At 43.1% G+C, this 144,179-nt stretch overlaps 1 protein-coding gene across 1 annotated transcript; it reads right to left on the bottom strand.

Annotated features, from left to right (window-relative positions):
• Positions 1-62,418: 62,418 nt before the first annotated feature.
• LOC124601929 (NPC intracellular cholesterol transporter 2 homolog a) lies at positions 62,419-123,132 on the bottom strand. The gene is made up of 4 exons (XM_047136286.1): positions 122,919-123,132; positions 71,688-71,795; positions 65,666-65,862; positions 62,419-62,623 (listed from the first exon to the last, which is right to left on the bottom strand). The coding sequence occupies exons 1-4, from the start codon at positions 122,998-123,000 to the stop codon at positions 62,537-62,539; spliced, it is 474 nt and encodes a 157-aa protein (XP_046992242.1). The 5' UTR covers positions 123,001-123,132; the 3' UTR covers positions 62,419-62,536.
• Between the last annotated feature and the right edge of the window lie 21,047 nt (positions 123,133-144,179).

The raw sequence follows: 144,179 nt of genomic DNA, 5'->3' as shown, positions 1-144,179 counted from the left end.
TGCGTGTACAGGGAGGTTAGCTTTAAACATCCGTACCTCGGAAACTGTTAAAGATATCAAGAAAATTATTAATGTTGTTCAAGATCGGAATCTTAGGGCTATATCGTAAGAATTTCACCCGTCTTGGAATCCGTGACTCGGTTTTGACACTCAAAAAACATGTTTGGTCAGGACACAACCATGAACTAAATGGTGCCTCCATAAACCCCTTAAGGCGTATTCTAGAGCACATCTAATGCAAAAAGAACCAACTGATTTGCTTCATTTGCCTAAGTTGGAGGAAGTGTATAATATCCAAAATTTGACCCTTTATAGTAGAATAGGTACAGTAAGACAACCCATTTCTTGGGTACTAATTTAGCGATGTCCTGTGTGTGTGTGTGTACTTAGAAACACTCGTTCTTTGATTTCTCACTGTTGTTAAACATTAAACTATTGAGGTATCCGCTTAAGTTGTTTAAATATTACACTGTGTCGATATTTGTTTCACAATTAGAGTAACGTATTTGCATGTATCTTCTTGAAAAGTGGGGAAAATTGGTAAAATAGCAGCGAATCGCCTTCGAATCGTAAATAGCGTCACATGCTGGTGTGGCTACAGGCTATGCATAGTGGTTGTCGTCAAATACCATTGAATATGATTGCTGGAAATTGCGAATATCACTTAAGTTTGCTGCTGCTGCTGTTGATCGACTATGGTCCAGAGCATAAATGCTAAACCCCATGTCATGATGCTGGTTGTCTGAAGACTGGTGGTAGTGGTGGGGAGGTGGGAGGGCCGGCGGAGGTGGCCGTGCGGTTCTAGGCACTTCAGCCCGGAACCGCGCGACTGCTACGGTCGCAGGTTAGAATCCTGCCTCGGGCACGGATGTGTGTGATGTCCTTAGGTTAGTTAGGTTCTTAACTAAGTTCTAGGCGACTGATGACCTCAGATGTTGAGTCCCATAGTGCTCAGAGCCATTTGGACCACTTTTTTGGAGGTGGGAGGGGGCAGAGGGGTAGTGGGGAGAGGGAGGGCAGCACCAACAGTGGGAGAATAAGTTATGGTCATGGTGATTAAGCTAAAAGCTGGAATTAAATTTTCACTCTACAGCGGAGTGTGCGCTGATATGAAACTTCCTGGCAGCTTATAACTGTGTGCCGGACCGAGACTCGAACTCGGGTCCTTTGCCCTTCGCGGGCAAGTGCTCTACCAAATGAACTACCCTAGGACGAGGCTTGAGTCGTGCTTGGGTAGCTCAGATGGTAGAGCACTTGCCCGCGAAAGGCAAAGGTCCCGACTTCGAGTCTCAGTTTTAATCTGCCAGGAAACTTCATGTCAGTGCACACTCCGCTGTAGAGTGAAAATTTCATTCTAGAAACATCCCCCAGGCTGTGGCTAAGCCATGTCTCCGCAATATCCTTTCTTCCAGGAGTGCTAGTTCTGCAAGGTTCGCAGGAGAGCTTCTGTAAAGTTTGGAGGGTAGGAGACGAGGCACTGGCGGAATTAAAGCTGTGAGGACGGGGCGTGAGTCGTGCTTGGGTAGCTCAGATGGTAGAGCACTTGCCCGCGAAAAGCAAAGGTCCCGAGTTCGAGTCTCGGTCCGGCACACAGTTTTAATCTGCCAGGAAGTTTCAAGCTAAAAGCTGTCAAACACCTGAGTAAACATGAGTGCAAGTTTACGACTGGGCGGACATTTTGGATAATAGATTGTGGTCATTAAAATGTTAGTTATAAGCCATTAATTAAATTCTAAATAAACAAAACAGAGTCCAAGTTTGCGGTTTTTCTTTTTTCGTAAGGTGTAAAAGGGCAAGTGCCCGGTACAACGGACTCTTTGTCCTCAAACGAATTCAGCCCTACTACTGACAATATCTGTCAGCTTAGTAGTTACAGATTCGGACTGAACTGCGAGGTAGCTGGTTTGCTTCTTGTTCTCCCGCCGGAGGTTCGAGTCCTCCCACGGGCACGGGTGTGTGTGTTGTTCTTAGCATAATTAGTTTAAGTTAGTTTAAGTAGTGTGTAAGTCTAGGGACCGATGACCTAAGCAGCTTGGCCCCTTAGGAATTCACATCCCATTTTTGAACACACCCCCATTCGCTTCTTGTTTTCTTCAAATAGTTTTTTATTCGCCTTCACGTTTTCTAAAAGTTTCCGAGGGTTTATTAATATTTTGACAGATGTATATTCTGGGATATTTGATGGTTTGCGTAAATAACAGAACTTTCCTTTCAGAAATGATTTTGTTAGATTTTTTGATTGTGCCACGGAGCGACCAATCCATTGCAAGTTTTCTGCCTACGTCACTGGCTAATTCTTTCACAGTTCAGTACAGTGTATGCTACAGACGGAACAACATGGCTAGCCTATAGAAAAGTGGACAAAAATGCGATCTAATGGACCAATGATGTATGTGCAGGGTTTCTATAATGTCTGAAACAACAATTAGTGGAATATACATCGTGGTCCTGAGACGACTTACCGCGTGTTTAAAAAGGTAAAACGCTTTTCTTATAGAGTGAATTACTGTAAAGGAATGCCAGAAGAACGCTGCGATCTCAAATCACGTCGGGAAGCACGCACTGTGTGATTTACCATCTCGTTTCTCAGTAAGCAACAACGAGCTTGAAACCACGTTTGGTGTGATTCACAGTGAGAAACGTGTTTAAAAATCATTAGAGAGTTATAAACGTTATGTGCCAGCTCATTTACATATGTCATAACCAAAACATGCGAAAACTTTATGAAAATTTAAGCGTTTCGTTCTTGCTCTGTGTGATGTCCTTTTTTTCCTTTTAGCAATACACTGTTGAAAGTACCATCTTAGAGTAAAATGTGACTTTCCTTGTCATTTTCTCTGACGTTGTCCCATTTCACGTAGATCTAATGTTTTCCACTTTATTTGTTATTTTTACACGGTCACGAATGAAGTTGGGAACCGATAGTAACTGATGTTTTCACGTGGTTCATATGTATTTGTACAGTCGGTATGAACCCCCTGATGACGACAGAACTTCTGAAGATGCAAGCGGAATGTCACGGACGAATCTCTGCGGAACAGACTAACGAAAGCTGGGCACATTATGCAGGGTATCCCCCCCCCCCCCCCCGAAAAAAAAAACAACGCCGCCGTCGAACTTTAAGGACACGTTCTTTACTCCAAAACAAGAAAAAATGTCTAGTAAACAAGGGATCTAATGCACGTACCTTTAGAGATATAAGGACTTTTCACCTTTGAGACTATGAATACACCCCTTTTGTTGCAAGCTCATTTCTTTTCATATTTTGGAAGGAGGTAATATGCTCAGTAAACATGGGCTCTAAAATGCATACTTTAGGAGCTATGAGCCCCTTGTTCAGTAGAAGAGATTTGTTTCACACTAGCGAAAAGGAACAAGTGTTCACACCTCTAAAGGTGTGCACTTTTGCGCCCATGTTTACTAGACATTTTTTTACTTTTTGCTGAGAAAGGAACGCGTCCATAAAGTTTGTCGATTTTTTTTTGCGGCACCCCGATATTGTTGATACCGATCACGAGTGCCGCAGTGCATACAACAGATAAGAATAGCTTTACACATGGTTGCTTTTAACGACAAAAAGCACTTGAAAACCATAGAGATTAGACCTCCACTGGGAACTTCGTTGAAGTATTTACAACATTCGTGGGAACTACTTTTTCGCAGAAATAAAGTAAATTGCTACCGTATCTGCATGACATTTCCTTTATCTATAACATAAATAGCTTACACTGGAATAATTGCTGCGTGATTACAAGTGTAAGCTATTTCTGGTAAACTATTTCTGGCTGTTTGCAATCGGTAACGCGGTTTCTGCGTAAACAGGTCGTTGCTTAAGAAATGGCCTTCTGAACTTCTGCTGATTTATCACAACGAGGCAATATCTCTCAGAGATCTTTTTACTCACTAAGTAATCACTTGACTTAATGTTGAATATCGATTATGGTGCAACCATTTCTTTTAACGGCTAGCGTTGTCTGGGAAACTTTGCAGCGACAGATTAATCGCTTGAATCTCGAAACTATCATCTAATAAGCATATTATGGTAAATTAAATAACATATTTCTACCGTTAATTCGAACTACCTCACACTGAATGTAATAATGATAGTAATAATAAAAAATAAAGTTGTATTTTTGCCAACTGACGTTCTAATGTAGCCAAAACGGAACGGAATAAAAAGAGCTGTGTCGTTTCCTTTTACACGGGGATACATATGGTTAATTGTCAGGCATTAAATAGTATTTCTGTATTTCCGTCTCTCTATCAGGGTACATCTACATCTACTTCTGCATGGATACTCCGCAAATCTTATTTAAGTGCCTGACAGAGGGTTCATCTAGCCACCTTCATAATAATTCTCTATTATTCCAGTCTCGTATAGCGCGCGGAAAAAACGAACGCCTGTATCTTCCCGTGCGAGCTTTGATTTCCCTTATTTTATTATGATGATCGTTTCTCATGTATGTCGACGTCAACAATATCTTTTCGCATTCGGAGGAGAAAGTTAAGTGGTTGAAATTTCGTGAGAAGATTCCGCCGCAACAAAAAACGCCTTTGTTTTAATTATGTCCATCCCAAATCCTGTATCATTTCAGTGACATTCTCTCCCCTATTTTACGATCATACGAAACGTGCTCCCCTTCTTTAATCTTTCTCGATGTACTCCGTCAGTCCTATCTGCTAAGGATCGCACCATGCGCAACAGTGTTCTAAAAGAGGACGGACGAGCGTAGTGTAGGCAGTCTTAGACCTTAACAGATCTGTTACATTTTCTAAGTGTTCTGACAATACTAGGCAGTCTTTGGTTTGCCTTCCGCACAACATTTTCTACGTGTTCCTACCAATTTAAGTTGTTCGTAATTGTAATTCCTAGGTATTCAGTTGAATTTACGGCCTTTAGATACGACTGATTTGTCGTGTAACCGAAGTTTAACGAATTCCTTTTAGCACTCTTTTGGATGACCTCACACTTTTCGTTAGTTAGAGTCAATTGCCAATTTCTACATCATACAGATATCTTTTCTAAACTGTTTTGCAGTTTGTTTTGATCTTATAATGACTTTACTAGTCGGTAAACGACATCATCTGCAAACAACCTAAGACGGCTGTTAACCTAAGTCGTTTACATAAATACGGAACAGCAAAGGGCCTATAACACTACCTTGGTGAACCAGAAATCACTTCTGTTTTACTCGATCACTTCCCGTCAATTACCACGAACTGTGACCTCTCTGACAGGAAATCACGAATCCAGTCACATAACTGAGACGATATCCCATAAGCTCGCAAATTCACTACAAGCCGTGATAGAGTGCTTTCTGTAAATCTAGAATTACGGGATCAGTTTGATATCCTTTGTCAATAGCAGTCAGCACTTCGTGTGAGTAGAGATCTAGTTGTGCTTGACAAGAACGGTGTTCTCTAAGTTCTTGTTGATTGTGTGTCAACAGAGCGTTCTCTTCGAGATAATTCATAATGTTCGAATTCAATATACAGAGGGTCCAAAAAAAAATGTATCCACTGTTTAAAAGTCCATACGTGGCAAACTAATTGACGGAGTTGTCTCATCTTTGGTAGTGTAATAGTTTGTAGTACCGGCAATCACCAAACAAGCGTTGTATTGCGTTGTTTTGTTTTGTCAGATGACAGTCGCCAGATAGTCAGTGTTTTGGTCTTAGTTGCACCTAGTTACTCGAGTAAACATGGCTGGCGCAAGACTTACATTCGATGAAAGGAAGTGAGTTTTGAAGTGGTATTTTAAGTACGGTACAATAAATCGCCACAATTGCATCTACAGGGCCGTCGAAAATCTGAACGTCCATGCAGACAAAGCCATGAATTTGCCAGGAGTAAATGTGTGGTGTGGATTGTCTTACCGGTGCTTGATTGGGCCATTCTTCTTTGACGGTACAGTTACCGGTGAGGTGTACCTTCAGAAGCTTCAGACATCCATTTTACCTGCCAACCGAGACGTATGGAGACGAAAGAGTTTACTTTCAACAAGGTGGTGCCCCAGCCCACTACCAAAATCGTGTTACGGCATATCTCGACGAAAATCTACCAGGAAGATGGGTAGGCCTTAGAGGTGCTGTGGAGTATCCGCCACGTTCCCCAGATCTGAGTCCTCTGGACTTTTACCTGTGGGGAACACTAAAGGACGTCGTTTATTGACAAAAGCCATGCACATCGGATGAACTTCGAGAATCCATCGTACATTCACGTGCAAATATCCAACTGAACACGTTGCAGTCAGTAGTTCGTGCTGCAGTTCGGCGGCATCGTTTGCGTGTGGATGTTAATGGTGACTATTTCGAACGCCTACAGTGATATCTTTAAGTTGGACTTTAAGCTACACTTTCACCAGAAATGAGACAACTCTGTCAATTAGTTTGCAAGTTATGGACTTTTAAACAGTGGATACATTTTTTTGGACCCCTCTGTATGTTCCAAAATCCTGCTGCATATCGACGTTAATGATATGGGCCTCCTACTACTACTACTTCTTGAATATTGGTGTGACCTGCGCAACTTTACAGTCTTTGGGTACCGTTCTTTCGTCGGGTAAACGGTTGTATATGATTGTAGGGTAAAATTCAATTATATTAAAATACGTAAGTATTTTTTTATTCATACGTTGAATCTTACGCCATTTGATACACGACAAAGAAATTAGTTTTCTGCATCTTTTATGTACGAAATAATTATTTGATTACTATGTTTTAGCCGGTACAGGTCCTTCTTCAGTCTCCCTGTACCTGCGACTTGTCGAATTCCATGAAGCCTCATCTGCCACAGCCGTGGGCGTCGGACAAAACAAGCGCTCGGCTCCTTCACATCTAATGATTTCATGCGCCCATCTACCATTAAATTCAGCATCACAACTACAGTCAACCTTCTCTAATAGTCACACTGACCGCAGAGCCTGTGTCTGACCGACCTAATAAAATAAAGTGTAAAAAGGAGGGTCGAACGGACCTTTTTTTAAATATATAAACTGAAAATCGCAGCGTCTAGAATAGAATGGTGTTTTTCAATCTGTGGATCGCGACCCTCAGGGGTCGCAAAGTCTTGCTCGGTGATCACGATCACAGAAGTGACTTCAGTTGAGTCGCTTTAAATGGTGCAACCAGAAATTGCAGCGTGGTCGTTAACGCTGCGTCGTGATCATCTGCTGTAGCAGAAATATCACAGAGAAGTGACAAGGTTTCCCGAAATCACATTGTAAAGTTGCTGACGTTCAGATGTGGTACTTATTTGTAGTCATGAACATTAATTTAATTTGAATCTGCTGAACATTTCAAAAACGCAGAGACTTGCAGCGGTGAGAAGTGACCGATGTCTATCGGACTCTTCCGACATCTGCGGAACTGAACTAGGGCGGCGAGGGTCAAGTAAGTGATGTACAGTCTATATTCACGAACTCACCTATGAGAGGTTTGTGGGGGGAGGGAACGAACCACATTAACTCCCGTGTGGTGACGGCGATCTGGGGGCAGAGTCTTGTGCAGTACCGCCAACTTAGTTTTCGTGCCGATTATCTGCTGTAGTAAAAATATCACACCAAACTAGAACCGTTCTAGGTGGCCTGTTTGCATGCTGGCAGCGCTATAGACTGTGTAAATATCGCTGACAGCGCTGTGCGCCCTCGGCAAGAGATTCTGTGGTTGGACGGACCAGCAGTTAGCCAGTGGAAAGAGAAGTGTATGGTCATGTTTTTCTTAATGGAGACTCTGTGTTGGTAGGACATGCATTGTGAAGTGAGTCGCAAGTAAATGTAGGATGATGGATGTTGTTGATAGTATTTGAACTGTGGAATTATTGACAGGTATATAATTTTTAGAACTGGATGTCATATTAATAGGTAAAATTTTCTAAATACATTGTTTGCTCTTCAACAAAATCTTTCTTTTGCTCACCATATGCCCCCTAGTAGTTAGAGTCTATAATAGAATCAATCTTTTTATTTAGCTGGCTGTAGTTGCTGCTTGCTGTAATTGTTGTAGTCCGTGTTATGAAGATTTTCTGTGAGGTAAGTTACTTATAAAAAAAATGGGGTTCGTGATTGAAATGAGTTTAGGCAATTAACAGAGTTGGAGGTAGTTTCATATTTCTTTACTTTCATTTTTTTGGACTTTTATTATTTTTAGGATTTCTTGCAATTCAGGGCTATTGTTTTGTGTTAATTATTGGAAGTCATGTAGTCACTGTGGAACAGTCAGATTGCGTTTCGCTTGTATATTGTGGGTAATAAATGCATAGGTTAAGTCTGAGTTGTCTTTGTCAGGGAAAGTTCTGTAAGTCAGTGTTTAAATGACAAAAATAAATAAAGGGCTAGTTTCATATTTTGTGAAAGCGCGTTTAAAAAATCCAAAAAAAGTGATACAAAATGGTTACAACAACACAAACGCAGCTCTCGTGCAAGACTTCGCACCATCGTTACTAGAATGCACTTCAGTAACCGTGCTTCGAACCAAACAATAGATCGCTAGGACTGGCAGCGGTCAGAGAAGGCACGAAGTACAACAGTTACTTCTACCTTGCGGATCTAGGACGCTTGAACTCACCTCGGATTATAACCGACGCACTGTGTTGACGTAATTCCTATTTTCGTAGCACCGTAACTTGATCGTGATTCAAACAAAATCGTCGTTGCTTGTCGCCAGGTTCATTTCTGATTTAATTCATGTTGTTAATTATCAGTGCCATGAAGTGAATCATTGTTATTTCACAGTGTTTTATAAACGAGTTGAAAAATATTTTCTAAAAACTAGTACAATGATTTGTAGTAAAATATACCACATATTCTCGCAATTGATTAAAAATAAATGTTGCCTTCTTTTGACACTGGATGAAAGTAAGTGAGTCAACCAGCCCAGTACAAGTCTGAATGCTTGGAGTTCCGTAATACAAAACATGTTGTTGTTGTTGTGGTCTTCAGTCCTGAGACTGGTTTGATGCAGCTCTCCATGCTATTTTATTCTGTGCCAGCTTCTTCATCTCCCAGTACTTACTGCAACCCACATCCTTCTGAATCTGCTTAGTGTATTCATCTCTTGGTCTCCCTCTACGATTTTTACCCTCCACGCTGCCCTCCAATACTAAATTGGTGATCCCTTGATGCCTCAGAAAATGTCCTGCCAACCGATCCCTGCTTCTGGTCAAGTTGTGCCACAAACTTCTCTTCTCGCCAATCCTACTCAATACTTCCTCATTAGTTATGTGATCTACCCACCTAATCTTCAGCATTCTTCTGTAGCAACACATTTCGAAAGCTTCTATTCTCTTCTTGTAGAAACTATTTATCGTCCAATTTCACTTCCATACATGGCTACACTCCATACAAATACTTTCAGAAATGACTTCCTGACACTTAAATTTATACTCGATGTTAACAAATTTCTCTTCTTCAGAAACGCTTTCCTTGCCATTGCCAGTCTACATTTTATATCCTCTCTTCTTCGACCATCATCAGTTATTTTGCTCCCCAAATAGCAAAACTCCTTTACTACTTTAAGTGTCTCGTTTCCTAATCTAATTCCCTGAGCATCACCCGACTTAATTCAACTACATTCCATTATCCTCGTTTTGCTTTTGTTGATGTTCATCTTATATCCTCCTTTCAAGACGCTGTCTATTCCATTCAACTGCTCTTCCAAGTCCTTTGCTGTCTCTGACAGAATTACAATGTTATCGGCAAACCTCAAAGTTTTTATTTCTTCTCCATGGATTTTAATACCTACTCCGAATTTTTCTTTTGTTTCCTTTACTGCTTGCTCAATATACAGATTGAATAACATCGAGGAGAGGCTACAACCCTGTCTTACTCCCTTCCCAACAACTGCTTCCCTTTCATGTCCCTCGACTCTTATAACTGCCATCTGGTTTCTGTACAAATTGTAAATAGCCTTTCGCTCCCTGTATTTTACCCCTGCCAGCTTTAGAATTTGAAAGAGAGTATTCCAGTCAACATTATCAAAAGCTTTCTCTAAGTCTACAAATGCTAGAAACGTAGGTTTGCCTTTCCTTAATCTTTCTTCTAAGATAAGTCGTAAGGTCAGTATTGCCTCATGTGTTCCAGTATTTCTACGGAATCCAAACTGATCTTCCCCGAGGTCGGCTTCTACTGGTTTTTCCATTCGTCTGTAAAGAATTCGTGTTAGTATTTTGCAGCTGTGGCTTATTAAACTGATGGTTCGGTAATTTTCACATCTGTCAACACCTGCTTCCTTTGGGATTGGAATTATTATATTCTTCTTGAAGTCTGAGGGTATTTCGCCTGTTTCATACATCTTGCTCACCAGATGGTAGAGTTTTGTCAGGACTGGCTCTCCCAAGGCCGTCAGTAGTTCCAATGGAATGTTGTCTACTCCGGGGGCCTTGTTTCGACTCAGATCTTTCAGTGCTCTGTCAAACTCTTCACGCAGTATCGTACCTCCCATTTCATCTGCATCTACATCCTCTTCCATTTCCATAATATTGTCCTCAAGTACATCGCCCTTGTATAGACCCTCTATATACTCCTTCCACCTTTCTGCTTTCCCTTCTTTGCTTAGAACTGGGTTTCCATCTGAGCTCTTGATGTTCATACAAGTGGTTCTCTTATCTCCAAAGGTCTCTTTAATTTTCCTGTAGGCAGTATCTATCTTACCCCTAGTGAGATAAGCCTCTACATCCTTACATTTGTCCTCTAGCCATCTCTGCTTAGCCATTTTGCACTTCCTGTCGATATCATTTTTGAGACGTTTGTATTCCTTTTTGCCTGCTTCATTTGCTGCATTTTTATATTTTCTCCTTTCGTCAATTAAATTCAATATTTCTTCTGTTACCGAAGGATTTCTACTAGCCCTCGTCTTTTTACCTACTTGATCCTCTGCTGCCTTCACTACTTCATCCCTCAAAGCTACCCATTTTTCTTCTACTGTATTTCTTTCCCCCATTCCTGTCAATTGTTCCGTTATGCTCTCCCTGAAACTCTGTACAACTTCTGTTTCTTTCAGTTTATCCAGGTCCCATCTCCTTAAGTTCCCACCTTTTTGCAGTTTCTTCAGTTTTAATCTATAGGTCATAACCAACAGATTGTGGTCAGAGTCCACATCTGCCCCTGGAAATGTCTTACAATTTAAAACCTGGTTCCTAAATCTCTCTCTTACCATTATATAATCTATCTGATACCTTTTAGTATCTCCAGGGTTCTTCCATGTATACAACCTTCTTTCATGATCCTTAAACCAAGTGTTAGCTATGATTAAGTTGTGCTCTGTGCAGAATTCTACCAGGTGGCTTCCTCTTTCATTTCTTAGCCCCAATCCATATTCACCTACTAAGTTTCCTTCTCTCCCTTTTTCCTACTACCGAATTCCAGTCACCCATGACTATCAAATTTTCGTCACCTTTCACTATCAGAATAATTTCTTTTATTTTATCATACATTTCTTCAATTTCTTCGTCATCTGCAGAACTAGTTGGCATATAAACTTGTACTACTGTAGTAGGTGTGGGCTTCGTATCTATCTTGGCCACAATAATGCGTTCACTATGCTGTTTGTAGTAGCTTACCCGCATTCCTATGTTCCTATTCATTATTAAACCTACTCCTGCATTACCCCTATTTGATTTTGCATTTATAACCCTGTAGTCACCTGACCAGAAGTCTTGTTCCTCCTGCCACCGAACTTCACTAATTCCCACTATATATAACTTTAACCTATCCATTTCCCTTTTTAAATTTTCTAACCTACCTGCCCGACTAAGTGATCTGACATTCCACGCTCCGATCCGTAGAACGCCAGTTTTCTTTCTCCTGACAACGACATCCTCTTGAGTAGTCCCCGCCCGGAGATCCGAATGGGGGACTATTTTACCTCCGGAATATTTACCCAAGAGGACGCCATCATCATTTAATCATACAGTAAAGTTGCATGCCCTCGGGAAAAATTACGGGCGTAGTTTCCCCTTGCTTTCAGCCGTACGCAGTACCAGCACAGCAAGGCCGTTTTGGTTATTGTTACAAGGCCATGATCAATCAATCATCCAGACTGTTGCCCTTGCAACTACTGAAAAGGCTGCTGCCCCTCTTCAGGAACCACACGTTTGTCTGGCCTCTCCGTTGTGGTTGCACCCACGGTACGGCTATCTGTATCGCTGAGGCACGCAAGCCTCCCCACCAACGGCAAGGTCCATGGTTCATGGGGGGAGGATACAAAACATAGGCCTAGGAAATGTGAAATTTATTTTATATGAAAAGGTTACGTAATTCCATGTTTAAGATAAATTCTGAACTGAAAAAAAAATGTTGTTTTATAATAGATACAGCGTGTTAACGATGAATGAACGCAAAACCTGACAGCTGTTCTCAGGAACCGATTGATAATTAAATGAGTACGATTTCGTTTAGCAAGCATAATTTGCTTCTTAGTCTTACCTGCAATGCGACACACTCGTGATGCGAAACATATTTTTCTGTCGGAATTCACGTGAAAATAGGATTATGGGTTCCATGTCGAAAAAAACGCTGAAACAAGTTGGAAAATTATAGTACGGTATATCCTTTTTACAAGAAAATTGGCTAATCACAATTGCTTTTGCCTATTCTAGGCGCTTCAGTCTGGAACCCCGCGACTGCTACGGTCGCAGGTTCGAATCCTGCCTCGGGCATGGATGTGTGTGATGGCCTTAGGTTAGTTAGGTTTAAGTAGTTCTAAGTTCTAGGGGACTGATGACCTCAGATGTTAAGTCCCATAGTGCTCAGAGCCATTTGAACCATTTTTTTGCCTATTTTTCAAAATGAGTGTTAAACACAGACGAGGTAGAACTGAAAGTAACATCGCTCTACGTATTGGTCAATGGGCTGCTTTACTGAATTAGTGTTGGTTAACGACAACAAATCTAAAATGACATTCATAAACAAGTATTTGAAGGCCATGAATTAATATCAGTCTTCGAAGTTAAGAGAGCTTGCAACGTCGTCACAGAGAATTTACAACTTTGTTGAGGACGCCGGAACGGAGCTACCGGAGCTAACAATAGCAAAGCGAAGAGTGTCACAAACAGTACAGCTGAATACTGCATGATTGGAGGCATTGTAATTTGTCAGAACCTCTGCTGTACGTAGTGGAACGACACAGAATAGTGTGTGGCCTATTGCCCAACTATAGCAGCTGAAGAGGTCTATCTAGGTCAAAAGGTGATTTTTTGAACGAAAGAAAAGGCACTGAACAGACTCGTAATGCGGAACATTGCTCATTAAGGTAATCAATCTTTTACAAAGTTACATTGTGTATTACTCGTCATGCGGGTCACTTGAGAAGGTCCTCGTTAAGCGAAATGTGACTGTACTTTGTTCATCGTAATAATAATACTGATACAGACATGCGCTATTTATTCTTCCGCTTTTTCTGTTGTTGTTGTTGTGGTCTTCAGTCCTGAGACTGGTTTGATGGAGCTCTCCATGCTACCCTATCCTGTGCAAGTTTCTTCATCTCCCAGTACTTACTGCAACCTACATCCTTCTGAATCTGCTTAGTGTATTCATCTCTTGGTCTCCCTCTACGATTTTTATTCTCCACGCTGCCCTCCAATGCTAAATTTGTGATCCCTTGATGCCTCAGAACATGTCCTACCAACTGGTCCCTTCTTCTTGTCAAGTTGCGCCACAAACTCCTCTTCTCCCCAATTCTGTTCAATACCTACCTCCTCATTAGTTATGTGATCTACCCATCTAATCTTCAACATTCTTCTGTAGCACCACATTTCGAAAGCTTCTATTCTCTTCTTGTCGAAACTATTTATCGTCCATGTTTCACTTCCGTACATTGCTACACTCCATACAAATACTTTCAGAAACGACTTCCTGACACTTATGTCTAAACTCGATGTTAACAAATTTCTCTTCTTCAGAAACGCTTTCCTTGCCATTGCCAGTCTACATTTTATATCTTCTCTACTTTGACCATTATCAGTTATTTTACTCCCCAAACAGCAAAACTCCTTTACTGCTTTAAGTGTCTCATCACCCGACTTAATTCGACAGCATTCCATTATCCTCGTTTTGCTTTTGTTGATGTTCATCTTACATCCTCCTTTCAAGACACTGTCCATTCCGTTCAACTGCTCTTCGACACTTACCAGACTTTTGTTGTTTTCAACAAGGTTTTTTTTTCATAGCGTGACACCATCGGAATGTATAACCGGTGCCACTTGGCCAGATAAAAGTAGACAAAGGATGTAGGTCCTACGCTACAATAAAAATGCAACAATTTTAATGAGAAGGCTGTGTCGTTTATTCATTCGTAATTTGTCAAATCGTCTTTCTATTTTTGAGACACAAATAATCAAATCATTTTCTGATTGAAGCCTATTTCCGTTCTTAGTTTTTAATTTCACCATTGAATAGAACGCTAGTTCACATAGGTAGCAAGTGGCGAATGGCACTAATAATTATTTCAAAGCTATCCTTTCCTCTTCATCCAGAAGACACCAGAATTAAATTCCATTCTAAGCATGCCGACAGCAGCAAAATCTGTGTTTCTTTCATCCTCGTGCTCAGATCAGCCAGTTGCACTGACATATCGAAAAAAAAAGGATTTAGTATATATGTCCGTTGTCAACTTCAGAGTTCAGTTCCGGAAAGTAACTTAATACTTGCTCTTCCAAATTATGCAGGCTCTGAGTCATGCAAGGAATGTCAGAACTTCTTGCTGCCGAGTGATCCATAGCAATTCCTTCGACAATCGTGGACGCAGGGAAAAGACTAACACAACAGCTTTTGTAAAGACGTTAAGCACAAATGAAGTTTTGCGGGGAATCCTTTGTGTCTCTTCCTTGAATACCGTTGTTTAAAATATTTAGGTAGTCAAAAAGATTTTCAGAGAAATGCTACTAGTTTTAATAGCCAAACAGTCCCACAGAAAGCAATTCGGATATCCAGATTTAAAATTTTGTAAGGGCATTAACAATTCAGCTTTTAAATAATTACATTATTATTACGACGAACAAAGTACAGTCGCATTTCACTTAACGAGCACCTTCTATAGTGACCTATATGACGAGCAATACACATTGTAATTTTGTAAAATGTTGAATAGCTTAACAAGCAACGTTCCGCATAGACCACCCCAATTGCTATAGCCGGGCAATGAGGAACTCACCGCTCTGCGACCTTCCGCCTTGTACAGCAGAAGCTGTTTGCGACACTCTTCGGGTTGCAATTTGTTATCTCCGGTAGCTCCGCCCCAGCGTCCTCGACGAAGTTGTAAATTCTCTGTGATGACGTTGCAAGCTCTCTTAACTTCGAAGACTGATGTTTTTTTCATAACGTCTGTACCTTTCCTTGGGAAGGCCATGTGACCTCTGTGTGATAAAGTAGATTTTGATGGATCAAACCCATGTCTTCAGAAATGACTCTAAACAGTAGATTTTGTAGCGCTTTACGTGTAATAGAGTTCACAGATTTGATCCCCTCTTTAAGCATATCATTTAAATCAGAAGTTAAACCCATGGCTGCAAGAGTTTGTCGATCAAGGAAGCAGTATGTCCATGAACCATTTAGCATTATTGATTTTCATTTCTCAGTGAGCCGACTTTTATTGCCATTCATGTTGTACATACATCGGCCAGTAGTGTTTGCAGGGAGTGCTTTGCAAAATAAAATCTCTTCCATGATACTTTCATCTGCCTCACAGCGCACAAATACCATAAATTGCAAACACTCTGAAACATCGGTGGATCCACCAAAGTGCAAAGAAAAATGTGGGTTCTCTTTAATTTTTCAACTAATTGTTCTCGAATGTCCCTGGCCATGCATTCGGTGGTATTATCAGAAAGTGGTATGCTTTTTAGCTTGTTTGCCTCCTGCTTACCTAAGATAATTTCAAACATGTGCAGGACTTCTGGGAAAATAAGATTCTCCGCATCTGTATGAGGCTCCCCTACTTTAGCGACTTTGTATGCGACAAGATTGCTAGCTAATATCGGTTTTTCGTTGACACTGGACACTTAAAATTAGATAAAAATATTGTTAAACAAGAAAAACAAATAAATAGACTACAACACAATATTTTTAACCAAAACGTAATAATACTACTTTATTACCTGAATCATAATAGTTTGCTGCTGGTTAAGGGTTTTTAGTTTCCTTTCGAAGAAATCCAACGGTTTATCAGGTTCTTTGAAATGTTTAGTTGAGAAATGACGCATAAGCTTTAATGGTTTCATACTCTCACGTGAAAATACTTAGCCGCAAATTACACGCTGAGGTTTATTATTCATGACAGTAAAACCATAGTTCGAATACTTGACGTGTAGTCTATTTTTTCGATTTCAGTTCGCTTCCGCCACTGCCATTTGTACCAGATGTGGACGGCTGCACAAATCTTTTGCGAAACTTCACCATATTGCGCTCGCTTGGAGCAAGCGGAAATTCATAATAATCACCTCCGTACTTGGGCAACAGCGAGCGAAAACGCGCGCCTATGCGATATATATATAGGCTGCAGAAAAATTGTGCAACGAAATTTTAACCCTGGATAACTAAAATTACTAATGTTGTGTAGGTCGACAACGTACCATTTTTAAACTACGGAAACTCGGCGCCACGCGCTCCGATTGGCGGCGCGGTTGCCCTGTTGCTGGATAATGATCTGTCTGCCGGAGATAGCGATGTATCCAAGGCGGCCCGCAAGCTCGGTGGTAGCGCGCCAGCCTTCCACTCTGGAGGCCTGGGGGCGAATCCGCCGGGGTCCCGAGACAACCATTGAAGTTTCATGATGAGATGTACCGGGAACAAACCCGTCAACAGCTATCAGTTTGCGTACAGAAAGTCTTTTACAAATTGTGTCGGCCCTGAAAAGGACTTTGTTTACTTAAAGTAGGTGCTCGAACTGGCGACCTTCTGACGCGACAAAAGCTTGATAGCGCCGAACGGTGTTTTGCCGAACTGTTTTAAAGATTCCTGGCCGTCCCTGATGTGATTTGCGGCATGCTGAATGCGATCCATTAATTTCTTTTCGTTTCTAGGTTGTTCGCGGGTGGGTGGGTGAACTAGAACCCTGAAGAATCCCCACAGGAAAAAATCCGGTGGCGTGAGGTCTGGTGATCGCAGAGGCCATGTCGTACAAGCACCTCTGCCAATTACCCGGCCGTCGAAGAGTTCATTTAAATATCCACGCACAACACGACATGTGAGGGCGCACCATCATGTTGCAACTACATGCCTAGCCGTAAGTCCAGGGGAACATCTTCCAACAGGCTGGGTAGAGTTTCTTGCAGAAAGGTAATTTTCCCCAGTAAATCGAGGAGGTAGACGGACCGGCCCAATCAGATGGTCACCCACGTCACCCACAATGCCTGGCCACATGTTGAGCGAAAATCGTTCCCGGTGTCCGCCGACGTACATGACTTGAGGATTTCCCCTTGCCCAGTAATGAACGTTTCGAGTGTTGTAAAGGCCATCCCGATGTAAGGCGCACTCGTCGGTAAACAACATAATGGCGGGGAAGTCGAGATCTCGTGCAACACATCGCAGAAACCACCGGCAAAACCCTAGCCTGTGTTCATACTCTGACACATGATTTAGGTCTTGGACAGGGTTGAAACGAAATGGGTCAGCATCCATCATCCCTCAAAACCTCCCAAATGATGAGTGACCCCCATGTCGTGTCCAACCTCTTGAGCGGTCGAGAACAGTCAGTCTCTTCAAATGCAAAATTCCGTCGTGTTCGAGGTCTTCCACCATCACCATGATATCCAGCTAACGAGCCTGTTTCGCCAGTCGCCGGTGAACTGTTGCAAACGTTTGCGGGTGTGGGTGGCGTCTTGCTGGATGCCGTTCCTCATACAACTGTCGAGCTTCATGCCTGTCGGCTAGTCCATGAACAAAAACCATATCTCGTTGTTCTTCGAACGAATGCCTACTGTATGACTAAATCGCAGGTGACGTGTGTGCGCTCCGAAGCGAAGCTGACGTGTGAATGCCTCTGACGTGAGGGGGAGACAAACAGCAAGACCTGTTCGACACGTGTGCGTGTCATGTTGGAGCAGTGACGGGGCGAGGGTCGTTTGTATGTGTGAACCGACAACCACAGCGCTGCCCATCAACCGACGAACGGCAACAGGACAATCCCACAGCCAATCGGAGCGCGTGGCGCCAAGTTTCTGTAGTTTTGAAATGTTGCTTTGTCGAACTACACGCATTAGTAATTTTGGTCGCTACTGGCACCAGCTATCCAGGGTTAAAATTTCGTGACACAATTCTTCTCATATATACACTACTGGCCATTAAAATTGCTACACCACGAAGATGACGTGCTACAGACGCGAAATTTAACCGACAGGAAGAAGATGTCGTGATATGCAAATGATCAGCTTTTCAGAGCATTCACACAAGACTGGCGCCGGTGGCGCCCCTGCAACGTGCTGACACGAGGAAATTTTCCAACCGATTTCTCATACACAAACAGCAGTTGACCGGCGTTGCCTGGTGAAACGTTGTTGTGATGCCTCGTGTAAGGAGGAGAAATGCGTACCACCACATTTCCGACTTTGATAAAGGTCGGATTGTAGCCTATCGCGATTGCGGTTTATCGTCTCGCGACATTGCTGCTCGCGTTGGTCGAGATCCAATGACTGTTAGCAGAATATGGAATCGGTGGGTTTAGAAAGGTAATACGGAACGCCGTGCTGGATCCGAACGGCCTCGTACCGCTAGCAGTCGAGATGACAGGCATCTTATCCGCATTGCTGTAACGGATCGTGCAGCCACGTCTCGATCCCTGAGTCAACTGATGGGGACGTTTGCAAGACAACAACCATCTGCACGAACAGTTCGACGACGTTTGCAGCAGCATGGACTATCAGCTCAGAGACCATGATTGTGGTTACCCTTGACGCGGCATCACAGACAGGAGCGCCTGCGATGGTGTACTCAACGACGAACCTGGGTTCATGAATAGCAAAACGTCATTTTTTCGGATGAATCCGGGTTCTGTTTACAGCATCATAATGGTCGCATCCGTGTTTGGCGACATCACTGTGAACGCACATTGGAAGCGTGTATTCGTCATCGCCATACTGGCGTATCACCTGGCGTGATGGCATGGGGTGCCATTTGTTACACGTCTCGGTCACCTCTTGTTCGCACTGACGGCACTTTGAACAGTGGACGTTACATTTCAGATGTGTTACGACCCGTGGCTCTACCCTTTATTCGATCCCTGCGAAACTCTACATTGCACGACCGCATGTTGCAGGTCCTGTACGGGTCTTTCTGGATACAGAAAATGTTCGACTGCTGCCCTGGCCAGCACATTCTCCAGATATCTTACCAATTGAAAACGTCCGGTCAATGATGGGCGAGCAACTGGTTCGTGACAATACGCCAGTTACTACTCTTGATGAATTGTGGTATCGTGTTGAAGCTGCATGGGCAGCTGTACCTGTACACGCCATCCAAGCTCTGTTTTGACTCAATGCCCAAGCGTATCAAGGCCGTTATTACGGCACAGGTGGTTGTTCTGGGTACTCATTTCTCAGGATCTATGAACCCAAATTGCGTGAAAATGTAATCACATGTCAGTTCTAGTATAATATATTTGTCCAATGAATATCCGTTTATCATCTGCATTTCTTCTTGGTGTAGCAATTTTAATGGCCAGTGGTGTATATATATTCCCCGCAGAGCGCCGCGACTACCTTCCACAATGCCAGAGTGCACTTGATTTCTGGCTGAATGTAGTATCAACAAAAAGAAAATTAAATACGTTGCCTGAAAAACACTGATATGAGAATTCGTGTTTAGTGGAAGAAGGAAGGAAGATTCGGGTTCAGCATCCCGTCGGTAATGGCGTCATTAGGCACTGAGTACAAATTCGGAATGGGGAAGGATGGGCAAAGAAATCGCCCGTGCCCTTTCAAACCATCCATTCTGTCATTCGCCTTAAGTGATTTAGGGAAACATATCCGGGTGCATGATGCGGATTTGAACCGTCACCCTACCGAATGCGAGCCCATTATGCTAACCCCAGCGCCACCTCGCTAGGTAGAATTTTGTGAAGTGGTGGACAGTATGGTAAGCATGGGATCCCAGTTTCTGAATTTTTTGGTTTAAGCACGTTATTTATTTAATCTATAGAAAACGCGAAATTAGCAGAGCAGCTAGATTCTTCGTAAGATCTTTTCAGCCCTGAAAAGAGCACGGCAAGTGGTTTCATTACTGCTTAACATCCTGCACTCAGACTTCAATGACTGGCTACACCCTGTCAGGAAAGGAGTCTGTGAGGTGAGTAGTAAATCTCTTATGTTCTGCCATCTTCTCCCAGGCAGCCAGGGCGATATTCCAAAGGTCACCACGAATTCTTGGCACGGACTCAGGCCAGTTTTTTCGCATGGTCCATTTCATCTATACGTTTTTAATGGGTCTGATTTGTAATGCAGTAGGAGAGCTGTCGACAAGAGAAATCTGATTCCGTTCTGCAAACCGCTCCTGTAGCACAGCTGTGCAAGGCAACCAAGTAGATAAAGTATTTCTTGATTTCCGAAAAGCGTTTGACTCAGTACAGCTCCTGCTCTTATCGTGAAAAGTACGATCATATGGGGTATCACAGCAGGCCGGTGTGGCCTAGCGGTTCTAGGCGCTTCAGTCCGGAACCGCGCGACTGCTACGGTTGCAGGTTCGAATCCTGCCTCGGGCATGGATGTGTGTGATGTCCTTAGGTTAGTTAGGTTGAAGTAGTTCTAAGTTGTAGGGGACTTATGACCTCAGATGTCAAGTCCCATAGTGCTCAGAGCCATTTGAACCATTTTGGGGTACCACGCGAAATTTGGATTGAGGACTTTTTGGTAGGGAGGACACTGCATGTTATTTTGGATGGAGAGTCATCACCAGATGTAGAAATAACTTCCGGTGTGCTCCAGGGAAGTGTGTTGAGACCCTTGCTGTTCCTATTACAGACAATATTAATGGTGAAATCAGATTTTTGCTGATGACGCAGTTATATGAAAGAAACTGCATCAGTCGGATGTTGATAAGATTCCAACGTCGTGCAGAGATTGCCAACCTGCTCTAAATGTTCAGAAATGTAAAATTTTGCACTTCACAAAACGAAAAAATATAGTATTCCATGAGTACGATATCAATGAGTCATTGTTGGAATCGGCCAACTCGTACAAATACCTGGGTGTAACACTTTGTAGGGATATGAAAGGGAACGATCTCATAGGCCCAGTCACGGGTAAAGCAGGTGCTGGACTTCGGTTTATTGGTGGAATACTGGGGAAGTACAATCAGTTTATTAAGCTTATCAATTACTTACAAATCACTCATGTGACCCAATCTAGAATATAGGTCAAGTCTGTGGGACCCGTATCAGAAAAGACTAACAGGGGATATTGAACGTATACAGAGAAGGGCAGCACGAATGGTCACAGGTTTGTTTAATCCGTGGGAGAGTGTTACAGAGATGCTGAAGGAACTGAACTGCCAGACTCTTGAAGATGGACGTAGACAATCCTGAGGAAGTCTATTAATAAAGTTACAAGAACTGGCTGTAAATGATTACTCTAGGAATATACTACAACCCCCTACATATCGCTCATATAAGGATCGTGAGGATAAGATTAGAATAATTACTGCACGCACAGAGACTTTCAAACAATCACTCTTCCCGCGCTCCATACATGAATAGAACAGGAAGAAACCCTAATGTCCGCAACTCGTGGTCGTGCGGTAGCGTTCTCGCTTCCCACGCCCGGGTTCCCGGGCTATTTTTTTTTTTTTAAATGTGACTGTGAAAAGTGATCTAACACGTAAAAGTTTCCAATATCGTGTCAATATAACCATAGCTCCGAGTGTTTTTTTTTTTTTTCTTCTACCCTCCATCGTGTGCAATCGACAGGTGTGCGCAACTGTGAGTACCACAAAACTATCACGGTTCTATCAGTACAACAAACTAGTGATTCACATGCTTATATATGTCTTTCTTTCCACCATGAATAGTTTTCTCCTTTCAGTCAAATGGTTCAAATGGCTCTGAGCACTATGGGACTTAACATCTGAGGTCATCAGTCCCCTAGAACTTAGAACTACTTAAACCTAACTAACTTAAGGACGACACACACATCCATGCCCGAGGCAGGATTCGAACCTGCGACCGTAGCGGTCGCGCGGTTCCACACTGAAGCGCCTAGAACCGCTCGGCCACACCGGCCGGCTCCTTTCAGTCTTCTTTACTCTCGAGCACCACCTATATTAAACTAGCTCGACAATTGCAATGTATAATGCTTCCTAGTATACTGCTCTTTGCTCAATCTGAAAAAAATAGGTTTAATAATTCGCTAAATTGGTAATGTCCTTTTCTTTTGTCATGGATTGTTTAATATGTTAAGACAATTTTTTTTTCTTTTTTTTTCATGAGTGTTTCCCCTTTGGATACCACTTTACTCATCAAACAACAGATGACAATTGATACACCCGTTAATATTTCTGTCAGACTGATCTCATGTCTAGTGCATATCCCACTAAAGTCTCGTTTTCCAAGACCCAACGTAAAATGCCCCCCCCCCTTTTGTTTTCTAACACAATATTTAATAAGAAGATAGTAATAATTCAACATTATTTTAAAATGAATAGAGCACATCCACAACTCAAAATGTATATAAAAATAATAACAATAATAATAATAACACAACTAGTAATAAGTAAAAATCTCCATAAAATAACTTTTATTTATTAATTATTCTGTGTAAATAACTAGATCGTACAATCAATGCTTATTCCAAATTCCTTCTGCCACACGCACAAATGTAGTCTACAAAGACTAAACTGCAACAATAAACAGTGCAAGAAACCACTAACGAACTCAAACTGACAGACTCTCGAAAAATACTAAAAAAAAAGGCACCCAATGAAATAATTACTTGGGAAGTAACAGAAAAATAAAAGCAAAGAACGGATTGTTTCGTCTTTACAAGTAAAATGCAAACTGTATTTGTCAAACGAAAATTGTTATTTTGTAAATAAAAGTCTATATACGTTTAAAAAAAAGGTTCGATTCCCGGCGGGGTCAGGGATTTCCTCTGCCTCGTGCTGACTGGGTGTTGTGTGATCTCCTTAGGTTAGTTATGTGTAAGTAGTTCTACGTTCTAGTGGACTAATGATCTTAGATGTTAAGTCCCATAGTGCTCTGAGCCATTTGAACCATTTTTTTTGAAACCCTAATAACTGGTACAACGGGACGTACCATCTGCCATGCACCTCACGCTGGTTTGCAGAGTATATATGTAGATCAAGATACAGGTATTGAAGATTGATCCTGGTGGAAATATTAATCCCGCAGGATATGGCTGTCACACTGATGGTAACATACTTTGCCATAATATGAGTATATTAGGCGGCATCAATTCGGCCTTCTATCCTGCGAGGCATCCCAAGTCCACGGGAACATAACCAGCCCCAACTACGACAGCCTAATACCTAAATCCCTACGGGCTACTTGACCCAAGCGTCATCAAATAGTTTCATCGGTTGCGCAGTGCGCTGAGCAACACTATGCTATCCCCAAACCTCAGATGACTTCAAATTTACTTCTTTCACAAGAGCAGTCACGTGGTCACATGTAGCCTGTTGACCATGAGCGACTCTAGGCCGCTGTTAGCTGAGGGACAGAAGTGGCTCCACTCGTGACGTCACTAGTGCCGCCGTCAGCTGCCAGAGATTTAATGAACCAGGCAACTTGTGGCGCCACGTTTTAATAATAGCTCACTTCTCGTGGGGAAATAGTTGAGGGGATGGCGTCGTATGAAAAAGTACTTCTCCTCACACCAGACGTATTACACACTGTTTCACGATCTAAGTGGTGGATGACAGTAAATACCATTGTAGATGTTAGGAGACGCCTACTGATCATAAACACGTTCTTATAACAATACTACGACGCAAGAAAGCAATCATTTCAATAAACAAATGAATAATGTTTAAGTTAACGAAGTTGTACGACAAGTACGATGTTCCCAAATTGTAAGTACGAGATCTAGACTGCGCGCCATTGTCGCCAGTCGCCGACAGGACACCTTTCGATTTAGTTCTGTCGTAAGACCACATCCTCAGGAAATATCTAGTTATGAGTCAAAGGCGGTGGATTGTTTGATTATTGTCAGATAGCGGTGTTTTCGTAATCAAACACAAAAAAATGGTTCAAATGGCTCTAAGCACTATGGGACTTAACATTTGAGGTCATCAGTCCCCTAGACTTAGAACTACTTGAACCTAACTAACCTACGGACATTACACACAACCATGCCCGAGGCATGATTCGAACCTGCGGCCGTAGCAGCCGCGTGGTTCCAGACTGAAGCGCCTAGAACCGCTCGACCACAGCGGCCGGCAATCAAACACATCATAAGGGCATCCAAGAACATTATTTCAATTAATATAGGTTCCCGCTTTCATCAGTTAAAAATTACAGGATGTATAATCGCGTTTTCCAGATAATCCGATGGCGCTGACACTGTCTCTACAAGGGTCATCAACTATGAGAGCTTTGGGTCAAAACAGGTAACTAGAAATCCCAGGCGACGACTCGCTAAAATAATCCAAGGACAAGTTGTCTTCGTCCCTGTAGTAGCACCACCAGTCATACTGTACACCTCTTATTCCATCCTCTACGTACTCTCCAACTATAATGAAACAGGAAACTTTCTGGCAGATTAAAACTGTGTGCCGGACCGAGATCCGAGCTAGGGACCTTTGACGAGTTCGAGTCTCTGTCCAGCACACAGTTTTAATCTGCCAGAAAGTTTCATGTCAACGAGCACCCCGCTGTTGCGTAAACTGAGATACTTCTGGAGATTTAGTAAGAAAAAGGAGAGGATCATCTTACAGGTTCTAGAAAAGTACGGTCCATCTGTAAAGGAACCCTCATAGAAGACGAGCTGCGACCAGTTTTACAGACTTTTCCAGGGTCCAGAGTTCTTATAAAGTAGATGTAACAGAATACATCAAATGTGTTTGGAGACGCGCTGCTGATATCGAACGAGATTGGTAGCCCTTACGAAGTCAAACGGGGGACTTTGAAACAACTGTGACGTTATCCTTCCAAAAGCCCTTTTGGATTATGTAATCGAAGAAGATCGTGCAAGAATTCTGTTTCTTCCTTCGTACGAATCACGAGAATGAAATTAGAGAGATCAGGAAACGTACGAGAGCAAGTAGACAGGAATTTTTCTGGCACTCTATACTTAAGTGTAGTAGGGCGGAAATTCACCAATAAATGTACACAGTACCTCTGCCGCCAACTGTACAGTGACTTCTGGAGTGAATACGTCCATGTCTTGGAGGTGAGTTCTTTGGCACGCCACTACTCTAGCATGTCAGCCGGCATTTGACTAGGGATGGGAAAAACCGACGAGTTAAAACCGATATCGGTATTTTGCTTCTGAATAAGCGATAGTTTTCAGAGTTTGTTTGGCCTCGGCTATAACACGTAATTTTTTTATTTTTTACTAATAACCAACTAAACAAACGGAAATATCAATTTCCTATAGCATCAGTGCCAAAATTTTTCGTTTTAAAATAATCCTTTCTAGAAACGAAGTGGTTTTTTATTCATGAAACTTGCATTGGTTTGAAACACTGATTTATTACAGAAAATGGGAAAAGCGATCAGTGGTATTTTAATAATACCGACAGAAACGAGCAACAAATACATAGGATAAAATTTGGAACGACATTGGTGAGACAATAATGCCCATGTTGCCGTGTGTCGAGGCCTAAGGTTCACGTACACTCAAGAGCCAAAGAAACTGGTAAACCTGCCTAATATCGTGTAGGGTCCAGCAAGCACCCAGAAGTGCCGCAACACGATGTGGCATGGGCTCGACTAACGTCTGAAGTAGTCGTGGAGGGAATTGACACCATGAATCCTGCAGGGCTGTCCATAAAATCATAAGAGTGGAGAGCTCTTCTGAACAGCACGTTGCAAGCATCCAAGATATGCTCAATAATGTCCATGTCTGGGGAGTTTGGTGGCCAGTGGAAGTGTTTAAACTCAGAAGAGTGTTCCTGGAGCCATTCTGTAGCAATTCTGGGCGTGTGGGGAGTCGCCTAGTCCTGCTGTAATTGCCCAAGTCTGTCGGAATGCACAATGGACATGATGGATGCAGGTGATCAGACAGGATTCGCACGTACCTGTCACCTGTCAGTCATATCTCGACGTATCAGGGGTACCATATCACTCCAACCGCACATCCAGAGCCTCCTCCAGCTTGAACAGTCCCCTGCTGACATTCAGGGTCCATGGATTCATGAGGTTGTCTCCATACCCGTACACGTCCATCCACTCGATACAATTTGAAACGACACTCGCCCGACCAGGCAATATGTTTCCAATCATCAACAGTCCAATGTAGGAGTTGATGGGCCCAGGCGAGGCGTAAAGCTTTGTGTCGTGCAGCCATCAAGAGTACACAAGTGGGCCTTCGACTCCGAAAGCCCTTATCGATGATGTTTTTTTCAATGGCTCGCACGCTGATACTTGTTGATGGCCCAGAACTGACATTTGCAGCTATTTGCGGAAGGGTTGCACTTCTGTCACACTGGACGATTTTCTTCAGTCGTCGATGGTCCCGTTCTTGTAGGATCTTTTTCCGGACGCAGCGACGTGGGAGATTTGATGTTTTACCGGATTCCAGATGTTCACGGTAAACTCGAAGTATGGTCATACGGGAAAATCCCCACTTCATATATACCTCGGAGATGCTCTGTCGCATCGCTCGTGCGCCGACTATAACATCACGTTCAAACTCACTTAAATCTTGATAAGCTGGCATTGTAGCAGCAGTAACCTATCTAACAACTGCGCCAGACACTTGTCTAATATAGGCGTTGACGACCGCAGCCCCGTATTCTGCTTGTTTACATATCTATTTACTTGAACACGCATGCCTATAACAGTTTCTTTGGCACTTCAGTGTATACGTGCAGTGTACGAGGCCTGGCCCCACCTGATGTGTACGGTAGTTTCTCGCTGTCGTCGCTTGACATTCGTTGTATTACAGAATGGTACCAGACCTAGTTTCTAAATACTCTCACTAAGTGACGTAACAATGATGTGCAATGCTTCATTTGAATAAAATGTTCTCGGGTTTCCAACCGCGTCAATTGGTTAAAACTACACGAGCTTTCGGCCAAGCACTCCTTGGCCATTGTCAAGTGTTATGACAGCCAGTGGGCTGTTGGTGCACCCTTATTTACGCTAGCTGCCGGCTGTGACGTCACTGGTGCCCGTGACATTGCCATATATGGGCATGTTTTGAGTCGGCGTTCGATGTGCCCTCTTCAACCGCGCGATCGTTGGATCCCACGGAGCGCTGAGCTGTAAGCCACCGTCTCTATTCAGGGTGTTTGTGGTAATTTTTATTTCAATAGCTTGCTTTATTAAACTGTCCCAGAAGCCGTTAGTGCGAGCCACGACAGAGGTATTGCCAAATTTTATGTGGTGACCGTTTTCTAACGCATGCTCAGCTAACGCAGATTTCTCTGGATAGCGTAGACGATAATACCTCTCATGTTCTTTCCTGCGTTGTTCCACAGTGCGTACTGTTTTTCCGATGTACTTCTGGCCACACTCACAAGGTATTTCGTAGACTACAGGTGTTCTGAGACCTACAGCGTCTTTAACTGGTCTCAGTAATTGACGGATTTTCGTTGGAGGCCTGAAGATTGATTTGAACTTGTGTCTTTTCAACAGGCGGCTTATCTTGCCCGACACAGGGCCACAGAATGCCAGCAAAGCAAGTTTCTTTTGGTGCTCTTCGTCGGTGGTCTTATTCTGATATTTCCCAGAAATCACTTCTTTCACTTGATGGGTGCTGTAGCCGTTATTCCTGAAAACGTTGCGTAGGTGGCTCAGTTCGTGGGGCAGGTTGTCGTCGTCTGATATTACTCTTGCACGATGCACCAATGTTTGCAATACTGTGTGCTTCTGTGCTGGATGATGATGGCTGGTGGCGTGCAGGTACAGGTCTGTGTGGGTGGGTTTTCTGTAGACGCTGTGGCCAAGGCACCCATTTCGTTTACGGTGGACAAGGACGTCGAGGAAGTTCAATGCATTATCTTTTTCCACGTCCATGGTGAACTGGATATTACTGTTGATGCCATTGAGGTGTTTCAAAAACTCGCCTAATTTGTCACGTCCGTGTGGCCAAATGACGAACGTGTCGTCAACATATCGAAAGAAACACGTCGGCTTCAACGACGCAGTATCTCTGGCAATATCCTCAAAATTCTCCATGAAGAGGTTTGCAACAGCTGGAGCCAACGGGCTACCCATTGCTACGCCGTCTGTCTGACCGTAATACTGGCCGTTGTACACGAAGTAGGAGGACGTAAGTGTGTGCCTAAATAGCTCGACCACGTCACTTGCAAAGTACTGGGAAATTAGATCCAAAGAATCTTCAATAGGCACATTCGTAAACAGCGCCACTACATCAAAACTGACCATAATATCGTCCTCACTAAGGCGTAGACGGTTGATTCTGCTGATTAATTCTGCTGAGTTTTTTATATGATGTTCGCAGTGTCCCACATGTGGAGCGAGGAGCTTGGCCAAGTACTTCGGCAGCTTGTATGTTGGAGAACCTATTGTGGACACAATAAGGCGAAATGGCGTCCCGTCCTTGTGTATCTTCGGTAAATCATAAGCAGTAAGTAGTCTAGGCGCCTATGGGAGAAGATTCTTAACCACACTGTCTTCCACTGATGATCGCTTAAGAAGTTCTGATGTTTTTCTTACTATTCTTGATGTCGGGTCGCGTGGGAGCTTCCGATAAGTATCTTCGTTCAGTAGTGCACAGATCTTCGTATCATAGTCCTCGAACTCCATAATTACGGCGGCATTGCCCTTGTCAGCGGGAAGTACCATAATGCTTTCATCATTACGTAGTGCTCGCCCGTTGCGCTCAGCGCTGGTCATGTTGGATGCTGGTAACTTCGCCTTTGTCAGTATACGGCTGGTTTCTCGTCGTATTTCGTCCGCTGTTTCATGTGGAAGCTTGTGGACTGCCTTGATCCCCGATTACAACGTAATGTCTGGGCAGAGTTTCAAAAAATTAGAATAAATAGGAGAATACTGGCGACTTTTTTTAGTACTGAACAACTTATCGCTTTTCGAGAACAGCAGCGATTGGCGGACAAAGTCAGTTTTATTTGGCTGTTTAATATTTTGATTGTATGCATTTGAAATTGTAAGAATAAAAATTTTTCAATATTTGTTGATTTATACGTTTATTACAGGAAATAATATGTATAAATATGTTATTTCAGAAACCGGTTATATTCAGCGGTTTTGTCAGGTTAAACTGAAAACCGGATGTTTCAGCGATAGCCACCAACCCTGCATATGACTTGACGCCACTTTCAAATTGTGCTTTTATTTCAGTTTCTCTTGCTAGAGCTGATACCACAACCCAAACGTTTCTAGCAGACGTCAGGTTGCTCATCAGAAAGGAAGTGGACATAACGTACTAAGAGGTGTCAATTCAGACACAATTAATTCCCCAGGCATTCAAAATTTTACACGCTGGCACGCTGTCTGGACAGTTTATGTAGGTTAATAAATGTAAATGTCGTGTGATTAGGGCCTTCCGTCGGGTAGACCATTCGCCGGGTGCAAGTATTTCGATTTGACGCCACTTCGGCGACTTGCGCGTCGATGGGGGTGAAATGACGGTGATTAGGATAACACAACAACAAGTCTCTGAACGGGGAAAAATCTCCCAGCCAGCCAAGAATCGAACCCGCACCCTTAGGGTTGACATTCTGTCGCGCTGACCACTGAGCTATCGAGGCCGGACTTCGACTGAACACTCATTAACTTCGGGTCATCATATTTATTTGTGGCTTGTCGGCTCCGATTGTCTGTTTTGTTATCTCACTTTATACACGTTTCTTTTAAAAAATGATAAATCACATGCTGCAAAATGACGGTCAGCTGATAAGTTATTTTCAGGCATCCCTAATTATGGCTATTACCGATACGATAAAAATGGTACGGTAATTAATTTCCCCCGATGCTCACAAGTTTAGCATGAAGTTCAAGGTACCAGACGTCGCCACGTGACGTGGTCATTAACCGCGTACCTGCATGGAGTGCCATAGGTTGTTGGTCTTGTCGCTCTCAATAGGAGCAGCCACAAGACCCACAGAGGAAAATCCAGCGCAGATAAACAGCAAGGATTGTGTAATCGAGATGCGTCGACGATGTAGAAATAGCTGCTTAACTAGTCATGACAAATAGGGACGGGAAAAATCCGGCCGGTTGGAACCGATCCCGAATAACATCTGAATAATCGACATTTGCGGTATTTATTTGGTTTCAGTAGTAACAGGATCTTTTTATAGTTTTATTAATAACCGTATGAAAAACACCGGCATATCAGTTTGCAATAGCAGAATCGCAAATTTTTTATTTTTAAACAAAACTCTTTTTCTGAAAACGAGTAATGGTTATTCGTAAAATTTTCAGTGATTTTAAATATTATATTATTATAGCAACTGGGAAAAGCGATCAGCACTATTTTAATAACAACGTCCACAGTTAGGAACCAGCAACAAACACATGACATAAAAATCGGTACAGCGTTACAGAGACAATAACGTGCGTGTTCGCGTGTGGCGTGGAGTATTAGGTGGTACGCACATACAGGGTGTCCATAAAAGGGCTCCCTGATTTCAAAATTAAATATCTCGAAAACAATGATCGATAGAGGAATGCAGTAAACGGTGTGTTTATTGTGAAACAGCAGTTTGAAATAATAGTTACAAAAGCTGCTAACAGATGGCGCTGTACGCTGTACAGCTCATATCAGCATACATAAGTGAAATAATCGTATGAAAACAATATTTGCAAACAATCACATCACAATGTTTTCAAAATTTTCACCATTGGCACTACAGAGGTGGCGCAAACGAAGAATGAAATTCGCCATCACATTTCGTAGTGTCTCAACCGAAATGGATTCACATGCCACAGAGATCGCCGATTCAAGCTCGTCCAGCGTGGCGGGATGTTTCGGGTAAACAATGTCTTTCTCTGTTCCCCACAAAATAAGTCACAGGTAGTCAAATCCGGCGAATATGGAGGCGAATCCATGCCTGCACCAGTAAATTTAGGATATTCCAAAGCAATGACTCGATTCCCGAAGTATTCCTCAAGAAAGCGAAACACTTGTTCGGTCCGATGTGGTCGGGCTCCATCTTGCATAAACCATTTAGTACCTGGTCGATCCTCTAACGCTTGCTGTGTGGCGACAAATTGTTCCAAAATTGCAACGTACCGTGCACCAGTGCCTCTGCTGCATACTGCAGCCCACACAGTAACTTTAGGAGAATATAGGGGTTTCGCTTCACACCAATATGGCTTTTCGGAACCCCAAAATCGCCAGTTCTGCTTATTCACGTATCCATTCAAGTGGAAGTGTGCTTCATCTGTAAACCAGATGCAGCCAACATCAAATCCTTCACTATCAATCATTAGCAAAGGCAACCCTTTGTTGCACAGCTCGTACGGGTATGGCCTGGTGCGTTTGAATTTTGAATGGAAACGTGTAGGCTCTTTCTCAGTATTTTCTGCGTGCTGGAACGCTTCAAACCAGTCTCAGATGCAATTCTACGGACGGATGACATTGGATTTCGCTGAATAATTCCAGAAACTGTGGCGTACGAATGGTTTTCGCATCGGGTCCTTTTGGAACATTAAATCGCGCTTGAAAACTTCGCCTTGTTGCCGTAGGACTCTCTTCTATCCTGTGGTACTCTAGCACCAGACAAACGCGTTCTTCAATGGAGTACATGGTTTTAATCTCTTCCTTCGGTACGCTGACCTCCTTTCACGTTTCAGTAGTGGGACTGATCGCTCTGGGCTTCGGATCACTATTTATACTAGGCATTACGTATGGCGATGTAATCGCCATCTGTTAGCAGCTTTTGTAACTATTATTTCAAACTGCTGTATAAACTTCTTACAGCTTTCACAATAAACATACCGTTTACTGCATTCCTCTATCGATCTTTGTTTTCGAGATATTTAATTTTGAAATCAGGGAGTCCTTTTCTGGACACCCTGTACGTGCAGCGTGCAAGTCTTGCCCTAACCTGGGCTCTAGGGTAGTTCCTCGCTGCCGTCCTCCGGCATGAGTTGTATTTCAGAATGGTGCCATCCCTAGCTTTGAAGTATTTCACAAAGTGCAGTTGCAGTGAAGTACAATGCTCCATTTGCTTTTAAAAGGTTAAAAGCGGGAAGACACAACAAACTTGCGACATCACGGAAGAAGGAAACATCAGTCTCGTTGTCGCCGCGCCCGTCTCCTTCACGTTCGCCATCTTTTGCTGGGGACAATGAGAGATATTTCTGCTGCATCCTCAAACTAAATATCGATTGTGATCTCCTACTCGTTCACCTTCATCAGAATTTTTCAACGATTGTACAAAATCCACCTTTATTGCTGGAAAAAAGGTTATTTCAGAAACTGTAGTAGTGGAACAACAGGACATCAGGACATTTTTTATAGTTCACATCAGGTAGGAAGGCGGCCCTGTTTTCAGCCGTTCTGCGCATCCCCCTCCATTAACTGCTAGCAGTCAATAAGGTTCATTTTCTCTCCGCGTTGGCTAGCCGTGAGTTACAAACTAGACTGCGAGAATCTCCCTCCTGCGAGCTGCGCTGTTGCCAAATTTCGCGACAAGGTAATCATTCGCAGAACGACCGAATTATTCATTCATATGTCAGTGTTACTTTCTTGTAGTAGTTTAGCTACGAATGTGTGTCCGTAAACGTTTTACGGCAATTTCCTAATGTGAATGCCAGGCGATGGCAATAACCGCAAAGCTTCTGACAAGCAACTTTAATTAGACTGCGTGCCTACAGAGTATCGTCTTAGTTGAGCGGCTGGTTTCATGATTTCTTGTCAGAAAGGTCGCAGGTGTGTAGTAATCGCCAGAAAGTCATCGAGTGAAACAGAAATGATATCTGGCGTTTGCAAGGAAGTGTTGCAGGCTTTCTGCTGTTTCTGATCTAATAAACGAATTTGGAGAGAATCTGAGCAGCCATCTTAGACTGTTTGCAGATGATACTGTGATTTACCGCTTTATAACGTCATCAGATGATTAAAACAAATTACAAAACGATTTAGGCAAGGTAACTGTGTGATGAGAAAAGTGGCGGTTGACTAAATAATGAAAAATCTGTAGTCATCCACATGGAATCCGCTAAAGGAATCCGCTAAATTTCAGTTTACAGGATAAAACACACAAATCTAAAGGTTGTAAACTCAACTAAATACTAAGTTAAGAATAACGAAATTACAACGATCACATGGATAATGTTGTGAGAAAATCAGTCCAAAGAGTGCAACATATTGGTAGAACGCTTATAAAATGCAACAGGTCTACTAAAGAGACTATTTACACCACGCTTTTCCGCCCTCTTCTGGAGTATTTCTGTCTGGTGTGGGATCCACAGCAGGTAGGATTGACCGAAAAAGTTCAAAGAAGGACAGCTCGTTTTGTATTATTGCGAAATAGGGGAGGGACTGCCATGGATATGATACGTGAACTGGGGTGGCAGTCGTCAAAAGAAAGACTTTTTCGTTGTGGCAGAATCTTCTCATGAAATTTCATTCCCCAACATCCTCCTCAGAGTGTGAAAATACTTTTATGGCGCCCATCTGTACATGGAGGAATGGTCATAGTAATAAAATAAGAGAAATTAGAGCTCACACAAAAAGATTAAAGTGTTTGTGTTTCCTGTACACTGTTCGAGAGTGGATGGTAGAGAAATAGCATGAAGGTGGTTCGATGAACCCTCTGCCAGGCACTTAATTATGAATTGCAGAGATATCATGTAGATCCTTCACAAGCAGCCGAGGAGGTTTATGTCCTGCATTTTCTAGTTTTTCAAAACTGAATCTGAAAGCGAGACTTCTACTTTTGACATTTTGAAGGCCCAAGAACGACCTCCCGAATAGGACTGTAGAGAGAACAGTAAACAAAAGTGTTGGAGCTGTATAAACCTCAGGAAAATTTGCCTTCGTGTTGCCTGAAAAGCATCAAAATCGCAAGCAACCTGTAACACAAATAGATGCTTTTGACAACGACATTTTGAAGCGCTCCATTTTCGAAATGTGTATAGGAAGTGAACACTCGACCTCATAAAAACTCGTTACAATAATACCTGAGCAAACTGGCTTCAAAGGCCGGCTGGTGTGGCCGAGCGGTTCTAAGCGCTTGAGTCTGGAACCGTGCTACCACTACGGTCGCAGGTTCAAATCCTGCCTCAGGCATGGATGTGTGTGATGTCTTTAGGTTAGTTAGGTTTAAGTAGTTCTAAGTTCTATGGGACTGATGACCTCAGATGTTAAGTCCCATAGTGCTGAGAGCCATTTGAACCATTTGGCTTCAAAGATAGTGCTTCGTCAATGTAAAGAATTTTAAAGTACATTGGTCACGGTTAAGAAGAGAGTTTTTAATTGAAAGAAGAACCTGCGCGAACCATGTCCCTTATAAAGATGCATGATACAAGAAGTGTAGGTAGTTGTACAGTGTATTAGCTCAATGAAACATGGGTGAATCAGGACCATTCCATGAATACCTCCTGCAAAATGTGTGACGGTACTGGCAGTTATAAAGTTTCCATAGGAAAAGGTTCTCAGATACTTATTATGCATGCTGGCTCTTCTTCTGATTTGGTTCCTGAGAGCAAACTTGTATTTACACTGAAGAGCCAAAGAAACTGGAACACCTGCCTAATTTCGTGTAGAGTCCCCACGAGCATGCAGAGGTGCCACAACACGACGTGGCATAGACTCAACTAACATCTGAAATTGTGCTGGAGGTAACTGACACCATGAATCGTACAGAGTTGTCCACAAATAGTACGAAGGGGGTGGAAAACTCTTCTGATCAGCACGTTGCAAGGCGTTCGAGATTTGCTCAATAATGTTCATTTCTGGGGAGTTTGGTGCCCAGCGGAACTCAAAGGAGTGATCCTGGAGCCACTCTATAGCAATTCTGGACGTGTGGGGTATCGCATTGTCCTGCTGGAGTTGCCCAAGACTGTCGGAATGAACAATGGACATGAATAGATGCAGATGGTCAGACGGGATGCTTACGTAAGTGTCAGATGTCAGAGTCGTATCTAGATGTATCAGGGGTCCCATATCACTCCAGCTGCACATACCCCACACCATTACAGAGCCTCCACCAGCTTCAACAGTCCCTTGCTGACATGCAGGGCCCATAGATTCATGAGGTTGTTTCCATACCTGGTCACGTCCATCCACTCAATACAATTTCAAACGAAACTCGTCCTACCAGGAAACATGTTTCCAGTCATCAACAGTCCAATGTCGGTGTTGAGGGCCTAGCGAGGGGTAAAACTTTGTGTCATGCAGTCATCAAGGGTGCACAAGTGGGTGTTTGGCTCCAAAGCCCTTATCGATGCTGTTTCGCTGTAATAGTTCGCACACTGACACTTGTTGATCGTCCAGCACTGAAATCTGCAGCAGTTTGTGGAAGGGTTGCACTTCTGTCACATTGATCGATTCTCTTCAGTCATTGTTGGTCCCATTATTGCAGGATCTTTTTCCGGCAGCTGCACTGTCGTAGACTTTATGATTTACCGGATTTTTAATATTCATGGTAGACTCGTGAAATGGTTGTACAGGAAATTCGCCACTTCATCGCTACCTCGGAGATGATGTGTCTCATGGCACGTGTGCCGATTATAACACCACATTCAAACTTACTTTAATCTTGGATAACTTGCCTTGTAACAGCAGTAACCGATATAACAAGTGCGCCAGACACTTGTAGTCTTATATATGCATTGCCAAATGCAGCACCGTATTCTGCCTGTTTACATATGCATGCCAATACCAGTTTCTTTGGCCTTTAAGTGTAGATGTAACAAAAATAGTGGTGACTATCGCTCGGAAATGAACGCTGTCACTTTCAAAATGTAGTTCACTGAACAATTCTTGCCCTGCCTTGCTTCAAAGTCAGTCATTGTAATTACCATGCCAGTTATCATTAAAGCTGTTACAGAGAAAAGACCAAGTACGAGCAGCAGAGTAGGGGATATTGTGCTCTGGCTGAAAAATAAAATTAGCCCGACAATATAAGCCAGACTTATGTTGAACTCATGAAGGACATTGATTTATAAAAAAAAAAAAAAAATGGTTCAAATGGCTCTGAGCACTAAGGGACTTAACTTCTGAGGTCATCAGTCGCCTAGAACTTAGAACTAATTAAACCTAACTAACCTAAGGACATCACACACATCCATGCCCGAGGCAGGATTCGAACCTGCGACCATAGCGGTCGCTCGGCTCCAGACTGTAGCGCCTAGAACCGCACGTCCACTGCGACCGGCGACATTGATTTATAAAAGGCAAGCTACAGAATGTACAAATTTGACTTTCCTGCATGTGATGTGGTCACACAGTTTTGCGTTTGCCCACATGTGACTCTCAGCTTAATCCGACAGAATGAATTTCCTCACAGGTTACAAGCTAGGTGGAGGGGAGAGGAGAGGCGGCGGGGGGGTGGGGGACCTTTAAAATCAAAATAACAGACAAACCGCTTGTGCACGACAAAGCAATAGATAGCATCATCACTCAGCTTTGGCACATTCTGTGCCATTCACTGAAATGTTACAGACAGGGAGGTGAAAATGAAATGATCGCATGGCATTGTTGGCCAGGGTGGTTCAGCTGGGTTCGGCCACCAAGTGCAAGTTTTATTTCAATCGGCGCCACAGTGCGCGAGTTGCGGCCAATGATGAGGATGAAATGATAATGAGGACAACACAACACCCAGTCCAAGAGAGGAGAAAATCTCCAACCCGGCTGGGAATTGAGCCCAGGCCTGGTGCATGGGAGGCAAGCACGTTACCACCCAGCTAAGCAGGTGGACGACAGGGAGGTGAATATGAATAAAAGCCTTGAACCTATCATCCTAAATTTCCAATCAGATGGTTCAGACGTGGAATTGGATAGCAGATAGTATTACGATGTAGACTTTGAAACAAAATAAAGACTTGGTTTCAAAGACTCATGGTCAAAAAACGTTTTTGTCATACATAGTACAAGCTGTAATTGATTGGGAATATGTAGCCTATGGAGTATTCAGACTGTAACGTTCAACACATTGCCTATGGACAAGTTAAGCTTCTCCCAGCATGCTGTATGCTCTAATTGCTCGCGAGAATACGGCTGGATAAATTCGTCAAAAACTCCAATTTTTCGACAAGTAAACCTCTGTCATTTTCAAGGGACGAATTGGAAAATGACTTAAAATGGAAGGGAGGGTTACCTTACGAGATATCGGTGGTTTTCAACGTTATTGGTCAGCACTCTGTCGAGTTATTCACAGAATAAGGTTAATTGTTTGATTGTTCGGTGAATCATAAATGCGTCCTGCCACTGTAATGCCGAACAAATTACTTTAAATTCACAATGTCTGTTGACACTGAAATATATGGTAACATACTGATAATTTTTACGATAGTCATTAGCACTAGGCTTTGCTACCAATAATTCTTTTGTGCACATAGTGATTTACATTGAATTGCAGTGAAACACACAAAGATACGTGCATTATACACATTTTAAAATATTATATGGGGCAGAAGAAGTTGTCAAACAAATATAATGATTTTGGTTTGAGTTTGAATTTAATTTTGTTGTGTATTTCATTTTTAATTACAGTCCAAATCGCAATAAATCGTCGTTTTGCGAAAAATTATACGTGTCTTCACAAAGCTGCGTCAGCTGTTCTCGCCTGGTGATGTCACACATTTGCTGTGGAGCAATGGATACAAACTCAAGACGTGAAGTAAGACTTATCTATGTAGACAACTGACCGACACCGGTTATAAAATGTATTATTTCCTCATAGATTAGAACGTATAAAACGATGTACCAAAGGCAAATGAACGTATCTGTTGTCTGTAGCAACACAGTTCAGCAACATGGACATGCGTAGACCTCATGCTCTCCACGCTTCCGAATCGCTTCGCCTTTATGCAAACAAGTGCTGTCCTAATTGATGCAAGCTGTAGTGCGGGTTGCGTACATTCAGGGGCAAGTATACATTTAGGGGCAAACCTATTGTTCGCTTTTGATTGACAGGTCCTTAACCTATTGTTCTGCTAAGTTTAGTATGACCTTCTGGCGATAATCCCTCCTTTTGATTGACAGGTGCTTAACGTAATGTTTCCCCACCCCTCCCCCACCCCTACTCCTCCCAACCCCTCAGGAAACCTCCAACCCTCCCCCCTACCCTCACTAATACAGGTACACTTTCAGGACTGAGTTATTCGAATGGCATTAATTAACTCCTCCCCTCTGGTGAGGCTCCAACCCTCCCATCCCCTCTCCCCCCCCCCCCCTTACATGGAAATTGGCAGCTACGAGAGAATGGTTCTCACGACAGGAAATTCCAATTACATAGCAGAAGGTACATTGATTATTTATAAAAAGTTCAGTTTGCAGGGGTTGGATCTCTCTTGCTCATCATGCTCTGCTGTTTGGGAAGATATAGGTCTTGTAAAACACACCGAAAAGAGCTAACTAATTGGTCTCTTTTTTTCCCCATAGCGCAAGCAATACCGTCATGAAACAGTCATACGCTGTTAAAAATCTTTCGATCGCGAAGCACGCACTGTCCACCTGATAGACGTCATTTGAGTATCAACCGATTGTACAACGATGTCATAACTTTGCTCTCGAGCTGTTACATGTGAGCGAGCAGCGATGTTGTAAGCTATATCGCAGGGTTAGGTTATCTTTGGTGTGCACATAGGGCAGTAGCTGTGTTAAAGTGAGGAAGCAGTTGTATTGTGTCTCAAATGTAAAGTCTCAGTTTCTCGATGTGCTTAATTAAGATGATTATGTAATGGTAACCTTTCCCTTAGAATTTGTAGTTGATCATGGTTTTCTCAAAAGCAGAAAAGGAACCAAGCGTTTTCCAAAAATACTTAGATTTGCATCTAACAGAGAACTGATTGCACCTCACGCGTGTCTCTATGGAGATATAGTAATTTCCAGGCTGTCGCATAGCGGCGCGCAAGACAGAGCAATACTGCAACGCGTTACACAGATTTGCGCAGAACAGAGCTAAGGACTAAATATTTTGATGTTTTTTTATTCAATCAAGGCCAACTTAATGTCATTCAGAGAGAGTTAGATTTTTCTGTGTTGTGTATCAGTTTTAGTTCCGGGATCAGTTTTGCAACACTAATTGTCGTAGGTTTTACGTCTACATCTACATCTACATTTATACTCCGCAAGCCACCCGACGGTGTGTGGCGGAGGGCACTTTACGTGCCACTGTCATTACCTCCCTTTCCTGTTCCAGTCGCGTATGGTTCGCGGGAAGAAAGACTGTCTGAAAGCCTCCGTGCACGCTCTAATCTCTCTAATTTTACATTCGTGATCTCCTCGGGAGGTATAAGTAGGGGGAAGCAATATATTCGATACCTCATCCAGAAACGCACCCTCTCGAAACCTGGCGAGCAATCTACACCGCGATGCAGAGCGCCTCTCTTGCAGAGTCTGCCACTTGAGTTTATTAAACATCTCCGTAACGCTATCACGGTTACCAAATAACCCTGTGACGAAACGCGCCGCTCTTCTTTGGATCTTCTCTATCTCCTCCGTCAAACCGATCTGGTATGGATCCCACACTGATGAGCAATACTCAAGTATAGGTCGAACGAGTGTTTTGTAAGCCACCTCCTTTGTTGATGGACTACATTTTCTAAGGACTCTTCCAATGAATCTCAACCTGGTACCCGCCTTACCAACAATTAATTTTATATGATCATTCCACTTCAAATCGTTCCGCACGCATACTCCCAGATATTTTACAGAAGTAACTGCTACCAGTGTTTGTTCCGCTATCATATAATCATACAATAAAGGATCCTTCTTTCTATGTATTCGCAATACATTACATTTGTCTATGTTAAGGGTCAGTTGCCACTCCCTGCACCAAGTGCCTATCCGCTGCAGATCTTCCTGCATTTCGCTACAATTTTCTAATGCTGCAACTTCTCTGTATACTACAGCATCATCAGCGAAAAGCCGCATGGAACTTCCGACACTATCTACTAGGTCATTTATATATATATTGTGAAAAGCAATGGTCCCATAACACTCCCCTGTGGCACGCCAGAGGTTACTTTAACGTCTGTAGAGGTCTCTCCATTGATAACAACATGCTGTGTTCTGTTTGCTAAAAACTCTTCAATCCAGCCACACAGCTGGTCTGATATTCCGTAGGCTCTTACTTTGTTTATCAGGCGACAGTGCGGAACTGTATCGAACGCCTTCCGGAAGTCAAGAAAAATAGCATCTACCTGGGAGCCTGTATCTAATATTTTCTGGGTCTCATGAACAAATAAAGCGAGTTGGGTCTCACACGATCGCTGTTTCCGGAATCCATGTTGATTCCTACATAGTAGATTCTGTGTTTCCAAAAACGACATGATACTCGAGCAAAAAACTTGTTCTAAAATTCTACAACAGATCGATGTCAGAGATATAGGTCTATAGTTTTGCGCATCTGCTCGACGACCCTTCTTGAAGACTGGGACTACCTGTGCTCTTTTCCAATCATTTGGAACCCTCCGTTCCTCTAGAGACTTGCGGTACACGGCTGTTAGAAGGGGGGCAAGTTCTTTCGCGTACTCTGTGTAGAATCGAATTGGTACCCCCGTCAGGTCCAGTGGACTTTCCTCTGTTGAGTGACTTCAGTTGCTTTTCTATTCCTTGGATACTTATTTCGATGTCAGCCATTTTTTCGTTTGTGCGAGGATTTAGAGAAGGAACTGCATTGCGGTCTTCCTCTGTGAAACAGCTTTGGAAAAAGGTGTTTAGTATTTCAGCTTTACGCGTGTCATCCTCTGTTTCAATGCCATCATCATCCCGGAGTGTCTGGATATGCTGTTTCGAGCCACTTACTGATTTAACGTAAGACCAGAACTTCCTAGGATTTTCTGTCAAGTCGGTACATAGAATTTTACTTTCGAATTCACTGAACGCTTCACGCATAGCCCTCCTTACGCTAACTTTGACATCGTTTAACTTCTGTTTGTCTGAGAGGTTTTGGCTGCGTTTAAACTTGGAGTGAAGCTCTCTTTGCTTTCGCAGTAGTTTCCTAACTTTGTTGTTGTACCACGGTGGGTTTTTCCCGTCCCTCACAGTTTTACTCGGCACGTACCTGTCTAAAACGCATTTTACGATTGCCTTGAACTTTTTCCATAAACACTCAACATTGTCAGTGTCGGAACAGAAATTTTCGTTTTGATCTGTTAGGTAGTCTGAAATCTGCCTTCTATTACTCTTGCTAAACAGATAAACCTTCCTCCCTTTTTTTATATTCCTATTAACTTCCATATTCAGGGATGCTGCAACGACCTTATGATCACTGATTCTTAAAGAGTCGAAAAGTTCGGGTCTGTTTGTTATCAGTAGGTCCAAGATATTATCTCCACGAGTCGGTTCTCTGTTTAATTGCTCGAGGTAATTTTCGGATAGTGCACTCAGTATAATGTCACTCGATGTTCTGTCCCTACCACCCGTCCTAAACATCTGAGTGTCCCAGTCTACATCTGGTAAATTGAAATCTCCACCTAAGACTATAACATGCTGAGAAAATTTATGTGAAATGTATTTCAAATTTTCTCTCAGTTGTTCTGCCACTAATGCTGCTGAGTCGGGAGGTCGGTAAAAGGAGCCAATTATTAACCTAGCTCGGTTGTTGAGTGTAACCTCCACCCACAATAATTCACAGGAACTATCCACTTCCACTTCACTACAGGATAAACTACTACTAACAGCGACGAACACTCCACCACCGGTTGCATGCAATCTATCCTTTCTAAACACCGTCTGTACCTTTGTAAAAATTTCGGCAGAATTTATCTCTGGCTTAAGCCAGCTTTCTGTACCTATAACGATTTCAGCTTCGGTGCTTTCTATCAGCACTTGAAGTTCTGATACTTTACCAACGCAGCTTCGACAGTTGGCAATTACAATACCGATTGCCGCTTGGTCCCCGCATGTCCTGACTTTGCCCCGCACCCGCTGAGGCTGTTGCCCTTTCTGTACTTGCCCAAGGCCATCTAACCTAAAAAACCGCCCAGCCCACGCCACACAACCCCTGCTACCCGTGTAGCCGCTTGTTGCGTGTAGTGGACTCCTGACCTATCCAGCGGAACCCGAAACCCCACCACCCTATGGCGCAAGTCGAGGTATCTGCAACCCACACGGTCGCAGAACCGTCTCAGCCTCTGATTCAGACCCTCCACTCGGCTCTGTACCAAAGGTCCGCAGTCAGTCCTGTCGACGATGCTGCAGATGGTGAGCTCTGCTTTCATCCCACTAGCGAGACTGGCAGTCTTCACCAAATCAGATAGCCGCCGGAAGCCAGAGAGGATTTCCTACGATCCATAGCGACACACATCACTGGTGCCGATATGAGCGATCACCTGCAGATGGGTGCACCCTGTACCCTTCATGGCATCTGGAAGGACCATTTGCACATCTGGAATGACTCCCCCCGGTATGCACACGGAGTGCACATTGGTTTTCTTCCCCTCTCTTGCTGCCATTTCCCTAAGGGGCCCCATTACGCGCCTGACGTTGGAGCTCCCAACTACCAGTAAGCCCACCCTCTGCGACCGCCCGGATCTTGCAGACTGAGGGGCAACCTTTGGAACAGGACAAGCAGCCATGTCAGGCCGAAGATCAGTATCAGCCTGAGACAGAGCCTGAAACCGGTTCGTCAGACAAACTGGAGAGGCCTTCCGTTCAGCCCTCCGGAATGTCTTTCGCCCCCTGCCACACCTTGAGACGACCTCCCACTCTACCACAGATGAGGGATCAGCCTCAATGCCTGCAGTATCCCGGGCAACCACAGTCGTAGTCCGATCGGAGGATGCGTGGGACGAGCTGGCCGTCCCCGACAAACCCCCATCCGGACCCCCACAGTGATGCCCATTGGCAACAGCCTCAAGCTGTGTGACCGAAGCCAACACTGCCTGAAGCTGGGAGCGAAGGGATGCCAACTCAGCCTGCATCCGAACACAGCAGTTGCAGTCCCTATCCATGCTAAAAACTGTTTTGCAAAGAACGTCTGAACTAATCTACAGAGAGCGCAAACAAATCGACAAAATTTAAACGGTTGTTAAAATACAAGATTGCCTATTAAATGCAGTAATGCTGCTACTTGCGCACTGCTGACACTGCTCGGCGGCGGAAGGAGACTACGCGAATTTACACTATTCAGGTACTAAAACGCGATGCTACAACTCTCAAATACTATAATACGCCCGAAATTTATGAATTAAACAATGCAAGTACCAAAAACATGCAAAGAAATTAAGAATTAAACTATGTAACAAATGAGTGAGCTAGGAGTATACGACTTGCTGCTGCAGCTGCTTATCCAACGGCGGCAGAGAGCGCACTGACTGTGACCAACCGACACTGGCGGTTCAAAACAAAAACAGAAGACAAACGACTACGCGAATTTACACTATTCAGGTACTAAAACGCGATGCTACAACTCTCAAATACTATAATACGCCCGAAATTTATGAATTAAACAATGCAAGTACCAAAAACACGCAAAGAAATTCAGAATTAAACTATGTAACAAATGAGTGAGCTAGGAGTATACGACTTGCTGCTGCAGCTGCTTATCCAACGGCGGCAGGGAGCACACTGACTGTGACCAACCGACACTGGCGGTTCAAAACAAAAACAGAAGACAAACGACTACGCGAATTTACACTATTCAGGTACTAAAACGCGATACTACAACTCTCAAATACTATAATACGCCCGAAATTTATGAATTAAACAATGCAAGTACCAAAAACACGCAAAGAAATTCAGAATTAAACTATGTAACAAATGAGTGAGCTAGGAGTATACGACTTGCTGCTGCAGCCGCTTATCCAACGGCGGCAGGGAGCACACTGACTGTGGCCAACCGACACTGGCGGTTCAAAACAAAAACAGAAGACAAACGACTACGCGAATTTACACTATTCAGGTACTAAAACGCGATGCTACAACTCTCAAATACTATAATACGCCCGAAATTTATGAATTAAACAATGCAAGTACCAAAAACACGCAAAGAAATTAAGAATTAAACTATGTAACAAATGAGTGAGCTAGGAGTATACGACTTGCTGCTCAGCTGCTTATCCAACGGCGGCAGTTCATTATTCAGGCAGTTTATACGGTTCAAAATTCTTGCAGTCAGAGTATTCACTTTACCAATATTGAAGGCTTGCTTTCTCATTACGACAATTCAGTTTTCTGTTACGATTTATTATTACTTCTGCACAGCTCTTATTATTCAAAACAGAGTACGTCAGTCATATTTTTATTATTTAAAGAGAACTTTCATTTGGCGATGTCTTTGTACAATACGGACGACGTAAGAATATTTTGATAAACAGTCAGGAATTGTGTACTGCTCCGTCTTACTTTTAATTATGGCGCTACGCGAATTTGTCTACTAACATTGTACGTCTCTTTTCCCATTTGACTTCTATTGTTCTCGACGTTGTCTTTTACATTAATTTTGTGATTTGTCTTTATATTTTTATATTACCATGTCACGTACTACATTCGTCAGTAAAGCACGCACTACTATGAATTCTCTAAAATCTGATTTGCAAAATGCAACCGAAAGCACCAATACCTTTGCTGATCATTCTGTTGCTACTAATACTAACGATATTTCTAATGTAATATTGCAAGACGCTGTGTCTTTGCAACCAGACAGTCAATGCACTAACGTTGTAGACATCCTTGATCCTGACATGACTCCGCATTCTGGTAATAATGTTTGTGGTAATAACGATATTTTATTTTCTGAGTATAGTAACTGCACACAGACAAGTATGGAAGATTCGCTCTCTTTGACTAAAGAGCCTCGGCAAAACTTTTCCGACAATTCTGTCACATTATTTTTCTCAATCAGATTTTGAACTCCTGTTGCAAGCTATTAAGACATTATCTGACGAAAATAATAAACGTTTTGAGGAACAATCCATCCGTTTTGCTGAGGGACTTAAAGAAAACAAGACACTCACGAAACATTTTGATGAACAATCCACTCGTTTTGACGAACTTCAAAACAGTAACGAGTCACTCACAAAGCAGTTTCTAGAACTTAATGATATCATGAATCTCGTATAGAACGTTTCGATGCACAGGATACTCATTTGGAACAGCTTAATCACAAATTCAAAGAGCAAAAAAATCCTTAGATGCGCTGCGTGATAATCAGAAAGCACTCTTTGGTGATTTAAAAGACAGCCACTAAACTTTTAACAGACCGTATAAACAATGTTTCAACCGAGGTTACCAATGTCATATCTCGTTTAAGCGAACTAATTATAGCTCATGACAAAAACCAGCGTGTTTCAGATAGAGAAGTAGCCGTTGATGTACAACTCAGTACCAGTTCTGAAACTCAGCAGACAAAGCCTTACTTATTGCTAAAATTAGAATGTCGGTACCCAGTGAAATTGTTGCTACTCTGCAAAAGAAAACGTGTAGTCAAGCTGTACAGTTACATGCACTTAATGCTGATATTACTAAAATACACTACCAATACGACAATCTCAGATCGGAATATGATGAACTCGCCGACGCAGTCGCGCAGTTAAAATTAAACCATGTCAATCAGTCTGAAGGCACACATCCGGTGCACTTAACTGACACTGAAGAATATCAGCCACTTAAAAACTTTCGACAGGGACAAGTGCAAATTAACCGCCAAATCAAACAGGGTTTTAATAAAAATAATGCTCACCTTTCTGACTATCAGAACGATACCATTTCTCAGGACTGCTCACATAATTTTGTCACGCATTGTACCGATCAGAATATAGAACATTCTCCGCAACCTCAGATTACTAAACGGGTCAGAGAAAAAGACTTTTTACAATCACATGACAACTCTCGCACCTTTTTCAACCGACGGCATTCTTTTGATAATTTTATAACCGATGGATTCGATTACATGCACTTTTTATCTGTCAGGAAATTCATAGTGTTTCGTAATGGTCCTAATTGTCTACATCCCTTGGACTGTATTCAGCAATTCACCTTTTCTTTGCCGCCAAACTGGCCTCTCTCTCATAAATTAGAAATTATTTGCAGCTTTTTGAAGGGGGAATTGTTGACGAGAATGCGACCTATTGCACGCCAACGTCTTCGGTTGAGGAATTCCAAAGCGCTTTCAAATGTTTCAAATGGCTCTGAGCACTATGGGACTCAACTGCTGAGGTCATTAGTCCCCTAGAACTTAGAACTAGTTAAACCTAACTAACCTAAGGACATCACAAACATCCATGCCCGAGGCAGGATTCGAACCTGCGACCGTAGCGGTCTTGCGGTTCCAGACTGCAGCGCCTTTAACCGCACGGCCACTTCGGCCGGCAAAGCGCTTTCCTCGCAGCATACTGGTCTGAGACGACACAGCGCGCAGTAAAAGACAGATTAGTTAACTTACCAAATTTCAACAACTTCAGTTTTGAGAAGTGAACAGAATACTTTGAATACATGGTACAACAAAACCAGCATTTAACTGAGCCATACAGCGCGTCAGGTTTGATCCACCTCTGCATTTCAAAACTTCCAGGAAATCTGAAAAGTGCGTTAGAGCAGGTCAACAAACATCTAACATACGAGTACATGTGTTTCGTGACGTTTTACAATTACTTGAAATTGATCAGTCATTTTCTCGACAGAAGAATAATAATAACTTTTCTAACAACACTCGTAATTTTCACTACAAACACAACGGTGATCATTCTGCTACGTTTTTCAATCGCAGTAAGGGTAACTATTTTGGGAATGAAAAATGTAAAAGAAATCTTGACAACAACAATCAGAATTTCAATGGTAATCAACAACAGCATTTTCAGCAGAACCAAAGTTTTCCTAATTACTACCAACAGCTGAATCACAATTTTTGACAATCGAGTCAGCAATATGCTAACTCAGGACAACACATAAGTCAGCCTTTGCCGCAACAGCTGACGAAATCATTTTGGCAAAACGATTCTGGTAATAACTTTGAATATAGGAACAATTTTCGAAGCAACAGACAGCGGCCGTACGAGCAAAACTTCTGTGGCAATGCACAGCATTTTCAAAGCCACAGTGGGAATAAGCAGAGAAATAGAATTTTTAAGGTGAGTTAGAACGCCCTATCCCGACAATGTTAAATTTAGTGACTTGGCCTGTCAGCTACTGTATTGATCATGCTGAGAGATAATGCCTGAAATTTAGTTTTCTCAGCACACTCTAGAGGCAGTGGATCTCGAAATATTGAATTTCCTAACGATTTCCGAAAAGTAATGCCCCATGCGCCTAGATCCAAGTACCATCCCATCCGTTAATTCCCGTAGTGCTGGCATAATCACGTCGGAAACCTTTTCACATGAATCACGTGAGTATAAATGACAGCTCCGCCAATGCACTGCCCTTTTATACCTTGTGTACGCGATACTATAGCCATTGTGTACGTGCATCACTTCTGTCAAATCACTGTACATAAACACATTTTTATAATACGTATGGATTTTTAGGTGATTTGGAGATATACAAGGACACAAATACCATCCAAACAGGACTTGAAGGCCGCCACCGATCATCCTCAGTCCTTAAGCGTCACTGAGTTCGGATATGGAGGGGCATATGGTCAGCACATCACTCTCCTAGCCGTTGTCAGTTTTCGTGATCAGTGCCATTATTTGTCAGTCGAGTAGCTTCTCAGTTGGCCTCACAAGGGCTAGTTGCACACCGGTTGCCAACAGCACTCGGCAGACCCAGAGAGAGACAGTGTTTAACTAAGGTGGTCTGATGGGAAATGGTGTTACCACTATGGCAAGACTCTTGGCTTGGGGATATACAGGATGCAAAATCAATACACGAAGTTGCCATCTACGGCAACAATAGTGGTACTACCCTGACTGGCCACCAATTGGAACTGAGCTTGGACGACAGATACCGATACGGCACTCCATGCTATTTCAGCTCTATCTGAGTTCATCAATTGTAGTCCCTGACAAGTGGTAGTGCGCCTGTCTCTGGGGAACAAGTGACTATGTCCTGAATATTTCTTGAGTATTCAACCGGATGGGGTAGTCTCAAAGGAGCACTATTTCAGCAAGGTGACACCATCTTCAGGAGTTCCTAATGACTGGCTGATAGGAGGTTCCCCCCTCCTCTCCCCTCCCCTCCTCCTTTGAGGGTGGAGGGTAGGCTGTTTCAGGACATCTTGGCTGGTCTTTTCAGCCTTTTAGCCTTTTAGGTTATACACAGTCTTTATTTTTTTATTAATAGTTCAGTACTTTTCTGCTTTTTAAATACTTAGTTACAATATTTGTACATTTATATTTTTGCCTTTGTTGTTTTGTTATTAATGTGATTAGAGGCATTACAATTCTTAAAGTTAACTGAAAATTAACTTAAATCTAATTCTCATACATTTTGCTTTCTTCGTATGTTTGTTTATATTAATAATTAATTTACAATTGTCTTGTGTGTTTTGACGTTCTTGTCCTAGTGTTGTGGTGTGAACCGTTTTGGGGGTTCTGGTGATGGCCGTGCATCCAGGTGGTCTGGGGTGTGCTCTTGCCCTGTTAGTGGTAGTGTTGTGTCTAGACAAGACAGCCTAGACACAATGAGAGGAAGCCGACAGGCACGCGCTTAGCCAAAGAGGGTGCGTGAGGTCTGAAACAGGATACGTAATGATTGCTATAAAGAAAAGTACGTAGCTTCTGTAATACTTAACTTTAATCCATCCTTGTGGTACATCTGGAGATTGTGGCGATACAAGTGAGACTCTTTAGATACATGCAATGTTACTAATGGCGCCTTGGTAGGTCGTAGGCATTGACTTAGCTGAAGGCTATTCTATCTGCTCGGCAAAGGAGCGAGGCTTCGTCAGTGTAGTCCCTAGCAAAGTCGTCCGTACAACTGGGGCGAGTGCTAGTCCGTATCTCGAGACCTGCCTTGTGGTGGCGCTCGGTCTGCGATCACACAGTGGCGACACGCGGGTCCGACATGTACTGATGGACCGCGGCCGATTTGAAGCTACCACCTAGCAAGTGTGGTGTCTGGCGGTGACACCACAGGTAGCATTGTGAGGGCTCATTCAGGGAACGATTTGCTTGTATCTTGAGCAAGTGTTCTTGCTGGATTGGTGTATTTTGGTTTTGGTTCCTGGCCGTTGGTGATTTTGTTGTTAATGTGATTTCCATGCCTGGGCAGTTTTTTAGTATATACATCTTCCATACCTTGCTCTAAAGTTTGCGAGTCTTGTTGGGAAGGGCGCTGTTTTTGTTATTCTGTATGCTTGTACGTTGCTGGTCCAGTAAGGTATCCCAAGTCCGGCCATCCTGATTTAGGTTTTCCGTGATTTCCCCAAATCACTCCAGGTAAAAGCCGGGATGGTTCCTTTGAAAGGGCATGGCCTACTTCCTTCCCCGTCCTTTCCTAATCCGATGAGACTGATGACCTCGCTGTCTGGTCTTTTCCCCCAAAACAATCCAATCCAGTAAGGTAGCTTTGCGAAGCTTTGGATTAGGCGCCTTTTATTGCATGTCGCTTCCTTGCGACCGTTTTATTTGTATCTCCTATTGCTGGTGTCCATATTCTATGATGGGTCTTAATGTATCTTTTATACTGTGGAGAGCGGTCTTGATGCTACATCCCTGGAAGTTGCCTTGTACTTACCTGTCAAGTCCTTGTCTTTTCTAATTCTGATTAACAAGTATTGTAGGTGGGTCTTCCAATTTAGATTTTGATGCAAGCGCAGTCTTAAGTTTGTGTCTGTGTTGTTTACCCTTAGGTGTGTACCCATAGTGTTTGTTGGATATCCCTTTCGTTGTATCGTCTCTTTCTTATAAGGTGTCTGTGGCGGAATAGTATTGTCTGCGTCTTTATTGGATTTCGCTTGATTCACCACTTTTCCACCCATTCTTCTAACTTGTTTAAATACGTTTCTGCTTCATTTGCGATTGTTGTTGTTTGGGTTCCAGTTACCCAGTAGGTCGTGTCATCTGCGTACAGAGCCACGTTTTCTTCTGTGTTGTTGCTTATAGGCTCGTCTGATGTGTAAAGTGCGTGTGGGAGCAGACCTTTTTGTAGTGGTGGAAAAGCGTGGCATCGGGCGTCGATACATGGTCTTCAGTAACGCCATGGCCAGTGCCGGACGCGCATCTCCGCTGCCGTGGCAGCAATGCTTCTTCATCCTCTTCAGCTGTTGTGATGGGAGAGAAACTCCACGCAGACTGCTGCTGTGCTATGGTCACGCCCAATTCTGCATCCCAGACCTTGCTTAATTGAGAACTGCTGCCCTTATTTATTAGTCAGTCATGCAGTCGGATCTCCACAGCCTCTTTGAGAATGTAATCCCAGAAGGTGTTGGACTATTGCAACAACTTGGTATTGTGATAATTCATGGTGTGTCCATGTGAGATGCAGTTCTCTGGCACAGTACACTAGTTGTCAGTGGATGAGAGATCTTGAGAATGTGTTGGGCTAGGCAAAAGTCGAACACCTTCTGAATCAGTGCAGGACATGAGAGCATGAATAATGTGCAGTCTCACATCTTGTTGAAAAGTATCATTAGTGAGACTCAAAGTTGGGGCACAACCATCATCCGTAACACACCAATAACGTAACACGTATCGTCCAAAGCACTAGCTATATTAGCAAGAGAGGATGGCGTTGTATACTCAATGGCATTCCATGCCATCACACCAAGTGCTGGGTCCATATGACGATGATTAATGCAATCTGGCAATATTCAGGCCTCCAGACATAGATACGTCCATTGTTATGTTGTACGTAGAATTGTGAGTCATCTGAGAAGATGACATGATACAGTTCCTGCCCTGAGTATTGCTGCCATGCACACCACCACAACGCTCCTCTCTCTGCTGCTGTGTCACGTGTAATCACACATGTTAAGTCCAATAGTGCTCAGAGCCATTTGTAATCACACAGTCGGTGGTGCTGCAGATGCTGCCCTGTCTATGTGGACACTTGTCTTGTTGAAAACAAGCTATTTCCTGCCTCCAGTTTCATTATGTGAACGTCCAAGCATGCATGGCCAAACGATCACTACTTTTGTACTCTCAGGTGGTAGTCCACTGGGACGTTCACATCTTCCATATTCACATAACAGTCATGGGATACAAAGCAACAGAAGTAGCAATATGAAGGACCAGCAAACACAGTCTCCATAGGTCACAATCCTCCCTCTGTCAAATTATAACACACACTCTTGGCCTAATCTTTTCTTATACATAAAATGTAGTAGGTGTCACACCTGCCTACTTTGTCAGGTAGTATATTCCAATCATTTGCATATCCAAGCATGTAGTATACTTCATGCCAATTGGACAAATGTTGCACCTCATCCATAGTGCTGCAATTTTAATGGGCAGCAGGGCATGCAGAAATGTATGTCCACTGGTCTATATTCAGGGATTACATACACTAACTAACTGTTACCTGCAGCCGGCCGGAGTGGCCGTGCGTTTCTAGGCGCTACAGTCTGGAACCGCGTGACCGCTACGGTCGCAGGTTCGAATCCTGCCTCGGGCATGGATGTGTGTGATGTCCTTAGGTTAGTTAGGTTTAAGTAGTTCTAAGTTCTAGGGGACTGATGACCACAGCAGTTAAGTCCCATAGTGCTCAGAGCCATTTGAACCATTTGTTACCTGCAGCTGCACTTGCATATCAGTAGTTTTCCTATGATGAGTAAATAAGCTATAGTACATACAACAACTTCAGCTACCCTGAAGCGTAGCCTGAGTAGTTGGGCAAAACGGGCATCAACTCATATTGCATTGTTGCCAAATTTATTCAAGATGGCGACCACGGAAGTGGCAACATCGTAGTGATATCATGGTGGAAGTTTAAATTTTGGCCGGAAAATAGGTCAATTGGGCTACCTCCACTAACATAACTCCCCTCACCTCCCTCACCATTCCTCCATCTGGAAATTGATGGGAAAAGGACGTATTCGGTGCTGTGTTGCTGGAAAGCAGTCTTTCTATCATATGCATGCTTTATTTCAGCAATTGGGGTTGTCATGTACAGTAGCTCCGTCCAGTGTGTTCACCATGAGGTTCAGAGTCCAACTGACCTAGTTCACAATACCACCACCAGAGTGCACTGATGGCCTCTCCCCTTTCCCCTCCCATGACATAATACAAGATGGCGGTCTGCGAAAAGATGGTGGGAAAAGGACTGTCTGTGTGTATCTGCTGGTTCAAATGGCTCTGAGCACTATGGAACTTAACATCTGAGGTCATCAGTCCCCTAGAACTTAGAACTACTTCAACCTAACTAACCTAAGGACATCACACACATCCATGCCCGAGCCAGGATTCGAACCTGTGACTGTAGCGGTCGCACAGTTCCAGACTAAAGCGCCTAGAACCGCTCAGCCACACCGGCCGGCGTAGCATCTGGACCGGGAGGATGCACGTAATATTTTACTGTGTGCAATGGATGAGATGTCTGTGCTGCAGGCGATGAGTTTAACGGGTGTATTAGCTGTAGTCATGCAGCTGGCCATCTCAGTAGCAATGATATTTGGTAAAGGTGAATACGTTTCATCAGATAATGAAGATGTTGCAGAATGGGGCTAAATTACACTTCGCAACTCATCCTGATGAACGAGAGTGCTGTAACAGTACATCATTCAATAAAAGTCCTATCAGTCTTATGAAGCGCAAGAGGCGAGAAGTTCACTCCATAGTCTCTGCACCCTATGGAAGAGAGGCTGCATGTCAGGCTCCCTGCCCCAAGAGTCTCTGCGCCAGCTAGAGGAGGACACGGGGTAGCTGCAGGGTGGCTGTGGGTGCTAAGCAGGAAACACCTGCAGCCTTCCTGCTTCCCACCCCCAGCGCATGGAATACCCCTTGTTGAACATGAACTACTTCTGGAGTTATTACATCTGGCATTTAAGCAATGTGCAGAATATTGTCACATACATCACGGGAGATGGCACAGGAACTAAATGTACCGCTGCACACAGAGAAAGACAAAGAGAGAGAGAGAGAGAGAGAGAGAGAGAGAGAGAGAGAGAGAGAGAGAGAGAGAGAGCTTTGCAGATGATGCAAGAATATTTAAACAATTTGCGAAGTAATCACACGTTTTATTCCAAGAAATACCACCATCGCTGCACTTGAACACACTCTAAAAAGATTGCAGCACACTTGTGAAACTTGCCAGAGATTCTTCACGCACTTCTTGTGAATACCCATGTCTTTTAGCACAGGCTGCTTCAGGAGTCACTAACTCCAACTGAATTTGTCTCTAAATACACTTTCAAAAAAAGATCACTGCATAGTAGTTTGCTTCAGTTTGGCAATGTAATAGCCTCGCAAGAACGTTCACGAACACAGGCTCTAAAAAATATCACTGGACACTTTTGCAACCTCCCAGAGTTACTTCACACGCTTTTGTGAGTAACAAATCCCGAAACCGATATCATCAGCAATATCTGATTTTACATCCCAAAATGATATGTGGAAGTCGAAATCAATCTCTCTGTGTAACTCTGAAAACAGGACGCTCGCGACTATTCGAGTTTTAGCTGCCTGTTTGATGCCACTGCCCTAGAAAGAAAAATTTCTGACTTCTACAGGTGCTGTGGCATTCATCACTTTTCTGAAACGGCGAGTGGCCTTAGTTTATATTTTTTGATGCAGTCAGTGACGTTATTTTCCTCACTTCTCGAAACACACACTGGTGTCTAAGCTTGGTTGGGAAATTCAAAAAAATTCGAAGCACTCTCTTACAGACGAGAAAAATAGCTGGAATTATTAGTGAATATTGGATGTCCTACAGCTGCTGTCTGGAGATGCTCTAAGGCCACAATGGTAAGTGAGGGACAGCATCCCACCTATCTGACCCAGAGGAGGATGGTTTGCTTGGACGTCTCTGAACACTCGAACAAAGAAGTCATCACATGACTCGCAGACATCACAGAACTTTCCGTAAAATCCTTGCACTGTCTTTTTCGAATCAGTCTGTAGAGGCTCCTATGCCCCACGCAAAGGATGTCTTGTGACTCACTGATGTTATGGTACTTCTTGTGAATGGAGCATTATGATTGGTTCTTACTGAATTTACCCACCAAACTGCTGCTGCTGTCGGTTTGGGAGCACTGTCCGCCATTTTCTGCAGACTGACAAATTACGAGACTTTTAGAGGAAAAACCAATTTGTGCAGATCGAAAGAACCATTCGGCAGTCACGTTGCACTGACGGTGAAGCCCTTCAAAAGTGGTCTAAGATAATGAAGTACAGAAACTATCGCCAAAGACGCTTCCTCAATTACACAGCTCTTCTTTTGTAGAGGAAAGCTCGAATTTCTCAGCGTGAATCTGATGTCCAACAGGGCTCCATTACCACATACACACAGTTCATATCCTGCACCATGCAAAATTATCACTTCTGCATCCTGCATATAGCTATCGACCACCAGACATTTGTACATATACCAAGAAGACAGATCCCAAAAAAACTTAAGCACATGTACTGTATACATAGTCACAAAAATAGATATTTCCTGGAAAGTTGGTCAGTCATCTACGGCCAACAGTCATGAGTCAACTGCCCCTGCACACACAATGGCTCATCATGCAATCAGAGCACCCTCAGCAGACAGCGGTCATTCTCCGAACTTCTGTACGAAGACTGGGGTGGTTCTGCCTGGCACAAAGGTGTTACTGTTTTCGGCCTCAACCTGTTTGCTTGCTGCCATGCTTTCCACAGCCATCTTCAACCTCTGGGATTACAAGAACGTATGTACTTCACATGATCTGCCATAATATCATACCATTTACGCGACAGTTCTCGATATCAGCCACATAGCAGTTAGCTACAGATGGCTTGGACAGCATAATTCCGAAGATCAATAGTGAAAATTATATTTCTAGCAACCCACAATTTTAGTGAGGTACAGCGAGGTGAAACATGCTACAAACCACTGAGTAACTAGAAGCTTACTTCGTATGTGAAGATCTTTACTTGAAAACTCGAAACATTGAGGAAACTTGTAGATCCACTCATGTCTTTTTTAACGAGTACTGATGTCAGTTATATAAATGACCCCAAATCATCCTTGTTCTTTGCAAAGTCGACTAAAGTAACTAGTAAATATCTCTTCCACCTGTCTTTCACCATCTAGAGACACACAACACTCACCGCAATTGATGTCCTCTCAACAAAATAAAGATGGAGAATCACACTGAATCTTCTCAGATTTCCACAGAGAACACACATGATTACGAAGGCTGCCCAAAGGGCGACACGGTTACGTCAGCCACATTCCTCTATCCCAGCCAGGCTCTCTAGTTTGGACGGCTCCCGCCGTAAGCCAGAAGTGTCAATCGATCTGGCCACAGGCTACAGCAGCAATGCGCGCTCCCGCACCCCAGGCAGAATCGTCCTAGGAAACCAGCCACATATATTTTACCACTGTACTTACAATTAAATATTACGATTGCTGCCTCAATCTGACGACATTCGACACTGAGTGGAGTAACGAAAATACCCGCTCCTGAGGACGTTTACTCTGGAAATATGAAAATCTGCAGCGTTCTTAGGACTGGACATAATTTTCCACGTAAAAAAATCTTTCATTCCCCTTACAGCTACCGCAGTTTTCCATGCCAAATCCATACCTTGCTTATGACGGGACATAGTCATTTTGTTTGCACATGTCGGAACACACACATACTTTATAAGCCTGCTGGTCACAGCAAATCTACCACATGTCCCCTACTTAGAATAACACTTCTCCAATAACTGAATGATGATGACGCCAAGCAATACTGAGCGAAAATCCGCGATGGGTGGACATGTCTCATTTGGTTTTCTTGCTAGTGGAACCAGTGTTTCTTAGGAAGAGAGACGTAATCTTCTTATAAGCGACAAGCTATTTAAAAAACACGATCGCAACGACTATCTCAGACATTCTGCGTTATATTCACCGGGTTATAGGTGATGGTTGATTGAGAATGATCGTGTACAGCAAATGGTGTGCTATGCGACGAATCACTTTAAAAAAATGCAGCGCTAGACTGAGGTCGTAAGAACTGTACAAAATCCTATGACCAATATACTTGCGTTTCACATCTATAGTGTTATGCTTTCTGGTAGAAAAGCCATATATGATTTGGAACCAATTCTTTCCATTCAACCACATACTTGCATTGGATCCTAAGGAGATTCTTGTAATGATTAGAGACACTGGTTAATCATACTTGTGGCACTCCCATATCTCGAAGTAAGTCACCCTTTTCGAACCTACCTTCTACAGTAAAACTCCAATGTGATTTTAGACAATCGCTCCGCATCTTGAAACTGTCCCTCAGTCTCTGCCCCGCTATTCCTGCAGATTTGTGTGTGTGATCGTTCCAATTGAAGTCAAAACTGAGCAGAAATCAGAGATCGCTATGTCTAAGACCACTCAGTGGAAAATGAGAACATGTCATAGTTCCACCTGACATGTACAGTATGTAAGCACAGCGCCAAATGAACGTTTTCCTGCAACACGAGATGGTATAAGAGACAGTAAATGCAGTTACGGAAACTGGATGAAGGACAAGGATTTTGCTATAGCATTGTGGTGTGTCTCCAAACTGCATATAGGTAGTGTAGTCCAAAGGAAATCTGTGTCCCTCAGGGTGCTTTCACGTCTGTCATTCAAACATACTCTATATCATCGTTATTTTGTAACATCCAGAAGAGAGAAAAAAATACAAACTATAAAATCTCCAATAACGTCATCCGACAGAGAACTCTAAGATTTTTACCACATCCCTGTCTTCTGAGTATCAATTTTACCAGTCTTTTTTCTGTAATTTCGACACCGACCAATGATGTGGCAGCATGCTTCCCAATTTCATAAATCATCGTTAAAACTGCCCCCCTCCCCTACTTTGCGAGTACCATATACTAGATTTCAAACGTAGATAGACGACTGTGAAGTGCGCCCATTAATTGTTAATTCTCTAACATACACACCAAAATACACCAGATAGCGATCTATATATTTCTAGCACTTTGAGCACAGTGTGTAATATAAGATTACGATTGCTCATCTTTTTCTACGCAGATGACAGTCACAGAGCATTCTTGCGTTCTTAGGATAAAGTTTGAGATTGAAAGTTCTCCTTGCACTGTCTTTGACAAACCCTGCCTGCAATACCGTTACTGATTTAATCTGCAGCTGACTAGAAGTAGACTTACATTCCATGTCTCATGAAGGAACAGAGCCAGCCGAGTCTATAACTGCTGTTCCACACCAATCTTACTCACAGAACCCATCCAAATGCACTAAGTCTCTCCAGATACGCGCATGTCGAGGAGGTTAGCACCCCTTATCGGTGTATAGTAGATATGAAAGTGTTGTGATGATATACCAGACCGTTAAGAAGAAACTTGAGGTTTTCATGGATGATGGAGCTCCAGATGGATGGAGTTTGAAGCCATTTACGTGAATCAACTGCGTTATCAATTTTAAAGTATTGTTGTAGTGTCTGGGGTCAGTACCAAGAACGTATTGGTAAGAGAGAACAAACACATGCCTTCGTAAGGCTACACGGTTCTGCACTTACAACAGGGTATATTGTTAGAGCGGTGTGGTTTGCTAACCTATTAGTCATGTGGAATGCAATGCTGTGAATATTCAAATGTTAGGTTGCAGTAAGGACTGGGAGATGAAGACGCTTGCACAGGATAGAGTAGCATGGAGAGCTGCATCAAACCAGTCTCAGGACTGAAGACAACAACAACAAATATATTTCCAATGCATGACATACATTCTTCTTGCAAGTTTCTCTATGATAAATTATAAAAGACTGTAAAAACGGAAAAAGCTGCTCCCTTGCATACCAAAGAAAATATCGATATTTTATGATACATGCACAATATAGGTTTCCAGTGGTGTATAACCGCCCATTGTTCACATCCAGTTATGGTTTAGAAATCATACTATACTGACATCAGTCCTATAAAATGATTGTTAGTAGCGTGGAATGCCTCTTACAAGGAAAGAGACAAACGCATAGCAGCGACGTTTGACATGTGAAATTAGATGTCATGCCACTAACTTCTTAAACAGGACATCTGTCAACCAGCTGTATACACGGGAATTGTACCTCGCACACACGTGTTGCTAGCTTAGAATCACTGTAGTTACGAAGCTGAAGACCTGCGTAGGTAGTTAGGGACGAAGTAATAGGTCAAACTGGAGAAGAATGGGTGGACATAATCTGACACGACGCTCTCTAGGAGACTATCCTTTCGCGATACGACTTTTGGAAGAGCCTCGGGGAATCTAACTGTAGATGGCCGAGAGAGTATTTGATTCCTACTCCTCACCCCCAATGAATGAGTGTCTAACGTCTTTTTTGACGTTTGCTATAACGGAACGGTGTGTCTGCATGTAGTATGAAATCAACCAGGGGCGACCGAATAAATTACCTACTAATTTCTTCGTGCTAAATCGTTTAGCAAGAAATAAAGAATTCGAAAAAATAAAGGAATACATGGTACAGCATCGCAGTTCTGCAGAGGAACATCCACGTACACTCAATAAATGCCTTTTGATAGCATGTGGTGCGTAGTTCAGTCACTTTTTTCTGCTCGTTACGCTATTTTACAATGCATAATAGCTGTAACTATAGTTTCATTTAATTTAAATCGATAGTCCAGAAGCAGAAGAAAACTGACAAATGTGGCCAGAACTGATCATTTCAATACACATGAGTTTACACATTTAACTAGAAAAAGGTATTCTCAAAAGTAAAAAAGAATGAATTTAAGCTTCGACTGACTGGGTCACATTTTGTAACTTACGTTGACAATACTAAGTAGGTTAAAATACTTGCTTCGTTTTCATTTTCCGACTAAGAAGTTTAATAACTTTTTTCTTTTTAATTTTGAGAAACTCATGTGGCACCATAGTAGTAACGAGGATACTTCACAAAACATTTAATAAAATATTCCTAGCCTTTGAGCTTGGGACTGAATTCTACATAGCACTGAAGTTTCGTAAAAACACTTAAGATCTGCACAAGATACATACACTGAGGTGACCAAAGTCATGAGCGAGGGATATGCATGCACACAGATGGTGGATGAATCACGTACACAAGGTAAAAAAGGACAGTGCATTGGTGAGGCTGTCATTTATACTCATTTGATTCATATGGAAAGATTTCCGACATGATTATGGCCACACAACGGGAATAAACAGGTTTTGAATGAAGAAATCATTAGGGAATTCAATATTCTGAGATCCAGTGTCAAGAGTGTACTGAGAATACCAAATGTTAGGCCTTATCTCTCACCACATTGGTTGAAGCCTAGACTGGAAAACCGTTGCCTGGTCGCATGAGTCCCAATTTGAGTTGGTAAGAGCCGATGGTAGGTTGCGAGTGTGGCACAGACCCCATGGACCAAAGTTGTCAGTAAGACATTGAGGAAGCTGGTGGTGGCTCCATAAAGGTGTGGACTGTGTATGCATGGAATGGACTGGGCCCTCTGGTCAAACTGAACCGACCATACACTGTAAATGGTTATCTTCGGCTACTTGGAGCCAATTGCAGGCAAACAATGATGCAATTATTATGGATGACTATGCGCCCTGTATCCAGCAACAACTGCTCGCGATTGGCTTGAATATCCTGGACAGTTCGAGTGAATGATTTGGCCACCCAGGTAGCCCAACATGTATCCTATTGAGCATTTGGGATAACCGAGAGGTCAGTTCATGCACAAAATCCTTCACTGGCAACTCCTTTGCAATTCTAGACGGTTATAGAGGCAACATGACTCAATATTTCTGCAAGGGACTCCCATTGACTTGTCGAGTCCTTGTCTCATCGACTTTCTCCACTATTCCTGACAAAAAGTTGTCCAATACAACATTAGGAGGTATCCCATGACTTTCATCTCAGTGTATGTTCTTTTACAGATGAATGAACAAAGCTAAAGAAAGGTGAATACTTCTATGCTGGATATAATGTGTGCAATAGCCTCAAGTGGCACACAAGCTTTTTTATCATTCGTGCATTGTACAAAAAAGCGCATTCTTAATTTTCATTCTTCACACATGTTGAGGCTTGTGAGGCCATTGTGTTCATTCTGGTTGCATCATGTCTGAGGGACAGCCAAATGACGACCAAACACCTGCCATAATGTGACACGCTAATAGTTCATTCGAAAGTAATAGCCACACGTGTTAAACAACATTCATCCCACTGGTATATGGGATAATCAATCCCTGTTTTTTGTAGAATGTGGCTGACCACTAACAATTCCACAAACACACCCACTCTTGCACTTCATCTGACAAACTACTAACAAGGGAACCTCCCCATTGTACACCCCTCACATTTAGTTACAAGTTGGCACAGTGGATACGCCTTGAACGGAACAGATCAATCGAGAAAACAGGAAGAAGTTGTGTGGAACTATGAAAAAAATAAGCAAAATATACAAACTGAGTAGTCCATGCGCAAGATAGGCAAGATCAAGGAGAATGTGAGCTAAGGAATGCCGTGGTCCCGTGGTTAGCGTGAGCGGCTGCGGAACGAGAGGTCCTTGGTTCAAGTCTTCCCTCGAGTGAAAAGTTTAATTTTTTATTTTCAGACAATTATTATCTGTCTGTCCATTATGTTTTCATCACTTTTTTGGGAGTGATTATCACATCCACAAGAAAACCTAAATCGGGCAAGGTAGAAGAATCTTTTTACCCATTCGCCAAGTGTACAAGTTAGGTGGGCCAACAACATATTCCTGTCATGTGACGCACATGCAGTCACCAGTGTCGTATAGAATATATATCAGACGTGTTTCCCTGTGGAGGAATCGGTTGACCTATGACCTTGCGATCAAATGTCTTCAGTTCCCATTGGGGAGGCACGTCCTTACGTCTACCAATCGCACGGTTTTGCGGTGCGGTCGCAAAACACAGAAACTAAACTTATTACAGTGAATAGAGACGTCAATGAACGGACAGATCATAATTTTTGCGAAGATAAAAAGTAAACTTTTCACTCGAGGGAGGGCTTGAACCAAGGACCTCTTGTTCCGCAGCCGCTCACGCTAACCACAGGACCCGACGCTAGTTAGCTCGCATTGTCCTTGATGTTGCCTATCTTGCTTATGGACTATTCAGTTTGTAAATTTTGCTTATGTTTTTGATAGTTCCACACAATTTCTTCCTGTTTTCTCGATTGATCTGTGTTCCGTTTTTCAAGGCCTATCCACTATGCCAACTTATAACTAAATCTGAGGAGGGTGCAATGGGGAGGTTCCCTTGTAAGCATATCTTTCTTCAGGTTGCCAAACGTGAAAGATTCACACAATGAAAGATCTAGCCTGTACAGAGAATGTTGCAGTGTGCCCAACAAAATCACTGAAGTGTAATCTTGTCATGACGACCTCCTCCTACAACTCCATGGGTCCTCTGCTCAGTAAGTTCGACCATGGAACCACAGTGTGCAGCACTATGAATATAAAGTTTTGAACATGGCTGCTTGGTTCAGCGACTGTTTATAAATTAAAATTTAAACAAATGAGCCCTCGGTCACAAATTTTTAGTCTTATTAACCAGATCTCAACACTTCTAAGAGTGCCTACATCAGAATTTAGACATTTAAAGCAGTCTATAACATAATTACAACTTTGTGGAAAGAAAAATTTTTATTTAGAAAGGTGTAAGTACTAACGATACAAGACAGACAATAATTACATGTCGCATATAAAATAAATAACAGGCCAGAAGTGCTTTAGTCACAAAATATTTAAAAGAAATGTGTGAAGGCGAGTCTCTGAGGGCTGCTCATACCTGTACAGTATGGATAGGATATGACCTATTCAGGATATTTTATTCTCTCCCGTCTTAATAATTATTTGCTTACCTTTTATTATCCCTGTTCAACTATGTCTCCCTCCTCAAGGGTTGAAAATAAAATTGTAAATTTATAAATAATTTTTGCTTTACAATAAAAAAAGAGATACATTACTGTCACTAGTTTCTGCTGTATCATAGTTCAGAGTATCTGTATCTGTTCTTTCCTGCCACTTTAAGAAACTCTTGACTTTTTTAACAATTATCAGTTGTTGCATAAATGTGTCCACAAAAGTTTCATGCTTCTTGTGTTTGGCTTCTCCCGCACTCAGAAATAATATTGTGCCAAGAATTAACAGTGTATAAAAATTATTAACAAATATTAGTGTTGCATAACCAGTAAAAGTTTCTTGGGTACAAACAATAAAAGGACGATTCTTTCAATTAAATAATTTTATTAAGAAAGGACACATATAGAGCTAACACTTTAACACAACCACGAGTAAACAATTTCAGTGTGGAGGAGTGAGTGCACACATCGTCTGGGAAATGCCACTCATGAAGTGATCCTGGCGGGAACCTCGAAGCACTTGATTGTCTTCTCATTCTGGTCCTGCAGCTCCCAGTGCACAAGCACACGGATCTGAAACCAAAAGTTTCCTCTTAGATCATCCCAAAACACCATTAGAATAAAACAAGTAATTCAATTGGTTTATACATACCTCAGGTAACAGACCCAACAATAAAAAGTTTTATTAAAGTGGTTTTTCTTGCAGTTTTTTAATTGCACTGAAATTAATGTGATAAAGCTATGCCCCCACCCATTTAAACCACAATACTGACATGTTTGGTTTTTAGAGATTTTAACGACATAGTTCATGTTATTTTAGTTAACAATCTGGAATTCCAGTAGCAGTGGTTGCACTGGTTACAAAATGACATTGTACAAAAAAGGTTCTAGATGAAGAGGTTAATACTAGTAAAGGGGACGTCTGCCTCAGCTATGAATGGCCACCTCCTAATCACACCTCCTGCATGATGCGAATCCCCTACTTTTATGGTATATTCGGATTCTACACCAAAAAAACACCTACAGTTTACTGAAACCAGTGTTGCTAATATAATTTTGGGCCCTGTAGTATCGATAATATGGGTAGACATTGCTGGCAAATAAGCTACTTGTATGATAACTTAGTTTTCTGTTCTCTACACAGTTGACTGTGGTGAGTCCTCAAACCATATGAGTGCTCAATTTCAGTGTGCATTTCCATCCATCTGTCATAACTGTCACACTGGCTGCTACATGGCTACCAGCGGAATACAAAGCACAACAGTGATAAGAAGGTAAAATGTTCATTGAGTGATAGTAACACGCACAACTGCCATGGATACTCACGAAAATCTAGTACCCCAAATGTTAGAGGTAAGGGACTCAACAATATCAAGCATACCAATTGGAACAAAGAACTATTACATCCAAATCATTGTTCCTGGCTCTCACTAAACAGTTTCTAACCACACACTGAACTAACTAACTTTATTGTACTACACAATCAAATTTGCAAGACCAATTTCGAACACAGATATGAACCTTTAGAACACAAAGGTTTACATCTACATCATAAATGAAATGCAGAATCAGATGTGTCTGTTCTTAAATGCAAAAACAGGCACGGTTGATATTTGTCAGTGCCATCTACCACAAATGGAAAATGATGGTTTGAGTATGCCATACATATTTCTTGGTGCAAATTTCGAATATGCAAGAAAAATTGGTGGGTGGGTTGGGGGGGGGGGGGCATTTTAAAATACAAAGGTGACCTCACCCATACAGGAGGGGTGGCTAGGAAGTAGCCAGTTGTAGAACAAACATGTCCCCTTAACTAATATTAACTTTTCACCTAGAACTTCTTTTCGTACAATGCATTGTTTTCAAGACAATTAGTTGTCTTAAGTTAAAACAGTAAGTGCTTTGGCTTTTTTTTTTGCACAAGAATTTCTACACAAAGCTGAGCCTAATGGAACAGTAACACACAATACGTGCAAGAACCAAGGGGGACAAACTAGATCAGAAAACCAAGAACTAAGTGCTTGGATTAATGATAGTATAAGACTGGGATGCAGTGTTTCACACTTACTGTTCAACAACCTATAAACTGAAGTAAGACTTAATGGGAATTAAACGTTTCAAGAGTGGACTTAAAACTCAGGATGGAAGGATATGAATGATGAGATTTACTGATAACATTGCCATCCTCAGTGAAACTGAAGAATTATAGGACTTGTTGAATTGAATGAGTAGTTTAATGAGTACGAAATACAGATTGAGAGTAACCCAGACAGAGTAGAGTAACGAAGAATACCATAAATAATATTAGCTATCAACTTTTCAAAATGAGGAACCACAAAGGAGGCAAATTTAAGGAATTCTGCTCAAAAATGGTTTAAATGGCTCTGAGCACTATGGGACTTAACATCTAAGGTCATCAGTCCCTCAGAACTTACAACTGCTTAAACCTAACTAACCTAAGGACATCACACACATCCATGCCCGAGGCAGGATTCGAACCTGCGACCGTAGCGGTCACGCGTTTCTGGACTCAAGCGCCTAGAACCGCTCGGCCACAGCGGCCGGCGGAATTCTGCTACCTTGAAAGCAAAATGCCACACAACGGATGAAGTAAGAACGACAGAGACAAGCTAAGGCAAATAAGGCATTCCTGGTCAGAAGAAGTCGGCTTTTATCAAACATAGGCCTTTATCCAAGGGAGAAATTTCTGAGAATGTACGTTCGAAGCACACCATTGTATGCTAGTTAATCACTGTCTGTAGGGAAACAGTAAAGGAAGAGAAGTAAAGGATTTTGGAACGTGGTGCAACAGAAAGACGTTGAAAAACAGGTAGGTTGATAAGATAAGGAATAATGTGCTTATTCGCTGAACTGATAAACGAACATATGGAAAACGTTGACAAAAAGAAGGGACTGGATGATAGGACATGTGTTAAGACATCTGGTAATCACTTCCATGGTACTAGAGAGAACTGTAGAGGGTAACAACAGTAGAGGAAGACAGTTTGGAACACATCCAAGAAAAAACTGAATACGCTGGATGCAAGTACTACTACGAAATTAAAGTGGCATAGGAGAGGAATTCCCAGCAGGCCCCATCAAATTGTTGTTCAGACTGATGGCTGAAGGTTGTGGAATCCCTAGTTTCAGATGAACAATGTTTCTTTAATCTCTGCCAAGCAGTTTTCTCAACTGTCAGAAAGGAAATTGAAAGAAGTCACGTTTGTCGGCAGTAACGTTAGAGAAATGTTCGACCTAAACTTTAAGTTAAAAATGACTGAGTAAAACAGAACTTTGAGTACCATTGGAGGTGGTTCTTGCTGAGTTCGTAGTCAGCAAAATTGGCTCGTTCTGATTCTGTTGGAGCCAGTATGCTGGCAAACATCAAGTAGTTTGTCTGTCCGATGCGCTTCAAAATTCAAATTTTGATATCGCTATTTTTACCTCGAAGATTTCGGTGAATTTAGGAAGTAAGTACTTGAGCGATTTTTCGTTCATTTGCTGCTCTTCGCTCACTTTTCTGAATATCTGACATTTCGGTGTTCGTGCGACAATTACAAGGCAGCAAGCAACTCGACTAGCCGCTAAGGGAGGGAGCTGAACGAGCTGTCTTACCTTGGGGTAGATGTCGAGCACCTTGAGCTTGTTCTTGTAGACGTACTCCTGGCCGGCCTTCAGCGGGCAGCCCGCCTTCTGGCCGCTGGCGTCGAACACCTGGTCGCACGCGCTGGTGCCGTCCACGCCGGCGAACGGGAAGGGCAGAGACAGCAGCTCGGCGTACACCCTGTTCTTCAGCTGCTTGATGTCCTCACCTGCGGGCGCACCACCAATACGTGTGGGCAACAACGCAACTAACAGACATGAGCCGGCCTTAGTGGCCGAGCGGTTCTAGGCACTACAGTCTGGAACCGCGCGACCGCTACGACCGCAGATTCGAATCCTGCCTCTGGCATGGATGTGTGTGATGTCCTTAGGTTAGCTATGTTTAAGTAGTTCTAAGTTCTAGGGGGCTGATGACCTCAGAAGTAGAGTCCCATAGTGCTCAGAGCCATTTTTTAACAGACATGAGCTTTCAGGCAGTCCATGTAAGTGATCTGCAATTGTCGCAGACGTTCGCTTGCCACATTTCGCTGTGGGAATAGTCTGAGATCCGCAGGTGTATTTCCTCCATGAAAAGTACTTATTTAAGAGTAAATATAGTTCAATTAATTTTGTTTTGAGCAATTGCTGTACTGTGTTCTTGTCACAGAAGTGAATGTTTAGCGTCCCTGTTGTACTTTCTCTTTAAAATAATTTATTTGAAATCCTTACAGTCGCTTTAAGCAGTCGGAAATTTTTGTTGACAAACAGCAAAAACCCTAATTGCGTTTTTTACTAGTGATAAATTTCGTTAAAGCAAGGCAGCTACTAGTTTCAGTAGTGTAGTGTTGCCATGAAAGTACAGTACTGGTTAATCGTTTCTAATTATTATTTCTTAACTCTTTTCGTATTATTTACTCGTTATAAAGACGCGATCTAGACGTAGTTTTTCCGAATTATAAACGTTGAAAAACCTAACCATACAATTTTCATCACGCAAATTCTCTAAAAACGGAGTTATTAATTCATTCTTGTCAGTACAAAAACAGCTCCACTACTAAAAAAATGTTCAAATGTGTGTGAAATCTTATGGGACTTAACTGCTAAGATCATCAGTCCCTCAGCTCCAACACTAAAAAAGCTGTTTTGTTTACATACGACAAATGTAACGTCCTCGACATATTTGACGTGTTATTTAAAGCTAAACTAATTCTATCGAAACTGACAATGAGCGAGAAATGTTGGAGCTGTTATAGGGAAATGAGGAGGGGGATCTGTTGCGAATCTTTCATAAAATATGTTCACGGGGAGAGGGGATGGGATGGGATGGGATGTAGTGCGGAAAACGTTGGCAAAACGGACGAGACTGCCTCCTTTAAATGCAGAGAATGCAGTAGGAACTTTTTGACAGGAAAGGGGACAGGAAACTCGGGCACAGTTGGAGGAAGAAAGCAAGGAAATAATCAGGGAAGAGGGAGACAGAAGTGTGGCCAGAATGAATATTCACTCTGCAGCGGAGTGTACGCAGATATGAAACTTCCTGGCAGATTAAAACTGTGCGAGACCCAGACTCGAACTCGGGACCTTTTCCTATGCTTTGAGGACGGGTCGTGAGTGTGCTTGGGTTGCTCAGTTGGTAAGAGTACTTGCCCGCGAAAGGCAAAGATCCCGAGTTCGAGTCTGTCAGGCACACGGTTTTAATTTGCCAGGAAGTGTCGGAGAAGTGTGGGTTGAAAGTGGCAGAACGCGATCAGATAGTTTAATTTCCAACACTAAAAACAGGTATCCACCACTGCCCGAGTTAAGTGGAGAAGAGCCTGAGGTAGGACTAGAAGGAAATGTGCAGCACATTTCAGCTGATATCATGAAGGCCAGTAATGTGCGAAGTGCCAGACAAGGAAGGTAATAGCCATAGGCGACGTTAGGCCCTCTGTTAGGTAGTAGCTATAGGCAAGGTTCATGCCCTGTTACAGGAAAGCTTACGGGCAGTGTACCCAGCCACCACCAGCTTCAAACCACATGCAGAACTAAGTCAAGTGATAGGGACATACAATCTTTATGCACCGACTCTTGAGACGACGACTGTATAATGATAGTGGGTTTGGTGGGAAACAGTTTGGACAGGAATAGGACATACGACGTAGGTTGTGACAATTGCAAGTCGGCTTCCATTACTCATGGCACCAATGTACACTTTGTTGAGCCATTACAGCATCATGACTGATCACACCTTAATGGAGGTGTTAGGCGGATTAGTTTGGGGTTTGAGACATTTATTTGCTCGAGAAAATCTATACTTGCAAACACACCGAACAAAATCTAGGACGCAGTAAATAGGTAATTTTTGTTTCATTCTTTTATCTTTTTCTTGGTAAATGCCAAACATCAGAAATTATTTTTCTCGTCAAATAATTGATTTTTTCGCTGTTGAAATAATTTTCGTTTAAGTACGTTTATCTATCTATGTTCTTATTTATGCATAGTGTAGGCATTTTCCCTGTAAAACGTAAATACCGTTCCGCTTTCAGATAGTTCGACTCTCTTGCAGCAGAACAATAGCAGGAAAAATACCAGAACCTCATGCAACCTTCTCAGTGTAATGGAAACAAAGGAAGAATGAACAGTAACGTTAAGAGTGTACGAAAACACAATCTGTTTCCAGAACAGGAATGAGTTCGGTCAAAATAGGCTTACTTCTGATCCTAGCATCGCCACCGCAGTCCTATTTATGTGCAGTGTACAGCATACTCACAATTTTATAACTCGACACACGGTCACACACACACACACACACACACACACACACACACACACACACACACACACACACACACACTTGATGTGACAGATTGCTGATTTACACACTGGGACGAAAAGCGCACGCACTTCGAATAATCAGTTTTCAACAGAAAATAGCTTGCTTAAAATGAACTCAACTAGCAAATCTAACAGCGCTGCACATTACGCTATTCAAGATTGTCTGTTGCTAGCAAACATACTTCAATATTTCCATACCTGTGGTGTATGTTTATCAAAATTTTATGCTTGTGCTATTTTCGGCATTTCCAAAGAAAAAAGTCCAACCTGTGACTGATTCCAGTCCGGCCCTTGACACTTTTGAATCAAAATGAAATGAATGTACGAGTATTCTGAGGCATAATTTGTGACCGTGGCGTGTCGGCAAAGGCGTGCCATTCATATCGGAGCGTTACGCCATAATCATTCATGTCGCAGACGCTGGAGTATCAATATGCGCTAGGAGCGCTGCTGTCGCGTCACGTGATGAGGCGACCCACGAGCTAAGTATGTGAATCAGGCCCACGAGTCACCAAAGGTTGCATATGCCCGCTGTGGAGGAAGAATAATATGAATGAATGATGACTATTAGGTGCGTCTAGCAGGGAACTACTCAGGTGGAGACCGCAACAAAACATGTCGAAAAGATGCGCACGTCCAGCTTATCACTATCTTCCCAACCCTGATGGTCTAGTTATTGGCATGACGGACATGGCACCACCACACAGATCGTTTAGACTATTGGCTGTAGTGCAGCGGGTGCAGAGCGATTGGTGACAAATGGACTCAAAACTGGTAAGTCATCCAGAAGGACTACATGAGAAGATCGTAGAATTGTTCGACTGACTCTTCCAGACGAATGGCTGGAAGATTGGATTCAATTAGGATGTTACAGCCACTACTGAGTAACTACAAACGGTTGGGAACACATTACTGGAAACAAAATTGAGATCTCCAATTGTGGTACGCCATTTACTGCTGACATCACACCACATACAACAAAGAAATATCGTATAGTACCAGTGTAAAGTGGGACGTGAGAGGCATTCTGTTGTGTTTAGCGATGAGTCTCATCTGTTTGTGGTGGTGGCCACAGCGATTCCAACACCACCATAGATTACGTGGTGAAAAGGCAAAGGAAGGTGCTATTCTGACACACGCATCACCACCACAACTGGAATCGTAGTACCGGCGGGTACTGATTTAGTAATTCATTAAGAGAGACTGAATGTTCTCCATTATGCAACAAGAATGGGAAATCCTGTGGGGCCCCACACTGCGGTTCACATCATAAAGCGCCGGCCTGAGTGGGCATGCGGTTCTAGGCGCTACAGTCTGACCGCTACGGTCGCAGGTTCGAATCCTGCCTCAGGCATGGATGTATGTGATGTCTTTAGGTTAGTTAGGTTTAAGTAGTTCTAAGTTCTAGCGGACTGATGACCACAGCAGTTAACTCCCATAGTGCTCAGAGCCATTTGAAACACACCATAAACGCCTTGAATGTATGGATTATTGACTGGCTTGCCTGCTCCCCTGATCTGTCGCCCATTGAGCTTGTCTAGGATGCAATGGGAAGACGTATTCTTTGATACCAGTGTCCCAAAAGGAATGTGTATGAAGTGACGATGTGTTTCAGGTACAGCTATAAATTCATCAAGATAACACAAGGGCTGTTTCCCATGGCATCACGTATACAAGAGTATTGGTGCTCAAGAGGGATCACACTTTATACTTGTGACGGACATCGGTTCCCAATATAAGGAAAGTTTACATTTAATGCTCGTTACGGGGTGAAGATCTTCACCACTACGTTTGGTGAAGTAATGAATGGTGCAATTTTCCATTTTGATCTGCGCAGTTCATCAGAAATGTAGGCAGTCTTCACAGAGCCTCCAGCTAATGGGTACAATGAGTCCACAAATTTCAGGAGTGTCTACCTAAGATCGAGGAGTAGGGCAGGAGTGAGGAAGATATGTCAGGTTTGAACTTTGTCATGAGATAGTGGACCAAGCCCAATGGTTGCTCCTCCTCCATCACTCTAAGTAGAGCCATTTCTCGGCGACACCTATGATCACAGCCCTCCAGCTCTGCCGTGGACAGACAGTTGACAGATGTGTTTCGTACGACGTCTGAGTTTACGACACAGCTATCACTAGAATGCATTATTTACATTAAAATCCATGCAGAATCAATACCTGCATCACGTAAGAATTTTTAACCTTGGACTACTCTTCCGACTTCAGTGTATCTGCTCCCACTGCCCACCGTGTCTACACTTTGTTTTGGCTCACCCGTCAGGATAAACAAGAAGCTTGTGTGAGTTTGGACCCCTCAAAGATAATTTTTCTGTGTGTGCTAGCACCATCCACCACATGTGTGTATGGTTTCACAGCTAATAAGATATATTACCTTGAATTGTGTAGAACATTGAAATCTGGGTAGAATGACTACGCGCTGCAAGAATTACTTTTCGGTAACAATTTTTTTGAATTATTTAAGTCTTTGGCAATGTGTATATGTGTATGTATATGAGCTTCCTCCATCATCCAGTATATTTGCCCTTTGCTTAGCTTGCTTTTAGCAGTCAGCACTTCATTTCGCTGCCTGCTGTTTGTCCCCCCCCCCCCCCCTCTCTCTCTCTCTCTCTCTCTCTCTCTCTCTCTAATTAGCAATTCCCATTCTTCGCCACACCTTGTGTACCTAGGTAATTCTATGAAGTCTATTTCAGTATTATTTAACCCATATGTTTTCATCTAATGTATTGCGTGTTTTCCTGATCGTTACCGCCAATTCTTGGGCTTTAAGTGAATATATGTGTATCATTATCACGAAAGGAATCTTTTTAGTTGCGTAAAAGATTCACAATTACTCAAGTCATCGCCCATTGTATCCCAATCCTTTTACCTGAAGAGCTCCATATGTTTGCAATGGTGAAAAAGAGAAACATCAAATCGCTTTATCTGTTGTGCTGAGGACTACTGTACTGATGGAATTTCGTTGTGCGCCAGATTAATCTTTATATCAAAACATCTTTTAGTAAGGGGATGTTAAATGTTCAGAAGTGCACTTGCAGTCTTTACAAAAGACACTTGTTTAGAATCTGTGCTCAGGAGCTTTGTGAGCTATACAAGAATAGAAAGAAACAAGTAATTTTTCTACACCCCCTTTTCGTACTTACGATATTTTTCAGTATAAACATTAAGACGTAGGAAATTGGAAGAGAAAAAATTAAGGCAGCTCAGAAGATAATCTGTGTACTCACTGGGAGTGAACTTGAACTCTAGGCCCACTTCGGTCTTCTTCTTGAGTTTGCAGGTCCCCTGCTGGCATCCAGATATCAAAACCTCGTTCACATCTTCGTACGGCGAATCTGCAACAGAGTTGAATTCAGTCTTTAAAGAATGCGACTACTATATACAGTCCAATAATTTATATGTATGCTTTAAGGTAAAGATAGACAAAATAAAGTAAGTAAACATTTATCTTTTGCAATTGTTCATAACTGTTAGTACCGAACTTGGACACCATTAGGCCGCGCGGGGTAGCCGCGTGGTCTAGGCGCCTTGTCACGGTCCGCGCGGCTCCCCACGTCGGAGGTTCGAGTCCTCCCTCTGGCATGGGCGTGTGTGTTGTCCACAGCGTAAGTCAGTTTAAGTTACGTTAAGTAGTGTGTAGACTTCGGGGCCGATGACCTCAGCAATTTGGTCCCATAAGACCTTACCACAAATTTCCAATTTGACAGCATTACATCGTTTAACTATGTAGAGGAAAGTCTGAAGACATTTGAAACGGGACGAAAACGTAAAATCAATTTTAGGGAACATCAATGGCACACTTGAATTGAAGAATATGGAATGGGTCTGGAAAAGTACGGCACATCTAAAGCAAATCCCAGTTAGTCCTTCATGAGTATGCAAAACAGCGCACAGAATAAATTTAAGAAACGCGCTATTGGGGTCGCAGCAGATCTGTGTTTGCCTTATGTAGCAGAGATGCTCAGAGAAAAACACGAGCTATGGGAGTAGTCGCGATATTTCATTAAATTTGTATCCCAGCAACACACACACACACACACACACACACACACACACACACACACATTATGTAACTGGTATAGGACAGAAAATAGCTAAAACGGACGCGAAGTATCCTCCAAGCATAGTGCAGGAGGATTGCTTACAGAACACTCGTGCGACCCATCCTAGAATACTGGCGGAGTGTGAGAAATACCGAAGAGGAGAAACAAGGGGTATAGAACGTATAATGAGGCTGCAACATTAGCCACAGGTTTGCCTAAGCCATGGGAGAGTGTCACCGAAATGCTAAAAAAACCTGGACTGTCATTTTTGACGACGGATGTGAGCAATCCAACTAAAACTTACGTACAATGTTTCTAGATCCAGTATCACGAACGGAATCTTGTTGTAATCTTAGACTTCGAGGTTTGGTCACATGCGCTAAATTCTGTAGTAAGTTTTTTCTTGGGACATATACGATTTTCACGTGATCACCAATATATTTACTCCTTACATGTCATTTTCGAAAATAATTCACAAAATCTATCCTAGTAAGGAGCAAGACAAATACATCACACACAAAAAGTTTACTGGGTGCTTAAGCTTTAATATCAAGACTGTTTGTGAATTTAGGGCCAGTACTACGAAACTACGCATTTTCAAAAAAGCAAATTAACAGAATAATTCCGAACAGTACTGATATAGTTAATGGAATTGAAATGGTAGTGTGTAGGACTGCCAGAAGTTCAGTTGCTGCCGTCTTGTGTTTCTTGCAGACGCCAGCTCCTAAGTTTTATTTGACACCAGGAACGTACTTTACGCTCAATTAATGGCAGGGGAACAGATGTAGACTGGTGGGACAAGAAATACTAGGTGCAAGGGCAGAATTACCTGCTAACGAGTTGTGTGAGTGGCAGAGGGGCAAGCAAAGAGAAAAGAACGAAGCGCTAATTATGACGTCAAATCCGCGCAGTTACGTAAAGAGGCCTGCGAAAGAAGCTGAAATTACATTCGTCGTCCGGTCGGAGCGAAGGTGACTTCTACAGCGCTCTGACTGTATAACAGGTTCCGAGAGCCAGCGGAGAGTCGTGGTAAGACAGATGGTAACATTCTGCAGATAAAATAGAAAAAGTCAAGCCGCTGGCATGCGGTAGCTCTGTTTTAACGTGGTCATTTCTATTTGCAACTTTCTCTAACATTTGTTACACAACTGAAATTTACTTTATGACTGACCGCGTGCTTTTTCTTGTTATCCCGAGTCACGCTCTCTTCCTCACTAAGGGGATCGCGCCCACTCGTCAACACTACGATTACTTGCAAATTTGTGATATATGCATGACTTGGCCAGGAATAAAAGTGGCAGCTCCAGATGGCCAAAGGCGTTTGAAAAAAAAAAACACTTTTGGCGCGGGTGGGGTGAGGATTGAGCCGCTAACGTTAGCGTAGTTTCCAGGCAGCGTTTGGCGCAGTGGTAACATTACAAAACGATAATTCGCGGATAGTGGCATCCGTTTGCAGCGTGAAAACTATTTTCAATTACTTACACTGCAAATATACCAAAATCTCTCTCAATACATTGTGCTTATATTCTCAAACTCACGAAAAGGTAAAATAATTTCGGATGGAAAATACATTTCCAACAAAGAATACGGCGTCCACGAGGACTCTACAAATAATTTTCCAAGAAAGGGTTGTAATAGAAGCGTACAGGACTTCGCATCAGTTTCATTTCGACCTCCTAGCAGCTATCGGCATCTCTAGAAGGCTACATCAAAATACATTAAACTGTACATCACCAGCTATTCACGCCAGGATTTGGCGAAATGATACGTTACGCATGGGTTGCTCCCAAACTGTACGATAAATGTAAACGACGTTCTTTTCTAGACAAACTTTAAAACGATCATGTATCTGTAAAAATGCGACGTTTATTACATGTAGAAGACGCCGTGACAATTACTGCTTCCCCGTTTTTTCTATGAATATCACATCAACACATGTAAATCAATTGCAAAACAATAAAAAATGTAATTTTATAAACAACGTCCCCCTGTACATCTTGCAATCCCTTCGTAGCAGCTTATTTGCAATCCGAATTTTTTGTGACTTTCTTGCGTTTCACGTGAATACTGATAAATACAATATAGTTGGCACTATTTCGACATACTTGCAGAGTAAGAAACGCAAAAAAATTTGAAAAGTTTCCGTTCAGATACTCGATCCACGACCTTCGGTATTCCGTTCTCTCCCCGTGGCGCCGGCGGCTTCCCGAGATGTACGCTAGCTAATGGTTGATGCCTAAAATACATCTTTTGCCCTAAAAGTTTGACCGTCTGAAGCCACCCACTTCTATGACTCATTTCTGGCTAAACCTGCATATGCCATAAATCTGGACGTAATCTATTGACTGGTAGGCGCGGTCCCCCTATTAGATAGGGTACACACAATTTCTTTATAATATTATAATCTTCCGAGGAGAACACGGTAAGTGCCATAGCCTGATTTCCCAGAAACTTCGCATAGTGAAAGGGTGGCCAAAATAAGAGAACATGTGCCTCGGCTTCTCCGTAGATATTCGACCGTTTGAGAAAACGACGGTCAAAGTTTTTGATGTAGTTTGCATGTCTTTTGAGCGAGTAAGCAGTTCAACGTAACTAACGTCGCAGCATTTCACTTTTGCGACCCGTGTCCGAAACCCTATTATTTTCATTTTTGTGTTTTGTTTATCTACGAATGTCCGTAGAAGACTACTACAGGAATGTTTAATGTTGAAATAACGTTGGCCTTATGCGTGTACTAATTATATGTCCAGTAAATGAATTAAAAAAGAAATGAACGGAAAAAATTTGAAACTTTTCGGTGAAATTCCTGGAGTTCATTCAGTCAGTAGTATTAACAACGCTTATTCCCAGAGAGATTCATACGAAAAAATGTCGCTGTTGCCTTCGCGCGGGGTTTGTCGTTTCCGAAATTTCTACGTTTCGAATGTTTGTAAGATCGGTAACATCCAAGCGAATGCACCAAATCTTCCGGAAGAATAAGCAAAATATAATTAAGAACTGATATAGGAATGAAATGTAAGAATGAGAGTTTGAAAGGACTGTAACCGTTCAAAATACTATACATGGATATTTAATAGATGTGCATTTATTGTGAAACTCAGTTGGAATTTTACTATTAATAGAACGTGCAATAACATTCCACCGACATGGGTAGATAAAAAAATCAGACAAAATACAAACAGTAATCGGGTTTCGAACATGGGACGCAAAGGAGGCGGCCTCGACGCTAGTCCCCACGCCACCACTCGGGGTGGCGCTAAAAGGCATTTCAATTATGTCGAAAACTTTGGTGGTCGTTTTCTCACAAACGGTCGAGTATTTACGGACAAACCCAGCCACGTGTTTGCTTACTTTGGCTCCTGTTCGACTGAGCCAAATTTCTGGGAAATCGCATTGTGGCACTTGCAGTGTTCTCCTCGTTAGTGATTTTTGTTTAGCTGATTATTTAGTATCGTTATAATAGTTTCGCATTATCTTTTCTGATATTTTCTTCATTCTGGACCTTATTTCGCTGACCAGTACCTGTTCAAACCTTTAATGATTTTTTTCTTTGAAAGCTCCTGGACTTCAACCAGTGAGCAACTCCATTTGCTAGCCTTACTTTTGAAATCTATCCAGCATTTACGTTCAATATTTATAGCTACGAGTACCCTCTTGCCCTAAAGCTCGCTTTCCCCGTAACGAACGATCTCCCCCAAATAAAGGGACAAAGTTAATTTCATTCCTACTTAGGATAATCATCCACTTTTCACTGGCGTCCCTGAAGACTTACCGCTTCAAATTGCCATAGGGGTAAATGCTACATCATTTCTTTATTTTCTTGTAACGCCATACATTTTAGTGCTGTCTGTTACTCTACTATTACTACCCTTGCAGGACTCACATTCTGAGGTTGAAGTCGAAACCAGTAATAGTAAATATCATTACAATCTAACAACATTTTAATCCAATTGCTACAAGCCCTGACTTCCAGTGTTTAAATGAGACGTTTTGAATTTTTCAGCATAGTTGCAATTGCTTATGAAAGAAAACGGGTTTTGTGAGAAACTCATTTTCAGTGATGTGGCGAGGTTTTTTATTAATGGCATTATCTGTGCAGTCTCACGGTTTTACGTTTATGGTCCATTTTTCTTCTCCGAAAACGCCTTTACAGGACTATATGATCTTGCAAGGAAACTGTTTCACGCCACAAGCGCAGACTGACTGTGTGGACTTCATATACCAACAGGATGGTGCGCCACCAGATTTCCATCATGATGTTCACGAATTCTTTCACAGGAAATATAGAACTAAATAGATAGGTCGTGGTATCATGGCCTCCACGCTCTCCCGACCTAACCCTAAGCGATATTTGTTCTGTGGTGTTATGCGAAAGATAGTGTTTTCGCCTCCTCTACTAACAAACCTACCAGAACGCTTCTTCAGTGCTTTTGAAATGAATAATAGGGACATGTCGCGCCGAATGAGGGAAGGACTTTCTTATCTACAGGGTGTTTCAGAACGAATATACGGGTTCTAAGGCTCTGTAGCATTTATTACATCCAACTTACAGTGATAAATAACACCAAATGAAAGAGCAATTCAAACAGTTTTGTTTGTGTACCTGTACAAAGAGGAGAGAATGGAACCAGGCAAGAGTGACTGAACGTGTTGAACGAGTGAGAGCCTTTCACTCGTAGCCCCAAGAAATCAGTTCGGAAGGCTAGTCGTGAATTAGCAGTTCCAGTGACACCTGTCTGGAAACTTACGGTGACGCCAACAACTACGTCCTTACCGTTTGCAGTTGTTACAAGCTCCAAAGCCTACGGAGTACGATTTACGTGCCAACTTTGCAACCGAAACGTTGCTGCATGGCGATGAAGATTTTCTGGATCGTGCCGTCTTCGGTGATGAATCGAAATTTCACTTAAGCGGAAATGTGAACACAAGCAATGTGCTCATTTGCGGGTCAACAAATTCCCACGAGACGGTGTAGTTGGAAAGAGACTAAGCTGAATTTTTCTGAGCCATATCCCGGCGGAACGTTTGAGGGGCCTTTATTTTTCGGTGAAGCAACCATAACTGGCGTTTCTTACCTTTATGCTCTAAATTCTCTTCCTTTTGCGTACAGGTACGATACACAAACAAAACTGAGTTGCTCTTTCATTTGATGTATTATTTATAACTAAGTTGAATGTAGTAAACGCTACAGAGCCTTAGAACCCGTATATTCGTTTTGAAATGGCTCAAATGTGTCTGAATACTATGGGCCTTAACTTCTGAGGTCATCAGTCCCCTAGACCTTAGAACTACTTAAACCTAACTAACCTAAGGACATCACACACATCCATGCCCGAGGCAGGATTCGAACCTGCGACCGTAGCGGTCACGCGGTTCCAGGCCGTAGCGCCTAGAACCGCTCGGCCAATTTGTTTTGAAACACCCTGTATTTTACATCTGTAGAATCAGGGAGGGGGCGGCGGCGGCGGCACATATGGAGAACTTTTAATGCGTCAATAAAAAAATAATGAAGTGATTTTTTTGTTTAGTTGATTATTTAGTATCGTTATAATAGTTTCTCATTATCTTCTCTTATATTTTCTTCATTCTGGACCTAAGTTCACTGACCAATACCTGTTCAAACCTTTAATGAGTTTTTCCTCGACAATATGTCAAATTATACAGCTACAGCAAATTTAGCTTCAGTCGTTTATAATAATCCTGTATATCTCACAAAAAGACCATGAAGGTCAAATCAGTGAGATTCGAGGTCACAGGGAGGCTTGCTATCATTTTTCCCACGAACCGTTCACGACAAAGTGGAAAGCGGGGAAGTGTCACATGAAGTACCCTGCACCACACACCTTTCATTCCGAAGATTCGTCACCGCCTCCTACACAGTGAGAACATGACCAGTGAGCCACAAGATAAATCAGAGATCGCACGTAAATATTTAGGGGTTTGTTTAGGCACGAGTGTACATCGACAGTGGAGCAGTAGAGGAATAGAGTGGTTCCATTCAGCCTCTGCCGAACACTTTGTAAATTACAGAGTAATCGTGTGGGGGTCACTGTTAGCAATGAAAACGAAGAATGGTCGTAGATTTGCTTGTATACGCAGTAGTAATTCAGGATAAAAATAGAACAATATTTTGTCCACAGCGTCTCAGCGTTGCGGTTACGTGCTTGCGTCACTAGCAGCCGAGGCTCAAAGCGAAATCACTGACCGACACTTCCGAGTTGCACGCCTAGCAGGCTTTTGTGCTGCGGCGGAAATGCATCGACACCCCACCCAGTATTACAACAACGCGTGGCATTCCTCTGCCACCTGCCACACATTACGTGCGCCGCCTCCCGGATATCCGCCGCTTTGTGTTCCCCTTCACTCCAGCCGTCGGCATTCCTAGTTGATGCTGCACCGTCGGTACAGTTTCTGATCACGTAGTCCGATGATATGCGTTACCCCCACTCCGAAGACTGAAACATTCCTCAGCTGCTGCACACGTAATCGCTCAAAAGGCCTTCACCACTCACCTGGAATCATTGCGTCACAATCAGCGGCTCGACTTTGAAAGCTTCTAGGAAGTTTGGGCCACACCAGCTCTTTACGTTTCCGCAAAATGTTAGCATCACTTCTCGTCAACACGGACCAGAACGCAATTTTTTTTGAAAAGTTTGTTGAAATATTATCCTGAAACATCTTTGTTATTATTGTTGCTTAGACTCCGAAGATTCATTTGATGCAGGTCTCCAAGCCAGTTTATCCTGTAGAAGCCTCATCTCTACACAACTACTACAGTCTACATCCATTTGAACTTCATTTTAAGTATTTACAACATTTACGGCCATTACCAAGTTTACGATTCCATGATTCTTCAATACATCATCAGGATGTGTACTACCCGCCGTTAATTTTGCCCATAAATTTCTTTTTCCGCAGTTCTCTTCAGCAGGTTACCTCCGTTATTTACCCACGTACGCCTTATCTTCAGCATTGTCCTGTAGCACCACATTTCAAAATCTTCCATTTTCTTCTCGTCTGAATTCTTTACTACATTTCAGTACAACGCGCCTCGCCGCCCCCCCCCCCCCCCCCCCCCCCCGGCTTTATCACTGGCGCGTTGCGACCAAAGATGAGCGTGCTACATCAGACCAATTTTCTCGAGACTGGTGACTTACTTACATATATACATCCAAGTCTAAAGAAAAATTCGATATGTCAGCAAAATTTCATATGCAGCAATGTATCATCTAATTTGCACCAAATGCAAAATCACAGCGACTCCCATTTTTCATTGCAAACGTTTTCGAATTTCGCACATTGTGTTACTTCCATGTAAATATCACAATAGCAATGACCATTTCCGAAATGAAAAGCACATTATGAACCCGGCATATAAAGCTATAAGAAATGCAACAATTTTTTTTGCCGAGTAGTTTCCGTAAAATCGTTTGAGGAAGACTGCAGTGCGTGCGCCTCGACTGTCATCGCCGACGGGCCGAAACGCGGCGAAAACTGTCGGCCTCTCCTGAATAAACTAATGAACTTGCCCAGCACTTTGGAAGAAAATTGGTCTCTCCGCATCAGTCACGTTATCCTGTGTGGACACACTGTAGCTGCAGATCCCAGCAGCATGTAAGGAAGGGAGCAAAGCTGCATGCCAAATGCGCCAATTGGGCTAGGTGGAGAAATGAACTGTCACATTTGCCCGCGTTGTTTCCCCCCAAACATACTGAAGACTGCCGGCTGAGGTGGCCGAGCGGTTCTGGGCGCTACAGTCTGGAACCGTGCGACTGCTACGGTCTCAGGTTCGAATCCTGCTTCGGGCATGGATGTGTGTGATGTCCTTAGGTTAGTTAGGTTTAAGTAGTTCTAAGTTCTAGGGGACTGATGACCACAGAAGTTAAGTCCCATAGAGCTCAGAGCCATTTGAACCATACTGAAGACTCTACAAGCCCTAAACTTGCATTTCTTGCTCTGCTGGCAAATGAAGGCAGAAGCTAGCGCTAGAGATGTGCAAAAAGTTTTTCAGATTCTTTGGAAATCTAGTTCAATTCGTGGTAACTTGTTTCCCCTGCGCCTAGTGTAACCTAGTGGCTAGCACTGAGGTGGACGAATAGACGGTTGTATGTTCTGCATCCAACATTCTTTATTTTGCTCATCAGAGGAGAAGCAAAGTTGGACTTCAGAGTGTCATTGGCACTAGTGTTATTAAAGGTAGAGGGCGATATCATTTGGATCTATATGGGAAAGGACTCCATTCGAGGCATTGTTAAAGATTCTTTCGTCGGAAGCGCTGCAAAAATGTCACGCAAATCCGAGATTTAGTAGGCCTTGAGGGGTTTGAAGCAGTGCTGTTGATTATATATATGCGCGATATTTTCCCCCGATATATAGGTATCAGAATGGAACTATCTACTGCCAACATTTTTATTATATATTTTTCGCAAATTTCGGTAAATGTTTGTTCTTCTGAAATTGTAGTGGAACATACCTTTACTTTTTTTAGCTTTCATGACGTCCAGTCTCTCTCTTTCACTGTGTGAAGCAAGTATCGGTGGCACAAAGAAGTCCGATTGCGCTGGGAGTATGGCAGTGTGAATGGAACAACAAGATTTTCGATGTGATGAAATAGCACACCACACAATTTTTAACGCAACTAGTGTGCAATTTCTGCACATCGGTTTTTTTCATAGACTGCTGCTATTAAAAAATATCAACGTCCTAGTTTGAAGCCCTTCCGAACACGAGACGTCAGTTGTCAGAGGGCGAATGGCGCGAAATCAAGAAAGTGACGAAACGCACGATGAGGGGGGCAAACAGCGGAAAAACGCTTCTACCGCAGCACAAAAAGACGACTTACGTTTTATTTAAAAGAGACTGAAAAGTGGGATATCAGCTTCGTCATTCCGTCTTCCTCACCACATTTAAAAGCGTTTCCAAACATTTTGGCATGCGCACGTATTTGTGTGTGTTTTTTGTTTACATGCACCTTACTTCAAACTCCCACAAGCTCCTATGGGGCCTGTAGCGGCCGTACAGTTGCGTAATTGTAATTATCCCTTTATAACGAGCAATCCAGTTATTAGCTGGCGCTCTTCTTGTTGCTGCACTACTCTGCGTCGGCTGTAAAAATAAGAAAATGAGCGCAACGTTTTTTTGCAGCCTTGAAGGCGTCTCCCAGCTGTCTTTTTAACTGAAGTTACCGAGGTCCTTAAAGACGTTTTCCGCTGGTGCTGCCAACTCATTATTTTTGATGCCACGTGAGGCGAGCAGCGAGCGTTTTTCGTTCGCGGCAAGGGCGGCAGTTTACGTCAATAATATCACTTCCGCGCTTAACATATCCGCGAATTTGCCTCTGTTTGATAGAACTTGTATAGGATGCGCTATTTCAGCTACTAGTAATGGCACGAGTCTACAGTTCGACTGTGCGAAGACAAGGGAGACAAAATGTTCACGCCCATTGTCTGTCAGAGCTCATACTCGCCCGGAGGGGGGGGGGGGGGGGGAGGGGGGGCAGCTATACTTCTATTAACGTGGCCAGGCAGCATGCGCATGCACACGCGCGTGACTTCTCTAGAATTATCTGGCATGATAATCTAGAACAGTTGTGGATGACACGTAGCCATAAACTAAAAAACTAAACTCCGCCCGAACAGGCCATGAAGGCCCATAGGCGTCACTGGATGCGGATATGGAGAGGCATGTCAGTTTACGAGATCGAAGCCGCTACTTCTCAATTAAGTTGCTTCTGAGTTTACTTCACAAGGGCTGAGTGCACCCCGCCTACCGACAGCGCTAGGCAGACCGGATAGTCGTCCATCTAAGTGCTAGCCCAGCCCGACAGCGCTTAACTTCCGTGATCTGACGGGAAGCGTGTTACCATTACGGCAAGGCCGTTGGCAGTCGTAAACTATTTCGACTGTTTTAATTCGGGATCTGAACTTTGTCGCAAGTTTCCCTCATAGACCTATGATATGCCTTGATTCTAAGATAGTGTCATACTAAAAGGTTTTGCATCAAAATTTGTATACAAAATTACGTGTTCCTTGTCACGATGTCAAATAACTGACAGCACCCTCAGAAACTCAAAAAGGGCTATTCTGAAGTGCAAGAACAAAAACGCTTTGCAGTATATTTATCAGGTGGACTTTGTAGCTTCCTTCTCTGGATATCGATCCAAATTCATAAGTAACTTATCTTGTTTCCTGCGCAGAGTGCGAAGAGCACTATGCTTATTTCCTTATCATATGCTCACTACAATATTTTTCCCAAAAGGAAATTAACATCCTTTTTTATCTCAACCGATTCCTAAACTCTCGCCGAAGTTGGATTGGTTGGGTTGTTTGGGGAAGGAGACCAGACAGCGAGGTCATCGGTCTCATCGGATTAGGGAAGGATGGGGAAGGAAGTCGGCCGTGCCCTTTGAAAGGAACCATCCCAGCATTTGCCTGGAGCGATTTAGGGAAATCATGGAAAACCTAAATCGAATGGCCGGACGCGGGGTTGAACAGTCGTCCTCCCGAATCTCGCAGAAGTGTACAATTTTCCACAACAGGATAATTTTCACTACAAAGATGGAAATATTTCCAATTACAGAGTCCTGTGATTTTGTGTGCACATCAGTGCAGTTATTTTGAAGCACTGGAAATAATGGAGCATTGACATAAAACTGTGTCTCTTCGAAAATCTGAAGAATACATTCGTCTCATTTTTGTTTAATTAAACAACATTTTACGTAGTAGAAACGGACAAGAGCTTTATTTAAATATTCTGTTGCGTTATGTCCTAGCACCAACCGACGGTGGCCACTTCGTGAAACAAAGGGACGGACAGCGTACTCCTGAAGTCTGGCAGCTATTTGTTAGAATTAAGGTTAGTGGTGATATAGCTCGGAAAATGCTGTTTTTGGTATCTTGGTTTATATTCTTTTCACTGGTTTTGAGTTCAGGCAGAGTGTTTTTACTGTATGCTTCTTTACCACTGATCTCGATGAAGTTCTTACAATGTTTTAATATTTAGGCCCTTTAGATACGGCAGAGTTCTCTGTCTCTCCCGCTGAACGTTGTAGTCCTAAGCTTCCAGTTTCCACCATCAAGCACAACGTAAATTCCGTTTTCCCAACGGGTATGTCACCTGTAAATATGGAGTTTGTGCGAATTTTTTTCTATCCAGAGATCAGAACACAGTCTACGATCTTATGAATTTTACTTTTCAACGTAAGCTGTAATAATTTGGTAACTATTTTCTGAATAGTCCGGCCAAGAAGTGTGTCGCTTGTTCTTGTCGGTAATTCGAGAGATGGTTAAAACCTGGTGGTTACCTCACTGTTCCTTGTTACTAGAAAAAGACCACGGCCAGCCTGGTCACTGTCTTTTCCAATGCAAACATCACTCCTGCAGGCTGAGGACAAAAATTTTGTTTCACGTTTATGATGGAGACACTTTTACTCGCAAGAGTGAACGTAACTGACGAATTTTGGTCTTAAGCAATGTTAATTATGCTGCTCAGATAATCGAAAATCAAAGTTCATAGCATCTGTTAGTGCTGTTAACACTTAAAATTTTATTAGGAGTTACCTTTAAATATATGAAACTAAAACGTATTAAAAATGTGAGTAATTTACAAACAGATATTGCTCACATAGTGTTACAGAGGAGATAGAACGGCAGTGTGCGCACACTCAGCAATGGACAGACTTAAGTAATACACACATTGTTCACGCCGATAAATCTACGATTATGGATTTCGAAACCTTTTCAAAAGTAAAAGAACGTGAGTCACTGTCTAAACATGAGAAGTGGGGTGTCACATCATACAAAACAATTCAGTATCGCAGCAATGACATGACTTAGCACATCAGCCAGAGGGCTACCAACACATTTCAGTTTCAAGAAAAATGTCTTTCGAATATGCCAGTTTACGGAATGTCTTTCGAATATGCCAGTTTACGGAATGTCTTTCGAATATGCCAGTTTACGGAATGTCTTTCGAATATGCCAGTTTACGGAATGTCTTTCGAATATGCCAGTTTACGGAATGTCTTTCGAATATGCCAGTTTACGGAATGTCTTTCGAATATGCCAGTTTACGGAATGTCTTTCGAATATGCCAGTTTACGGAATGTCTTTCGAATATGCCAGTTTACGGAATGTCTTTCGAATATGCCAGTTTACGGAATGTCTTTCGAATATGCCAGTTTACGGAATGTCTTTCGAATATGCCAGTTTACGGAATGTCTTTCGAATATGCCAGTTTACGGAATGTCTTTCGAATATGCCAGTTTACGGAATGTCTTTCGAATATGCCAGTTTACGGAATGTCTTTCGAATATGCCAGTTTACGGAATGTCTTTCGAATATGCCAGTTTACGGAATGTCTTTCGAATATGCCAGTTTACGGAATGTCTTTCGAATATGCCAGTTTACGGAATGTCTTTCGAATATGCCAGTTTACGGAATGTCTTTCGAATATGCCAGTTTACGGAATGTCTTTCGAATATGCCAGTTTACGGAATGTCTTTCGAATATGCCAGTTTACGGAATGTCTTTCGAATATGCCAGTTTACGGAATGTCTTTCGAATATGCCAGTTTACGGAATGTCTTTCGAATATGCCAGTTTACGGAATGTCTTTCGAATATGCCAGTTTACGGAATGTCTTTCGAATATGCCAGTTTACGGAATGTCTTTCGAATATGCCAGTTTACGGAATGTCTTTCGAATATGCCAGTTTACGGAATGTCTTTCGAATATGCCAGTTTACGGAATGTCTTTCGAATATGCCAGTTTACGGAATGTCTTTCGAATATGCCAGTTTACGGAATGTCTTTCGAATATGCCAGTTTACGGAATGTCTTTCGAATATGCCAGTTTACGGAATGTCTTTCGAATATGCCAGTTTACGGAATGTCTTTCGAATATGCCAGTTTACGGAATGTCTTTCGAATATGCCAGTTTACGGAATGTCTTTCGAATATGCCAGTTTACGGAATGTCTTTCGAATATGCCAGTTTACGGAATGTCTTTCGAATATGCCAGTTTACGGAATGTCTTTCGAATATGCCAGTTTACGGAATGTCTTTCGAATATGCCAGTTTACGGAATGTCTTTCGAATATGCCAGTTTACGGAATGTCTTTCGAATATGCCAGTTTACGGAATGTCTTTCGAATATGCCAGTTTACGGAATGTCTTTCGAATATGGCAGTTTACGGAATGTCTTTCGAATATGGCAGTTTACGGAATGTCTTTCGAATATGGCAGTTTACGGAATGTCTTTCGAATATGGCAGTTTACGGAATGTTAAAATTCCAAATATCTTGCAGGGCCACAAGTTTAAAGATGGTGGACACTGTCTCAGGTGCAGATGCAGACCATGGGATGCTCCCTTTTCTTGTGGCTCCTCTAGCGACGTGCTACGGTACTTTGGCGCCAGGATTTCAATGTGAGCTAAGACTGCAGACATGCACCGCCAAACAATAATTACCCTATTTTTGCGCGGCTGTAATTAAAAAAAGATGTATACCCTTGTACTAAAGACGAGAAAAGGTCGTGTACATTAACTGCACAGTTGTTCCCAGGCTCACCCTCCTATGGAACATCTGCTGTGCTCTCGTTTTCGTAACGCCACCTACGTAGCTGTGTTAACTGCCCTGCTACAACACGTTCCTTTTACTTTTTCATCTATAGCATGCCATACGAAGGTGCCAGACTTTCCTTATTTTTCAGAATGCACTGCCGGCTGAAACGGAGTTGTGGTTTCCAGTTTCACGCCGTAATGAAACACGCCGCACGCTGTCCCTGACACCGAAAACCTGTTTTTGTTGCTACGGGAGGCTGACAGCGGATTGAGTGGAGAGAGACGTGGGACGTTACCTTGGCTCTTCCCGGATGGCGCCGGCCACAAAAACGGACGATTTATTTCCCAGTTGACGGGCAGCCCGCGCTTGCAGGCGGCCACGTCACACTGGGAGAACAGCCGAGCAGGAGTGCTCGAGGCCAAGGTGTTCCGCTTCGCAACTTGCTCTGCGGCCGCTGACGCCTGTGGCTGTTTCCCCGCACGTGGCCTCGCTTACTTCGAGTGCAGTACAAAGTAATTTTTCAGATTACCCCAAACACTACGTCATCCTCGCATACAATGCCACCTTTCGAGAGTGGGGTAGATCCCGCATTATTTCTTGGCAATATTCCAGTGAAGTTTGTTAGCTCCCCCTTTATCCTAGCAATGGAGCTCGCAAATTTGAAGTCTGAATGTGACTACTGGAGCGCCACTTACAACGTCTAACGCCGTCACTTTGAGAAACTGCAGATTTGCTTTAACTATGCACACAACGCTGGTGCAAAATCCGATGTTCATAAACTATGTTTTTATACACCTTTCGTCGGTCAATTTGACTACGTTTCTGACACAAAGTACATTACTTGCCATTAAAAATGCTATACAAAGAAGAAATGCAGATAATAAACGGGTATTCATTGGACATATATATTATACTAGAACTGACATGTCATTACATTTTCACGCAATTTGGGTGCATAGATCCTGAGAAATCAGTACCCACAACAACCACCTCTGGCCGTAATAACGGCCTTGATACGCCTGGGCATTGAGTCAAACAGAGCTTGGATGGAGTGTACAAGTACAGCTGTCCATGCAGCTTCAACACGATACCACAGTTCATCAAGAGTAGTGACTGGCGCATTGTGACGAGCCAGTTGCTCGGCCACCATTGACCAGACGTTTTCAATTGGTGAGAGAACTGAAGAATGTGCTGGCCAGGGCAGCAGTCGAACATTTCCTGTATCCAGAAATGCCCGTATAGGACCTGCAACATGCGGTCGTGCATTATCCTGCTGAAATGTAGGGTTTCGCAGGGATTTAATGAAGGGTAGAGCCACGGGTCGTAACATCTGAAATGCGAACAAGAGGTGACCGAGACGTGTAACCAATGGCACCCCATACGGACATACCATCACGCCGGGTGATATGCCAGTATGGCGATGACGAATACACGCTTCCAATGGGGGTTCACCGCGATGTCGTCAAACACGGATGCGACCATCATGATGCTGTAAACAGAACCTGGATTCATACGAAAAAATGACGTTTTGCCATTCGTGCACCCAGGTTCGTCGTTGATTACACCATTGCAGGCGCTCCTGTCTGTGATGCAGCGTCAAGGATAACCGCAGCCATGGTCTCCGAGCTGATAGTCCATGCTGCTGCAAACGTCGTCGAACTGTTCGTGCAGATGGTTGTTGTCTTGCAAACGCCCCCATCTGTTGACTCAGGGATCGAGACGTGGCTACACGATCCGCAACAGCCATGCGGATAAGATGCCTTTCATCTCGACTACTAGTGATACGAGGCCGTTGAGATCCAGCACGGCGTTCCGTATTACCTTCCTGAACCCACCGATTTCCATATACTGCTAACAGCCATTGGATCACGACCAACGCGTGCAGCAATTTCGCGATACGATAAAACCAACGCGTGCAGCAATTTCGCGATACGATAAACCGCAATCGCGATAGGCTACAACCCGATCTTTATCAAAGTCGGAAACGTGATGGTACGCACTTCTCCTTACACGAGGCATCACAACAGCGTTTCACAAGGCAACGCCGGACAACTGCTGTTTGTGTATGAGAAATCGGTTGGAAACTTTCCTCATGTCAACACGTTGTGGGTGTCGGCATCGGCACCAACCTTGTGTGAATGCTCTGAAAAGCTAATTAATTGCATATCACAGCATCTTCTTCCTGTCGGTTAAATTTCGCGTCTGTAGCACGTCATCTTCGTGGTGTAGCAATTTTAATGGCCAGTAGTGTACGTTCTAACTGGTTAGCTTTTGCTTTGACACTACCACATGGTTAAAATTAAACTTTCTCTACTTGAGCAAGTGTAGACGGAAAACTATTTACCCAACTTTATAGGGGTGATAAGGTTTCGCTGCAGGACTTGTTTTGTTAGTAGCATTGGTGTCTATGACTTGCCACTAGGCGCCGGTACTGATACGGCGACATAGCTTTGAAACATTAGTTGCAGACACTCAACATGGGCTAGGATAAGGCGAACAGGGCTTTCATTACTCGTAAAGCCGTTGCAATACGCTGCTGATCTTCATGAGTATCGACGCATTAAAGGAAATATGTAGAGGCCCTCTTCCTGCACCGGGGCTGAACAACATGGTTCGGAAGTTCCAACTAACTGGCGATTTGGGAATTGCTCCTGGGTGAGGCCGACGGCCAATTGAACCACAAATTGTTGAAGTTCCTGCTGTCGTAGCTGAGAATGCTGAACGCTATGTGCTATCTTCAAACAGCGCGCGAGGTGTCACGATAGCTGACCATTCCATGGTCCACCGCTGGAAAAGTACTGCGAACAAATTTGAAATGCTACCTCTAGGGCGGAAGGGGACGGTTCCAGGCTATCGTGGATGCAGATGGTGCCACAGTGAGCAACGTTTGTAACCTGGAACGTAAACACGGTACGTAATTGACAAATGTTAATCAAAGGTTTGTTATCTCTCTTCCGCACGTCCTTACAAATGTTTCCACGGAGTTTCATTGTCCTACGACCACTCTTTCATGGGGAGCCATCCAGTAGTGAAAGTTTAAATATAACCACCCTGTACATAAGCTCTTCCCTCGCCAGAAACATGGTAAAGAGTACCATTCTACTGGCTACCAGGGGATGTTGCTCTACTGAAAAGAGGCACGGAAGGCACAGTTCTGCGAAGGAAGTAATGCAATTTGTTATACCTCTTAAGTGTCCAGTGACGAATTTTTGGAAAACGGTCATGGGAAAGTGTGGGTGGAAATGAATAGTACGTTTGCGTTCGACTATCCGACTGTGACTTACCACTTCCTAGCAAACAGTACTCCTTTCGCAGGAAGTGCGACCGTAATACTAATGCACAATGCTAACATTGACAGGTGGATTTCATGCCATGCCATGCCGTGCCGTGTATGTTACGTGGGACGACCGCCGATATCCATACGCTCAACTGAATGTATAACAACGTTCAATGGTTCGAATGGCTCTGAGCACTATGGGACTTAACATCTGAGGTCATCAGTCCCCTAGAACTTAACTAATTAAACCTAACTAACCTAAGGGTATCACACATCCATGCCCGAGGCAGGATTCGAACCTGCGACCGTAGCGGTCGCGCGGTTCCAGACTGTAGCGCCTAGAACCGCTCGGCCACACAGGCCGGCAACAACTTACGTCTTTGGATGGGGTAAGTAGTGTCATTCTGACGTTTGAATTGCCTAAGTGTCTAATATTTTGGACATCTGTAGGGTATTAAAAAGTATTTCATATTTTGAGAGGTGGTATTACGGACCAAAGCAAGGCAAAAAGTCTAGTATTCAAGGGCTCTGAAATGCAAGATGATGTGTGAGCGTTTGTTTATCTTCGCTACACCAAACATTTTCTATTGCAAAACCTTTGGTATTACGAAAGCATTGCAGAACGCTATATGCAGATGAAGACAGTCTTCTGTTATTCTGTATGGATATAGCGTGCGCTGTATTTCAGTTACTACTGTCACTGTAAAGCGATCCACAATTCTCGGTAAGTGCTCGTGGTTCATAAGGTATGCCTTTTGAGTCCATGATTGCTGGACTTCCTTATTCCTGTAATCCTTTTCGCATGTTTTGTTCTTTAAAGCTTTAATCGTATGAAGTTTCTGCGATTCAGTAATAGTTTTGAGTTACCTGACTGGAAAATTATTAGAGACTATCGGGAAGGTGCTAAGGACTGTGCCATCAGAATCTTCTTGTGAATTCCACGCTCAAATATAAATTACGTCTAGTTTTCGGACGTCCAAACGTTTTGACGGATTCTCTTCGCCACCAACTTGTTACACTGCTTATAAAAATAAATCTATGAAAACACTTCGTTACGTATTTGCCGACGTGTATGGAATTCGACTGACTGTACAGCGGAAAGACTTGCGCGTAATACATTTTCCACTAAGCGACTGTTAACTTCGTAGGACTTGAACGTGAGATTTATGGTATGGTGACTCTTGGAAATATTGTAGGAAAATCAGCGCCATTACTCTCCCGGCGTAATACAGTCTTTACGAACCCAAGGCCTACGAATTTCTGAGATCTCTAGACGCACATACGAGTATATTACGTGATTAAATATTCATGTAGTTGAGTCAACATTTTATTTCGACTATCAGAACTTCATATCTGTGACTATATAGTCACCGTAGTTTCGTAAACAAAGTAGTTTCCTGTATTTGCGGCGTATTGGACTGAACCGCCTAGATCTACAAACGTTTATTTCTCGAAAATAATGAACTTAAGCTTATTTTCTTGATTCCACATCAATTCAGTAGTTTTTGTGAATATAAAGTGTTTCGATAGGTGGCAAGCAACTTCCTTCCCTTATCAAATAAACACAATCAGATGCGTTGAACTTAACGCTGATACTGCCTCAATGCGGTTTTTGAATTCTTTGGGCACTATAACGAAATACTTTCTTTGCGATCTACACCGCGATGGGGCGTAGTTACATGAGATAAGAGACGGTGAAACGGGTGTTTTCCAACACAGAAACAGCTTGTGGAATGACGTTGATATCACTTAGTCTTTGCGGCAATCTAAGTACACGAATGTTCATCTGTAACGTAGTAAATCCTTGGACGATCTCAAATCGAATTAACGTTGTACTTTTATTCTTCTACTCTTAAAGCTGTACCAGAAGACTTTTCCCTGTAACACAAATTGCTACATACGCTTTAAAAATAATAGTGGACGACAATTTTTCTCTAAGAACACAATGAGCAGAGTATCTAGAGATATATCAAGACGGGGATGTTCCACGCTACTTAGCTGAAGTGGTATCTGACGACCCCATGTCGAGTGAACTCCACAGAAATGCATTGTTCGCCTGCAATGACAAACACACGTTCCACTGATCCCGATTCCTTCCCTCGCAGGCATTCCCCAACAAGGACACCACTTAGGCTGTCAACTGCAGCCGGTTGAAGTGGCCGAGCAGTTCTAGGCGCTTCAGTCTGGAAACGCGCGACCGCTACTGTCGCAGGTTCGAATCCTGCCTCGGGCATGGATGTGTGTGATGTCCTTAGGTTAGTTAGGTTTAAGTAGTTCTAAGTTCTAGGGGACTGATTACCTCAGATGTTAAGTCTCATAGTGCTCAGAGCCATTTGACCATTTTTTTGTGAATTGCACTCAGCTTTTCCGCGCACTTATAACCTGGCATCCCTATGTTCCACATGTATTTGTGCTCCTCAGATCTGGCCACTTATTGTTGCGAACATTAAGTGCTTGTGTTCCAGCACTGAATGTATATTACATGTACCAACCCACCCTCACTGCACAACATTAAAAATTTCATGGTAGGGGTACTTAGTACCGTACTATGTATTACGAGTGAGTTTCTTCCAGTCCCAATCGTGTATGGAATGCAGGAAGAATGACATAATTCCACTGGCTAGCCTAAACTTGTCTTCGCGATCCTTACGGAAACGATACGCGCGGTCATGACGTACGAGGGTGTGCTGGAAAGTAATGCCTCCAATTTTTTTTACGTGAAAACGAAAGCTTTTTAAGTAAAACCAATATTTGTTGTACACACTATTCTTTATATCTACATATTTGCAGCCTTCTGCCTCTAGAGAGCTCCTTGTAGCGATTTTCATCGATTTTCAGCTGTTTCCGAAACTTTATCCTAGATTACTAAACCCTCGTAAAATTTATGATAGCAGTTGGTAACAGTTCACGGTTTCCACCAATCTGGCGTTATCAGTATCTATTGGAGATCTTATAATTGAAATGAACTAGTGCATAAACTATAAATGACTTCCTTTGAATAAAATATCAAATACTGAAATTTACGATGGTTTAGTAAAAATGTAACATTTTTCCCCCTTTAGTGTTCTCGGGTTAAAGAACGCCTTCGAAGACTCCGCTTTGATAGTGATGAAGCGATCCAAGCATAGGAGTCAACATTCTACAGCGACGGTATCAAACTGTCTCTCTCGGAAAAATGCTACCACCACCAGGGTGGTTACGTTGAGAAATACTGTAATTCTCTAGACAAAGATGAAGAATGTTTGTCTTATTTTTAAAAATTAACAATTTTTTTACATAAAATTCTTAGGCATTACATTTGAGCACTGCCTTGTATACTTCTAGTCTATACTTAAGCCTGCCTTCTTGAAACTTTAAATATTCACATAATAATTAGCGTCCGCCTTCCAGCGTCTGTCAGTGGAACCGTTACGCATGGAGGTGGAAGTGTGATGGTGTGGGCAGCAATAGCATGGTATTCTGCTGGTCCCATCATTTCTCACAAAGGCCGTGCTACACCCAACGACTGTGTGAACATTTTAGGTGATCAGGTGCATCCCGTGATTCAAATGTTGTTCCCCAAAAATGATGCCATATTTCAGTACGATATTACATCCATTCACACAGCCAGGACTACATTCGTGGTAAGATGAGCATGCAACTGAACTGCAGCGCCGAACACTCTCTCTCTCTCTCTCTCTCTCTCTCTCTCTCTCTCTCTCTCTCTCTCTGTGTGTGTGTGTGTGTGTGTGTGTGTGTGTGTGTGTGTGTGTGTGTGTGTAGCTATCGCCTGGGCGGGTTTATATCGATATTAGGTCGGTAGTCAGTGTTCTGGCTGATAGTGTATGTAACGGTTCCGGATTCTATGGCTTTCCACATGGCGCTGTCGAGCACAGAGAGTGGGAGCGGCCACCTTCGCCGAGGCCCACGCAATCTGAGCCCGCCATCTGCTCCGCCGGCCGCCTCCTCTGCATGTTTAGTTGGCCTCCCCACTTGACCCTGGCTGCGGCGGTTTCACAGAAACAAATGCCCGCGGGAAACCCTGGGCGTACACTTCTGCGGACAGTCCACAGCCTGCTCGACCCGTGTGCGGGCATGGGACAGTAGACTGGTTTCAACACCTCGTTGGCCAATCGATTGCTTTTCGTTCAGCCGAGTTTTTCAACCGAATGAAAAACCGAAAGAAACTTGTCTCTGCGACCGCGTCAGCTATACCAATGTCATCCACTCGTTTTCTGGTTAGCTGGTTTTTCACTTGTTCAGGTTTTTAGCTTACACAAGAGCAGTTACTATGGTTGCCAACCTGTTTAGAGAATTCAGGTCTTTTATTCCTGGTACAGGTAAATAAAAGGTGTAAAAAATAGAGTATTTTCAAAATTTCTATATTTACTCATACGAATTTTTCGTACTTCTGGCATTAAATACCGACTATTGGTAGGTTTCTGAAGTTAAATGATTTATCTAACACTATAATGTCATATTTAAATAAATGATTTTTTTTTTCAATTCAAATTTATTGAAGCTTTGTCTCCCCATCGGTTCGCATCTATCATGAAAGTCTTTCGGTAACAGAATGCATATATGATACCATTTTCTTTCTTAATTCTTTGGTGACAATCATTTGCTTTTTATGAAGAGATTGACTTGCCTGCCTTTTAATCCAGATGCAAAGTTCAGTGTTAAGTAAATGCAACAATTATCTTCACGGACGGAAACTGAAGTAAGAGCTGCGTATCGGCACTAAATGAAAACTAAAATATCGGAAAGGCAGTAACTGTGGACTTGCCAATGTGGGGCAGTAACTCATGGACTAGATTCAAATGATTTTTAATATATGGCTTCCATTATCTTTTCTGTAAAGCTGTATGCAAACTGTAGCTGTTTCTCCTACAAGTATCCTTAAGGGCACTATCATACCAAACTCTATACCTCCTCATTTTATTAGTTCCTCTTTAACTGCATTTCGACCAACTGAGTCTACAGCGATATATTAATCAGTTTTAAAATATGCAACAGGATTCATTATAGGTATAATGGGTACTTTAACTTTGGCGTACCGTCGGGGAGTCCTTCACGTATCCCCTCTGGTAGGTACGCATGCCCCAGTTGTATACCAATACTTTAGTCCAGCTTATGAAAGAACTACAGATGTTTCACCCAGAAAAATGAACGGATAGCTCATCCACTAAAAAAATTAGAGTGGCTCCAGTTGAAATACGATTTAACCTATAGAAAAGCTACAGGCTGGTTTCACTTGAACGAGTGAGTAATTCAGCCAGTATGCTAAACTACAACAACTGGTCCCACTCTAAAGAAATAAACGAATACTGAATTACAACCGATTGAAACAGTTTTATTTCAAAATAAAATGGTTCAAATGGCTCTGATCACTATGGGACTTAACTGCTGAGGTGTAGCGGTCGCGCGGTTCCAGATTCGAGCGCCTAGAACCGCGCCCGCATCTCGTGGTCGTGCGGTAGCGTTCTCGCTTCCCACGCCCGGGTTCCCGGGTTCGATTCCCGGCGGGGTCAGGGATTTTCTCTGCCTCGTGATGGCTGGGTGTTGTGTGCTGTCCTTAGGTTAGTTAGGTTTAAGTAGTTCTAAGTTCTAGGGGACTTATGACCACAGCAGTTGAGTCCCATAGTGCTCAGAGCCATTTGAACCATTTTGAACCATTTTGAACCTAGAACCGCTCGGCCACTCCGGCCGGCTGTTTTTTTCCTTTGCTCCAATCATCACTATGAGTGCACTATGCTCTCGGCGACAAAACACGCAGAGGTCTCACTTCGCTTATACCTGTAGCAAATATGTCTCACAAGGACATCAAAAGGTGGCAATCCCAGATACTTGCCATGCTGGAATATTCTGTTCGCTGAAGGAATGCTGTACCGCCAAGTATTCCATGTGCTAATTAGCGCTGTAGTTTAGATAAAACATAGCGTACATAATCTGCAATTAATGGAATTCGTTTTATACTGGCTCAGAGGTCTGTCCACACGATAGTGATATGCCAAACTGCATTTTAGGAAACTGACGTTTCCCTTGCACATGCACCTGTCTAAGTTAGTCTGGGGTGACCTTCCAAATACTGTAAATAACCTACAGGATAATGGCTTCACCAAAATGCATAAACGTTTCACCAGTTGGGAGAGTATCTAAGTGTTAACAAGAAAGCATCTGACACAAATGACTTTTTTTTCAGAATTGAAGTGAGTGAGTTCTAACTTGCAGCTTCATATTTACTTTATTGAAACTTCCATTTTTTTTTTTTTTGCAATGTTTTAATCTCATTCTTTTAAGTTTGTGGCAGCTGCTAGTTTCGCAATACGATTTCCTGGCTGCTTTACTCCACAGTATTTGATGCTAAAATACTTAAGAAAAAGCGGCACGCGCTATCAGTGAGCTCACATAAGGTGACTTCCAATTCAGTCTCCACCAATTGAAAATTCGCATGGAGCGTTGTAGGGATAGAGGCGGGGAGTATATTGAGGGCGACAACAACTAAATATTTATATCTTTGAAATGTGTTACAACAATATTCCCGTTATTTTGTAGCCACAGCTCGTATGACATTCACATAAAAAATGTTATATAAAGAGAAACACCCACTCTTGATTTCGCAATTGTCTGTGCAAGAGATATTTACGTGTATCCAAAACAACTGCCTGTTAATTGCATTCTTTAAAGACTTTCTGCATGGGGGCCAATAGCTGCCTCTGCCCACTGCACTAGCCGTAGCTATTATCAGCACGGATGAGAAGAGTGGAACTGCAAACTGGAGTATTCCGGCCCGGCACTCAGTCATTTGTGAAAACTGGCGTGCAGCGGGCTCTTATGCGATAAGTGTGGGGTCGTCGGATGTACGAGTCACGTAACCACACGAGACGCTGCAGATAACCATTTTCACGGACGCTGAGCACACGGATGGTGGCGTTAGGCGTGTCTGCACTCCGCATTCTGGTTGCCTGATGTCCGATGTGAAATAAACCAGCGTGAACCTTGCAGTAAAATACTTCCTACAATTCGGTTACACCTAGTTACACGTCTTCCTTGCAGTTGTATGATCAGCCAGTGGTCTTCCTGGAAACTTCCTATCGCAACCCCCTCAGATTTGGTGGTAAGATGGTCCAGTGGATACCCCGTCAAAAACTAAATATAAATCAAGCATGAAAACAGGAAGGTGTCCTGAACTGTGGAAGAAAAAAGAAGGGAAACAACGAAGGGTCCAACAAAAATAAATAGCCGTGGTGTCTTGGGTAAGTGGTTATGGTGTTGTACTGCCGGGTTCAAAACGTCTTCGTGCGATTTACTTTTTCTTTTTTTCATAAATTATGAACTGTCCGTCGGGTCATTGAAATGTTTGTTCTTTCTGTTCAAATGGTTCAAATGGCTCTGAGCACTATGGGACTCAACTTCTGAGGTCATCAGTCCCCTAGAACTTAGAACTACTTGAACCGAACCAACCTAAGGACATCACACACATCCATTTCCGAGGCAGGATTCGAACCTGCGACCGTAGCGGTCTCGCGGTTCCGGACTGTAGCTGTTCTTTCTGTAGTTTTGGCAGTTGTTATACTAGGTCTACAAAGTTGCTTCTGCCGTTTTTTCTCGAAGTTCGGGGCTTTATTGTGAAAAAGAAATCACCATTCATAGCATTGCCCATCGCTGGCCACTACATTCTACCATATTTCGGATAGCATACGAATCCCGTGGCGGAAGAACTAGGCCTCCTTTGTGGGAATCCATGACTCGATTCAGTTTTGCACTTGTTGATATGATCGGAAGCGCTGGTCAGCCAGACTGTATGCCACTGATCGAAAAAGGTGGTAGTCAGAGACAGCAACGTATGGAGAATACGGCGGGAGGCATAGGACTTCTCATTTCAACGTTTGCATGTATATTTTGACGTGGTCGAGCACTGATCTGCTGCATAATTACCGTTACGTGCCTATCGCTATATTGTGGCCTTTTGTGTTTCAGTGCTGGGATCGAACGCATTAATTGCTTTCGATAATGATGTCCTGTGACTGTGTGTTTCAGTAGCAACGAAAACGTTCTGCCTTCCACCGCCATGCCGGTCTTCGACATCAAAGTCACCGTTCGTAAGGCGTTGAAAACATTCTCTGCACGTTCTTCCACTAATAGTTCCCTCACCATTGGTCTTACCCAGCATCTTAAGAGCCACAGCCGCAGATTTCTTCGTGTTAAAGCACAAAATTAAAACTTCCCGCAAATGGCGAGAAATGGGTACGTAAGTTTATGTACTTAATCGAGAATAACCTTATGATACAATCACAAAGCGACTAAAATTTAATGGCATTATGTTTACAGATGCCAAAGCTTATTGTATTACACCTATGTCCAACCACCTGAACCCATTTGGCGGTACTGCCGCCTATTGCAAAACGGCGGAAGCAAAGATATAGATCCAATACTATACACTGATTATAGTATATGAGTCATTTGATTATCGAATATGAGTCGCGTGGTAAGAACACGTTGCCGTCGCAAGTAAGTATGATGAATAGTGAAAGCAGGCGAGACACCACATAGATGTCTCACAGAAATGGAAACAAAAGATTGTGAACTATATTACAACAAACTAATTCAGGAGTCCAAACCTCCAAAACGGAGCGCACCTTCCAAAACGTCAAAAACATATCTTTCGACGCAGCAGAAATACTGTGTCATTGTGAAATTACAATGGAATGAACACCCTTAGCTGCTTACAGGCGTTGACATACGTCAACGGGGACAGATGAAAATGTGTGCCCCGACCGGGACTCGAACCCGGGATCTCCTGTTTACATGGCAGACGCTCTATCCATCTGAGCCACCGAGGACACATAGGATAGCGCGACTGCAGGGATTTATCTCTGGCACGCCTCCCGCGAAACCCACATTCTCAACGTATTGTCCCGCACTACAGTCGTAGTGCCCCCGCCCATTATACTCATTACTCTCTGCGCGTTGCCGATTCCCATAAGAGTTCGGGCATTCGCACAGAAGATAGTCAAGTGGCCGGTGAGCCTTAACTATATATATATATATATATATATATATATATATATATATATATATATATATATATATATATATATATATATATATATATATATATATATATATATATATATATACTAAGATGGTATCTGCTCTTTCGGACATGGTCGGACATTTCCGAAAGAACAGATAACATCTTAGTATATATGTAGTTAAGGCTCACCGGCCACTTGACGATTCTGCCTTAGGCTTCACCGTGTTCATTGTGAATACCAACTGCAACTACAGAACACAACCATTTATGTTTTTGTATTTCTATTTTAGTAGGATCACGTAACAACTTCAGTTTCTGTTCTTTCTTTATTGTTGTTATTTTTCTAGTACTCAGTTTTCCCTCCATGTTGACTTTTTCCTTCTTTTGTCCATTTTCCCAATTATATGTTTGTTCTGCTTTGAAAACCTTCAAAATTCAGCATTTTATTCTTAAAAAGGTTAGTTTGTTTTTTCCCAGTCCTTGATGGTTCTTTTAGTTCTTATTTCCATGGTCTATGCTATTGTCGATTTCTCCTTCCAGAAATACAGCCGTGTGTTTCGTTAGGCTTTTCTCATTCATTCGCTAGAGGTGTCAAAAAAAATCTTCGCTTAGCTATTACTTCTGATATTCTCACTTTATAAGTCACATTACTTTTCCTTTGTCAGCTATCTTTAGTCTTACAGGACCCATTATTTTTCTAATAAACCGTCTTTAAAGCATCTCTATTCCATTCAAGCTTATAGTTAATCGTTAGGCATTAACATGCTTAAAATCATTCTGGTCACTTTGGTATGTTTTAGTTTTGTCTTTCTAGATATGGATTTCTTGTAGAACCATATTCTCTTTCCATTTTGTTAACGCTCTGCTTCAAATTTTTGTAGTCTATTCTGATGGGTAGTTTCTTCAAGATATTTGTAGTTACTTACTTTTACCTATGTGTGTCCATAAATTTTGGTGCATTTTTTTATATGTCATGAACTTTGTTTCTTTGTTTGACATTGTGAGATCAATTCTATTTGGATTTTTTCCGGAAGATTTATTTGAATAACTGCTTCTATCACACTTTCTAAAGGTATTGCAAAATCGTCTGCAAAAGCCAGATAGTGTACCTTAACTCCATTTTTTCTTCCTTCCCAGGATCATTGGTTCAATTTTGTTACTTTTTAGTTCCAAACTCGATATCCTTACAGTTTTTCCTAGAAGGCAGTTAAGTAGCAAAGGTGATAAACCATCGCCTTGTCCACCACCAGTTTTTATTTCAAATGGCTGAGCTACCGTTTATGTTCGAGTTTAACGAGTTATGTTGCTTAATTTTGCTTCAACACCAAATTCTTTAATGCTTTTATCTATTTTTTGCATGTACCGTACCCAATGATTTCTTGAAAGCAATGAATGATACTACCATACATTTGCTGGTGGCGGATTTTTGATTTTAAGTTAAAAGCTGTTCTGTGCGGGATCTTCCCTTTCGGAAACAACCTAATACCCTCCCGGCTGCGTCTAAATTTCCTGAAACTCTGTTCAGGATAATTTTTCATAACATTTTGTATGCCACTGGCAGAAGTGACTTCTCTAGTATGAAATTTTGTTTGTGTTCCTTTTTACGTAATTGGTAGATTAATTTACTGTATTAAACTTTCTATTAGGCGTTGGGAGAGCTACACCACATTAGATAGTTAATTTACTTAAATCCACGAGATGTAGGTGTAAGTCTCAAACGAATACCGGCAAGAACAGATGTAATTGGTTACAGTAATTTGTGGTTTCAGTTGACTTCATTTTCATAAATAACCTTCCTTCGTAGCATCAAAGCACGTTAAACTTTACGAAATGGGCAACTTTTTTTAAGCTTAGTGTTTACACCCGTGCTTGCTTGCTTCAGGATAACATCTACGTTCCCACCTTGAGTAAAACAGTTCGATGGTTGTTTTTACTTCAGCTCAGACACGTTTCGACACTGTTGCCCTATCTTTCTTAATCCTGCCTGAATTACATAGGTCAAGGGTTAGCTTGCTGTGTATCTTGGATGGTGAAGCACATTTCGCTAGTAGTTTATTTTTTCGCAGACAGTCTGCCGCTAATTTGTTGCTGTCTGTTTCAAATTGTGGGTCCCTAAAATAATTTGTTCTCAATGTCCTCGCATACCTCTTACTGCTTCATACGTTAATGCTCCTATTCGCTTAACCTTTGACTTCAACTGTGGAAATACAATCTTATCTGTATCTATAACAACACTCTGTGACTACCTCCAGTGCATATCGAAGCAACATGCGTGGTTTTCTTATACGATTCACCACCGGCGTCTACAGGTACGTCTTCGGTCACGAATCAACGAATGCCAGCTTGATTTGTTGAAATTTCTGCTTCGTTACAGCCAACGCTGAATCTACAGTCTGCGTTTCGAAAGCAATTAAGTCGTTACGCACAGGAAATGATTCACCGAGGGCAGAACGCCAGTGGAACGAGTGACAGCATAGGAAGTGTTGAGGTGATGACGCAGAGCATCGGCAGCTGCGTGGGTGGATAGGTAGGTAAGAGCCAGCCGCGTCCCCGTTACGGCTGTACCGTTGGCCGCCGTCTTTGTGCCCCAGACGCGTCTGGGCGCCAACGTGCGCTTTACCGTTCACACACCTCTGTCCTACGCAACTCTTCCTGTTTGGCGCCCCCCAACAATAGCTCAATCGGATATTTGTTTCCTGGAAACTTTCTTAAAGGATTACGTCGTTTTACGCTCCTAACATGCTTTTTTTCCCTCTTGAATTTCAGTTTTCTTTTATAAGAACGGAAATGAAATTCAAATTTTAAAGTCCGCTAAAACGCTCCATTCGAGTCACGTGATGCCTGTGACGTCACTGGCTAGCTTACTGCTACTGTTACAATGCTGTTTTGCAATCTGCATTTCGGAAAATAAGTTAGAAATGGTGCGTAGTACCATACTGTACAGACATCTATAAAAACTCCTGAAAAGTTGTTATTGAGTATTCCAGAAAATGAGAAGATGCGTGAAACTTTTTGTTTTAGGGCGCAAAACTGCTATGGTCATTAGCGCCCGGTCCGTTGCTTAGGAAACAGTAAAAAACGAAGATGGAAACCAGCAGCAATGGGAACGAAACTCAAAAAATCGGACAAACAAAGCAGAAGGAAAGCTTAAAATTCCACTACTGAAAGGCGTTGGTTGTCCCCAAAAAAAAAAAGCTTCAAATGACTGACGTCATTGCACTGGCACTAATAAACTCGAGAATGCGATCGGCCGAGCGCGTGTCATCTGCTAAAATTGACGATATATCAGGCGACAGCTGTAGACGGAATAAAATAGGGACACTCAATTAAAAGGTGTCTTACCGTCCACAGCTGAGAGCAGTGGGGACAGAGTGGGGGAGGATCGCAGCTTAAAAGATGTCGATGGCTAAAAAGACAGTGCCCTATCCGGAGTCGAGTTAAAATTACCTCCTCCCGACGACGCGTTCGGGAAAAAGAGGTCCAAGCACAAGGAAGAGCTTTCACGTCCCGCAATTTATTATGGGGAAGTGTCGACCAATGTGCGTGTCATAAAAGAACAACACGACGACATAAAACGCTCCGTAGATCGGCGAAGGGAATCGATTGAATAGCTGGCCGAGAGACTGCAGCCTTGGCCGCTATATCAGCCTCCTCATTTCCACATATACCAACGTGTCCCGGGAGCCAGAGGAACGCCACCGAGACGCCCCCCAGGTGGAGCAAGCGCAGACAGTCCTGAATCCGGTGGACCAGAGGGTGGACCGGGTAAAGAGCTTGGAGACTGAGAAGAGAGCAGAGAGAATCTGAGCAGATAACATACTGTATCCGCTGATGGCGGCGGATGTAGTGGACAGCCTGGAGAACAGCGTAAAGCTCCGCAGTATACACCGAACACTGGTCGGGAAGCCGAAAGTGATTTGGGGTGTCGCCAACAATATAAGCACTCCCTACACCAAACGACGTTTTTGAGCTATCAGTGTAAATAAATGTGGCTTCCGTCATTTGTGCACATAGAGCAGAAAATGCCCGACGATAAACAAGTGAAGGGGTACCATCCTTGGGAAACAGACAAAGGTCACGGAGCAGGCAGATCCGGGGACGGAGCCAAGGCGGTGCTGTACCCCAAGTTGTCAAGAAGGTTTTAGGAAAGCGGAAGGAAAGAGAATGGAGCAGTTGACGGAAGCGGACTCCCGGTGGTAGTAGGGAGGAGGGGCGGCCTGCATACCCTACATCAAAGGAGGCATCGAAAAAAATGTCATGGGCTGGATTAGCAGGCATTGAAGACAGATGGCTAGCATAACGACTCAGAACGACTGCTCGCCGATTGGACAGCGGAGGTTCAGCAGTCTCAGCATAAAGGCTTTCCACAGAGCTGGTGTAAAAAGCTCCAGACACTAAACGTAATCCACGGTGGTGGATAGAGTCGAGACGCCGAAAAATAGACGGCCGAGCAGAGGAGTAAACTATAGTTCCATAGTCCAATTTCGAGCGCACTAAGGCGCGATAGAGGCGGAGAAGGACCACTCGGTCCGCTCCCCAGGAGGTACCATTCAGGACACGGAGGGTGTTGAGGGATCGCAGACAGCGAGCCGACAGATAGGAAACGTGGGAGGACCAGCACAGTTTTCTGTCAAACATAAGACCCAAGAATTTAGCGACGTCCGAAAACGGAAGGTTGACAGGTCCTAGATGTCAGGAGGGTGGAAGAAACTCCTTACGTCGCCAAAAATTAACACAAACGCTCTTACTGGGGGAAAAACGGAAGCCGGTATCGATGCTCCAAGAGTGGAGGCGATCGAGACATCCTTGAAGACGTCGTTCAAGAAGACAGGTCCGTTGAGAGCTGCTGTAGATCGCAAAATCGTCCACAAAGAGGGAGCCCGAGACATCAGGAAGGAGACAATCCATAATTGGATTTATGGCAATGGCAAACAGTACAACACTCAGCATGGAGCCCTGGGGTACCCCGTTTTCTTGGGAGAAAGTACGGGAGAGAGTAGTGTTCACCCGCACTCTAAATGTGCGCACTGCCATAAATTCGCGAAGAAAAAGGGGTAGCTGACCTCGAAAGCCCCATTAGAACAGTGTGCGGAGGATGCCTGTCCTCCAACAGGTATCGTATGCTCTCTCCAGATCAAAAAATATTGCTACTGTTTGGCGTTTCCGGAGAAAATTATTCATGATATAAGTGGAGAGAGCAACAAGATGGTCAACTGCGGAACGATGCTTTCGGAAACCGCATTGGGCAGGTGTTAAAAAGACTGCGGGACTCCAGCCACCAAGCTAAACGGCAATTCACCATGCGCTCCAAAACTTTACATACACTACTCGTGAGAGAAATGGGGCGATAGCTAGAGGGGAGATGTATGTCCTTTCCATGTTTCGGAACAGGAACGACGATAGCTTCCCGCCATCGTCTGGGAAAAGTACTGTCAGTCCAAATTCGATTATAAAGGCGATGGAGGTAACGCAGACTATGGGTTGGTAAATGCAGCAACATTTGGACGTGGATACCATCCGGTCCTGGGGCGGAGGAGAGAGAAGAAGAAACTGCATGTTGGAGTTCCCGCATGTAGAAAACAGTATTGTAGCTTTCGCGATTTTTAGAGGAGAAAGCAAGAGGTCGCACTTCCACTGCACGTTTCTTCGGGAGAAACGCTAGCGGGTAATTTGAAGAGCTCGAAATCTCAGCAAAGTGCTGACCCAATGAATTAGAAATTGCGACGGGGTCCACTAATGTATCATGCGCGACAGTGAGCCCAGAGACTGCGGAGAAACTAGGCGCGCCTGATAACCGTCGAATCCGACTCCAAACTTCCGAGGAGGAAGTGAAGGTGTTAAATGAGCTAATAAAGAATTTCCAGCATGCCTTCTTGCTATCGCGGATGACGCGACGGCATCGCGCACGGAACTGCTTATAGCGGATACAGTTGATCAGCTCGTGCCATTGGTGTGGACGATGGAATGTATACAGTACAAAGAGAGAACGTGTATCCGGAAAGGGAAAGACTGACGGCGACAGCTTGGAAGGAAGTGTTTCAGTGGATTGGGTGATAATGGAGAGTATCATGGAGAAGAATCATGAGTCCTCCATGGGCTGGAGTGCCTTCAACAGAAGGGAGATCAAATCGGACAGACTGAAAATGGGGGAGAACAAAGCGGTCATGGGGACGCAGCTTTGTTTCCTGAAGACAGAAGATGACCGGCGGGTAGGATCGTAAGAGGATCGACAATTCATCCCGACAGGCTCGAATGCCGCGGATATTCCAGTGGATAATAGACATAGGGTGAACAGAAAATGGAGGAATGAAACCAAGGTTGCTGTCAACTCATCGACTGCTCAGAGCTTGCGACCGATAGCATGGAATAGCATTCAGCCGAAAGCAGAAGATCCTGATCCATAGGTTGTTCTCGAGCAGCTCCTGCCACCAGCGATCGGCCAGTTGATCGGCCGCCAGCAGTGCGCCTCGGCGACATAGAAGACGGCCGAGGGCGATTTCCGCCAGGTGGTGCTGTAGATGGGACACGCCTTGGTGGAGAAGGAGATGAACTGGGTTTCTTAGTAGCCTTCTTGGAAATATGATGTTTAGATGGAGGAGGAACCGATGGTTGTGAAGTTGGGGTACGTAAAAACTCTTCGCGAGTATGCTCTTTTTTCGAAATCTTGGTGTCTGACTTTTGGGCTCGAGATTTAGCAGAACTCGACGAAGGGTGAGCCAGAGAGTGGGCAGGCAAAAGTGGTGAGGTTGAACGGGCGATCTGACGACCGTGGCACTAAAGGTGAGGTCGCAAGTCTGCGTGGCCGCCTCCGTTGTTGGCCGAGGAGAAGCAAGGACAGTGCTGTATTTTCCTTTCTGAGGCACGGTGGGCTGTCGACTGGCGAATAATTTTCGAGCAGGAAAGGTCGACACCTTTTCCTTTACTCTAATTTCCTGGATGAGCTTTTCGTCTTTAAAAACGGGGCAATCTCGAGAGGAAGCAGCGTGGTCACCCATACAGTTGATGCAGTGAGGGGATGGAGGTGGACAAGCACCCTCATGGGCATCCTTGCCACATGTAACACATTTGTCCGGATTGGAACAGGACTGGCTGGTGTGATTGAACCGTAGGGTTTGGGACGTAAGGGCGAACGGAAATTATCTCATAGCCTGCTTTGATTTTCGATGGGAGTTGAACTTTGTCAAATGTCAAGAAGACAGTGCGGGTTGGAATGATGTTCGTGTCAACCCTTTTCATAACCCTATGAACAGCCGTTACGCCCTGGTCAGACAGGTAGTGCTGAATTTCTTCGTCAGACAATCCATCGAGGGAGCGTGTATAAACGACTCCGCGCGAGGAATTTAAAGTACGGTGCGGTTCCACCCGGACAGGGAAGGTGTGTAGTAGTGAGGTACGCAGCAATTTTTGTGCCTGGAGGGCACTGACTGTTTCTAACAACAGGGTGCCATTCCGTAATCTGGAACAAGACTTTACAGGACCTGCAATTGCGTCGACACCTTTCTGAATAATGAAAGGGTTGACCGTGGAGAAGTCGTGACCTTCGTCAGACCGAGAAACAACAAGGAACTGTGGCAATGATGGAAGAACTGACTGTGGCTGAGACTCAGTGAACTTACGTTTGTGAGCAGACATAGTGGAAGGTGAGGAAACCATTGCAGAAGAATCCCCCATGATTACCGGCGTCTCCGATGGCGCGCTCCTCCCTTGTGGGGGCCCTTTCTGAGGGCACTCCCACCTTAGGTGATTGTTCACACCTCAGGTCACACCTCCCGACAAACGGACGGAGGGACCAATCGGCACTTTCGGAAGGTATCAGCTCGGGTAATCACCCCTCCCTGGGCCTGGCCTTTACCAGGGGGTACGTACGTGTCCTACCTGTCTACCCGGGGCGGGGAATTACGCGTTACCCCGTCACCGGCTACGCATTGAAGTGCGTGGGTCGGCCTTCAGACACGCACAGGGAGGAAGAAAGAGAAAAGGAAAGGAAAGAAGAGAGGTCTCAAACGCCGCAGTGGAGAAAAGGGTAAAGAGAAGAGCTAAGGAAAAGAGAAGGACAAAGGAAGGATGAAGACATACAAGCAAGGAAGGCGAAGAATGCGGTACATTTACAAGCGTCCGTCTCCGGACGTAGACACAAACCATACTCCCAGAGGGGGAGAAAGGGAAGGAAAGCGCCAGAGGTGCGGGGGGGGGGGGGGCGAAGATGGGGGATGGGGAAGGATGCGGAAAGGGAAGGTATGCAGCCCGGAAAGGAAGTAAGGCCACATTAGCTCGGGGTCGTGTATGAACAGCGATTGTAAATATAAGCCCATGAAAACAGCAAGGACAAGTCTTCTGTTTCTGGCCGGTGCGGTGAAGTTCCGTAACTGTGAATTGGTTTTCATATTAGACTGTAGAGTCGTTTTATAAATAAGATGAAATATTCTCTTGTGTTACATTCGAACCAGCGATCTATGGACATCAACTTACAAAATTCGGCGCTCTATCGCCCTAACATATTAGCCGAATGACACAGGAAACGACAATTTACACGAAGAGTAATTTCGTTCAGTGGCTCTATCCTTCATTGTAACAGTGTATATGTCGGAGGTACTCCTAGTATGTGGCGTCACCAGAGCATCAGCGAACAACAGCGTTTACGATCATGTGACCAAATCCTGATATTTTTATGTAATTACAGGTGAAAAATTATTAAATATCTTTCTAATTGTTATTCAACTATAGGCTAAGGAAACTGGCTTGTTAAGACATTTTATTTGGATGACGTTACACAGCGATTTTTCACGTCGACGCGGCGAATAAGCTGTTTTCCTGTGTTAAAACTATGGTTAAAACTTCTGGGCTAAGCGCCCGTGTTCGAACAGTAGAAATTCGATCACTGCCTCCTAGCCCGGAAGTTTGAATTAATGAAGACGCCGGCTGTGAGAGCCTACATTTCATGATGGTTCGGATTGTCATTCTCATTGATTATAACATTTAAACAGCATTTACGGTCAACATCTCGAAGTACGTAGTTTTTATCGCCCCAATAATACATTGGTCTACGTTTGTATATCAAGAGGCGCTCTTTTTTTCTTGCTGTAGTAAAACCGTATGCTCTACTCATATGGTTATTTTTAACAGTAAATTTTAATGTCTATTTTAGATCTTTCATATCCATTCTCCTACATGGTCTCTGCAAGATATGTGCATTTATTAACCGTTCCTATTTCACCTATTCGTTTTATACATTTTGCTTTGTGTATCACGAACTTAATTTTAAACAAATTCTGAAACCATTCTTGTTTTTGTAGACGTTTCTTAATTCCTTTTTTGCATTTTATAAGATATAACGTAATAACAATGTAAGAGAAAAAATTGTATAGGAAATATTGTTAAACATGGCACATATCCAGGAATCAGACGACAAAGTGAATGCCAATGGAAGAAGAATCCTAAAGCATTCTACATATGTTTGGTAGTTTCTTCGTAGTTGTGCAATGAATATCCGTTTTTGCAAATGGAGCAGAAGTGATTGAAACAACGCAGCTAGCAGGATGGCAATAAAATGAACTTGTGATTGCGTGTATAACTGGGAAGATGACGGCGTCACGCTATTCTTGTTGGTGTTCGCAACCCATCTATACATAGTGGAGGAATATGGTGAGCCGTGTGGTTCAGACACTGTCCTATCAATGGTGGCGAGTTTCATCCAGCTCCCGACAGCCTGCATGGACAACCTGACTACATAGTATGGTTTTGTAGCATTTGGGAATTTCCTTCGGTTCATGGTCAAAGCGCGGAAATTTTTTGTATCTGATCGTGGGTTTTGTAGCCCTTTCCCGACACTCGCAAGCGGACCAAGCCTAATCCTCATCACCAATTTCGTTCAAATTTATGGTATATGAAGGACTTTGCTAGAATGGAATGTGGACGAGGTGCGAGCTCCAAATGGGAAAAGTGTGTAGAAGAAATAGCATTTTGGGGGTCGGTCGGGTGCGGTTTGAGCCATTTCATTTGTGTTAGCGAAGGTTCCAGGCAGCGGTTGTTGCGGAAAAAGAAATGCCTAGACCCTACATCTAGACCCAATGAGGAAACTAATTTCACTTTTTACGTGAAACTGCAAACGAACCAAAATAATGCTCAGTATATTGTATTTACTAATGGTTTTACAAGAGCCACAAAAAGGAATATATATGTTGAGCAGGCATCCAGAAACTGTGGATGACTGCAGAGGAAATGGGAATGTCATCACATCAAAATCTGTTAAACCTGCAGCAACCAAAAATCTTTTTGGCTGATGTGATGAGATCCTACGTGAAGGAGAACAAATTTATTGTTACTTGTCTCGCAGCGAGGACAAACAAATCCACAAAAATAAGAGATTTTTCAAGATGAAGTATTGCCGTCTTGGAGGATTTCTTCCCCAAATGCGTTCCCTTAGCGCAACCCTGCACTTATTTCTTCTTGTCGTCGGGTAAAGAATACGACCATAAAGCTTCAAGACTGTTCTTATGGAGAGAGGAAAAAGGTAAACAGATCCCGGGAAGACCGCTTCAGAATAAACTCCATTCTAAATTACTTGCTACCCTAGCCACTAACTGGCGAAACGATGCTTTGCTCCACAACTGTGCGATGATAAAGAGAGCCTTTCATCAATGTAAACCAAGCTAATTTTTTTATAGAAGCTTTCAGTCAACCATATAATTGCAAAAATCCGGCGTTTTTAACGTGTGCAAGATGCTGAAAAAATTAACTACTTCGTATTTTTACGACGAATATCACCCCAGACCTTGGAAATCATTAACTGAAAAATAATAAAAGTGTGCGGTTTTATACATTAAGTTGTTTCTACCTTATAATCCCTTCCTGGAAATCCATTTGTAATTCTTAAGTTTCTTTTGGCTTTTCTAATCGTGCTTTTCATGCACATATAATAAAGATAATATATTGAGCATTATTTCGGCTTATCTGCAGTGTAACTTAAAGACTGAAAAAAAAAAAAGAAAAACACGCCGGCCGGTGTGGCCGAGCGGTTCTAGGCGCTTCAGTCTGGAACCGTGCGCCGCGCGACCGCTACGGTCGCAGGTTCGAATCCTGCCTCGGGTACGGATGTGTGTGATGTACTTAGGTTAGTTAAACCTAGTAGCCCTAAGTTCTAGGGGACTGATGACCGTAGATGTTAAGTCCCATAGTGCTCAGAGCCACTTAAACTGAAAAAATATTTCCGCATAGGGACTCTACCGAACGATCCTCGTTACCTACTTTCCGCTGCGCCAACTGCTACCTGGAATCTACTGCCACAAGCAGCTCATGCCCTCATTTTTTACTAAACGCTTGGCCATCTGGAGCTGCCTCTTCCGTCACGCAATCCTGGCCAAGCAGCCCTGGTGTTGCATCGACTAGTGCGGCAGCACAGTTTCACAGGGCGGCCTCGCTTCCTTGCATCTCCTAGCGTGATGCCTGTTCGTCGAACTGCGCAATCGCTTCCGTACTTGTCCGTGCGGTCACACGAGACCTTCGAAATGACGCCCGACAGGTGTATTCACAAGAACTTTCACAAAATTTCCACACGGGTTACAGAACAAAAAAAAACAACAAGAAAACAGTATGAGACAAGATACCTGCTCGATAGCCTAAGTACACAAGTGGCGAACCGGCAAGTGTCATTTTCTTTCGCATTTAGCCACTAATTTGGATTCCTCTCCGAATTATAGTGAAGTAGTTGTTTTGTAAAGTGTCTGATTAATCTGGTGATCTACGTTCACTTGTGACATAATTCAAGACCATCAGTAGCTTTGGTAGGAGCGTTATATTCATTCATCGTTCACTGCTCATTGCCCTTTTAAGATTTTTTCAAAATTTTAGCTCTCAAATATATTTTTCTTGTGCATTTTTAATACCCCTCACCCTAAACACAAACGCTGAAGGATAAGACTTCAGAATGACTCCAACCAGGGTCACAGGCAAGGAACTGATTTTTCTTACAGGTTTGGCTTGAATAAGCGGCTTTCCCTCCTAAGCATTCAAACAGGAGCTGCTCCGAGTGAACTACCTTGCTGCAACGATCTAGAACTTCCTTACCGTAAGAATCCATCACTTCATAGGAGTTCGCAGTGTTGGATAACTTGATAGAAATTTCTCAGAAGCAGAGAGAGGAAGGAGCAATCTGTATTTGCTTTGAAAAACTTTTGATGACAGATTGCGTTCAATATTGACTGCCATCTTTGACATTAAAACCACCTTCAAAACTATCACTGTTATATTTCCTAAGAGGAAGTTATGTGCAGGGAATTTGTTTATATATACCATGGGAGCTGATAGCCAGGCCGTCAATGGTCTTTAAACTTTCAGTGGAAGAACGGGGTAGCATCCCAACTTTTCCGATCCTGAAAATAAGTGAACTAGGTCATCGATAAACGTACGTACAACATACAATGATAAGCCAAAACATTATGACCGCTGCAGACACGTGACGCAACAACCAAAGTATGTAGCAGACACGGACCGGGGATCACCTAGGGAGTATATGGGCTGGAGGGAAATTCTTTGAGATAAGCGACTTTGACAAACGGCTGATTATTATTACGCAGAGCCGGTGAACCAGTATCTCTAAAACACGAAGCTGGTCGAATGTTCATGTCTCTAACATCTACGGAAAGAGGTAGGACAGTGAAACTACTACTAGGCGCTAAGTGGTTGGTCGTCCACGAATCTTCACAGAACGCAGAGTTCTGAGGTTCGTCTGCTCTGTGGAGTAGGAAAGACGGTGATCTGTAGCATTTCTGCCGAAAGAGTACAATGCTTGAGCACACGGTTCACCGTACATTGTTGAACATGGAGCTCCGCACGAGACGACGCCTATGTGTTCACATGTTGACCCAACGACATCGTCAATTACGATTGCAACGTGCACGGGACCATCGGCATTCGAGCTCTTCGAGTGAATCACATTTTTGCTACACTGGGTCGATGGTCGTCTCTCCAAACGCCGTCATCGAGAACGGCGGCTCGAAAGTGCAGCGCTCCACGGATGCATACTGGTGAGAGCAGTATTTTTATATGAGAGCATTCTCCTGTGCTTGCATGGGATCTGTGGTAATAATCTGAGACACGCTGATAGCTGTGAGCCACCTGAATACCTTCCTGCATGATGTCTTCCCCGACGGCGATGCCATCTTTCAGCAGGGTAATTGTTCGTGTCTCGCAGACAGAAACGTTCGACAGTGATTTGACGAGCATCATGGTGAACTCACGATGCCTCGCCGACCAAATTCGCCTGATGTAAATCCTATGGAACCAAGTGGGTCGCTATCAAATGCCATCATCGCGTACCCAAAACAGCGGCCGTTATTTAATGCCACATACCTCCGCAACTCTTATCAGAAAACTGTCGGATAATATGCAGAATCAGTGATGTATTTCGTTCCAAAGACGGACAAACAAGCTATTAGGCAGGCGGCCATAACGTTTAGGTGCACCAATGTAAACTGAACAACTTAAGTCTATAGAATAAAAACCTATACGACTATTCTGAATGTAACGTAAATACAGTGAGGTAAATACCCAATAAAACTATACTAACACCTCTTTAATGTGCTAGTTAGATGCAAAAAGTAATACTGTCGGTACTAACTTACGACGTCACAGGTCACATGTGGGAGACAGAACTCTGGAGCATCTTACGGAAGAAACGCCAGGAATTCTGAGACTACTAAAAACGCTACTGCAAGGAAGAAGAAGACAGATGTGATCTGCGCAAAAAAACTTTAGTGGAGTAAATGTGACCTTCAGCACTATAGAAGTAGTGCTAACTAACCAAAAATAGCTTCCTAACATATTCAAACTGCGTCCCGGACCGGGATCCTAACTCGGGACCTTTACCTTTCGTGAGCAAATGCTTTACCGACTAGCTACCTAAGCAGTATTCACAACCCGTCCTCAGCTGCGGCAGGACCTCGTCTCCTATCTTCCACACTTCACAGAACGTAGGAGCTTAAGTGCTGCCGGAGTTGTGAGGACGGCTCATTGGTCCTGCTTAGGTAGCTCAGTCGGTAAAGCACTTGCTCGTAAAGGTCCCGAGTTCGACTCCCGGTCCGGCATACCGTTTTAATCTGGCTGCAAGTTTCATTTCAGCACACACAGCAAAAATTTCATTCTGGGAACAAAAACTATTTGTTTTGTAACTCTTCAGGCTTTACCGGCGGGATCTTGACATGTGGAATAATCGGGTCTACTGCCGGATGTTTGTGTCGCTGGGGCACAATATTTCGGCCACGTAACTCGTTGCCTTCTTCAGGTGCTACCAGAGACAGCCGTACTGGAGGATCTTGTCCATACTGAGCATACGAGTTACGTGGCCGAAATATTGTGCCAGAGCGACACAAACATCCGGCAGTAGACCCGATTATTCCACATGTCAATATTTGTTTTGTCAGCGACCAGCCTTGTTATGTGTGAGCGGCGTAATATTACGCGAAACGGAGTGCCACCGAGAGAAAGTGAGTCTCGAGAGAAAGCGAAATGCATGGTCGTTGAAAGACCGAGCGCCATGAAGACTCGAGAAGGCAGCTGTTTGAATGTGAGCCACGCACGCTCAGGCATCGAGGTGCGTATTCCAGTTGCCCATTCGAACCGTCTTCAGAGCAGTGCAGTGCAGTATTCATAGGCACGCAAGCTTGTGAAATGCCACGGTAGCTCGTCTCGCAACGATCCCACACTCTACAAGTGATCACAACGCACAGAAGCTTTGGTCCACACACGCTGCACTTTGAAATGACGTTCGCCAATAAAATGTCTGCTAAATTTCATATTGACTGTTGATAGAGTCCACTGCCACAAATGAAAGGACGACGAATTTGTTTCTTAAGAGTGCGAAAAGAACCATATTTTTGAAGGGACGGACAACTATGGGCAAGAACTGGAAATACGAAAAATACTAACTGGGCCCACAGTTACACACCTGTTAGATGACCATATAGTTTGCTACTTAGTTTTTCGTTTTTTATACTATTGCTCAGTTTTGGCATTAGGCTGTTTTAGGTATCGCGCACCTAAATAAATTTTTTCGACTGTATGATCAATATACTGCTCTCTTGCAAGTTTAGGTCATAACGTCTATAAGCCTGTACTTCTGAGTGCCGATCAAATGACATCTGCAGTAAGAAGTACGAAGTTACATACACGATTTACACACAAGAGAGGAGAGAGAGATATACTGTCAACAAATTTCTTTAAGCTTTAAGTACCTAAAAGTGGCCGAAGGTACAAATCACACAACAGGATGAAAACAAAAACTGAAACAGACAGTTGAAAGTGGGATGAAATCTAAGAAATATTCTTTTTAATTCGTGGTCCTATGCTTTAAAACATTTTCATGGGTTTGTGTGGAATAAGATGAAGTATCTCTATGTAATATTTTCTTAGTCTATGAAGTTTTATTACTACACTGAATGCTACTACATAGTGGTATGTTCCGTTTGTGTTATGGCTGATTTCTGTAGTGAAGCGGTGATCATAGAACGTGGGGTCAAGAGCATCAGGAGGTTCCGAGCTAAATGCAGTATCCGACGTACGAATCAAACAAAAATGTACTACCCCATTATTGTTAGACAATACGACAAAAGTTCGGACTGGGCACACACGTTACTCGAACCATTATCTGTGACTTTCTTTTTCAACTTTCTGGCTAAATACTGATAATTTTTCCATCACCCGATTTCGAACCAGCTACTTTCCCAACAAGAGTCACTGCACTGTACCTTATAAACCCCCTGTAACAGACAGGAAAGTCGATCAAGAGATGTGAATAAAAGGAGCAAATGCAAATAGAAAACTAACGCTTGTGAAAATTACGGAGGGTGCTGAAAAGTAATGCTTCCGAATTTTGTGAAAACTTAAAACTTTTTAAACGAAACAAACGTCATTACAGTATTACTAGTTTATTCTTGTCTGCATATTAGTAACACTCTGCAGCAAGAGGGCCCCGAATTGTGGCTGTAACATGGTGGTACGTATCTTAACTGAGGGGTACGAGACGAAGAGTGTTACAATCGCTTCGAATTTTTATGAGTTCGTCCACACACGTGGAGCACCCCCTCTCTCAGAATGAGAATGTCAGAGCACTACACGAGCGCTGCGACATCTGCAACAATCCGACGTCTTAGGTTCACTGTCATCGATTATTCTGCACGCAGTTCCGACTTGGCCCCATCCGGTTTTGTTTTCAAAACTTCAAGAACACCGTCCAGGACCTGACTTTGATAGTGATGAAGCGATGCAAGCATAGGTGGGGTTGTGACTGTCAACAAGTCACATTCTAGAGTGGCGGTATCAACAAACCGGCGTCCGGCCCCGGTAGCTGAGTGGTCAGCGCGACAAAATGTCAATCTTAAGGGCCCGGGTTCGATTCCCGGCTGGGTCAGATTTTCTCCACGCGGGGACTGGGTGTTGTGTTGTCCTACTCATCATCATTTCATCTCCATCGACGCGCAAGTCGCCGAAGTGGCATCAAATCGAAAGACTTGCACCCGGCGAACGGTCTACCCGACGGGAGGCCCTAGTCACCCGACATTTCATTTCAACAAACCGGTCTCTCGATGGGAGAAAGAGGTTCGTTGCCTCTTTGACATGAGAAATAATTTTATACTTTAAGAAAGATGTAGAATGTTAATCATGTTGGTTTTATTTAAATAAGTTTTCACATAAATTTGGAAGTATTACTTTTTAGTACGTTCTCGTATATACAAAGATCTTGGTACGGCTTACAATCCATTTCTTAACATTTATCTGCGGTGTCGGAATTCCCTTTCATGCCTTTTATAATACAGTATACTGATTATTTTTTTCGGTTTATTTGCAGTGTAAGCAACTTCAAAATTAAAATAAAAGTTTCCCCTTAGGAAGCCGATCCCACGACCCTCTTATTAAACATCTGTATTCTTTCTACTGCGTCAACTGCTCCTTGGAAACCATGTTAACATAAACAGGTCACGAAACGCCCAACCCGTGCCAGTAACGCCATTTTTCTCTCAAAGCTTGGTAGCGTGGAGCTCACATTCTACCACTTTCAATTTTGGCCAAGCCCTGCATATGTGATAAATCTGAACGAAATCTGTGATGAATAGGTGCGTCCCGTTCGTAGTGTATGTGCTCTCTGTAGCGCTCCATAGCAGGCTCCAAAGATATGGTAGCGCCCAACACGTATTCAGCCATCCTTGTCTGGCAGGTTGAAGCGTGTCCAAGACCACCGTATAGCTGATAGCTCAGCACACAGCGACATCTTCACGTGTAATAGAAGTCTTTATTTATGGGTGGAGGAAGCAGACGTAATGGCGTGCATGACAGCATGTAAGTCTAAGGCAAAGTGCGTGGAACCGAAGACACCGACTGGTCCACAGCAACCAATAAGGTGGGCGACGCTGTACAGCGTTCTGCGGGCGTCATTTATTGTTATCACAGCCCTCTTATACGAAAGCCACACGCGCTGCCGTGTCTGAACTGCATGTTCTGTGCCAGCCATGACTCACCACGAGGCCCAATTCTGTGACAAGTGTTACGTTCGAACTCGCTCACACGCTGATGTTTCAACCTGTGATGTCGATGAGACGTACTGTAACTTCCTTGCCTGTCTTCGCTTCTATTTATTAGGTGACTCAATTGGTGGAATGTCACCCGAGAGAGCGTGCTGCAGAGCTGAAGTGCTCTCAGCACTATAACCATGTCGCCGATACACCTACATATCGCATTTTTTATACATTCTGCACTGTTCCTTCTGAACTGTACATGTTCCACAAACGAGTACCAATTCTTGCAATTATCTCTTTCAAGGAAGCAAAGCTTTTCACCCACGTGGAAATGAAGTTTGGATTCAGTGTCTAGTCGATATTATTGGCGAACTTTTAGGTAGGATATGTAAGGAAATAGTGCTCTTCTCGAAGTAATTATGTCGGAAATCTAAGCCTCGATCCTCGGGAACGCGAATCATGTCGGCAACCATAAGCGGTTTAGGGAACTCTGACCCTTGGCAACACAAATCCACTGTGTTAACCAATGCGTCACCTCGCTTGGTCTTTTTACTCGGTGTAAATAGGTTAGGAATAATAAATGCCTTATCAAAGCATTACTAGTCTAACACTTAACTTTCTTTGATCGCCTCTGTCTTCATTAGCAAACCGAGTCATCCCATGAAGCGCATCCAGTGGTAGTGGGCAGGGGGAGGCAGTAAAGCTACAAAATCACAGTACGCAGGACTTTTCTTATATCTACAAATACTGCTCGAAGCGACCGTAGACGCCAATAACCGGAAGGAACGCTAATGATTTATTCAGGAACCCACACACGGACCACCCGAGGATCGACAAATTTAACGTGTGTAGGCGCTTTGGCCAACCGATGACCAGCTTTTTTTTCCCGAGCGGTCGGTTGGGTACGAGAACGAGTGTTGACCGCCCCGCCTCCCCCCCCCCCCCCCCCCCCCCCCCGGGAAAAGTTCATCTTTCGTCGTAACCGCTGAGTATAGGCGCTCGAGACGTGCCAAGGCTGCACACTAAGTTAATTGGTCGGTTGGCATGCGTGCGGCCCAACGAACCGACAAAACCAACAAGATTACACGGCAATGCATTTTCATATATATGAAGATAGTAACTGTTCTCGAATGAATAGATACCAATGATGACCGTGCAGCTTCTCTAGAATAAATGATAATTGAAACCATCAGCTGCCGACAGGTGGTGTTGATATACCTCGATGGGGACAGCTGAAAATGTGTGCCCGGATCGGGACTCGAACCCGGGAACTCCTGCTTACATGGCAGACGCCCTATCCATCTGAGCCACCGAGGACACAGATGAATAGCGCGACTGCAGGGACTTATCCCCTGCACGCTTCCCGTGAGACCCACATTCCCAACTTCCACAATTCTATATATATCTAATGTACCTAACATATTTGCCCATCCACTCATTGCTCGTGCACACTTTGGCGATTCCCGTAAGTGTTCGGACAGCCTGTGCGCATTCGCACAGACGAAAATCAGTGTCTGGGTAGCCTTTAACTATATATATGAAGATAGTAACTGTTCTCGAAAGAACAGATACCATTGATGGCCTTGGAGCTTCTCTAGAATAAATGATGATTAATTGAAACCCTCAGCTGCCGACAGGTGGTGTTGATATACCTCGATGGGGACAGCTGAAAATGTATGGCCCGACCGGGACTCAAACCCGGGATCTCCTGCTTACATGGCAGACGCTCTATCCATCTGAGCCACCGAGGACACGGCAGCTGAGGGTTTCAATTAATCATCATTTATTCTAGAGAAGCTCCAAGGCCATCAATGGTATTTGTTCTTTCCAGAACAGTTACTATCTTCATATATATAGTTAAAGGCTACCCAGCCACTGACCGTCTGTGCAAATGCGCACAGGTTGCCCGAACTCTTACGGGAGTCGCCAAAGTGTGCGCGAGCAATGAGTGGATGGGCAAATATGTTAGGTACATTAGACATATATAGAATTGTGGACAGTTGGGAATGTGGGTCTCACGGGAAGCGTGCAAGGGTAAGTCCCTGCAGTCGCACTATTCATCTGTGTCCTCGGTGGCTCAGATGGATAGAGCGTCTGCCATGCAAGCAGGAGATACCGTGTTCGAGTCCCGGTCGGGCCACACATTTTCAGCTGTCCCCATCGAGGTATATCGACAACACCTCTCGGCAGCTGATGGTTTCAATTATCATTTAATGATTTTCAATCTGAAAAGCTCGCATTTACTGCAAAGGCTGCGGCTGAAATCAGATTGCGACTGGCACTCTAGCAAGGACTCTTGTTGGCACGCAGTGTTTTGCATCGCTGAGTTGCCCGAGACGAGGGCGATGCTCGTGCAGTCGGCTGATCCGTGCCGTTAATGCGGACGCAGCCGGAGTTAAAGTCTGCCCGAAACAATGGCCCATTTACACTAAAGGCGGCTCGTTACGGGGCACCCTGGTCTGGCAGCATCAGCACGGCCGCCGCAAAGGAGGACGGCTAAGCAGCGAAAGGGCGTCACCTTCTGGGTGGGCCTTCACACCGATTATCGACGCCTGATAGGCTGGCACACTACTGGCTTAAGTCACCTACAGCGGCATTGACTTAATTTACAAAACTAGGTGTTTGGGTTCCTGTAACTGTTTAGAATGTATGAGGTCACCTCGACTGTTTATTTGGCGTTTTGTAAAAATGGTTCAAATGGCTCTGAGCACTATGGGACTTAACATCTAAGATGATCAGTCCCCTAGAACTTAGAAATACTTAAATCTAACTAACCTAAGGACACACACAGCCATGCCCGAGGCAGGGATTCGAACCTGCGGTCATAGTGGTCGCGCGGTTCCAGACTGTAGCGCCTAGAACCGCTCGGCCACCCGGGCCGGCGGCGTTTTGTGTATTAAGAGTGAGTCATTCCATTGGCGTTGCCATAAACAACTCAGTCTTCTAACGCAGACAATTGGTACAACGGATTTGTAGTGGAAGTAAAATTTATTGCTTCCTTGCACTGGCAGAGACGTGGAAATTTAGTAAAAACGAGTGTGAATTTAAGGCACCGATAAGCCAAATTTTAGCCGTATCTAAACTGATCTGATTTAGTCATTCACAAATCATCTCTCAATGCTGTAGCATTTGTCACAACTCTGCTCACGATCCGTGAGAACAGGCAATTGAATAGGTGGGTTACATTTAGACACCACGGAAAAAAGGTTCCTGCTTCGAGACGCAGAATAAACATTCACATAAAATTTAGGGAAATTTTTCGAAATTTAATATCACTACACACAAAAATTACATCTTTTAATAAGATCCACAATTTAATTCTGGTTAATTCAGCGTCAGAGAGGACTATGTTAACGCTATGTAACCAGTTAAGAGTACTTGCCATCTATTATTGTTTTTTCTGTCCGAGAACTTTTTCAAAAACGTGTAAATACGGCAACTGTTTGCATGCAGCTGTTTATAGAAACCAGATGGTGTCCCTGGTGAAATCTAGTAATCAGGTTCATAAATATTGAATGACAAAAGTTCTTCTAGTAAGTATTTTATTAGGGACTCCTCGAAGGTAATCACTCCCTTTGCATTATAAGTGAGAGTTTCACGATGCAATACCTATAACCTCGAAGTAGAATATTTCAGATGCAACAGAACACTGAAGTTCACTTCCATGCTTTTGAATCTTTAAAACTGAACTCTTGTCAATGACTAGAATGTAGTGGAATTTTGAAGATTCTGATGCCTGTCCCACATAACATATGAACTGCATACAGCAACAGCCAGTGTAAATTCAAAACGTACTGATCATTCGGAACAACGATTTTTACATTTATTCTGTAAGCGATGAATCTAAGTGGATCACATGTTACCTTTCGATTAGCCGGATCTGCTACTTAATTGGATTTTGTGGCAAACAGAACGAAGCACATTGTCTTTGAGAACGGTCAGGTGTGCCTCTAACGTATGATCATACCGATATCATTTGTGTTACACCTGGGACCAGGGAGATGTTCGCAACAAACTTTTCTGCTGAAGCGTTTCTATAGAGTGAATTAGTGGGCACATAAAAACCGCGTGACTACCTCCTACGGCAGCCTAAAGTAAAGACTCGCCTGTTGTACAGGAATTTCAAGTTACGCAATGTAGGGTAACTTCACTGACACACACACACACACACACACACACACACACACACACACACAAACACACACACTGACTGCGGTATTTTGCATGTGATTTGACATTCTCTTCGTTTGTCATGCAGTTTCGTATTTTTTAATGCATTATCCAGTAATCTCCAGCCACCTGTACTATTCTCAAAGTGTGTATTTTGTTGTGTGTATTTTGGGCTATTTATGTATTACCTTCACAATTTCTATATCGTTCTGATATGATCGTTGGATGAATAATTATAACTGAGTTACCGCAAGTAGAAGAACTGAAGAGAATTCAAATTATGTTTCAGTTCGTTTTGGTTTACAAAATGTAACTTCTCGATGTGCACCGACTCAATACCACGGTTAACTTTCGTAAAGCGAGACGAGCGGAACAACAAAATGTGAATTAGCTGCTGTTTTTATACATTCGCCAGCTGTAACTACGTAGTCATTTGATAATGGCTTAAAAAGTGAAAACGGATTGCTAATATACGTACAGACATTTTCTCCGTCCTCTCCGATTTACGTTTTCTGAAACTAGTTCAGGTGAATACTTATCTAGTTATTTCATCACGAGCACGACAGATTCACACCTGCAATTCTCTCCCACTGAGCTGTATGACACCCTGTCCACATACAGAAGAACAGCGCGAATGATAACTATCACGATCAAGACAGTCTTAAAGAGGTCTTTGATCAGTATTTAGTACAAATACTAAATACTGATCATAGACCTCTTTAAGACTTAAGTGTGACGTAGCTCTTAGACATGCAGGAGAATAAATGCTGAAAAATCTGATGAATCTGCGGGCGCACTAACGAGGTTTAGTATCTCAAATCCTACTACAAAACTTTCAGGCCTAATTATATTCATTATCTTACGTATCTGCTCAGTACACGCGGCGCAAACAGGAACCATACGCTATGTTTCCATCCGCGAATGGATCGGAAACAATGATTCTTGTGTTTATGGATGTTTAGACCCAATTCAGATGTGTAAAATCTGATAATGTATAGCGTTCGGTTTTCATTCTACTAATTGTAGAAAACTTGGAGCAGCCTGTAGAAGCACGCTTTTGGTGTCTACCACGCTGGTTATTAGCTTCATTCCATAAACAAGGGGCCGGTATACTTCCAAGCGTTGCATTTGCGTGGTATGTATTACGAAATTCTCACGGAGCTCGGCTGAGGGGTGCTAGTGTTGACATTGTAAAGTGGGAAGTACTGTTTGGTGTCTAAACTGCAAACAAAACTTTGATAGAACGATTATTGATGAAGCTACGGTATCTAACAAAATAAAGTCTCCGATCGAAATAGAAGTCTTAATTTATTATCCGCAATGTAGGTTGTTTTGACGAGAACCGGGACTGTTCCGAGCATATGTTTTTATTAATGCAGAAAACAGCTTTTCTCTGGCTCTTTTGAAGTTTCAAATACGAATATTATAGCTTCGTATCATCCTGTACATTTAAATAGTAGAGGATGTAGGCAGTAGCATATACACGGAGCCACTTTACGTTACCTTAATCACATAGTTCGAATGGCTCTGAGCCTAGAACTTAGAACTAATTAAACCTAACTAACCTAAGGACATCACACATATCCATGCCCGAGTTTCCTTAATCTACGGAACTGGTATACTGTATGTTCGAAGAACAGTGGCTATTTTCATAATCAGTCTTCTGAAGGTAACTTCATCTACATGGATGCTCTGCAAATCACATTTTAAGTGGCTGGCAGAGGTTTCATCTGAGCTTCAGAATTCTCTATTATTCCCATCTCTTATAGCGCGCGGAAGAAAACTCCAGTATCTTCCCGTGCGAGCTCTGATTTCCCTTATTTTATCATGGTGATCGTTTCTCCCTATGTAGGTCGCCGTCAGCAAAATATTTTCGCATTCGGAGGAGAAAGTTTGTGATTGGAATTTTTTTTTTTTACACAAAGATTCCACCGCAAGGAAAAACGCCTGTTTTAATTATGTCCATCCCAAATTCTGTATCATTTCCGTAACGCTCTCCCGTTTCGCGATAATACAAAACGTGGTGCCTTTCTTTGAACTTTTTAGATGTACTCCGTCAAGTCAATGTGCCAAGGCGCGCAGCAGTATTCTAAACGAGAACGGACGAGCGCAGTGCAGGCAGTCCAGTAGATCTGTTAGATTTACGCAGTCCTTGGTTAACCATCCCCACATTTTGTGTTCCTTCCAAACTAAATTGTTTGTAATTGTAATTCCTAGGTATTTAGTTGAATTGATCACACTTAGATTTGACAGATTTATCGCGTAATCGAAGTTTAGCGGATTCCTTTTAGCACTCATGTGGATGACCTCATACTTTTCGTTATTTAGGGTCAACTGCTAATTTTCGCACCATACAGATGTCTTTTTAAATCTGGTTTGCAATTTAGTTTTGATCTTCTGACGATTTTACTAGTCGATAAACGACAGCGTCATCTGCAAACAACCTAAGACGGCTGTTCAGATTGCCTCCCACATCGTTTGTATAGATAATGAACAGCAAAGGTTCTAACACAGCCTTGGGGAAGCCAGAATTCACTTCAGTTTTACTCTGCGACTTTCCGTCAATTACTACAAACTACGACCTCTCTGACAAGAATATCACAAATCCATAACTGAGACGATATTCCATAAGCACGCAGCTTCACTAGAAGCCGCTTGTATGGTACAATGTCAAAAACTTTGCGGAAATCCAGAAATTCGGAATCAAATTGGAATCCCCTGTCAATAGCACTCAGTACTTCGGGCATACTCTGCAATACGCAAAATACAGTTGCACGAGGAACTGTTTAGGTAATAGCTACCATCTCGCATGTAATTTATCGTACAGCTACATTTTCACACGAATTGGGATAGTACGAAAGCAACTGTCTGGCAGTTGCAGCGACCCACCTGTACCGCAGTGCTTGACTGCTGTGGCTGCCGCCATGGCTGGCAGCAGCGCGGCTAGCATCAAGGCGACGAAGCGGGCCATGCTCCCTGCTGTGTGTTGTGGCTGGCGGTGAGACGACGACTAACCGCTGCACCGTGCTGTTGCTGGGCTGCGCTCCGCTCCGCTGCCCCACTGGACTGGCTTCGGCCGGCCGCTACCTGCAGACTCACAGACACACACAACGCGCCGCCGGGCCCCGCTTTCACTCGCTCTAGCTGCGGCTATGCTGACCCCTCCAGCGCTACACCGACGCCGGCAGACACGGAAGTCCAGACCCGCGGCTACGGCCGCTACTAGACTTTATAGCCCACCGTACGAGACGAGCGTGCAAACACACGGGCAAGGAGAGACTCTGACATGTAGTTCATATAGATTATGATCCGCAAGGGCAGGGTTATTCAGGGACGCCAAAACAACCCTATCGTTCTCTAAATGGCATACGCTGCTGCATAAAGAACTCCAGCCATCTCTGTGTGTTAAGGCCGCCACACACGCACCAATTTATCGACAGACCGACCAAGTTCGTGGCAGTCTACACACGTCCCAACCGACAGCACTCAGCGATTACAGCGCCGCCCTATTGTTCTCATTTACTCATCTTCAAATGGTTCAAATGGCTCTGAGCACTATGGGACATAACAGCTGAGGTCATCAGTCACCTATAACTTACAACTACTTAAACCTAACTAACTTAAGGACATCACACACATCCATGCCCGAGGCAGGATTCGAACCTGCGAACGTAGCACTCGCGCGGTTCCGGACTGAAGCACCTAGAACCGCTCGGCCACCACGGCCAGTTGCTCACCTTCAATTCATAGTGTTTAGGCCGATATTTTTATTTATTTATTTATTTATTGTTCCGTGGGACCACATTTAGGAGAAGTCTCCATGGTCATGGAACGAGTCAATACATGAAATTATAACACGATTGTAGAAACAGATAAAATGAAATATAAGAAACATATTCAGGCGACAAGTCGTTAGTTTAAATAAAGAAAATCAAGAATGTAACACTGGAATTTGCTTAATTTTTTAGCTCTTCCAGGAGCTCCTCGACAGAATAGAAGGAGTGAGCCATGAGGAAACTCTTCAGTTTAGACTTAAAAGTGTTTGGGCTACTGCTAAGATTTTTGAGTTCTTGTGGTAGCTTATTGAAAATGGATGCAGCAGAATACTGCACTACTTTCTGCACAAGAGTCAAGGAAGTGCATTCCACATGCAGATTTGATTTCTACCTAGTATTAACTGAGTGAAAGCTGCTAACTCTTGGGAATAAGCTAATATTGCTAACAACAAACGACATTAAAGCAAATACATACTGTGAGGGCAATGTCAAAATTCCCAGACTATTGAATAGGGGTCGACAAGAGGTTTTCGAACTTACACCATACATAGCTCGAACAGCCCGTTTTTGAGCCAAAAATACCCTTTTTGAATCAGAAGAATTACCCCAAAAAATAATACCATATGACATAAGCGTATGAAAATAAGCGAAGTATACTACTTTTCGTGTTGAAATGTCACTTATTTCAGATACTGTTCTAATGGTAAATAAAGCGGCATTTAGTTTCTGAACAAGATCCTGAACATGGGCTTTCCACAACAGCTTACTATCTATCCGTACGCCTAGGAACTTGAACTGTTCCGTCTCGCTTATAACATGCCCATTCTGTCTGATTAAAATGTCAGTTCTTGTTGAATTGTGGGTTAGAAACTGTAAAAACTGAGTCTTACTGTGATTTAGCATCAAATTATTTTCCACAAGCCATGAACTTATATCATGAACTACATCATTTGATAATGTTTCAATATTACACACAAGATCCTTCACTACCAAGGTGGTGTCATCAGCAAACAGAAATATTTTTGAATCACCTGTAATACTAGAAGGCATATCATTTACATAAATAAGAAACAGCAGTGGCCCCAGCACCGACCCTTGGGGAACGCCCCATTTAACAGTGTCCCATTGGGACTGAACATCATTACCACTCTCAATATTGCGGAGGATTACCTTTTGCTTTCTGTTCTTAAAGTAGGAGGCGAACCAATTGTAAGCTACTCCCCTTACTCCATAATGTTCCAACTTCTGCAGTAATATTTTGTGGTCAACACAGTCAAAAGCCTTCGTTAAATCAAAGAAAACACCTAACGTTCGCAACCTTTTATTTAATCCATCCAAAACCTCACAGAGAAAAGAGACTATAGCATTTTCAGTTGTTAAGCCATTTCTAAAACCAAACTGTACATTTGACAGCAAATTATGTGAATTTAAATGCTGCAGTAACCTTGTATATACAACCCTCTCGATAACTTTAGCAAACACCGATGGCATAGAAATAGGTCTATAATTGTCAACATTATCCCTGTCTCCCTTTTTATAAAGTGGCTTCACTACCGAGTACTTTAATCGGTCAGGAAACCGACCACTCCTAAAGGAAAAGTTACAGATATGGCTAAGTACTGAGCTAACATACGTGGAACAATACTTCAGTATTCTGCTAGATACCCCGTCATGTCCATGAGAGTTCTTGGTCTTTAGTGATTTAATTATTAACTCAATCTCCCTCTCGTCAGTATCATGGAGGAGCATTTCAGGTAACAGTCTCGGAACACTTTTTTCTAAGAGCGCTATATGATTCCCTGTTGGGACTAGGTTTCTATTTAGTTCACCTGCTATATTCAGAAAGTGATTATTAAGTACTGTACATATATGCGACTTATCAGTAACACGGACATCCCCACTACGCACGGATTCTATATTCTCGACCTGTCTCTGCAGACCAGCCACTTCCTTTACGACTGACAATATGGTTTTAATTTTATCCTGAGACTTAGCTATTCTATCTGCATACCACATACTTTTTGCCTTCCTAATAACTTTTTTAAGCACCTTACAATACTGTTTGTAATGGGCTGCTGCATTTAGATTTTGACTGTTTCTAACGTTTTGATATAATTGCCACTTTGTTCTACAAGATATTCTTATCCCTTTAGTCAGCCACCCAGGCTGCCTGTTTGTGCTAGTACCCTGTTTTGAACGTTCTAACGGAAAGCAACTTTCAAAGAGCACTATCATATTTTTTTGTCAAAGTTGATATGTCAAATATTAATGTCAAAGAAATTTGATGGTGTAATAGGGAATTTAAGGAGTTGGGACCTGGATAATCTGACTAAACCAGACGTTGTACAGAGTTTCAGGGAGAGAATGAGGGAACAACTGACAGGAGTGGGGGAAAGAAATACAGTAGAAGAAGAATGGGTAGCTCTGAGGGATGAAGTAGTGAAGGCAGCAGAGGATCAAGTAGGTAAAACGACGAGGGCTGGTAGAAACCCTTGGGTAACAGAAGAAATATTCAATTCAATTGATGGAACGAGAAAATATAAAAATGCAGTAAATGAAGCAGGCAAAAAGGAATACAAACGTCTCAAAAATGAGATCGACAGGGAGTGCAAAATGGCTAAGCGGGGATGGCTAGAGGATAAATTTAATGATATAGAGCCTTATCTCACTAGGGGTGAGATAGATACTGCCTACAGGATAATTAAAGAGACCTTCGGAGAAAAGAGAACCACTTGTATGAATATCAAGAGCTCAGATGCAAACCCAGTTCTAATCAAAGAAGGGAAAGCAGAAAGGTGGAAGGAGTATATAGAGGGTCTATACAAGGGCGATGTACTTGAGGACAATATTATGGAAATGGAAGAGGATGAAGATGAGATGGGAGACATGATACTGCGTGAAGAGTTTGACAGAGCACTGAAGGACCTAAGTCGGCAACATTCCATTAGAACTACTGATATCCTTGGGAGAGGCAGCCCTGACAAAACTCTACCATCAGGTGAGAAGATGTATGAGACAGGCGAAATACCCTCATACTTCAATAAGAATATAATAATTCCAATCTCAAAGAAAGCAGTTGTTGACAGATGTGAAAATTACCGAACTATCAGTTTAATAAGCCACGGCTGCAAAATACTAACACGAATTCCATACAGACGAATGGAAAAACTGGTAGAAGCCGACCTCGGGGAAGATCAGTTTGGATTCCGTAGAAATGTTGGAACATGTGAGGCAATACGGATCCTACGACTTATCTTAGAAGCTAGATTAAGGAAAGGCAAACCTAAGTTTCTAGCATTTGTAGACTTAGAGAAAGCTTTTGACAATGTTGACTGGAATACTCTCTTTCAAATTCTGAAGGTGGCAGGGGCAAAATACAGGGAGCGAAAGGCTATTTACAATTTGTACAGAAACCAGATGGCAGTTACAAGAGTCGAGGGGTATAAAAGGGATGCAGTGGTCGGGAAGGGAGTGAGACAGGGTTGTAGCCCGTCCCTGGTGTTATTCAATCTGTATATTGAGCAAGCAGTGACGGAAACAAAAGAAAAATTCGGAGTAGGTATTAAAATCTAGGCAGAAGAAACAAAAACTTTGAGGTTCGCCGATGACATTGTAATTCTGTCAGAGACAGCAAAGGACTTGGAAGAGCAGTTGAACGGAATGGATAGTCTCTTGAGAGGGGGATATAAGATGAACATAAACAAAAGCAAAACGAGAATAATGGAGTGTAGTAGAATTAAGTCGGGTGATGCTGAGGGGATTAGATTAGGAAATGAGACACTTAAAGTAATAAAGGAGTTTTGCTATTTGGGTAACAAAATAACTGATGACGGTCGAAGTAGAGAGGATATAAAATGTAGACTGGCAATGGCAAGGAAAGCGTTTCTGAAGAAGAGAAATTTGTTAACATCGAGTATAGATCTAAGTGTCAGGAAGTCGTTTTTGAAAGTATTTGTATGGAGTGTAGCCATGTATGGAGATGAGGCGTGGATGGTTCAAATGGCTCTGAGCACTATGGGACTTAACATCTGTGGTCATCAGTCCCCTAGAACTTAGAACTACTTAAACCTAACTAACCTAAGGACATTACACACATCCATGCCCGAGGCAGGATTCGAACCTGCGACCGTAGCAGTCGCGCGGTTCCGGACTGAGCGCCTAGAACCGCGAGACCACCGCTGCCGGCAAGGCGTGGACGATAGGTGGTTTGGACAAGAACAGAATAGAAGCTTTCGAAATGTGGTGCTACAGAAGTATGCTGAAGATTAGATGGGTAGATCACATAACTAATGAGGAGGTATTGAATAGAATTGGGGAGAAGAGTAGTTTGTGGCACAACTTGACTAGGAGAAGGGGTCGGTTGGTAGGACGTGTTCTGAGGCTTCAAGGGCTCACCAATTTAGTATTGGAGGGCAGTGTGGAGGGTAAAAAACGTAGAGGAAGACCAGGAGATTCTACACTAGGCACATTCAGAAGGATGTAGGTTGCAGTAGGTACTGGGAGATGGAAAAGCTTGCACAGGATAGAGTAGCATGCAGAGCTGCATAAAATCAGTCTCAGGACTGAAGACCACAACAACAACAACAGTTCATAGTGTTTATGCCGATATTACGCTGTCATATTTCTTTGTCAAAGTTGATATGTGAAATATTTATGTCAAAGAAATTTGATGGTGTAATAGGGAACTTTGTCAAATCGCGCCTGTCATCAAATAAATATGATAAAATCTAGGGCCTCGCCATAGATTTGATCGTAAAAGTCGTTCGTCTTCTGTTTACTGCAATGTGAGATACAACCGCTTCGAGAGCTGGCGTCGCTACTGCTATTTGACGGCTCTGTAGTGTGTTTGTAAACGTGGCTTCAAAGTTGGTTTGTTTCTTCGACTTTTTTTTTATTAGTAAACTAATTCGACTATGGCGTGAGGGGGGGGGGGGTGCATGGGGCACAGTAAATACTATTAAGTGTGAGTTGATGGGCAGGTGGAATATGCTGCAGTTGACTTCCTGTCCATGACTGATGACCTCAGCTGTTAAGTCCCATAGTGCTCAGAGCAATTTGAACCACACGTTTCTGGAATTATTTTGCTCAATGTGCAATGTGATATTCGAGTGCTGTGTTGTAAACTAGAGTAGCTCTCTCATGTATCAGGAAATCGCAGTTTCACAGTTTGCCTGTCTTCTCCACATGTAGCATTTCTCAAGAGAGTACTCTGTTTTGTAATATGAGAAGCCACTTTACTGAGAAAATACTGAAATACACTCATCCATTCGGAAGTAATTTATATATTACTACTTGACTTCCTCCACTTGCAGCTGCCGTAACAAATTTTGTTGAATGCTTTCATTATCTTGTCGTAATACCTAGGGCTTCATCCAAGTATGTTTCCTTTTTTTCCGCCGATTTTCTTCCAGATACACACACAACACAATTGTGGTACTAGCAAATGCAGCCCATAATAACAAGTCGTCGTCCGCCACCTAGAAATTTGACGAAAAATATATCGACAGTGTAATAATCCTTTTTAGCGCCACGACAAAGATATTTCTCAAAGAAATCTGACGAATGTTTGATCATATTTCTCATTCAAAGAAATATGATAGTGTAATACCAGTCTTATGTTCTACGAGATTCCACTTGGTTTTACACAGAAACAAAAACTCGCATTCGCCTTGGTTGTTAAAAAGTAAATAAACAAATAAATGAAGCCGAGAGAAAGCTATGGGCAAGGAAGTGGTCTTTGTAAGAAAAGAAATTCACCCACTTTCTGTTTCTTAAGCATCTGCGACTTTTTTATGTTTGTAGTTATTTAAGAATGGGTAAATGATGCACTTCTGAGCTACTGAACGTCATCAAACCATTCTTAAAGAAAAATAATACTGTGGCAAGAGGTAATCTGCGAGGAGAGGCTGTTAGCTACATTAAGATTTCTAACTAGCGGCAAAGTTAAGAGGCCTTAGATCCAGTGCTGTTGTATCCCCACAGTTATTAACTAAACCGATTTCTGGAACCTGCTACGTGATTTATAGTTGACTGAGGAAATACATCATGGCAAACCAAAATAAGTAAAACAATAGACCTTCATGAAAACACTATAAAGACGAACTGCAAGTTCAAGAAACTCATTTCAAATTCGAAGACGAGAGAATGCACGTGACAGTGGCACACTTCATCTGATTAACATAACAGATACGTAAGAAATGAAGCACTTAGCAGCTGTTAGACCTGCAAGATAAATCTCATACTTAGCACTTCATAGTAGAGAGCTTGGACTTTTTTAAAAACACTTATAACAATGATGGAAGTAGATTTCATGAATTAACGTCCATGGAATGTCGATATTTCTGTTTTTAGATTTCAATTCTTATACAAACAGTACCTAAAAACAGAAATACAGATGCTTGATGGACTTCGATTCTCTCGATGTGCCGCACGGAACCATTATGGATTCGTTAAAAAAATGAAACAAGTACTTCCTTTCTTGCATCTCTATTGTTATAGTCCTCGCACGACATGTCCCGCATATATCAACTGTCTATAAATTTCTCTGGAAACTCTGTCCTTAAAGTTTCGTCCGCCTCTTAGACTGCCATGTATACTGGAACAGTGTTTAATGCCGTGCGCAGTGACAATATATGAAACTTTGTTGGGCGGGTGGCATGACAGCGCTACACTCGACGCAGTTTGTGGAGTGGAATGGTCCAACCCGCTCGACGTCCTGACAACGAAAGTTCGTCGGTCGGCCAAAACGCCTGCACGCGTCCAATTTGTCGGTCAGTCGATCGGTTGGTTGGAGCATGTGTCCCTTTATAGACACTCTTCATGTGTGTCCATGTAGATGGTTCCCAATGTCATTGCAAAATAGCTAGCATACACTGTAAACTTCTCATTTGAGAACGGTATATTGCAAAGTAGACCAAAAACTGCTGAGCTAACGATTCTGCCCAAGAACGCTGCCTACGCAAAATGTATAGTTAAAGACCAGTCCCAGTTTTGTCACATTTCAGCAAAACTATTGAGAAAAATGTTCTCTAGAAACTAACGGCCTGCTTAAGCAAAGAAGAGACTGATAGATGACTCATACCACAGGTTCAGAGTTGGAATGTACCCTTAGTCAACAACTTTTGTCTTTTTAAATATAATACTTACCACAGGGGATGACGAACAACTTGAATCTGGCATATTTATTGATCTTAGTGGAGCTTTAGATATTACTGATCATGACATTCTCTTGCACAAATTAAGTAACTGTTGAATTAGACGCCAGTATAAAAACTAGATCCAACCAAACATATGCGATCATCAACAGATTACAGAAATAAAATAACAAAGGCAGAATACTGCACAGGAATGTACAAGGTATCAAATTCGGAGTCCCTCACGGATCAGTTCTGAGACCTGTTCTGTTTCTGTTGTATCTAAAGGTCTTGGTAGAAAAAGAAACTGAGAGAACCATGGTACTTTTTCCAAATGACACTAATATTTCAATTAGATCACACAGGGAGGAAAATCTGCAGGAAGCTGCAACATTTGTAATGCAAAGTTAAAGACAATGGTTTAGAGCTAACGGACTAATTACGCATTCTGAAAACAATCGTGCCAGTCAACTTTTACATAAAGAAAAACCTCCATCCAGGAAAACTTTTTGTTGTAACTAAGTGGGAAAGTCTGAAATTGAGTGATACTCAGATTTTTAGGCACACCTGATCAGGAGGACCAGGCGAGAGGTTGTTGAAAACCTTGTAAAAGTGATCTACTAATGAATGAAACTAGTACTTCTTCTTCTTCCTCTTCTTCTTCTGTTACTACTACTACTACTACTACTACTACTACTTACAGACGCCGTTAGAATTCTCACTCAAAATGAATCTTCTGATCAGTTGTGACAATCTATTGTGCCATTTTATAGTTTGCAGTGATGTACAAATTATTGTTCGCGTAATTCCACAATTTGCAAAAAAACTCAGAATACAGAAAAAGATAAAGTAATGTAAATGCAAGGAATCTTGTAGACCGAAAATTCTGACTCTGCCTTGTTTGCCATCAGGCGAATTTTCTCCCTTCTTTCGTCAGGTATTGAAAAAATTTGTAAATGTGTGATTGAAGACAGCCCAGACAAATACTGCTCATCACGTCTTTCTTGCAACGCCCAGTGCTGACCGAGAGCATCGGCAGGAAAAATGATTTTTTAAAGCGGAATTTTACATGACCATTCGATAAAGCGGCCTCAAATTACTTTAATGCAGTATTTGTTGTATCGATTTGTGGTAACAGTGACAGTAAAACACAGAGAATAACAAGTACTGTAGCAGCGACTGAGTAGCGCTGCTGCCTGCTGCATGGCTGTGGCTGTCGCTGTCGCTACTGAAGCAATGATTTTTCTCCGTGTTTTACTGCCCCTGTTACCACACACCGATACACAAATATTGCGCTAGACTTATTTGGGACCGCTCTATCGACTGGTAATGTAAAATTTCACTTTAAAAAATTATTTTGCCTGTAACGAAAACCAAACCAATGCTCTCGGTGAACATTGGGTGTTGCATGAAAGGCGTCATGAGCAGTATTTGGTGGGCTGATTCAGCTACACATCATAAAAACCTAAATTGTAAATATCTTCCGAAACGCCTGATAAAATGTGCATGATAACTGTTAGGAGCGACCCGTATTCACATGAAATACTTGTATTTACAAATTGGGGCATCTTACAATAAAAATATTTTGAAACATAACAATTATTTTCACTAATCTGCAACCAAACAGAAAATTTGTCTATACATAAACGTAATAAGTACAACTCTTTCAGAAGAGGAGCATGTATTGGAGTTAGTTATATAATCACATGACATTCCACTTCAAATGCTGACTGATATTAAATACAGGGTGTTTCAAAAATGACCGGTATATTTGAAACGGCAATAAAAACTAAACGAGCAGCGATAGAAATACACCGTTTGTTGCAATATGCTTGGGACAACAGTACATTTTCAGGCGGACAAACTTTCGAAATTACAGTAGTTACAAATTTCAACAACAGATGGCGCTGCAAGTGATGTGAAAGATATAGAAGACAACGCAGTCTGTGGTTGCGCCATTCTGTACGTCGTCTTTCTGCTGTAAGCGTGTGCTGTTCACAACGTGCAAGTGTGCTGTAGACAACATGGTTTATTCCTTAGAACAGAGGATTTTTCTGGTGTTGGAATTCCACCGCCTAGAACACAGTGTTGTTGCAACAAGACGAAGTTTTCAACGGAGGTTTAATGTAACCAAAGGACCGAAAAGCGATACAATAAAGGATCTGTTTGAAAAATTTCAACGGACTGGGAACGTGACGGATGAACGTGCTGGAAAGGTAGGGCGACCGCGTACGGCAACCACAGAGGGCAACGCACAGCTAGTGCAGCAGGTGATCCAACAGCGGCCTCGGGTTTCCGTTCGCTGTGTTGCAGCTGCGGTCCAAATGACGCCAACGTCCACGTATCGTCTCATGCGCCAGAGTTTACACCTCTATCCATACAAAATTCAAACGCGGCAACCCCTCAGCGCCACTACCATTGCTGCACGAGAGACATTCGCTCACGATATAGTGCACAGGATTGATGACGGCGATATGCATGTGGGCAGCATTTGGTTTACTGACGAAGCTTATTTTTACCTGGACGGTTTCGTCAATAAACAGAACTGGCGCATTTGGGGAACCGAAAAGCCCCATGTTGCAGTCCCATCGTTCCTGCATCCTCAAAAAGTACTGGTCTGGGCCGCCATTTCTTCCAAAGGAATCATTGGCCCATTTTTCAGATCCGAAACGATTACTGCATCACGCTATCTGGACATTCTTCGTGAATTTGTGGCGGTACAAACTGCCTTAGACGACACTGCGAACACCTCGTGGTTTATGCAAGATGGTGCCCGGCCACATCGCACGGCCGACGTCTTTAATTTCCTGAATGAATATTTCAATGATCGTGTGATTGCTTTGGGCTATCCGAAACATACAGGAGGCGGCGTGGATTGGCCTCCCTATTCGCCAGACATGAACCCCTGTGACTCCTTTCTGTGGGGACACTTGAAAGACCAGGTGTACCGCCAGAATCCAGAAACAATTGAACAGCTGAAGCAGTACATCTCATCTGCATGTGAAGCCATTCCGCCAGACACGTTGTCAAAGGTTTCGGGTAATTTCATTCAGAGACTACGCATGGTGGATATGTGGAAAATATCGTACTATAGAGTTTCCCAGACCGCAGCGCCATCTGTTGTTGAAAATTGTAACTACTGTAATTTCGAAAGTTTGTCTGCCTGAAAATGTACTGTTGTCCCAAGCATAGTGCAACAAATGGTGTATTTCTGTCGCTGCTCGTTTAGTTTTTATTGCCGTTTCAAATACACCGGTCATTTTTGAAACACCCTGTATATTTAAAATTAGGATGAAACAGTTCTTGTATGATCACTGTTTCTATATTGGTTTTCAATTTCTGGAACATTATAGAAAGTAAATCTGATATACCAAACGTTATTAATAATAAATGTTCTCGTGGCTTTTAAATAAGCTGTACTTAGTTTTGGTTAGAAATATTTTTATTTGTGATTGTACATACTCTATGTTGGGAATTTTGTTGTTTCATTTGTGTTCTCTAGATCACGTCGTTGGCCACTTATGTTAACGCATGACTGTAGCCGGTCTCGAAAACTCCGAGTAGCATCATCTAACATCTGACATGAAATACAAATGATTTACTCCTGCATTGTTGTCTTCAGACCTTCAAGGCAGTGTCCTTTGTTAATATTTACTCGGGACTTCTCACAAAAAGAAATGACATGAGCTTAGATCAGGGAAGCGAGGAGGCCAGTGAAGATTAATGACCCCCTGCCGCTGCCTCGGGAAACACTGTTATGAAGCGGGGTACGTGGTCTGCAACCAGTGTACGGTACTCCTTGGCCGTCATGGTGCCTTGCACGAGCTCCACTGGAGCCATGGATGCCAACATGAATGACCCCCAGAGCATAATGGAGCCGCTGCTCGCTTGCCTCCGACCCGCAGTACACATGTCAAGGACCTGTTCCACTGGAAGACGACGGATTCGCGCCCTCCCACATCTGCATAATGAAGAAGGTATCGGGATTCATCAGACTATGAAACGCTCTGCCACTGCACCAACGTCCAGCGCCGATGATCACGTGTCCATTTCAGTCGTAGTTGCCGATGTCGTGGTGGTAACATTAGCACATGCTTGGGTCATCGGCTGCGGAGGCCCGTCTTCAGGTGTGTACAGTGCACTGTGTGTTGAGACACACTTGTATTCTAACCAGCATTATAGTGCCGTCACAGTTTGCCACCTATCCTCTTTTTATCAGTCTGCCCAGCCTATGACGTCCGACATCAGTAATGGGGTATGGTCACCCAACCCCACGACGTCTGGACCTGGTTTCGCATTCGTTTCTCCACGTGTTGAAGACACTCACCACAGCACTCCTCGAACCCCCGACAAGTCGTGTAGTTTCCGAAGTGCCGAGCCTCCGGGCCATCACAATATGCCCTCGGCCACACTCAGATGTATCGCGCATCTTCCCCATTCTACACATGGACAGCACTCTCACTGGTGCTACATGCACCGTGCGTGTGTCTGACTAGCAATCATTTCTTGTCAGGTGATTCTGATATCGCCTGGACGGCTTTATGTCGATAGCAGGTCGATGATCATAATGTTCTGGCTGATTGGGGTATATAGAGTGCATCGTAATTAACAGAGAAAAATTACACAGGTACGATATCAGAAAAAAATAATTCAGTACAAAAAAAAAAATGGTTCAAATGGCTCTGAGCACTATGGGACTTAACTTCTGAGGTCATCAGTCCCCTAGAACTTAGCACTACTTAAACCTAACTAACCTAAGGACGGCACACACATCCATGCCCGAGGCAGAATTCGAACTTGCGACCATAGCGGTCGCCCGGTTCCAGACTGTAGTGCCTACAATCGCTCGGCCACCCCGGCCGGCAATTCAGTACACATGGGTCCGTTTGCCAGGTAACGGCGAACGTGTGCCGCCATTGACTTCAGCATGAAAAGATGCGCTAGTTGATACTAACGTATTTGAATTGTAAGTTTTTCGATTAAGGTGCAAATTTCACCCATGGCGAGCCTTAACGAATTCTGTTTCAGGGCGTTACTTCTTACTGTTGACTTATGACGGAATCAAAAACTTCTCATCATGCGTCTACAAGGTGTTTCACTATGTTTGGACGATTTCAGATGTGAATAACGCGCATTATCTATTAATAGTGTGGAGTGTCAAGCTTCATCCCATATACAGATCAGTAATAATGTTGTAATGGTCGCGGCAACACCGTGCTTTAACGGTGAAGTGCTATTTTCGCTACGGCGAATCTGTCGCGCGCGTGCAACGTGCATTTGGTAAGCATACAAGATTTAGCGGGGATATCCTGTCCTATTCGTGGAACAATATTGGATTGTACAAGGAACTTCCGTGCAACTGCCAGTGCATCGAACCGAAAGTCAACCGTCGTCGGATAACCGTCCGAACTCCCTACATCTAACGTGTGCTAGCAAGCGGTTCACAGCTAAGACCTCGTAGATGCTGTCCGGCCAGCTTGGTCCCATCAAGACGGCGCAACATACCGCACATCCAAGAAGACCTTGCAAGTTCTCCGTGAAACAATTGGCAACCGCATGATTTCCCAACGCGCTTGTGGTACGTAGGGTGCATCCTAATTAACAGGGGAAGCCTACACAGGTACGATATCAGAAAAAAACGATTCAGTACACATGAAGGCGAACTCGCCTGATTTAACCGAGACAGCCTTTTACCTGTGGGTGTAAGATGAACATTAAAAAAAGCAAAACAAGAATAATGAAATGTAGGCGAACCAAATCAGGTGATGCTGAGGGAATTAGGTCAGGAAACGAGTCGCTTAAAGTAGTAGATGAGTTTTGCTATTTGGGCAGTAAAATAACTGGCGATGGCCGAAGCAGAGAGGATATAAAATGTAGACTAGCAATGGCAAGAAAAGTGTTTCTGAAGAAAATAAATTTTTTAATATCGGATATATATTTCAGTGTTAGGAAGCCTATTCTGAATGTATTTGTGGGGAGCGTTGCCATGTATGGAAACGAAAAGCTGACGATAAGCTGTTTAGAAAAGAAGAGAATAGAAGCGTTTGAAACGTGGTGCTACAGACGGATGCTGGAGATTAGATCACATAACTAATGAGAATCTTCTGAGTAGGATTGGAGAGAAAAGAAATTTTGTGGCACAGCCTGACTAGAAGAAGGTATCGGTTGATTGGACACATTCTGGGACATCAAGGGATCACCAATTTAGTATCGGAGAGAAGTGTGGTTCGTTAAAATCATAGAGGGAGACCAAGAGATGAGTACAGTAAGCAGATTCAGAAGGAAGTAAGATGCAGCAGTTATTCGGGGATAAAGGGGCTTGCACGGGATAGAGTAGCATGGAGAGCTGTATCAAACCAGCCTTCGAACTGAAGACCACAATAGCAACGGTACTTCATAAACTTGAATAAATGTTCTGCATCGTTTAAAATGTTGTTTCGCGACTAGTTTTTCTATAACTCAAATCTGAAATCGTTAGAACATGTGAAACACCCTGCATCACATTCCCCAACCATGTCGATGGGTGAAATTTCAACATAAATAGATGGAGAGTTAATCGAAATTTTATTTTTCAGATATTTTTGTACTAACTAGGGCGATGCTTCATACTGAAGTCATTGGAGGCTCCTAACGTAACATCGGAATACATCTCCCAAACGACTTGTTTGCCGACACACGTTCACTGCAACATTTTTGCTTCTGTTATCGCATAATTTCGCCTATGTTTTCACTGTCGATCATGATGTACGGGGTGATCAAAAAGTTACCCTTATATTCCAGACTCGGAAAGCCAGTCGGGGAAAATCGCTGTGAGCACTGAGCCAATCATCCTACAGCCACACGAGGTTGAAGATACCGTTTGGTAAAACAATGCGTCCTGTTGCGTAAAGCAGTTCGTAACTGCCTGCTGCACATCCTCGTCCGACAGCAATCGTCGAATGCGTGATAATCGAATGGGGTCAGATCAGGACTACAGGGCGGGTACTCGAGTGTCTTTAATAGGCGAATTTACTGAGTTACGACATTTTCGATTTGGGGACATGCGTTATTATGAATCAGCAGAAGCCTTTGTCGCAATTTTTCACAGTGGTTGTTTTTGATAGACATGCTGTCCCATACACATTCTTCATTCTCCGAGAGATGTTCACCCTTAGGCAGCCAAGAACAGAATAACAGCATGTTGATCCTGTTCGGACGCATTTGATAATAACATGGCCATAGTTCACATTTCCGCATTTAACGCACGCACGTCGGAAAGAACTAAAGTGCGCGTCATTTATGTTGGCGGCCGAGTTTAGGTTCGTTCTGCGCATCTGACGTCACAAAACACAGTCAGCCAATGAACAGACGACGTTGCCACATCTCGACTGCAGTGCAGAGCATGGACGAGTGTCTTCAGTTTTAGAAACGTTCAGTCATAAATAAAGTAATTGAACAAAAGCAATGTCTTGATAGCAGACATTCTTTTATAGAAAGTTTGGAAAAAGCATTCTTTATACCAATTGCTTCATATTCTATTAATTAATTAAACCAAACAAGCAATAAGACTCCTAATTCAGGCGATAGCAAGGAAAGGTGTTTGTATCACTCTCACGAACCGCTTTTTCGCAACAAAGAACAGCAGTAATTGTTTATTTATGGGGGGAAGGTATCAATCAAGAAGATGTGTAAAAATCTAATTTTTGGGCCAAATTGTTTTTGTGGAATCGATTGATGAGAGTGTCAAAGCAGTCGGAACACGATGTGTCTGCACAGGCGAGCAGTGCAGTGACAAAATCGCGCACAGCGCGGAATGCAGGGAGCATGTCCTTGTAGCAGCGAGAGGGTTAATGCGGCCGTGGTAGCTTTACTTCATGAACTGCGCGCTCCCCCCTAAACGTAAGCTTGCGAACTATGCTATACTATGGCGCTGCTTCTATTGGCGCGTGCGTCGTGTGCAACTGGCAACGCTGCAATCTCCCGCGTCTGGGCGGGCATGCGCGAGCCGCCATGATAAAAGAATTGAACTATAATGCCACATTTATCGCTTGTCTAAATGTCGGTGCATATATACCCGCATCGCAGTCGGGCTACATTGCATACGCACTGCAGCAACCTTCTATAACGGAAAATTTTTAATCGTGGCTTATACACAATGTATATCATTTCTTTTCTAGTTTAAACGCCTTTTATGCGTCACAGTTAAAAAGTCTCTGCTAATACTGTGGAGTACAGTTTGTACTGTGCTGCATAGGGCGCACTAACGAGGTGGATACTTACGAGCAAAAATGAAGGAAACCACATAGATGTGTGGACAGTAGAAAATAACTTTTTAGAGAGCTACTGCTAATGACACGGTACACAGTGCATTACAAACACGCCTGGCGGCCATTGTGTCAGCGCAAACCCACATCAGTTAACCTAGCGCACTATGTCGTTGGCGGAATCGCGTTGCCTCCGTTACTGTCAGGAGATTTTCTTGTAGGGAGGACACCTGAGAAGTTTCTTGAAGAAAAGGGAAAGTCTACCTCATTTTTATTATACGAGAGACGAAGAGGACGTAAGGGAACGATTGACGAGAGTTGGAAGCCAAATGGTGTGAGAGTGTTCACAGGAAATTGCAAGTAGAAATTGTTGTATAAGAAATACAAAACTTCCGCAAAGTCTCTTCATCTTTGTTAGCTTTTGGTAGTGTCCTAGAACCATCATCAGGTGGGGCTGGCATGCTTGGCTAGCGAAAGGGTTGCTGGGAATCAGTGAAACAAGAGAGCGGCACCCTTCCAGGTTTTGCACCAATGTGGAGCAGCGGGGAGTCATCAGACTTCTGTCAGCTCAAAGGTTGAAACTGATCCAAATTCACCGTCGGATGGCAGAATAGTATGATGAAAGTTGTCTGACTCGATCACAAATGTATGGTGAGCAGGTAAGTTCAGACAGTGCGTAACAAATGTTGAAAATTCGTCATACGCAGGACACACTTTGCAGTCACAGAGAATAGCATTGTGATAGTTGATGAGTTGATATGGGAAAACAGATATATTGCAGTGAGTGATATTGTTGCAAACGAAGATGTTAGTGTTGGAAAAGCCCACCATAATGTTCATGGTGTACTGATGTTCAGGAAAGTGTGTGCGAGATGGGTTCCAAAACATCTGTCAACAGAAGTGAAAGAAAACCTCATGGATATTGTGCAGGGAGACCTGAAGTTCATCTTCTTGCACCATAATCCGTATTCCATGGATATGGCACCTTCAAGTTACCACATTTTTAACCCACTGAAAGAAGCTCTTCGTGACTCAAGATTCGCTGATGAAGTCCGGGCAGCACTGCGTAACAGGTTATGCACATGCCACAAGAATTTTTTGTGCATGGAATTGAGAAGCTTGTCCAGTGCTGGCATAAGTGCATAGAGCTTTAAAAGAAAAACTTCTGGTATTTTGTTGAATGGCCCTTGGACTAGAGGGCTTATGGAAGTAGTGGCTTGGGACATCTTACACGCTGACAGACAGTCTTGAACATTCAAAAAAATTTGACGAAATCTGAAGGTGACCCAAAGCAATAAAGGGTGTTTATGGTTTTTTAGCCCTCCTGTTTCACGCCCTCCCGTGTCACGATTACGGAAGATCCCTCTAAGACCCCTCCCCTACCCCCTTTTTTCGGCAATAACCCACCGAAGGGGTGTCGAAGGTGTTGCTTACCCTCAGGCGCTATAGTAGTAGCGAAGCGTCGCTCATCTGAATGAATTCCAAAGTGTCTGACAATACACTACTCACCATTAAAATTGCTACACCAAGAAGAAATGCAGATGATAAGCGGGTATTCATTGGACAAATATATTATACTAGAACTGACATGTGATTACATTTTCACGCAATTTGGGTGCATAGATCCTGAGAAATCAGTACACAGAGCAACCACCTCTGGCCGTAATAACGGCCTTGATACGCCTGGGCATTGAGTCAAACAGAGCTTGGATGGCGTGTACAGGTACAGCTGCCCATGCAGCTTCAACACGATACCACAGTTCATCAAGAGTAGTGACTGGCGTATTGTGCCGAGCCAGTTGCTCGGCCACCATTGACCAGATGTTTTCAGTTGGTGAGAGATCTGGAGAATGTGCTGGCCAGGGCAGCAGTCGAACATTTTCTGTATCCAGAAAGGCCAGTACAGGACCTGTAACATGCGCTCGTGCATTATCCTGCTGAAATTTAGAGTTTCGCAGGGATCGAATGGAGGGTAGAGCCACAGGTCGCAACACATCTGAAATGTAACGTCCACTGTTCAAAGTGCCGTCAATGCGAACAAGAAGTGACCGAGACGTGTAACCAATGGCACCCCATACCATCACCCCGGGTGATAGGCCGGTATGGCGATGACGAATACACGATTCCAATGTGCGTTCACCGCGATGTCGCCAAATACGGATGCGACCATCATGATGCTGTAAACAGAACCTGGATTCATACGAAAAAATGACGTTTTGCCATTCGTGCACCCAGGTTCGTCGTTGAGTACACCATCGCAGGCACTCCTGTCTGAGATGCAGCGTCAAGTTGATAGTCCATGCTGCTGGAAACGTCGTCGAACTGTTCGTACAGATGGTTGTTGTCTTGCAAACGTTCCCATCTGTTGACTCAGGGATCGAGACGTGGCTGCACGATCCGTTACAGCCATGCGGATAAGAGGCCGTTGGCATCCAGTACGGCGTTCTATATTACCCTCCTGAACCCATCAATTCCATACTCTGCTAACAGTCATTGGATCTTGACCAACGCGAGCAGCAATGTAGCGATACGATAAACCGCAATCGCGATAGGTTACAATCCGACCTTTATCATAGTCGGAAACGTGATGGTACGCATTTCTCCTCCTTACACAAGGCATCACAACAACGTTTCACCAGGCAACACCGATCAACTGCTGTTTGTGTATGAGAAATCGGTTGGAAACTTTCCTCGTGTCAGCACGTTCTAGGTGTCGCCACCGACGCCAACCTTGTGTGAATGCTCTCAACAGCTAATCATTTGCATATCACATCATCTTCTTCCTGTCGGTTAAATTTCGCGTCTGTAGCACGTCATCTTCGTGGTGTAGCAATTTTAATAGCCAGTAGTGTAGTTTTAATGTGCTCAACAGAGGTGCATGGGTTGCACAAGAAAAAAAAGAGAGGGTGTTGCCAAACAGAGGGCTCTTAGAGGGGCACTTTGCCGTTTTATTCACGCATATGTCAATGTTGCACCTCTCCGTGATCGCGCCATGCGAGAGCGAGGGCTGAAAAAGCATAAAAACCATTTACTGCTTCCGACCACGTTCGAATTTCATCGAATGGTTTTGAACGGTGTCTTGTTGTTCCACCTTGCATAGCAGAGCAAAAATTGTGGTTGCACTACACTCCAAAGGGGACAGATCTCATTCAGTGACGCCTTTAGAGCAAAATTGAATTGTTCTGGTGTGCCAGCTGTGTCGAACGTTGTCAAGACAATCGTCCTGTTGCTCATCAGACTGAGAACTGTCGTTTTCGACAGCGCAATGTGTGGGAATCAACGCCCCAAGAGAAGGCGTTGTTTCATCAACGCCCTTCATGCAATCTCCTGAGGACTTGTGTCGATTCTGAGCGGCAGTGTCTGAAACGTTTTGCTCGACCGCCCACTAAAGAACTTCGTGATTCCAACGCAGGATGTCGCGGTCTGGCCTCCATAGCAGAGGCGTCAAAGGAAGAAGTGGAATGAAACTTCTTGGCAGATTAAAACTGTGTGCGGGACCGAGACTCGAAATCGGCACCTTTGCCTTTCACGGGCAAGTGCTCTACCGACTGAGCGACCCAAGCACGTTTCACGACCAGTCCTTACAGCATCAATTCTTCCAGTACCTCATCTCCTACCTTCCAAACTTTACAGAAGCTCTTCTGTGGGTCGTGAATCGTGCTTGGGTAGCTCAGTCAGTAGAGCACTTGTCCACGAAAGGCAAACGTCCCGAGTTTGAGTCTCGGTCCGGCACACAGTTTTAATCTGTCAAGAAGTTTTATATCAGCACACACTCTGTAACGCCCCGCACGTCACTTATCTGGTTTTGGTGTGTGTTCACCCCAGGTAATTGACCAACTGATCAACAGAGAGTGCAAAAATGCCGCAATTTCGGATAACGCAAAGAAATTAATAGGGCCCTGTGACTCCTGATTGAACTGCGGTGGCAGTGTTGCCATTAATTGATTCAGAATCGATCCCTTTTAATTAAAAAGGGGTGTACATTGATGTTATATTCAGCTATTGAACACCAGATGCAAATGTGAACGTATAATTAATTAAGAAAGTGACTTGGGATTTCAACTACTTGATTGAAAACAGATGCAGTCGATTAGCACAGATTTATTTTAACTCACGGACTTCAATCATCACATTACATGACTCTCCTAACAGGCAGTGGTAATAAATTGCGTTTGCGTGGAGTAAAGCGCGATAAATCAAAAGTAATTCCTATCGACTGACCCAGGCGTAATGGGAAGCGCAAGAAAAATTCTGCAATTCACGGCCCATGAAACCCTCGTGGAAACTTTGCCAACGTGATCCAACAAATTAATCAGTGGCCGGAGCGGGCGCAATATCACCGAATTCAGCGTGGCGGAGCGGTGTCGTTCTGCGGACGTCAGCCAACCTCGTGGTGCTGCAAGGCTGCGCTCGTCTATTCACTCCTAGCTATCTTGCTCAGTACATAGCTGAACGAAAACTTCCTATCTCCAAGCTCAATCGTTCTATTTGCTAAGTCCTAAACTGCAGAGATGCTCACTCTTTCTCAGGCAAGCTGAGTAAAGAACGTCACGTCCACACTCGGTTTCTGCTCCAGCAAAATCACTTACGCCAATTGCAGCGCAAGTCGCGTTAATTATGCGTCGCTTCCCAGCGCCGACCAATGCCTGCTCTGGGAAGTGAACAAATTCCCACAAAATTTCCTTTCCTCTCAACTTCTGCTATTTAGCTCCTCCCAGGCCACCCATCAAGGTTAGCGTCTGCACAAACGCCAAGCTTTCCGGAATTCTGACTCCCAGGAGAGTATTTCAAATTGCTTGGTCCTATGTTCCCATCGGAGGCTGGCGTATTTTATTCTGTCGCTCTTCACCTGATTTACTTCAGACTCTGCGGACCGTGAATTCAGCGTGAAGTTGCTATAGTCACGAACACGCAAATTTTGACCTCTGTTGACCGCTCCACCGTAGCTTTGCGCAGCTTTCTCGCATGTTTCACTGAAAACGGGACGACGGATATTTA

The sequence above is a fragment of the Schistocerca americana genome, chromosome 1, assembly GCF_021461395.2.
Source record: "Schistocerca americana isolate TAMUIC-IGC-003095 chromosome 1, iqSchAmer2.1, whole genome shotgun sequence".
Lineage (NCBI taxonomy): Eukaryota > Metazoa > Arthropoda > Insecta > Orthoptera > Acrididae > Schistocerca > Schistocerca americana.
This window is presented reverse-complemented; position numbering and strand designations above follow the sequence as displayed.

Excerpts from the sequence above, each read along its gene's own strand:
- LOC124601929 (XM_047136286.1), bottom strand. The coding sequence starts at position 123,000 with ATGGCCCGCTTCGTCGCCTTGATGCTAGCCGCGCTGCTGCCAGCCATG. Across the intron at positions 71,796-122,918 it reads AGTCAAGCACTGCGGTACAG|ATTCGCCGTACGAAGATGTG; the intron begins GTGGGTCGCTGC and ends ACTCTGTTGCAG. Across the intron at positions 65,863-71,687 it reads AGAGTTCAAGTTCACTCCCA|GTGAGGACATCAAGCAGCTG; the intron begins GTGAGTACACAG and ends GTGCGCCCGCAG.